This window comes from Strix aluco, chromosome 17, assembly GCF_031877795.1.
Source record: "Strix aluco isolate bStrAlu1 chromosome 17, bStrAlu1.hap1, whole genome shotgun sequence".
NCBI lineage: Eukaryota > Metazoa > Chordata > Aves > Strigiformes > Strigidae > Strix > Strix aluco.
The window spans coordinates 5,852,885-5,997,063 of NC_133947.1; the positions used below are offsets into that span (position 1 = coordinate 5,852,885).

At 40.5% G+C, this 144,179-nt stretch overlaps 5 protein-coding genes across 8 annotated transcripts; 3 read left to right on the top strand and 2 right to left on the bottom strand.

Moving 5' to 3' along the window:
• The first annotated feature begins 3,501 nt into the window (after positions 1-3,501).
• APCDD1L (APC down-regulated 1 like) lies at positions 3,502-21,406 on the top strand. Its single transcript, XM_074843491.1, has 4 exons — positions 3,502-3,949; positions 16,524-16,653; positions 17,237-17,795; positions 20,259-21,406. The coding sequence occupies exons 1-4, from the start codon at positions 3,913-3,915 to the stop codon at positions 21,021-21,023; spliced, it is 1,491 nt and encodes a 496-aa protein (XP_074699592.1). The 5' UTR covers positions 3,502-3,912; the 3' UTR covers positions 21,024-21,406.
• A 9,732-nt stretch (positions 21,407-31,138) lies between these two features.
• VAPB (VAMP associated protein B and C) lies at positions 31,139-63,363 on the bottom strand. 2 transcript variants are annotated; one of them, XM_074843493.1, is made up of 6 exons: positions 63,040-63,363; positions 46,679-46,831; positions 38,635-38,738; positions 36,357-36,437; positions 34,814-34,867; positions 31,139-32,383 (listed from the first exon to the last, which is right to left on the bottom strand). In XM_074843493.1, exons 1-6 carry the CDS (start codon positions 63,095-63,097, stop codon positions 32,225-32,227), a joined length of 609 nt encoding a protein of 202 aa, XP_074699594.1. In that variant the 5' UTR covers positions 63,098-63,363; the 3' UTR covers positions 31,139-32,224. The 2 variants fall into 2 exon arrangements, with proteins under 2 accessions (XP_074699594.1, XP_074699593.1); XM_074843492.1 differs by lacking the exon at positions 34,814-34,867 and adding an exon at positions 34,577-34,753 and having other exon boundaries at positions 63,040-63,353.
• Positions 63,364-66,606: 3,243 nt separating this feature from the next.
• RAB22A (RAB22A, member RAS oncogene family) lies at positions 66,607-89,729 on the bottom strand. Of its 2 annotated transcripts, XM_074843391.1 has the most exons (8): positions 89,495-89,729; positions 87,549-87,628; positions 82,141-82,222; positions 78,037-78,108; positions 77,819-77,925; positions 75,859-75,968; positions 74,352-74,482; positions 66,607-66,976 (listed from the first exon to the last, which is right to left on the bottom strand). In XM_074843391.1, the coding sequence occupies exons 1-7, from the start codon at positions 89,528-89,530 to the stop codon at positions 74,385-74,387; spliced, it is 585 nt and encodes a 194-aa protein (XP_074699492.1). In that variant the 5' UTR covers positions 89,531-89,729; the 3' UTR covers positions 66,607-66,976; positions 74,352-74,384. The 2 variants fall into 2 exon arrangements, with proteins under 2 accessions (XP_074699492.1, XP_074699491.1); XM_074843390.1 differs by lacking the exon at positions 66,607-66,976 and having other exon boundaries at positions 67,271-74,482; positions 89,495-89,728.
• A 2-nt stretch (positions 89,730-89,731) lies between these two features.
• On the top strand, positions 89,732-117,620 carry LOC141931367 (serine/threonine-protein phosphatase 4 regulatory subunit 1-like). Of its 2 annotated transcripts, XM_074843388.1 has the most exons (20): positions 89,732-89,948; positions 90,077-90,121; positions 97,690-97,822; positions 98,181-98,287; positions 98,877-99,019; positions 99,526-99,672; positions 102,023-102,130; positions 103,255-103,320; positions 103,905-104,063; positions 104,579-104,772; positions 105,122-105,558; positions 107,409-107,641; positions 108,640-108,732; positions 109,249-109,434; positions 109,731-109,892; positions 110,512-110,612; positions 111,759-111,879; positions 112,602-112,736; positions 113,476-113,617; positions 114,482-117,620. In XM_074843388.1, exons 1-20 carry the CDS (start codon positions 89,942-89,944, stop codon positions 114,634-114,636), a joined length of 2,874 nt encoding a protein of 957 aa, XP_074699489.1. In that variant the 5' UTR covers positions 89,732-89,941; the 3' UTR covers positions 114,637-117,620. The 2 variants fall into 2 exon arrangements, with proteins under 2 accessions (XP_074699489.1, XP_074699490.1); XM_074843389.1 differs by lacking the exon at positions 90,077-90,121 and having other exon boundaries at positions 89,739-89,948.
• A 1,178-nt stretch (positions 117,621-118,798) lies between these two features.
• Positions 118,799-124,232, top strand: ANKRD60 (ankyrin repeat domain 60). Its single transcript, XM_074843113.1, is given in 7 exon segments — positions 118,799-118,890; positions 118,892-118,954; positions 120,352-120,497; positions 120,904-121,034; positions 123,087-123,144; positions 123,147-123,248; positions 124,159-124,232. Coding segments are annotated over 7 exon segments (666 nt in total).
• Positions 124,233-144,179: the final 19,947 nt, after the last annotated feature.

A 144,179-nucleotide genomic window follows, 5' to 3' on the forward strand; every position in this document is an offset into this window, starting at 1 on the left:
TACATTATATTTCTGATGAAGAATCCTCTGCACATATTAACTGGTTTTATTTAAGAGTGAAAGAAATAGAATCTGCACCTTATATTTTTTTTTCCTGAGAAATTCAAGAATCCTTTCCAGGTTTGTTTATTTTTTATAGATTTTTTTAATATCTTTTTTCTGTCCCCACCTGCCAACTCTGCATCATGGTCCATCTGTTGGTGAGTCAGAGTGTTAAATGTATATAGCTCCCTCCAGAGTTTCCTAGTGAGATTCAATGAAGTTCTTGACATGAGGGACACCTAGCTCTTCTCCCACAAGGACTCCAAAACAGGCATTTATTATCCAATCCCATCTAATCTTCGCTGAGACTTGACAAAAGAAGCCATAGGTTGGAAGTCATTCACAGGCACTGAGAAAGACATTGGCTGTGCCTTTAAACTCTATCCTGATGCAGAACAACATTTTACAGGTGACCATCCATAGCATTTGAAATTACCTGGCTGAAAACAGTCTAAATGTTACGAAAGATCTTTTTTAATATTGTACCTTCAGTAACATTTTTTGCAGTAATCTTGTGCCTAAATATATAAGCTATCCTTGAAAGCTGTTGGGGCATATTAATTCCCATAGCCCCATAAAATACACCCCTGAAACTGAAATAGAGTGCAAGTGGTTCTACAGGGTAAACATTAGTTGTAAATGCACATACTCAGCACTTTCAGCTCACCCTGTATTTTCAGCTCTGCAAACATTATATTCCTTGGTTCAGTCTTAGAGACTGAACTTCAAAGCAGAGTTGCTACGGCTTATGGACATGGCTTTTTGGGGACAAGAGTATCTACTCAGAGGATCCCTTTCTTCAGACAAACAGTACTTTCAGAGCTGTTGGCTTATTAATCTTTGGTTTCCTGGCCTGCTGCCTTCATGTGTGGTTGACTATCCTTGCTAGTCTGGCAAGAGGAAGAGAAAATATTTGGCCTTCAGGGACTAGGCAACTCATTGCCCTGTATTGCTGACAAGAGTGCATGATTCTGAGTTCAAATATTCTGTACCTGTTTTGCACAGGAATGAATATTACACAAGGTGCCAGGCAAGCGAAGCATAGCTAATGTAAAAACACCTTGGTCTGGTTCCCAGTTACCCTGCAGCTGTGTTAGTATTTACAGCACCGTGAGTAAAGTTCTCCTGAATCAGAACAGGAACAACTTCTATTCACTTTGAATGCGTAAATCAGGCCACATAGTTCTGCTGGAATTACAGGCTATTTGTAATCATTTGTCTCCCTCCACGTGCTTTGCCCAGCAGGTAGTCTGTAATTATTTGATAATAAAAATTATAGGCATTTTTACATTGCTGGTCCTCTGCAGGAGCTAAAGATTACCCAGCAATTTTTACACGAGTTGAGAATTTAAGCCTGATGTCCTGGCAGACTTCCAGGTTGGAAGACTCGATCGCCTGTCTAAATCCTCCCGGTATTTCTAACAGGCTGTGGCACTCTTCTCATCCTCCCAGGGCAGCACGCCGCAAAACAGCTGCATTGCTCTGCTCAGGCAGCTCTGCAACACAATGGTGGCAGGGGGAATTCTTCCAAAGAAAAAGTGCTTATGACTTGGTTACTTTGATAAGGTCTCTTGGGAGCTGCAGGGATGAAAGAGCCCGTATGAATGAAATCTATCGCTATGCCCTGTTAGTCTGATATATGATAAAAGCTCATGATAGCTTACATATGATTACTAAAATTTTCAAACACCTGTGTAAAAACGACTCTGCTTTGGTTTTATTCCCTCACTCAAACAAATGGTCTTAAAATACTCCAAAAGAAATGAAGGAGATTAGCATCAGAGATTGGAAGTGCCATATGAGAAGTGCACAGCCAAAATCAAAGTTTCTTACAGCAGAAGATTCCCTGTACCATCATTTTTCTGGGTTTCAGTTGACTATGTCTGAACAGAATATGTCCTGCTTGTAAAGGTAACTGCTTGCAAAATTATTCCTTTCTCTCTAGCATCAATATAAAGGACAAATTTTTTGCCTATGCATTTGATAATTTATGTATTTGTAAATATAATAAAACCACAGTGGTTTGGACGTTTACCGAGAATGACTGGTTCGGGGAATTTGAGAAACAAAAAGAGATAAAAACATCAGCTAGAAAAAGGAGTGCCTGCATTACAAATGGACTTTGTTATTTTTATCTTGGCAAGTATCATTAAACTTTAATTCTTTATGCACCCATGACAGATAAGTTTGTCCCACTTCACATTAAAGATGTTATGCATTATTTTTGACAAAGTAATAAACCCACTGCACTGCGATCTCACCCCAGCGTGCTGAAGCCTCTGTTCAGCAAATATGTGACTGCAGAATCAGGCCTCAACTTCTCCTCATTGCAATCAACTGGATTAGTGCTGTGAACTTGGTTGGGGACTAGCATTTTTCCCCCTCAAGTTTCCCTTTAGCTAGTGAAACAGCCAGTTTTGCTAGGAAAAGTGAGTTTGCAGGGTCCTGGGGTTCTGCTGGGGCCATACGTGTATGTTGATTTCTTTGACTCATTTGCAAAAAATGAACCTCATTTTTCAGTCTGAAAAAAGGCACTAAACCTCCACCTTTAGTGCCGACACCAGCGTGAGTGTCAGATTATCAGAGCCATTGTGGCTCGGCCTCTTCCCCTCACTGCTTCCATAGACAGCTGAGCCTGCACGTTATCGGACCCATGTCGTTTTACTGTGTTTAAGGGCAGTGAACAGGTTCATTGCTAATCATCAACATAGACAAGGAGAAATGTTGTTTTGTCCTAGACACGTCTAAATTCAGATTTGTGCTTACCTTCGTGCCAAGAGCTGGTTATCAGCCCTTCATCAGCCATGGTCCCGCAGTCTTCGTGTGGGTAATGGAAAGGGAATTGGCCGGCATCAGCGCAGAGGCCCAGGGCGAGCGCCGCCTGAGGTAGGGACTTGGGGGTCGCCTTCAAAGGATCCTGTATTTTTTCAGCGTGGCACATTGAGAGGGTTTTTAAAGGCTTTAGGGCTCTTCAGGGGACACACTGGTTTCTCCTGATGGCCCCAGCGGCCGAGGCTGCAGATAAAGGAGGGCTGACAGGTCTGAGGGAGCCATGGCCCGTGGTGGGCGCGAGGGCCAGGCCTGGGGGTGACAGGGATGATCCGCTCGCAGCGCCACACTGAGGAGAGTTGGCCTGAGCCCCCACAACGGCCTCCGCGGCCTCGGGGGAGCCGGGGCAGCCCCACGGCCTCAGGTGGGGGTGAGGCAGGGGTGACACCCGCCTTGGCCCGCCGCGGGGGGCCCTGAGGCCCCCAGAGCAGCCGCCGCAGTCATGGCGCCCCATGGCCAGGGCGGCCGTCGGGGCCGGTCCCTGAGGGAGAAGTGGCGGTTCCTGAGGGGAAAGTGCCGGTCCCCGAGGCAGGGGTGCCGGCCGCGGTCGGCCGGCGGGGCAGCCGCCTTCTTCCTCCTCCTCCTCCTCCCCCGCGTGTGCGATGCGCGGCCGCATGTGGGGCGCAGGCGGCGGAGTCTCCACCTCTTCTGGCAACTTGAACCTGTGGCTGCCAAGCTCCATTAAAGCTATCAGCAGCCGGGGGGACGCGCTCCACAGCGAAGGCGGGGTGGGTTGTGGTGGGTTTTTTTAAAAATACGTATTTCACACACACACACACACCCCCCCCACACCACACCACACCCCCCCCGGCCCCTTCGCGAGGCTTGGGGCTGAGCAGGACGAGCGCTCCGGAGCCTGCCCCGCCGCGCTCAGCCTCCCGCCGGCGGGCTGAAGCCGGGGTCCCGCCGCCGCGGGCACCGGAGCGCCGGAGGCGGCCCATGGCTGCGCCGCCGGGCGCCGCGCCCCGCTGAGCTCCGCGGGCACCGGCGGCGATCGCGCTTCTCCTGCCGCCGGCTCGGCGAGGAAACAGAGCGGCCACCATGGTCCGGTGCTGGTGGCTCGCCGGGCTGCTCGTAGGTAGGTGGCACCGGCGGTCGCTGCCACTCTGGGGCGGGTGGAGGGGACGGGGAGCGGGTGCCGGAGTCGGGGTCGTCCCTTTGGGGGGCTCCCCGCCACCTCCCTCTCGCCCCGGGCGCTGCGAAGGGGCAGGACGGGGCAGGAGATTGCTAGGAGGGTGTAAGGAATTAGGGTGTAAGGGGATCGTACGGAGAGTGCAAAGAAGTAGCAAGGAGGGTGCAAAGAAGTAGCAAGGAGGGTGCAAAGAAATAGCAAGGAGGGTGCAAAGAAGTAGCAAGGAGTGTGCAAGAAGTATGCAAGGAGAGTGCGAGAAATGTGCGAAGAGCGTGCAAAGAAATAGTAAGGAGGGTGCAAGAGGTCTGCAAGGAGTGGGCGAAGAGGGTGCGAGAAGATTGCAAGGAGGGCGCAAGGAAGTTGCAAGGCGGGTCTCCGTGGGGCCGGCTCGGGGTCGGGGGTCCCCCGGGCTGTCCCTGCCGCCCCGGGCCGTGCTGGCGGCGGGGCAGGAGGCACCGGGCTCCCGCAGCTCCGCTCGGATGCCGCCCGGTCCGGGAAGGGTTTCCCCGCCGGGCGCACCCGCGGTGTCCGGCCGGAGAGTCCGCGGAGGAGCCTGACCATCGCGCTCCGCGGTGCCCTGCACCGTCTGCCGCCGTTTCCCTGGGGAGGGGACGGGCGGGGAGAGCCCCGGAGGGAGCCCGGAGCCCCGGGGATGCTGCCGAGCTGTGGGGCCGGGGAAGTGGGGGACAGCACTCCCCCCCGAGGGGCTTCCCTCAAGCCTTTCCCGTCCCCCCGCTCCGAGCGGCGTGTGGAGATGCCAGAAGGACTGGAGGTGCGGTGCTGAGCTGGGGCTCAGCCTCTGCCTCCCACCCGAGGCTCCCAGAGTGGTGGGGGTCGCTGTCCCGTCCCCCCTCCACCCCCGAAACCCCGCCGGGCTTCCCCCTCTGTGCCGCTGCAGCTTGCTCCTGTCTGGAGCGCAGAGCACGGTGAGCGCTTGAGCTGAGTTTAGATGCAGGAAGGGCTCAGAGGTGATTCTCAGTGGTGTTTCACTAGGGATTGGGAATTATCTCTGTCAGGATCCAGCACCTGCCCCAGCAAAGGGACAACTTTTCACAAGTAGTCTCCTGCTCCGGGGACGTGCCGCCCGGCCCCGGCTGTGCAGACCCTCAGAGCAGCGCAGGCTGCATCTTTGCGGCTCCCTTTCAGAAAGGCGTCTTTCAGCCCCGCAGTTCTTGGAGCAGCTTCAGAAGAAAAGGTTCTGGCTTAAGAGACCATATGGGAGAACAAAGACAACTGTGCTGTGAAAAAAGTCAAAATGATTTCTGTTTACGACAAGCAGCAGAGCCTGAGGGAGGCTCTTCCATCCTTGGACAGAGTATTTTCTAAGGAAATGCAAGGGAGAGACCCTTGGTTGAGACTGTGCACCCCTGAACTGAAGGGGCAGGTGAAAGGAGGGGTGGGAAAGTGCCCCTGAGGTCCCCGTGCAGTCTGGACACTGGAAATCCAGACACCTGGGTTTCCTCCTGTTTCCCTTCTACCACTTGGTTCACTCATCTGAGGTTTTGGGCAGCAAAATATTACACTGACTTGCCCCTCCAGCTCAGGACTTAGTTTAGTGATCATTGCAACAGAATTCTGTAGGAACAGCTATCAGACATTATTTGTATTGAATGTAAAGGACCAGAGAGAACCTACAGAGAGAAATCCCTAAGCAAGGTACTTTCTGTAGGGATACTTTTCAGTTCTCCTTGTGCAGGGTCTTTATCATACGTTGTTCTCCAAAGATAAGGCTTAACAGGTTAAGAAATATGTATTTTCTTTCTCCGTATATTTTATTAGCTCAAGTTGGTCCGCTCAGAGATCTGTTATATTGCATTATGTAAGATTACTTACTTAAGTCTAATTAGAATACTTCTTTCTTAAAACTTCATATAATTTATTTCAATCCAATCTAATTTAAACCCTGTGCTTCTTCCATCTGATGTCAGTGAGAAAATTTCCATTGATTTCAGTAAGAACAGAAGCTGGATCTTAAAACATACATTTAAATCACTAAGCCGGATCCAGAACTCATTAAAATCAAAGCTGGGTTTGCCAGTGACTTCACTGTGAGCAAAACTGGCATTCTGTATTTTGCATAAAACTGAGCATCAGCTTGAGCATGACACCAGTGCATAATTAGCTGAAAAAGCACTTTAGTTAGGTAACTGAATCTGATTTTGGAGTCTCCTCCAGCAAAGAATCACTCATTCCTGGAAATGTCCCCAGAGACTTGCTGAGTTTTACCTAAGCTTTCATTAAAGTCTTTACATTCCAGTAACACCACGCTGATATTTTTCATGTGTAGCTTCTCCTACATGGCTTTAACAGAAAAGATCTATTCTTGCTTTGAATGTTTATTTTTAAGTTTAAAAATGACAGTGTTGGGGTAAGATAAGATCAGCAGTTGCATTCAATTATGAGATTAGGAAGAGAAACCCATAAATGATAGTAGTACATTCAATATAGATATGTGTGTGTGTATTTACACATGCATATATATTTACTTACTATTAAATTAACATCATTGTCTTTGGTTCAAATATGTGTTTGGGCAGTGTTTACTTAACTGATTTATTTTTACCAAGTTGGTGTTTTTTACTCTTTATTCCTCAAGTTGGCCCAAAAATCAACAACTAATGTATTATCCTGGATCGTGTGAGATGACTCTATTTGTTCTTTCCATAATTATAGGTTAGCCATGTTTCAAAGTGTATGGATATAGATAAAAACAGGGCTAAGATGTAAAAAAAGCACAAGTGAAAAAAATATCCTGTGGTTTCTATATTTTCCCCACAAGCACAAATTGTTGAGTAAGGAGATTTTCAAAAGCCAGAAATTGCTATGAAGAAAACCAAAGCTGGAATCCAATGCTAGGGGAGGCTGCATCTGGCAGAACAAAGTCTGGAAAGAGATTTTGCTTTCAATGGGATCCTGTGTTTCCCCACAACATAGCATATGCCATCTAAAAAGACAATGCTTTCATATGAGCATGAGTTACAATCACTGCTAAAATCAACCTCAAAATTAGGAAGTACCTATACAATGCTGTTACGCAATTCCTTTGGTTTTCTTATTTATTTAATGAGGAATATAAACTATGAAAAAAGATAATTCCTAACTTCATGATTTTAAGATGGTGCATCTCAGATATAATAATACGAAGAAACTGACAGTGAGAATGTGAGAATTTTAATGTGTAACCCTCCTTCTGTAGGCTTAGTGCAGCCAGAAACTGAAAATATGATTCATAGAACAGCTCCTTCTCTACCTAAATTGTGTAAGATCTGAGGGGTAATCTACAATCTGTGGGGTTTTTTCTTTAAGGAGTTAAAAGGTCTCAAGCTCTAAAACGCAAAATTAGGAAAGTTCTGTATTAGGAAAGAAACTGAAGTCTATTTGAAATGCCAAAGCTCCAGAGTGTTAAGTGATAAGAGGGTTGAAATCCATCATTAATTTTGAGTTTTAGTGGGGTGATGGTGTGATAAACATGTCTTTCATACTGATGTTTTTCTCATTTTCAGTGAATAGCTTATTAAATCATCACGGTTTGAATTCAGCTGAAACTGAGAATGCTACAGCGAAGCTCAGCTCCTATGGCACTGTTAGATAGACATTTGGATTAGTGCAGTAACAGCTCTCGACTTACAACTGGTGTGATGATACATAAATCAACAGGAGAAGTCTCACCACTGAGTGTTTGAAGAGATTTGCTTGAATTCAGTTTTTAAAATAATGCTTTAAACTTGAGTGTGTCCCTTCAGTTGATCCCTGAAAAAGTCCCCTATGGTTTCTACCGGGTTAATAAGAAACACTGACAAACGTGTGACATTTTGGCCTTGTCTAAGTCAAAGGCATAGATCCTTGGAAGAGGGCTTTCACCCTGTCACCCCATACTCTGAGATCAAGGTATACACCAAGCTCCCCACTGAGACAATTGGATTCACCTTGTTCACACTCTTACCAAATCCACAAGTGCTGGACACAGGCAGGTTGTGGTTTTTAAGTATCTCTTCTCCCCTGTTGATACAAAAACACAATGACATGTTATTTTTAAAGCTTTTCAGAGAAGTTTTTTCAGAGACAGAATCATTTTTCCCAGTTAGACTCCCTGGAAAAGACAGATGAAACTATAAATGACAGCAAAGTTTTGCTGCAGAAAGCTCCTAAGTTTTGTTAGTTTTGAGTAGTGCAAGCCCCGTTATTAGATTATGCAGTGTGTAGGTTGAATGTCAACTTTGATTTTAGCATCTGTCGGCAGTGTTTAAGAGAACTGGAACACATCAAAACTTGGCTATGTTGACAGGCAAAACAGTAGACTGAAATTTCAGGCTATCTAGAAACCACACCCAGACCCCAAAACACATGTTAGAAGTAACTTTAATTCTGTGCTTCAGCTGAACAAGTAACCTTTTTCTGTGGTCACTTGTGATTCTAAGTTAAACATGTGTGTGTATTTCTGGTGTGGGCTGTGTATCAATTTACCACCTTTCTGCAGAGCTTTTTTTCTGAGGATACCTTCCGCTATGATTGCTTTTGAATGCCCTTCTCATCCTTGGCTTCGCAGGAGCCAAGTAGCCTCAGACTATTAGATCCTATTAGATCCTATTTTTATTACTATAAACAGTATCCTTGCAGCAGTGCCAAGAATCCTGTTGTGTTAGGTGCTAAATAAGGAGAGAACAAAAGGATCATTCTTGCTTTAGTGGGTTTATAATCTAATTTCCTGGATTTAGATTTTCACCAGTGACTACTTGACATTGCAGAGTCCTACTGGGATTCCCAGCTGTGTCCAGCAGTTTAGTACCTATTGCAGTCGCTTATGTCTTTACGCACCTAAATGCCTTTGTATATCCAGCCCCTATTTCTAGTCCCATGGAGGCCAGGCAGTGATTTTGATGAGCAGGAAGGCGAACAATGTGCTTTACACAGGACAGCAGCTGTCTCTTGTGGGAGCAGGGAACTGGGATGGCTCCACGGTCGTGGGAGACTGAAAGGCCACTCAAGAGTATCCAACCAACTCCCTGCCAAGAGTGGGTTATTCCCTGCTGTACTGATGCTTTTGTTCAGCCCCTCAAAATCCTGCCAAGCAAGTGGACTTCCTCTGCCTGCTAGATTGTGCCTCAAGAAGTTCACCCTGATATATAAGCCACATTTTTTCCTCTCTTCATTCACTCCCAACAGAACCTCTTTATTCACTGCAAGGAATTCCTTCCCTTCCTTGGTGTTTATGCTTTGTGAATATTTATGGACTGTTATCATGTCCATCTTGCCCCAGCCGTCACTCAGTCAGGCTACATGTACTCTGCTCTTTTAGTCTTGCTTCGTAACTCAATCCCTCCCACCCCCTAATCATTTTTTGTTGTTCTACTCTCAACTCCCGCCAGTTCTAGTTGCTCATTTTGCTTTGGGTAAATGCTATATTTATGTTAATATTACGTGGTGGGTGGTCCTCTCTGCGCTCATGGTCCATGTGAGTGATTTAGACATTCAAAATGAGGTTGGCATTTCATAGCCAAGCCATGGCCTGATTACTGGTTCCGCTCTTCAAAGCACTCCAGGAAAAAATATGCTTAGCCATCACTATTAAAAATGGCTGCGATAGCCACTAATAAAGTGTCTGTGCAGGGCTTCGAGGGAGTTGCCAAAAACTGCATGGGTGCTCTATACATTCAAAATGACAGTGTGGCATTAATTTCAAAACCGTGTGCTGTATTTTCTAATGAGTTTCCATCTCATCCAAATTAAGGAAGATAGATGCAATATTTCCCATTTGGTATGAATATGAAATTCAGTTAGAATTTAACTGAGTCAGTTAGATTTAACTGAGTCATGATATTGTTCAGCCTAGGACTGAATTGATTTGACTTATTTTTTGAAAATAAATGCTTTCCCCCATGTGTTCTTAGCAATCTCTCACGGTCTGGGTACCCAGAGGATTAGAGATCATCTCACTATGGTCTCACCTATCTCACCAAATTAAAATTTAAACTTTCACTAGTGTTCAAGGAAAAAATCGCTAGCATTGCTCTTCTTTTGGTTTCTTTTGGGTTTTGGTTATATATTTCTCTGTGCCAAACTTATGTGGCAATACCGATCAGAGTTTAACACAAGTCATGATGTGTTAGCATAGCCTGAACGCATTTGCTTTTTTCAGTGCTTGCCGATGCTGAAAAAGGTATGTAGCAATTATCTCATTAGTTCTTACCTCTTCTGATTAACCATCCCTCTTCCTCCAGACTGCCCTGTAGGTTTGTGTGGAGGTAGTGATTTCTCTGATTTTGGCTCACAGCAGGACCCCATTCTCAGCACTCTTGTCCACTTCCCCGGACCCCCCAGGCTGCCCGGTGCGGGGCTGGCAGCAGGATGGGGCTCTGAGCTAAGGGCCAGTTCCCACTGAGCTGACCACAGTGGTTGGGCCAACTGGGGCCATTGGCTATATGGAATTGCTCAGCTGTTCTCCAGTAAATCTTTTGACATTGACCAATTTAGCTGTGGGAAAAGCATAAAACTGCTCTTTCTGAGTCTGCACAGTATCTTCTGGGGGTGGGAGAGAGAAACACAAAGTGTCAGGAGAGCAAGTGTGTGATGAGTAAAGCTCTGTTGTGTCATTGAAAAGCGTGGTGTTTTGATTAACATTAACTGTAGGAGATCTCTTATGAAGATGTACTCACATCCGCCTCTAGTGCTTTTATTTGTCATCGTACATCCTCTGTGCCAACTCTTACATGTCTTGCTTAGTTCACTCCATTTGAGAATATCCCGTATCCCTTTCTCCTTTGAATCCCTTTGTTCTCTGAATGGACTGTTTACTGTCAGTTTATGGGAATGGGCATTTTCTGAATAGGTGCTGGTGCTGTGTTGGTACAGTCATGGGATCGTGCCTATTTACAGACTCCAGTGAAACTGGGATCAAGCCCTGCAATCCCATTTACAGTGTTAGGCCTGGTTTTCTTCTTTGGGGTAAACAGCCAGGGAGGGCAGTTTTAAGACGCCATTTTGTTTAAATGTAGTTTATACTGAAGAAGATCTTTGAGGTGCAGGAGGTAATACCTTCTCCCCTTCCCTACCACAGACCCCATCTGTCTTGTCATCTGTCGCTGGACATGACACTTACAGGAGAAATAGATGATTCCATGATTCCAAGAGCAAAATATTTACATCTCTAGTGCCTTAAATACCTCAAGTCAACTCACCACAAGTGCCTCACTATTTTAATTGTGGACATGAGACAAATTAGGCAATGATCCCAGCCTCCAAATAAAGCTAGGCTAAAGCTATAGAATATGGTGTCTGAACCTGTTTGCCAATGTGTTGAAGGTATGCGGTAAAAGTATGTTTTGAAAATTTCACTAAAATCCTGAGCTGGTTGGGAATTTTGAGTCAGCTGAGTTGCCTCTTAGAATCTGCAGAATTTCGTATATGATTCTGCACTGTTACGCACAGGAAACTCAAGGTGATGCTCTGCAATGATAGCTAACAGCTAATATGTTTATTGTGCCATCCTTAAAAGAGTAACTGAGGAATGTCTAGTGAATTTGAAACATTTTACAAATAGCATGAACTGAGCATCAGACTGGTGAAACAGCTATATGTAATTATACCCGTTTTACAGACAAATAAGAGAAAGGATGAATAATAGAAATACTTTTCCAGAAGCCAAACAGTATTCCAGTGAAAGCACTGGCATCCTCCCTCAACCACTTGACCACATTCTGGCTTCAAATCAGGGAGGCATTACTAATCAGGAAAAATGCTCATGCACTGGCTTAATTTCAAGCACATGCTTAAGTTTCACTGAAACCATTTGGACTTAAGCATTTGCTTAAGTCCTATTCTGAACTGGGTTCAGTTTGCAGATAGGCAAAAGGCAAAGTTCTGCTATGATACAGTTTTCCACCCCCAGTGGGTTATATTTAAGTTTTATAACTTTATAATATTATGATATAAAATGTATTGTTCTCTGGGGAATGCCTTATTCTGAGTGAATTAAAAGCACCACTGACTTAATCTCCACACAAATGCAAGAAAAATTGGTTTGCTAAACACAAACATTTGCTTTTAAAAGAATGCTTATTCCTTTAGTGGCTAACCCAAAATCCATTCTGTGTGTTCTCAGGAGAGAAAAATGCTAAAGAAACACTATTTTGCTCTGTTAACAAAGTCTGTGTGGATAAGTATAATTCTCTAATATATCGATATGTTTCTTATCGTCCATGTCATTCCAGTCTGAACATTCCTCAGAAAATATCAAAGGTTTTATGTCATCTCTAAATGAAGAAATGTGTAATGCTCCATGACTTCAGGCACTGATCTTATCCCTGTGAATGGGTGACTAACTGAAACATTAGAATTATAAATGGGAATAATAAATTCTGGCCATAGGAAGCAATAACATGTAACAGATTAAGCAATCTAGCTCTGGAGAAGAGTTGATCTACAGTAACTAATTTGGTGCAAACTGTAATGTATGCATTTTCTCTTCTATTTATAAGGAAACACATGTGTGACTCAACTTTGCTTTTTTCCGAAGTCAATCTGCTTGGAGGAACACAAACAAGATTTGTTTCCAACAAGGCCTATTACAGTATTTCTCTCCTGGTTGGTATTTTTTTCCTTTAAAAGTGGGAAGTGGGTCTGAATCTGGACCATTCAGCAGTTACGTAGCACAACCCCACTGGCAGGCTCTCATTTTCAGGCTTGGCCATTGCCTAGGAATCTTCCGTCTTCATTTCACCAACAATTTACTTTGCGGAGCATTTCCAGTTCTGCCTTTCTAACATTTAATGCTGTGGGTCTGATTTTTCTGAAAGTCGCTTATACAGATGAGTGCATGGAATAGTTTGTCAGTATTTGCCACTGCTGTTGTCTTGAGGTTTGATCCAGTTTCTGCTGATTGCAGTGATCGGCCGCCGTTCCCAGTTACTGGCATTCCAAAGTGCCTGAGTGCTTGTGCAGCCCCATTGCTCGGAGACTTTGGGCCAGTACTTTGGATGCAGCACACACCGGAAAGCTGGAAAAAGATACTGTTTTGTCTAGCTGCCGTACTGAGGAGCTCTCTGGAAACGCTTGTGGTTAATCGATACAGACAGTCGGGATAACGAGTGAGTGGAAGAGATCACAGTTGGGGATTTTTTTAGATTTTCCAATGAATGAGTATTTTTGTCTTGAAGATGAATTGTGAATAATTCCTTCCTCATGCCCAAGAACTCGATAAAGCAGTTAATTTGTGTCTCTCTTAAGATGGAGATAGGAGCTGCTCTGATGTGCTTCACCGGAGGCTGAGTAACAGAGTGACATATGAGTGACAGCCACTTTATGCTGTTCTTGGAATAGGGATGTGCCCTAACTACAGATTTTAGGTCTGGAACTGAACTTTTCCAGTTTGAAAGGATGTGTGTATCTGGTGGGGCTGGACTGGCATATTTGAGAGAGAAAAGCAGCGACAAAATTTGAACACAAGCCAATAGCTTTTGGTTTGAGGATGCATCCAGCTTGGAGTCTTGTGTACAGTTAAGTAAGACAAAATCCCTAGGAATTCCCATCATGTCAAATATTTACATTCTGGAGGCTTTTTCTTTTTCTTTTTTTCCCATGGAGTTTGATCCTTATTATAAAAATTCCCTTTTCTATTGAATGTGTCAAAACGTAGTGATTGCATTGCCAAAGTGTCTGTGCTCTCAAACAATGTAGACTTTTAGTGTTTCTGCCAAAAGTAGCGCTAAGGGTTCAGTCAAATATTGAAGCTTCTGCTGCAATAAACACACGAAGTGCGCAGTTAGCGAGCTGAGAATGGGGCTGTATTCTGTGCTGTTATTTCAGTATAGCTATAGACTACACCGATACCTCTAGAGTCTTTCTGTGGTTATGAGCAAGAGCAAATCTGACCTGTATAGTCCATTTTCTCTAATAAAAATACAGTTATTTTTTAGTTTACCGTATTCTCTAGGATAATGATCTCATGTTTGTCTTAAGTGTAATTCAGTTTGGCCTGTCCTTGTACTGATGGGTCTCCAAAAGCTTTGCCAGTAATTAGGCCTCTTGATGGTCAGATGAAATTTGGCATATTCTGCAAGTGAGTAAGAAAAGACCTGGGAGTAAGGAGCACACGGGAGTAAATTTGCCTAAGGCCACAGAGCAAAATCATGGCAGAACTGGAATGAGGACACAGAGCCCCAACTCCTGATGGGCCCTACTAAATGGGCACCCATGGGGCAGCCTGTGTGGATGCTGTAGCTGCCAAATGAAAGGTTTAACTAATAGCGATGGGGTTTGTCATCCAGTATTTTCCCATTTTCACATGAAGACTCAAGGAACTGCTCTTTTAGGAAGCACTAGTGCAAGCAATTGTGAAGGAGCTGGCTATGCCTGCGCACCACATCCAGCTCTTAAAGATGATAAAAACAGTACAATTGTGAGTCTGCTCCAAAAAAGAGCCCCTAACACTAATAATGAGTCTTTCCAGCTAGTTTATGCACTCCAGTGCATAATGAGGTAACAGAAAATCCGAGGCCAGTTTCACTGGCCTTTGGGTAGGTAGGCTGCTTCTGTTGTTGCACTCCTGCTTCGCTGGGGGCTTCATTTTCCATGTGCTTATTCCCTTTGTGGTAGTTTCAGGGTTTGCGTGTTTAAATCTACAAAATACACTTCAGGGACCCTGTTACCGTGACATGTAAAACCTTTGCAAATGGCAGTGCCATAGTGAAGTGACTGAATTTGTCCATCAGACATATGTCTTAAGTTGTATGTTACTAGATTAGTAATGAAATACTGTTTGAGTGGGAATCTCTCTGCTTTGCCACATGTTCAGGAGCCTCTGAATTGCACAGCAGATGTTTCATTACCGAGTTCCCATTTAACTTGGTCTAGGGCTTATATTTGTGGCAAACTTGGATGCAGAAGATTTGTAACTGGGATTTAACCCTCTGTGTGTGTGTAGGATGTGTTGATGCCACGGATGAGAGGCTCCTGTCTCAGAATAAATTGGCTATGGGAATCTGGGGAGCCTCCCTGGTAGACCCCAGCTGTGAATCTCACCCTGAGTGTTTATATTTGTGTTATATCCTGAGCCTCTGAGCCAGGGAATGTTGCTGACGTTGCTGAGCAGCTCGTCGTCTTGCCCATGCTTTGCAGCAGATCCATATGCGCGAGCTTCATCTGCAAACACTTCTTGTTAGGGGGGTGATTGCACTCTCCAAGCCGGGCTTGGGCGCTTCACAATCTCACTTGTCACTTCTCTCACGTGCAGCCAGATGGTTTGGGTTTCTCTTTCCAGTGAAGGGTCTGGTTTAGGCCAATCTCCCTGTAAAGATCACTGGATGGTTCAGGTTATAGAGAAGTATGTATGTGGCACGCAGGGACTAAGACGAGCAGTTGTGACTCTGTATCTCGATCTCCTTGACTGAGGCACAGGGTGTGCAAACATTTAGCATCCTCCCTCTGTGGGAAGGTATAAATGTTAGATCTTTCTTTCCAGCTGATAGGCGGGCTGGAAAGCAACCTGTGTCCTAACTGTTGGTATGTAGTGAGTAAAAGTTGGCTTGAAAATTTCCAGCACACTACTAGGTAAATTGTAAAGCACAGCTAGAGCGAGCGAACCCCGGCTGGGCTCGTAACCCCTGGCAGGCCTGGCCCGGGCCAAGCACCGCCAGGCCGAGGGGCCGGGCTCTGCCAGACCCGGCAGCTGTACGAAAGCAGAAAATCGGTGGGGTTTCAGGAGGAGCTTCACTGAGAGCTCATTTCGTGGTGTTAGGAAGAGGTAAATCCCAAGTTTCTTGCTGAAGCAAACTCACGATGAGTGCAACAGACGTTTGCTTAAGTAAAGAGTGAATAATATATAGGAATATATGTACATATATATGTGTGCATGCAAAGGTCTTCAGGATTTAGCTGAGTGTTCACACATTCCCTAAGCCAATAACATCCGTTGTTATGGGAAATGAGGTAAGTGACAGAATTACTGTCCTTATGGCGGGCGACAGGCGAGTCTAATGTTCCCATGCTGTAATTCCCTGTTTCAGTTACTGCTTCAACAATAGCTTGAGAGAGAAGAGAGAACACGAACAAAGAGCACTCAGTTTTATTTGAAGATTTCATCTAAAAAATAGTTGGATTCAGATGAAACTCAAGTTGGAAAGCAGTAAAATAAAAAAAGCTGTATCCTTCAGTCAGAGTTTGCTGCTTAGCCTGCCCACGGCGGGTTTCCCCCTCTAGCCAGCTCCTCTAGTTCATGCTGCCAGAGGAGTTGGAAATGGCGTTGGTGGTGTTTTTGGTGTCGATGCAGCCGTCAGGACACGCAGGTGCCGAGCCCAGGGCAGGGTCCGAGCTGTCCCTGCGGGTACCCGGCCGCGCTCCTCGTTCCTTCGGGCCTGGCAGCGCAGCTCTCCGCGGGGGAGCTCTCGGGGCGCGTAACCCCCCTCGCAGCCGGTGCCGGCCCCTAGCGGGGTCCCCCCTGCCCTCCCCCTCGAAACCCGCTGGCGGGGGTGGAGTGCTGACAGCCCTCCCCCCCCGCCCCCCTTTCTCTCCCCCCCACCCCGCGCAGCCTGCGCGGCCGCGGAGCCGCCGCTGCGCTGGGAGCCGCGGTGCCGGCAGCAGCTCCGCCACCTGCAGGACGGCGCCAGGATCGCGGCGCGGCTGCCGCCCCGCCTGGAGGGGCGCTGGGTCTCCACCGGGTAAGGCACCCCAACCCCCCCGGGAACTCACCCCCAGACCCCCCCCCCGAGTCACCCCCCTCCAGCCCCTCTGCACTGCTCCCGAACCCCCACCCCGAGCTGCCCGGCTGGGCTTGGCGGCACGGAGAAAGCAAGCAGCTGAGCTGCAAAAAGCCTGTTCCCTTCTCCCACCCCTCCCCAAACACCCACCCCCGGCTGGAGGGAGGCCTGAGGGCCCCCCACCCCTGGGTGCCCTTAGAGCCTCTTGCCTCTCACCCCCGTTAGGGCGCAGCTGATGAGCACACCCGGCTCCAAAGGGCAGAGCAGCCCTGAACCCCCTGCCCCTGGCACTCCTCTGCTCCCTGGCCATGTGGCACAAAGCCCGAGATCCTCTATTCCGCGCTGTCACATTTTGGTAGCAGATGCCCAGATCTTAAAATCACCCAAGGGTGGCCACCAGGTGTGGGAGGCCGTTGCCCACGATGCTGCTCCCACCCATGCTCACCCCTCTCCTCCCACACCCCGGGTGCCCCTGGGGAGGGATTTCACCCTGTGCACCCCCGGCTGGGTGCTGCGGGTGGCTCAGGACTGCCTTCCTCCCCAGGTGTGAGGTGCGGCCGGGACCTGAGTTCCTCACCCGATCCTACCTCTTCTACGCCAACCGCCTCTTCAAGGCTTACCAGTTCTACTACTGGGACCCCTCCTGCCGCGACCCCTCCTACTCGCTGGTCATCAAGGGCAAGCTCCGGCTGCGCCAGGCCTCCTGGATCACCCGCGGGGCCACCGAGGCCGACTACCACCTCCACAAAGTCGGCATCGTTTTCCACAGCCAGAAAGCCATGCGGGAGGTGGCCTCCTGGATCAACCAGACCTCTGGCGAGGGCTGCAGCGGGTTCCTGCCCCCGGGCCGCACCTGGGCTCCCGGAGCCCTCTATGAACTGCTGAGCGCCAAGACCGAGCGCGACTGCACCGCCGCCTTGGGCTTTGCCATGCATGAGCTCAGCCTGGTGCGGGTGGAGAAGCATTACCAGCCCTTGCTGCAGCCGCAGCAGAGCGGGAGCCGGCTGGTGGAGGAGCTGTACCTGGGGGACATTCACACGGAGTGGGTGGAAAGGCTCCACTACCGCCCGACCGGTTATCAGCGACCTATGCAGAGCGCCGTGGTAAGGACGATGCCTTTACGTGGTCCCCTCATTGGTTCACGGGCTTTGCCAAGCATTTGTTATTTCCTTCCTGTTAAAATACCGCCTGCCTGCACTTAGCCCCCTTCTGTCCTAAGGACACGTGGGTGAGGAGCTGCGAGACTGGAGGTGGGGGTTCCCAGGGTGCTGCCTGGGTGCTCCACCACACATGGGGTTCACCCTCTCCCTTACCGAGAGAGCGGGACCAGGGTGGGTGAAAGCTCAGCAAAACCAGCATCAGAAACAAGCCTGGGTTGGCCTGGGCCTGGAGTTAATGGCTTTTCTTTGGCTCTGTGTTTTCCTAGGAAATGCAGGTTCCTAGTTTCCTGTACCAAAGGCAGTGAAAGCATCGGGCTGCACGTCATTAGAGACTGCCTGCTCTGTCGTTTGTCTTCCTCCCCTCGCTTTCGCTCTTTGTCGTGTTCTCCAGGTTGAGAGAGGAGTGAGGAAGCAACATCTGCCATTAAATCATTAGTCCTCGGTGTAATGCCATTAGAAGAGGAAGTTGCCCTGAATACAATTATGTTAGTACACAGAAATCAAACTTCCATTTTGACATAAATAAAACTGAGCAGGAGATTTGGTTGCTTTATATTTTATTTTATGTTTTATTTTATTTTGCAGCACGTTAGTTTATTTCCAGGAAAGCACATTTTTATCTGAATCATAGCTAAACAATTCAGAAGTGATTGAACAGTGAGATGGCGTGAAAAAAACACTCTGAACTTTACCAGATAGAACTGAATTAACTGAAAAAAAATATTTGGGGGGCAACATATCCCCACACCCCAAACTATACCAACTGAACTCTGAAAAACACAGAGCACCCCCACCCTTGAAAGTAACATTCTCAAATTGGTTAAACTTGTGTTATCTTGGGCCAAAACCATATATATGAGCAAAACCAGATGGTAAACATAAACACTTTTAAAAGTTAATTTAAAACCAAACCTGAAGATACTGAAATTCACTCTCTGAATATAGCACTGTAATTAATCAGCTAACAGCTCTCCAATGGACCAGCACATGATGTCACCACTTGGCGATAATTAGAAGCTGCCATACATTAGAAATAACTTCACACGACTGTTTTAAGCAAGTAAGATTTTGGCTCCATGTCTATAGTGATAATTTTATTGGGCACAGGATTTTTCTTTTTTTTTTTCTGAACAAACATCCATTTGCCTGTGCTAGTGAGTTACACAGCTATGTTAGGAATTATTTTTTAACCCTCTATGAAAATACCACTATTTTTCCCTTAAATTTATATCTGTTTTACAGAAACCCATTCTCCCCAAATTACCTTTCATTATCAAAGAATTTCCTGTCTAAGGAGAGCATATATGTTTGCCAACTTCTGGGATTATTTAGCCATAATGTACTGTGTACTGTCAGCACTCATTAACGTGACAGTAGCAGTAAAGCAAGCTGAAAATGACTAAATTACAGTAGACTCCAATCAACTTGCATGTAAATTACCCACCCTACAGTTAACTACTGAGTTGTTTAACCTTGTTGCATACGACAGTTCAGTAAAGATTAGCTCGTGTTCTAGAATACGATACAACATTCAAACCCTGGTTATTTAAAAATAAATCAGTTGTGATATATGGACTATAAGAAAAAGTTCCAAGCTACACAAAAAACCCTCCTGGCACTGGGTCAGCTGCAGGACTGGTTTGACTCAGAGCTCTGCATGAAGCACAGGCAGAGAAGCAAAGGTCAGGCCCTTGTTTTGCAGTAGGTCCTTTTCTTCTCGGTCTGCGGTGCGGTGCCCGTGCCGGCTGCTTGGCAAACCCCCGCCTCCCTCCCTTGACCGCCTCACCTCCTGCCCCACGGCGACCTGCACACGCAGCCGCGGGACCGTGGGCATGGGCTCTGTACCGCCGCTGTAGGGAGGGGGCGAGGGGGGAGCAGAAGGTGCTTTTGGCTCTCCTGGAGGGGCTGCCAGCAGCACGGTGCAGTACAGCCACAGAGGTTGCACAGCCTTTTCGATTGCCAGAAAGAACGTGTTGTTTCTTCTGAACCAGTGCAGAAATGCGCCGGTGCAGCTGACATCTCCCAGCGCCCATCATCCTCACCCATGGGTGTGTGCAGCAGCTTGCAGTGGAAAACCTGGGGAGGAACAACCTGAATGGCCGGAGGGAGCATCCCCTGCCCTTACAGCAGCTGTGCCCTTGTCCTGCCCTCCTGCCCGCAGCCTGTCCTCAGTGGCCCTGGCACAGGGCAGAGCCCAGCCTCCGAGCACAGACCTCTCTGTCCTTCCCAGTGGACCAGAATAGCAAAGAGCCAGGGCAGCGCTTTATCTCACTTAATCTGCATGGCTGTCTTGGGCCAAGTTCATTGCCGTTGAATGCCCTGGCGTGGGAGTCCGAGCTTTTTAAATATTCTGAAAGGCTTTTTTGCTTATCAGTTTACATAAACGTTATTTTTTGTCTTCCGCAGCACCATGTGCATCCTTGCCCAGCCTGTGGGATTATATACAGAGCTGATGAGCACCACCCCCCCATACTACCCGTCAGGGCTCAGCTGCCAATGCAGCTCAGCGGCAGCTGGGTGAGCACCCACTGCGAGGTGCGGCCCGCGGTGCTTTTCCTTACCAGGTACTTCATATTCCATGGTAACAACCACACCTGGGAAGGTTATTACTACCACTACTCTGACCCACTCTGCAAACAGCCGACTTTCACCATCTACGCATCTGGGCATTACACCCAAGGCATCCCCTCCTCCAAAGTGAGAGGTGGCACCGAGCTGGCTTTTAAAGTCACCCAGGCTCGGGTGACACCGATGGACCAGGTGACGGTGATGATGCTGAACTCCTCCGAACCTGGAAGCTGCGGGCTGACAAGCTCCTGGAGTGCTGGGGTGGAGCAGGATATAACACCCACAAATGGATGTTTGGCTCTGGGCATCAGGCTGCCCCACACGGAGTATGAACTGTTCAAAACGGAGCAAGACACGAAAGACCGCAGCCTGCTCTACATTGGCGAAAGGCCCACGGACGGATCCAGTCCCGACAGGCCGGACAAGCGACCCACGTCGTACCAGGCACCTCTGATTCAGTGTGCTGGAGCGTCGGAGGAATTCTCTAACTATGTTAGTCTGAAATACTTGGGAAGCAAGGATGCTAATGGGAATGAAGCACTAAAACCTTTGCCTGTGGCCTTTTTATTGTTTATAGCACTTCTGTTTTTAAGATGGGACTAGTTATCTATTCAGGTCCAGCACAGAATTCAGATAGTCTTGGTGCTAGTGTGATTTTTATATCCTTCAAATGAGCACATCTGGAATCAGTTTTACTCAGATTTGGAAACACTTTTTAAAAACACCCAGCAACAGCGAACTAAGACAAGAAGATATGCCTGACTACATACTGTTTGTCCCGTGGCTTTATTGCCTAATCTCCCCTCTTTGCGTACAAATTTAATGTAGTGACATGGATGCGCTGCACATTGCAATAGATAATTTAGCAATATTGGGGGGGGGAGCAACATCAATTACAGTTGCTGCTTTGAGCTTTTGACATTGCTAAGATTTAATCAAGAGCTCGATTCAGATGTAATTCAAACATCCGAAGTGTCAGCTGCTGAGTTTCTTTGAGGTTAAGCTCCCTCCCATCATACTCCTTATTGCTGTTCTTGCAAATTTAATCTGCAGAGTCAGGCAGCGATAAACAGTCAGCAAGTGTTCTTGATAAGGGCACAGCTAATCGTGCCTTTCTCAGTTTACAGACATTTTCTGCAGTTTTTGTGTGTATGTACGCACACAAAGATGCAACGTACAATCTTCCACTTAGGTACATACAAAAAGCAGTCCTCACAGAGCATTACCTCGACAGACTGTTATACCTGACCCTGGTCATAAATGAAGATACAGTAAAAGGAAAACGCTCTGTGCACAACCGCTCCAACCTTTCAGCATTCCCTACCTGCAGACACCACCCTTGCTGCATTACTCTGGCTTTCCCAGTGCAGTACTGGCCTGCGCCTCGGTACGTGTCAGCCGTGGCCCCAGGTCGCTGCCCGCCTCGCCCAGCAGCCACAGGCACTGCCAGGCAATCGCCACTCCCACTCGCCCTGCACCGAGTGAAGCAAAACATCACTTACAAGTCTTCTTAGGCCATGGATTTTCACTGTCTCCTTTTCAGTAAGTGTCCTGGCACACCAGTTGTTAATCCAGCTCTCCTTTCAATGAAAATGTCACTTCCAGACTCATTCCTGTAAAGATGTTTTATAAATCTGCCTCTAGTGAACAATGGGCTGAGGAGATACTCGAATCAGACAGCACAGTCAGGTCAAACTGATTTCTACTGACACGAAGGACAAACTAAGAAATTATATTCCCTGTCTGCTGCAGCTAAGAAGCATATAACTTACTTGGAGAAGCCGTCCTCCCAGTAGCTAAATCCTCTCCAAATAAGCCTATATATCTTACTCACAAAGGAAATTTTGTTAAACCAGCTATGCAATAGCTACCATCTTAATGCTGTAGTTACGAACTTGCAGCTTGTACTTAGCTAAATTATGGGTTTTATAACATAAAAATACTTTTGGGGGATCTGTACATTAACTGATAATTCAAATGAGATGCTTATTAAATGCATAAAGTTCTGACATAAACGTTGTCAGCATGTTCGCATGTTCCAGGCATGATCAAATATTAATCACACACACAATAGTTATACTTTTAAGATGATACACAAAAGGCTTCATCACCTCCAGGACCCTCTGCCATCAATGGAGAAGGAGACTTCTCCAGGGGTTAGTTCAGCAGGCAAAGTACCTCCTGGTTTCTAAGGGTGGTTGTGTTTTGTTGCCTGCTACTGCCTGGAGATCCACGGGCAAATGTTTGAAGAACAGGAAGCGCATCTTGGAGAATGTGGCATCTCCTTTGGGATGTCCCAGCTGAGGTGCTGTGGATCAGGGCAGGTTCGGGGTGGCACAGCTACACCTCATACACATGGCAGAACGTTTTCTTCAGCAGAGCAGTTCCCCATCGCCGTGCTAGAGCCGTCATGCACAGCAGCAGGAAGGTTCCTGTGGCTCAAAGCAGCAAAGCTACATATTCCTGCAGGACTGAGATGTCCATGGCAAGAACAGGGAACAGCCTTGTGCTGTCTCTGGGTGGGTGGAGGAGGAGGAAGGCAATTCCTGCCCTACATTTACCCCCAAGAATGAGATTTGTGTGCGGATACTTTTTTATTTTCATTTACACAGTATGGAAATATATTAAACTTAGCAAGTATTCAACTATTGCATGGTGCAAAAACTCGAAAGACCACAGATCCTTTCAAGGTGGTGATGGGACTAACATGATGTAACAAGTTAACAAGACACCACCACGTACTTCCACAACATATGCAACAAGCACTTGAGAAAGCTCCCACCTCCTCCAGCAGCAGCTCCGGAGGTGACACAGCTCCACTACTCCGCACGAGGGGTGGGCTGTGCCGGCTGAACTCCCCTCTGAAAGCCTCATCAGGAGCCTCTTTGTGCTCCCCTGACCCCCCTTTAAGTATACTTCTGAAAGAAAAAAAAGCCATGAAAAAAGCTATTTGCATAAATATCATAACTTTTATTGTTCTGTTCACAGTTTTTGGAGAAACATTCCTAAATTACACAAGTTATTATCTCTTAAGAATTTGTGCCTTTTTCCAATTCGAATTTGCCTGGCTCCGATTGCCAGTCAGTGATTCTTGTTGTGTTGCTCTTTTTAAGACCAGAGAGCTGCAGTGTTCAGTATTTTCTCCCCGTGAAGGTACTTGTGCACTGTAATCAAGACATTCTCAATTTTGGTAGATAAACTCAGCCAACTGAGTTCTCTCTCTCACCCTCTCTAAGGCATTTTCACACTCCACCAGTAATTTTTGAATCTTTTTTTGCATCCATTCCAATTACTCAGCTTCTCTTTTAAAATGTAAATATCCAAATTGCATCCAAAATTCCCAACTCTCACAGCTGAGACATACAGAAGTATAATCACTTACTGCTAACAGTAATTAAAAACAAGAACACATTCTTATTCATTAGTCTTTCACCCTGGGGACTGCACTGGGAACACGTGGAGCTGTTACTCACTCTGGTCCTGGGTATGGGTATTTTTGTCATGTTAACATTTTATCAGTAATGATTCTGGATCTATTTTCAGCAGTGATTTGGAACCACTGAATCTCTTGGGTCCCAGCAGGACCCTTCTCTGAGCCTCCCCCATTTCATTAGGGTTCTCTTTGAACAACCACTTCTGAAAGGTGTGATTGTCAGAAAACACCAAGCTTTGCAGGGGCCCAGATGGACTCAGTTCACTCAAAGAAAACTGAAAAACAAAACACAGAACAAAACGACTTACATTGCGCTCCTTCATTCACACTCATCTCCTTTTGCATCCCTTCCCTGGGGGTGGCAGGTAGCTCAGCCCCACACCCCTCCGACCTGCCTCCTTTGCCATCCTCTCAGCAGGTCAGAGACTGCCCCAGGCAGCTCCCTTAGAAATACTGACACAAGGTTTCTAGACCTACTGAATTTAGAAATGTTAATTTTTAATATTAAGCACTGCTAATGAATGACATCACCTTTCCAGTTCTCTTCCATCATCACTAGCAGTTTTGCCACCTGCATCTAGCAACGGCCCTTATCCTACCACAGATTTACTCTGAACTTCTGCCCTTTATCACCCTCTCCAAGCACTCCAACCCATGTATTTTCCTTTGGCTATTGCTTTCCTTATTAATTTTCTACACTTCGTAACTCTCATTTTGAGTTGATTGCTGTCTGCTTCCCCCTTTCTTATTTGTTTTATATTACTTTACATCTAATTTTTCCCTTCATTTCATCACTGAAACAGGAGATGGGCGGTCAGCCAAAGTTGTCTCCCTTCTCGATTGCAAAATTATTGGGTTTTTGGTCATTTAATACCTTCCACTTAGAAAACTGCCAATTCTAATTCAGTTTTCCATCTAATTTCTTCTTCACTACCAGACTTGATAAGAAATTTGCTCAGCTATGCCCTTTTGAAGCACCAATTACATTTATTAGCAGTCTGCGTGGCTGTATGCCTAGCTCAAATGTAATCAGGATTCCAACTTCTAGTTCTGCAATTCATTTATCTTCATCTGACATAAGCAAGACAAGACGAAGTAACTTCAAGTTTCATGTCTAACATTGCATTAGAAAAAACAGGTCTAGGACACAGACAATGAACTGACTACCGGGTTCCTTTCAACTGTAAAATAAATATGTATCTTTTTATTGTACCTATGAAGAAAAACCAAGTGAGCATGCACTGGCAGCTTAGTACCAGCTGAAAGTCAATGGTAACAGGCACATCTGTCTTGGAAAACTCATCCCCATTCACTTCTTATATAATACCCCAAAAATTTAAGTTTTTTAACCACTCCAAAAAACAGAGAAAAATAAATTTCAAACACTCTGAATATATTTACTAGCTTCCTACACTGAGTCTGAGAATGAAAGTCTTTTGTACCTTCTTTAATATCATAAGCTACTCAGACAAGTTGCCTTTGCAATTTTCTGCTTCTCTAGCAGGCACAAAAATTTAAAGCATGAGCTGAGTTTGCCGGACGTAGTCATGGGTCTGATCTCCTCTTTACAGCTCAATTAACTTATTTTGCCAGTTAGCCATCTTTATGCCCCCGTTTAAAATACCTTAGGATGTATTTTGCATTCTAGATTTCCCAATTCTTAAACTGAAACAAAACACATAAAAATGTTTTAAAACACCTGAATATATTAACAGCATTGAACTAGTGCTTCATTTGCGAAACAATCCACACTGAATATACAAATGCCTGTCATTTACGATAAATAAGTATGCTGCATTGAAACAGCAGAGAAAAGCTGGAGACAGAAAGGAGATGGTTGACAAGACTCACTGCTCCAAACTCTACACAGAGCAAAGAGAAAGGAGGAACAAATTGATCAAAGAGCAAGCAGAAAGGTGAGTGTTACCCAGGATGGGAAAAGGCACCTGGGCCCAGAGCAGACATCCGTGTCGGGGAGGGCTCTGCCAGGCAGCTCCCGTGGCCCGAGGTCCGGGACAGGCAGTCGGGGCAGAGCAAGACTGGAAGGGCGATGAGGAGAAAGGGACTGACACAGAAAATAAACAGGCAGCAGAGAAAAAAAGCCATTTGAAGACGCTCGGCTGAACATCGCTTTCTTTGCCAAGGAGCAGTGAAGGAACAAGGATGACTTGGATGGAACCAAAGGGCTGGGGGAGGGAAGGGAGTGAGATTTGACAGCTCAGGCAGAATAGATCAGAAAAGAAACTGGGCAGGAGAATCTGCAGCCTTCACAGAAATTCTCTTTCGGGCTCAGAACTGAAGCAAAAATTCCTGGCTCCAATCACACTTCTGTGTGGCCTCCCAGTGAAATGTGAAAACAAAAATTGCTGCTTCAGCTCAGTTACTTCCCACATCGCCTGCTTAGGTCAAGAACGGGTGTCCATGCAGAGAACCTAAAGGATTCAGTCCTGACACACACAACACCATGATGCCATTTTTAAAGTTCAACTTCTAAAAACCTAATTATACATATTAAGATTCTGTAAGGTCAGGCACACAAAGATGGGCAGTTTTAGACAACTTCTGGGCAGCCTTTGCTCACTTTGACCCGGTACTGAAGGCTTGATCAGATACTGCAACATACTCACAAAGCGGCCAAACTAAGTGCACAAACTTGGTTTTGCCATTTCCTAACTTCCGAGTGCTTGACTTTGTACAGCCTTAATAAAGGTCGTCTAAAAGTAGTTTTGTGTGGATAATTGTGTGTGGGAATTTTGCCAACTCAAACATGAGGGAGTTCAAAAGGCTTTTCTAATCTTGTGAGTTTATCCACCGAAAAAAAAAGATTTGATTAAAAAAATGAAGTACAGCTAAACTGGGAACAATACTTTACTACAGGCTGTTCTTCAGTTCTTCACAGGCACTTCAAAATCTTGAAAAAAAAAATTCACAAAATTAGGAACTTATTAAATAAGAATAAAATGTACTGATGCAGAAACATAAACAGAAATGCCAGATGCATAATGTCAACTTGTAATACGCTGTTTCAATTAATTCTTCTTAATTCATTTGTTTTCTTAACTTCTTTTGTTTTGCCATCTGGAAAAGGCCATTTTATAATGACAGATCGTAAGAGGAAAGATCCAAAGTTCAAGTTTGCTTGAAGGAAAAGCAGCCTTGTTTCCATGCTCGTAGACTCTGCGTTCCTTTCTGTAGTTTTCACTCACACAGAAGCTTCAGGACAAACTTGGGCCTGGACTGGGAGGCAAACAAGATCTACATGGAAGTTTAGTAAAGTTTTCTAAAGTTTTCCTCTTCAAAATGCAAATGTGAAAACAGTTCTGTGGAAGGAAACGAAGCCACAGGAAACGACAGAGTAAATGACAGGTATATAGTCATTCTGGAAGTGTGCAAGTGCATGCTTATTAAAATATTACATTTAAGAGACTTCTGGCTGGCTCTTAACTTGTGTTATTTTAAAAAATAATCTACATTTATCCAGTAAAAAAAATCAACCCATTAATAAAACAAACAAATTTTATAGTTAAGCAGATTTGAGTAGTGGAAATGCGCAATTACTTTGTCCTCTGAAGCTAATCAAAATAAAAGTTAGTAACAGCACAATGAGTAATGTCACTTTTGCACTGACACCCATTAGACAAAGTGATTCAGTATACATGAAGCTGTCAGCATAATATAAAGAAATCTTAATTGGACATGGTCAAAGGACCAGCATTGCCCTGTTTGAACAATAAATCCCACGATTTATCTAACTGTAACAGATGATTTATACTAGCATTGTGTCCCATTGTCAGCCTTTAATGAAGTACAGCTAGAGAACTGCTAGGTTTCACATGAGCAAGCAGCCTTGCTCGGTAGTTGCTCTTCTTTCTAAAATGCCTGAACATTGGCTTATACACATATTTTCTAATTAGTAAATTAAATTTGTTGACATGTATCTGATTACAAAGAATAGTAACTTCCACATACAGTACTGAACCAGTCTCACTCCTGTACAGATTACTTTTCTGACCAAAAAAAAAAAAATCTCAAATACGTACACTGAAATTCACTCACCACCTGTCCCTTCTCAGTTTGCTCACTTGAGGATTCGAGTAATGGATGCTAACCCATCTTCAAACAATGGAAAAGGGGCTCTCCAACCCCAAGCTGCTCTAGTGCTGCTGTGAAGTACTATTGCAGCTGTAACACAGCCACAACAAACACGAAGTGCTTGTTTTACATGTTCTTTAATTTCAAACAGAGGGATTTTTGGTTGTGTTTTTTTCTCAGTTACTTTATATAGAAAACAGAACTCAGGATATGGCATTTCAGGACATCACGTAGAATAAGAGAAGTATAGTTTCAAAAACTTAATACTACTACACTTAGTCACTACTGTGCCCGATAATTACGGAATTGTTCCAATTAGAGATGAAAGTTTCATACACATTTCTAAAGAAAAGGGATGACAGTTTTCTTTCCTTAGGCAGCTGCAACATTAAGTATCTTAAGACGTTAACAATCCATTTTTGTGTGCACACCACTATGTAAATATGCTGACTGCTAAATCAAGATTATAATAAGAATTGCAAGTTTCCATGTGCAGCAAATAGAAACCCTTTATAGTTTATTGGTGAGAAGAAACTAGTGATTTGCAAAGTGAGGTTCCAACTTCATCCCACTAACAGCATTTCAGGACAAAAAAGTAGCATGGAATACCACCATCAAGCTATTACAATCCTGTATTTTTAGAAAATTACATTATGGTACATCAATCCCTCTCAACATGTCACACACGGTATTATCTTGCTCTTCAATCCCTAAGGCTATTCAACAGTAACTTGAAACTGGGTGCCTGGCTTGCATATGCAATTGTTCCAGTTGCACATTCACAGCTGACAACTGCCAGTGCAGAGCAATAGTTATGATCATTCATGCATGGAATATTTGCTTTAAGATGTGGATAACTACATGGAAACCACTTTCCACTCATTTCCCAGTACTAGGCTTCAAGGCATTTTAGACATCTATTTATGCCAAATTTGCCCAAAGAGTGCAGACAGGAGTGTAAAGCTCCACAAAATGAAGACTACCTAAGCAGCCTCTACTGGCTCTTACAAAAATTAACAATAAATGTATATGCAAGTGGGCATCTTAAAATAACAGTACGGACAATAATTAGATTAAGTAATAACTTGATTTCTACTATCATGTATCAATTACAGTTTTCTAATATCTGGTGTTATGTGAGGACACCAGACAATAATCCTATTTAGAAACTCTTATGTTTCATGCATAACTACCTAAGATATACAATGCCCTCCAGAATAATTCGCTTTCTATGAATACTTCATGAAAATATTTGCCCTGGTGTCATCATGTAAGAAACAACTTACAAAAGATCCAGGTGGCTTAAGAACATCCATCCAATATATTTTTGCAATGTATCTACAGACTGGCCTTTTAGGAACCTTGGAAGAAAAAACATCCTTAAGATTTCTTTCTACTGCATATGAAAGAAGGGTCTGGTCAAATGGACAGGTAATAAGGATTCCAACTGATCAGTCATTTTATTTTAAGCTCAGCAAAAGCATTACCCAGACAATTCGGTGCTACTGTCTGTTCAGGCTGTTGTCAGAAATGGTTAGGAAAGACCTCAGAATTTCCAAAATATAAGCAGTTAATTAACAGTCTTTTTTAGGACTGATGGTGTGGGTCAGCCCCAACTGCAGGCTACACTTGTTACCAACAGATCCTTTACTAAGGTCCTCTGTTGGTCTCCTCCATCACCTGTTTGTAAGGCATTTAGCAAAGCATGAGAGTGTTTTCTGGGACCTCTTTATAATCCTGGGGTGCAAACAACAGGAACAACTTTGCTCACAAATGATTTAAAGTTCCAAGTTGTCACAGATCACTAAGAAGTGACTACTGAACACTGGAAGGAGGACAGACATTCTGCCAGCTTTCCCCTTCATCGGGGAGCTGCCCGTGCCAGCAAAGTCAACTGTGGTAGCTAACAGTGTGTGTAAAATTTGCCTGGAACATTATTACAGATATACTGACAAGAGACCAGTTTAAAGCTTCAATCCTCCCCCTTTACCCTGCAAAGACAGTGATTTTTATTATTTTTTTTTAAACAAACTTTTTTGAGGCTGTTTTTCAGCAGAACAGAGGGCTCTCAAAAAAAAAAAAAAAAAAGAGATCTCAAAAGATCAAGATATTTACAGCCTCTTAAAAAAAATACTGCATAGCTCTGTCTCCCTTCAGTAAAGGTTTTCGCAAATATATTCTTCAAAGTCATGAAAACTAATTTTGCAACACCACTTACAACCTTTTTCTGAAAAGGTTCTTTTAAAATGTTTCATGTAAAAGTTTTCATTAGCTTCTACTGCCCGTAAAGTACCTTTTTCTTGATCAACTCTGCCCAATTTGTCACACTGAGCTCACTGCTTCATTCTTTCCAGCTCATCTCCCATCTTCTGTGCCCTTTACAGGCATACTTTAATAGCTTTGTCACTTCCACCCTGAGCAGACAAGGCACTAGCATTTTAAAATGCTAAAGATACACCTCTCATTTGTTGAATCTTTAGGAGGTACTTCCAGAGTTGTGTTCATAAGCTGAACACACCAGTTAAGATTTTTTTCCTCCAATTTTCTTATTAAACCTCACATAAAATTTCCACTTATTTGCACTTGCAAAGCAGGAAACCCTTGAGACACAAGTGGAACAAATATAAAGGTCAACGAGTGTAGCAGACAGGCTGCAGCCCAAACAGCTTTCTCAAGAAATCACAGGAATAATAAAGGAATGAAAGAAGTCACTTAAAATAGGTATCTTAATCCTGAAATGTGTTACAAAAACTTTTGTCACCAATGGTTTTTGGACCTACCATCTAAGAACATACAGGAATTTACCTGCTCAAAAGCTATATAATCTACTGAAGTTCAACATGTTAAAACATATTGAGTTTATGTATTTTGTACTAAGTATGCTTAGAAACAAAATTACCTTAGCCTTACTTTCAACATGCTATCAAGTGTCTTAACTACTGAATCCAACTAAACTGAAAAACAGGAAGTTACCTTGTACCTCAGCAATCAGCACGGTTACTCTGAACAACACTTATGTATATCAGGCTCATGATGGGGTGGTTTGGATTGATTTTAAAATTAGGCTGGAAAAAAAAATTCATCCTGAAACAAGGCTGCAAGTTTCCTTATACCATAAACAAAGTTGACAGAGAATACTGTTTCCTCCCCCCTCTAAAACTGTGAGAACATGACAAAAGTAACAAAGGAAACATCAATTTGGGGGCTTTATTTAATTTTTCTTTTCTTTTTTTTTCTTTTTTTTAAGATGCTACATAGTCAAACAGGATTGGTCTTTTACGGCATAGGACTAGTTTACTACTAATATTTTTCCCCTAGATAGACTTATTTACATACAAAAACAGTTTCCTGACCACTGTTTCTCCAATGCTCAGATGATCAAAACTCCCAACAATTGTGTAGTGCCCAAAACACCAGGAGGCAGAAGAATCTCGCATCACTACAGCAGCAAATTTTTAGTTCTAGTCACTGGCTTTAAACAGGTGCCTTTTCATACCATATAGTATTAGTCAATTTTGTGACAATAAGGAAACATGAGATGAAATACATTAAATAAGTTAAATATGCATTAAACATCTCTGAATAACATTTTAATTCAACTAAATGAACCAACAGCAATGTAGCTTGGTCCCTTTATGAGAACAAGGCATTGACCTTTATTCCAAATGAGCGTCATACCAGTCAATATATGCCTCTTAATGATGCTTAGCACATTCAGCATTGCCACATAAAATTCTTTTCAGCTTCTCACTATTCATTTAAGTGCCAAGAAATTGATAACTTGCACAGAATTGAAGACACTGACAGAAACTGTTAAATTTATGAGCAGAATGGTGGACTAACGTATTTTACAGGTTATCAACACCTCCTGCCTAACCCAGCTCCAAACATCCAATAGGGCCAGCTCCAGCAGTGGAGGAATAGTTTTTTCTATTTTTCCTTTTTTTTTTTTCCTTTTTTTTTTAAAAAGAGGTAATCCAGCAACATGTACCAGGGTCTAAGAATGTTTAAAATGACATATACAATATTCCATTGTAGTGTTAAATCATGACTTTCTCCCCTCCCTTCATCACTGAAGCATATTCTCTTTCATTCATTCACTCATTGTACATTTTAAACTTTCTAGATTATGTTACATAGTATTTGTGCAGGGGTAATTTAAAGGCAAGACCTGTGAGATGTCATACATTAATTTTTTTTTAAACATTGTTATGAATAAATTTAATCCAATGATATGGCAGAACCATCAAACCAATTTACAATTTCCAGCATGCTGCCTCTACAAGGCTATTTTTCCTATAATTACACCAAAGACAAAGAACAAAACCACCAAAGCAAGTAGTCTGGAGCTGAGCCCTTCGTCCTTCACAGCAGCTGCAGAAGCAGATATTGGGTTGTTTGTCTGGGGTGCCTTCCTCATCCGCAGTCCATCTTCTTCCTAAAGGAAGATATATTAATCATTTCTACTGAAAAAAAGCTTTAAACGTTCACCCTTATCATATTTATTTTAGGTGGGCATAATATAGGCAAAAGCTAATTTACAGCTAATTTACAGCTCTATTTCCTAGATAATCCTGAGAAGGAAAGGGTAGTGAGACAGGAGAGGAATTCTGTATCTACTTGACTAGCAGAGCAAAACCCCCATGTCTTGGAAGTTTTCTCCTGCTGACTAAGGTAACAGGGGAAGCAATGAGAAAGCCTGCGAGAACACGTGTCCAAGGTCTGAAGACAGCTCCAGAACTTGAAAAACAACGATGGAGCGAACAGCACAAAGATGCTTTTCTTATTCTGTAAGCAAATATAGTGCTCTTGGGGAAAATGCTTTTCCATATAACTAAGAGAGGTTGTGAAAAACATGCAACTTGAAGGCAATTATACTCATCATTCCCCTAGTTAGATGTCACAAGCACATTTTACCAGCGTTTGAAGGGACATCTATTTCCCCCATCATATTAATGCTGACATTTTGACATGAAACTAATGGCAATAATTAGGGTATTTTCTTGGTATGAGTTTGACAGCTCTCTTGATTTAAAGATGTATCAGACAACAGATAAAACAACATCATAAACACCAGATATTATCAAGTGGAGATGATGTTCCCCACCTCTTGATCTAAACTGCTGTGCAGCACAGCTGTGTGTTAGCACACTCCATCCACACACACACAGAGCACATTAGGAGGTGGTAAAACAAGCCTTTTGTGACCTAACTTGTATACAGCTGAAACAACATTATGTTAGATTTTTTTTATGTAATAGAGTATTACAGTGCAAAAGTATAAGATACTGAAGCAAAAGCCTTGAGTCTATACATAAAAAAATACTCAAGAAATAAAGTTGTAATAAAAATTACCACAGACTTAAAAATTGTCAGATAAGTGAAATTCAAAAGACTCAGGGTATGTCAGTGTTTATCACTTCTAAATTTAAAGGAGCACCCTAAGATTCTGGAGGAAAACAATTTTTTTTAAAAAAATAAATATTTTATTTATTAAAAGTCACAGACAACCCGATACCTCCCCACTTCTGTAAGTCTGGATGGGGACAACTGACTTTCATAAACAACAAAGTAATGTTTACCTAATAGTAATTTTACTGCTAGAAACAACACATTTTTGTTTTAAACATTTTTGAGTCACTTTTGACAGTGACTCTAGCCTGACACTGACAGCACCTGCTGGCTGGCAGTAATTTAACATTTCTGATGCTTTACAAATGTTTCTAACACTCCACAAAGGGAACAAACAGTTCACCATTTTAAGAGGTTACTGTGAGACATCAGCTCAATTCCAGATATCTCTTGTAGAGTGTTTATTCAAGGCTGATTTGCAAAAAAGTAAAATAAAATCACATAGCACTTATAATATTGTGAGACTCTGGCAAAACAAGAATACAAGAAGTTAAGGTCTGTCTCAGCTACATACATATATTATTTCTATGTGCAAAACAAAACTGGTTTGCAAATGTTTAAAGAATTTCTGCATGCAGACAGCCAAGCAGCATCTGAGCTGACACAACAGACTTCCTTTCATTGGGCTCCAACAGTCACAAATTCCAAATTTTCATTGGTGGTGTTATCTGTGAAACTAGACATTTACAACAAATGAAACTACTGCAAAAAGTTTTTCAGCATGGTGATAAAGGCTTCTCAATTACTTAATTTCACAGTGATGTGCTGGATATGACAGGAAGCATATTTCCTCTTAATTTATCTATCTTTGGTCTTTTCAACTGCATATTATAGGTGCAATTACTAAAACAGTATTTGCACAACACTGCCCTCATGCTCCCATCAGTTTGAGAGAACAGGGCCAAATCCAACACTGAATGCTTAATTCAGAGTCAGAAAATTAGGTGGGAAAAGGAAAAAAAAAAAGAGAGGGAATTCATTACTTTGGGTTGCTATCCAATCAAGTTTCTCTGACTGCACAACTTGTATGCTCCTTTCAAAGGAATCATTGATTTCAAGACTTTTTATCAGTTTATAGAGAGAAACCTTAATATCTTTTAATTTATAGACAATATTAAAATATTGTGCCAAGGTCAGGTAACAAAACCTTTAAGTTGGAAGCTTCTTTTTGGGAAAAGGGTAGATCTGGGGAAAAAAAAAAAAAAAGGAGTATCTTTACCTTAAACTGTTTATTCTCCTCCCGTAACCTCTGAACTTCTACTTGAAGCCTCTTATAGTCTTCCATTACTTTCTTAACTTCAGTGTCATCCAAAGAAGAACTTATTGATTTAGACATTACAGAGGAATCTGTCTTTGTTGCAGTTGTGGATACAATTTTATTTATTTCTATGTCATGCTGTTAAAAAAGGATACAGTGATTTTTGGTTAGTTATTAACACCACACCACACCACACACCTGATATTTAGGAGGAGAAGCAGGTAAAATTGTCTGTGCACACCTGAAACATGCCTGTATCAAAAGAAATAAACAACATTTTTCTTTCTGTAACCTTTACTTTCCCTTTCTGTTTCACAGAAAACAGCAGATCAGCAGCAATAAGTGCAGACAGAACGACCTTGACTTTTCAGTCCCTGCATATATAGAAAAGAAAATATCCTTAGACCACGTCCCACAATATGAATGGGAACTAACTTACAGTCTGCTCATGGAGTGCTCTCCTCACCTTTCCCTCCCCAAGCACAACACAAGCAGCTACTTCAGGAACCAGGGTACTGCTAGCAACTACCCACCTGCTCTGCTGCAGTTCCCTCTCTCCTCACTCCCCACTGCTGACTATCACCTCTCTCCATCTTTCTGCATTTATGTGGTGATGGAGGAACTTGCAACCCAAGTTAGGAAACAAGCTGCAGACCTCAAAGCCTCCTCCCTTTCCTGCCTCTGGATCCTCTTCATGTTGTGCACCTTAGAATGCAAAGGGCCTGGCTCTCATAAAAAATAAACCACACTCTCCCCACACAAACTGCCAACAAAGTCTTAACATGAAGACTTTTATTTATACCTATAAAGTAACAGGATCTTATTACTACTTGTGCTGTGTTTTGCCCTAATGAATTTTAGGGGTTATAGAAAAAGTTACAACTAAACAGAATAGCTGTTAAGTTTCATTTAATTCAGATTTCTTCCTTCCTCTCATCACATCTCTAAACTGGAAACACAGAAGGTACCCCGGCCTAAAACAAAAGCACCCACTTTTAGAGCAAATGTTCACTGTCTGGAGCAGGCAGAGCAGACATAGTGAGACTACAATAGCGACATTATAACAATACATAATCGTAATTACAAGCTGTCCAGTGCAATGCAGAACAATTGTGCTTTCAGTACCTGCATACTAGGAAACATTTTTCACTTTATTCAATCCATTATCAGTTCTACATTTGACACTACATACTGCCATTAGAAATTAATGTGTTCATTACCCTAACAAAAAAGGATCCCACAATGTTATAGCTGCTAACTGCAATATAATCCCTAACTGCATTTGTGTCTTTCTTACTAGCTTTCTACCAATTTACTTGCAAAAATCAGTGTTGTATCAAAGAAGCAAAGGGGAGTGTTGGACAGGCAAATTTATATTGTTGACGGTTATAACTGCTTCAGTATAAACTCCGAGTTTTATGACCATCAATCAGCATTTTTCAATTTTTTTTTTTTTAAATGTTCCTTATCCTGTGATCTTTCACTAAATGAAAACACATCAGCTCAAAGATTTCTTTGTGGTTGTGTTGCACTTACATTGTTCAAATTAGCTGCCAGTTACATTAAGCATCACTAAGATTTTAAATAGTTTATATTGTGTTTTCAAAGGGTGATGCCATCCAGGCAGTGAAACAGAGGATTCTGTCTTTTGCTTATATAGCTGTCTGTATAAACATGCCATTTTACATGATTTACTGTGGTATTAAGTTAAAACACTCAACATGCATCTGAAAATACTCACAGGCTTATCATTTTCCGCTGGTAGCTCAAACACACATCTAAGTTTCGAATCCATAAGTTCTTCCGGTTTTGCTTCTTTCCACTGGAATAATTTAATATTAAACATATTGGTATAATAAGGAAGACGGTAAATGCAGTGTATTATGTAAACAAATTACATCATCTTACTCAGGAAAAACCCCACAGGTGTTTATCACATTACCATTAACCACACACGATGAAAAATGAAACCAAATACATAACTGAGTGGTATCATAAAGAAAGACCAACTACTATGAAGAAAATAATTCTAAATAGTCTGAAACTTACACAGGTAATTTATGAGAACTGGGAATCGTGTAAGAGTAATTAGCATAGATAGGGGGAGCTATGGTCCCGATTAAAAAAAAATAAAAAGGGGTGCATTCAAAGGAAGGGAGGTAACAAAACCCCAAATCAGTAACAATGTTAGTTCTGAAGTCTCTGTGCAGTGGAGATCCCATTCAAGCTTTCTCACGTGAGATTTTCTTCCTGACTGGTATGAACTACAGGACTATTCTTCCTCCTCCTGGTCTTCCACCTCCTTATTTTTCAGCATCAATGTATAAACAACAACAGATGTGCTACATAAAGAAAAGGATACCATCCCCTCTCATCCTTCTCTCCCCTTCAACTAGGGAGTCCACTGCAAAAAAGTTTCCTTCCAATATTTTTAATAGGGATTAACAGTTACAAATCTTTGCTCGGTATTGGCTCTAACCCTGAACTGAAAGACTGATTCACAGCAGTGATATACAGCAAGAAGTGTCCACATTTAAGTCCTGCCGTTCTCACATGCTTCTCTCCACTATGACCATACTTCTGGTAGCATGGTATTGCTCAGCAGATCTCAAGTAGGTGTCAAATTATGGCTAACCCCTGTGCAACCTGAAGAAGTATTTGACTCATCCTAAATAGCTGAATTGTACTTCAGTTCTTCTGTGGCTGAAGTCAGAATTCTATTTCGAGCCTGTTGGCTGCCTGTGAAGCGTTGAAAGGTTTATAGTACTCCAGTAATTTGTCTCACCTGTTTATCCAGAATAGGAAGAGATTTGGAGTGTGGTAACAAAACTGAGAACTGATCAAGTGTTATAGGAAAGGAAATCACATTGGTCGGGAAGCTCTGGAAAACTGAAAGGGCCATCTAGGTCCTAAAAAACATTCTTTGCTAGCAGAATAACATTTTTCATGGTATAAAGTAACTCATAAAAATTAAAGAGTTAGAAAGAAAGGCAGACTGGCTTATCTTTCTAGTGATGCAGACATTTTATTACTATTGGTGCTTCTCCCACTGGATCTTATTTTGAGGCCATTAAACAAATATAGTTCCATAAATCTCTTTCAGAAGGGAAATTCTTAACCCTGCAGAGTGCCACAGCTTTAAAATGCTATTCAGAAGCTGCATATTGTAAAGACTACTGTAAAAAAAGCTACGATAGGTATTCTGAGGTTTTTTGGGGTTGGCTTTTTTGTTTTTAAGTAATATGTATACATACAAATACACACAGGCCCCACACTTCAGAGTAAAGGCCTTTTTTATTGTGTCCTCAATAGCTACTGAGTATTCTCTCAAGCTAACAAAAGCTAGACTAGAGAAAGCTTCCTTGTACCTTCTTGCAGCAGCAAATCTTGCTGTTACAGGAAAGCCACCAGTTGACATACTGGTTTGTTCCTTTCAAAGTTGTGTTAATGTAGCCTGACATCTTATTTCTACATCTTTTGTCCTCCTTTGCTTTAGCACCTACATGCTTCTGTTACTTTCATTTGTAATCCACAGGACAAAATCTGAGGGCTTTCATTTACCTAAGCCACAACAGACACAGGCAGGGATAAAGAAAAATACAATACTTTTAAATCCTCCTGGTTCTTGCTGGGAAAACGAGCTGCTCAAGGGAAGACTCAAGACTGAGAGTAGAGGCATAAAATATAAAAGATGCCACAGACTTAGACTATATAGTTCAAGTTGGCCTTTCTAAAAAAAATACATACTGAAAAAAATTACAACTACTTAACATTTGTTTCATGGCTTGGTATCCCATTACTGACAGCAGTGTCCTAAAGAAGCAACCAGAACTGTGTCTTTCAGTGCAAGATTCCTGGGGCTCGAAATAAAGGGAAGACACCTTGCCATGCACAGACATGGAAATCTGGCAAAGCTTTCAAGGATCATTCCAGTATGGTTTGACAACAGCCCTTAAGCAAAAGGTCTTATACAATTATATAATCAGAAAGAAATCCATTTTAATTAATGCAATACTTACTACTGCTTCCATATCTGAAGTATCAGCTGGAGCAAACATAGACTGAACCATAAACTTGTGTTTACTTTTCTCATTAGGGTCATAATCAAAAGGCTGTAGCATCACTGCAAGAAAAAAACCAAAACACCTTGTGTTAACACTGCTCTGATGCACTGTCATGCACTGATGATATAGTTACCACATTTGAGAAATACAAACATTAAAATGGTTTCAAGTTGTATTTCTGTTATGACCAAAGCAGCAGCTGAGATCAGGAAGCTCACTTTAAAATAAAATTTTAGAAGAAGGTAAGAGAAACAGACTTTCAGTCTGTCTAGGTTTTTGTCTGAGAATTTTGGAATGCTGATCACTGCACAATATTCCATACACAGCTATGGCAAGATAATAATAGTAATTTATAGTAAATAGGATCATTTACGTATCTTCTGGGACAGAGGGAAAAATTCTCAAAGAAAGCATCTTTTTTTCTTCCTCAATTCTTGAGGCAGAAGTAACAAGCTGGCATTTTGATTAGTTGCACACAGTATTGCTGATGGTTCCTGAGAAAAGCTACAGAGGCAAAGTCAAGCATTTTAAACCCTGACGTTCAAGTCTCAGGATGGAAATTTCCTCTATAAAGTTCAAGCATCCCACGGTATTTGTTTTATCAAGTACAAGCATTTCTCTTCCAAAAATAAGTTGCTGAAAGTTTGTTACCAATTTATAGCTGGAAGTTTATGGTTAAATGCTATATAAATTTTGCCTCTAAAAGGTGTGCAAGAAATTTATTTCTCTCCATTCAAAAAAACCACAAACATACCAGAATTTACTTATGCAGAAAATGACTGTTCAAGGGGTAGAGAGCAAGGAACAGCAGGGTTCAGGGGGTGCGTGTGCTTTTTTAATTTTTTTTTTTTTTACTTATTTAGCATTAGGATTTTCCATGTCTTTTCTTTTTGGATAAAGAACTAACATGTTAAAGTAACTTGAAGAAGAAGAGTTATGTATTTCATTTACATGGAATAGTCTTTAATCACAGTGGTCACTCAGAACCCCTACATTTTGCAAGTGACACCTGGATATTCAGCTACTGTGACATTAAGAAACACAGGTTTGGCTTCAACATGAGACAGAACATATGTGAAAATAAGCAAAGCAGTTTACATAAACATGTTATTAGATAGTTCAAAAAGCTACCACCCCCTCAAATTTAAAATGAAGCTTGTGTATACTGCGATTACTGCCAATGTAAAAAATGGTGTAAGGTTTAAAAATTCACATTTTGCGAACCATGAGGCTACTTCAATTCAATTCAATCACTAAGAAGAGAAGCAGTTCAAGAATCGGGATTACTTTCAAGTATTAGTGCTATTAACATTATGTGCCCAAATTCATATGCACTAATTGCAGGGGTTTGTCGTGTAAAAGCGGTATCCAAAGATTTTATTTATTGCAAATGAAGGCAAGTCAAACCAATATGCCTCCTTCAATGAGCCGAATATGTTACAGCTGTGCCATCTTTATTATGCACACAATCTGTGGCTATCAACAACCACAGGCCTTTTAAAGCCAGAAGAGAAAAAAGATGGCAAATTCTGTCAGATGAGGTGCTTTAAAAACTATTATACATTTTAAACTCATCTTGCAGTAATCAAATACTAGTCCAAAATAAATGTTTGCAAATTAACAGGCTACTTTTAAAACTATTTTTCCAAACAGAAGTGATTGCACTGTGAGAGCACATATATTTCAACACTGCATGATACATCGCTGAAAAGCAGCTGCGTAATATTTTCTCCCCTGTAGCAGACACCTAACTTATTTCATATCTACATAATGTGTAAGAACCAACTGGGTAGTCAAAACTATCCACTGTTTATGGAACTTTTCCAGATCTGCAGTTTTATCAGTTTGCCTTGCTGAGTGCAACTATAAGCTCATTTGAAAATCATTATTTCCCGAGTGATAGTGCTGAAGCCATTCTCAAACGCCAAACGATTGCTGCTCTGAATTCCATTCACTGACTCGTAAGAGCAAGCTGCTAGAGAGGGCTCGACAGTACAAACGTTGTTAGCACTTGTATTTTTAGATCAATACATGAAAGCCACATTGACACAAATTATTCAGCAAATGTCTTGTAAGCCAGATGGGAAGCTCAAAAATACGTACTTTGTTCAAGAGGAAACCAAACCATTTCAACATTTATTCACATACTATTGGGGGTTTCTGTGAAAGATCAGTTCCATGTAACTGCCCTAACTACTAGAGAATTTGCTCTGTCAATGTAGCTCCTTTGTTTTGACTGGAAATTCCATACCTTATGTAAAAGCGTATTCCTACAAAATGCCTTATCAAATTAGTCATCTCATCTGGTCAAAAGTTTCTGGCCAGCTTTCATCAGAACCCAGAGAAACAAAATGATTAACATGATCTTCAAGTTTACAAGCACCAGCAGCCATTAGGCAGAGAGATGTATTTCAACCACTTTCTAAACTGATCACCCTACAGCTAAAGGACCAGAAGTATCCTACCACTAGCAAAAACTGCAAAGTCATTGAAAGATCAATGGAATGAGGAGTAGCACAGGTTGTATTTGTTAGCCCACCCGTCTGCCTCAAAATTCAAACACAAAGGACCAATCTTATGTACATCCTGTTTTGAAGTGTTTCCAAAGAAACTGATACCAGTTTTCTCATACATTCCAGCTATACTCTCCCTATTTTACACAAGGCCCTCTCTCGATAAAGAAAGAGAGGCAATGACCACCTAATATGCTCTTTCCTTTTCCTAAAACAGTTTACTGGCAAAGTAGTAACAATGTCAGAAGCATTAAACTCTTCTGGTTTTCCTAGAGTAAACCCCGCTTTCTCAAGGAACAGAGTAAATTTGAAGCAAGGAACATGGAAGGAGGCAAAACTCTACCCGTAACGCCTGCCAGGATCTAGCACTCCCTTCCAAGAGCAGAAGGAACAGAGAAGTCTCTCTGCTCAGACAGTCAGCAACCTTCCTCTAGTTTCCATCTAAATTTATTAATGGCCTGTTTACTTGGTCCTGGACCAATACTGCCCTTATGCTTAAATATCAAAGAAGGGGTAGAGTCATCTGCTTCTGGTGTACTCCAATACATCAATCACAGTAACTCTTGGCCTTCTGGTAAACTGAGTAAGCCAGACTCAGTGGGTCACCTCTGGGCCAGGCTCCCCATTCACTCTCTGCACCTGTTCTCTCTTGAACTGCTCTATGTGAGCTACTCTAATTATACATGCAGGAATTTTTACTAGTGCCTTGGACAATAGCATTTATACCCTCTTATCTCTTCTGTTATCCAGCCTGCTTGCACATACTACATTTGCCTTATTCACAGCCACATTATCTCAGCATCTTGGTCAGCCTAGCCAGCTCCCTTTGTTTAACAAGCTTGCAATTATACCAGGAATATTTTATTCTCCAAGTACGTGAGTTTGCTCTTTCTCTGATGAAACTCATTCTCTGTTTCTCTTACTGTAGCCTTCAAGGACACCCAGTTCTGCTGCATATCTTCAGTCTCCCAACTTTACATCATCGTCAGGGTTTTTAGTCTACTCTTTGTGCCAGAATTGCTTATAAAAACATTAGACAATGCTAGCACTAAGAATCATTCTCAAGAAATGTCACTAGTAACTTCCTGCTATTACATTTCCATCCACCATATCACTGTTTACTGTTAAGTAGCCCATTCAATAGTCTGTGAATCTATTTTTCTTTTCGAGCTTTATTGATAGTTTTTTCCCAAATGGCACTGCATGAAGTTCTTTATGGTCTGGATAGTTCAAATCTACCACACTTATGTCACCTTTACATACAATACCCCAACCAGCTACAAGGGCAAGCCTCAAGATCATCGTGCAATTTGATCAGCTCTGCCAGAGGTGAGCAAAGGACACTCGCATCTACAGAAACAGGCGGAATCTGCTGCACCACTTCACATTTGTTCCATGTTTACATAGTTCTTCCTGTAAATATTTCAATAATGCTAAAAAATGTTGAATTTGTGAAGATATTCTCCTAAAGCACGCAGATAAAACCAAACCAAAACTTGGCAGTCGCTACATAGTCCTGGGAGGGCCGGGGGAACAGCATGCAGCAGCGACGCTGCCTCAGGAGAGCTGGGGCTGCAGCAGTAGTTGGGACAGGATCGGTGTCTTAGCGAAAGGGGCAGCCCCGCTGCGTCTGAGAAGAAGGGCAGCTGCAGAAGCACCCTCCTGAAGGCTATGCAAACTGCCTTTTCAGAGTCAGACAAGTTTACAAAAGACTAAAAATCCCCCCACAAGGACATTCGACAGCAACCTAAGGATAATGTCAGCTTCTCCCCATTTTTAGGAAGCATGTTCAGACTGCTCCCTTCAGCGGGACAGTGTGCACAGATGGTACCATCTGTACTTCCCCTCTCTCCCTGCTATACACCTATCTGCAGACTCATCAGCATCTGCTTGTATTTTTTCACTTTTCCTTTGTAATCCATTCATGCCTTTTATTTAGATTTCAACCTCTCGAAAGCCACAAAATCAGATATCTTTGTTGAAATAAGACATGTTTAGCAAAAATGGACTGTGTGCAAATACACTTCTTTCCAAAGTATTTCAGACCCAATGCAATGAAATCAGATGACAAGGCACACATACACTTCCCAACAGTTACATAAACTCAGCTGTTAAAATTACATGCCATTATATAACAGGTGAAAACACGGGCTACAAACCTGACACCACAGCAAGCAGCACAGGCTGACAGGGCCTTAAATGCCAATATTGAGGAAAAGCTGTGATATGGCATAAAAAGCCAGTATTTGAGACTCCACTAGAACAAAGCAAGGCTTACTTTTCTAGCATTTTACGTTTTAGATGAGCCGTCACACTAGTACAAAATAAAGTGGAATAGTGTTCTGACTGCTGCCTCTGTCTTAGGGCAGAATATCTTCTCATATACTTACATCAAAATAGTACAGGTATAGTTTCACAGGGGTATAACAGAAGCATCCAGTTACTACAGTGCTAGGAAGATAAGGCTGCCCCAAACTCAGCTTCAGTCAGTAATATTCCGAGAAACTAATAAATTGTTCCAGAGCTTCATGCCACTATACTTAGGCACTGATTTTTTGGAGAGACAAGGTGCAGTATTGACGCAGTGCTACCAAGCTGCTGTGTTAAAGCCAGTCAGCAATTCTCAAGAGGACAGATTGCATATAGCAAATACAGCCCAATTAGTTTAAGTGTCCGGAAGTTATTACTGAATTAACTATATTCTAATGATTTCTCATCAGTAGCATTTTCACTAGGTTTGGAGGCATTTGGGGGCTGGAACTAGATGATCTTTAAGGTCCCTTCCAACCCAAACCATTCTATGATTCTATGAATTCAAGTCCTATTTACTCAAGTCCTATTTTTATGTCTTGTGCAGGACTTAAATTACGTGACTGAAAAATAACTTATTCAGAAGCAAAGAAATAAATTCTATTTATTTTTCACTTCATTAACTCCAAAATCAGTCCTCTATTCTTAAGCAACATTACTCCAAAGTAAAGGTGAAACACATCTCCCTGCTTTCTGTGAATTCAAAACCAATTCTGTTCTGTAAGTTAATGAAAGTCCCCTCTTTGATCCCCTCATCCAAAATATCCCTTATGCTAATCAGAACCAAAGACACTGCCATCTTCAAGTCCAAAATGAGTTCCCATGCACGGTTTAAAGGAGCTACTAGGAGTGCAATATATACAGCTCTATTAAAGAAAAATTCAACCACAGCACAAGGGGTTCAGTTTAGAATGTTCTAGAAAATAAAGAATTAACATTTATAACCCCAGAATTCTACCTATCTACCTATAAATTTACCTTAATATATTACCTAAAGAACAATGAATGTGTACTGCTTGCATTTTGAAATACAATGTTAATGTAACAACTGGCAATTTAGGATCATTATTTATTATTACTAAGTTATTATCAGCATAAAATTACGCAGAACACAAATATGAGCCTGTGATTAAATATACCGTAGCCATTTGCGAAACTAACCGAATCATAAATCACTAAAGTTATCAGGAAAGGGAAATTTTCAAAGCTATGTAAGCAAGAGCAAAGCATAGCTTAGGGTTAGCACAGGAATCTCTCATAATGGGATACTTTAAGTCAAGTCTTGGACTAGATCCACATTCCAGCTGGTATGCCGCTGGGAAGAGTTGGGCTGGAAAAGCAAGAAAGATGTAGGCATGCTGGTAGCATAACACAAGATGGTTCACACAACACTTGCCTATAGTACATTCTGCTCAAGGTAGAGTGAAGGGTCATTGTAAGAAGTTTAAGAAAACACTCAGTGTTGAGATCAAGATGACATTAAAAAAAACTTGGTATGTGCCTGCAAAGGAAGTAGGCTTTTAATTTTGAAAGTTCATCTGAAAGATGAAAAGAATCCCCATCTTTATAGCATGAAGATAATTTGTAGCTAGAAACCATGCTAATTTTCATTATCAATTCATTGATTTCTATGCATTTAATATGCTTGCCTCAGGCTAGTATAGATGACAGACAGCTTTACTTGGGAATTGTCCCGAGTTTTAAAAATCTCAATTTCTCTCTAGAGAGCTTTTTCATTTACATATTAGTCTTTTCAGAGCTTACTGGATACGTGCTAGCCTTTTCCTGCAGTACAAGTGCTATGCCTGCCCCACCGTAGCTACCACATTACACTGGTTATCTCCTCACTGTGACACTTCCCAGAGATTAACTGCAAGTGAGGCACAATTCTGCAATCATACGCACGCTCAATTTGACACAACAGAAATCCCAAAGACAACAGATCAATGAATGTGCAAATGTAGGCATGCATAAGACAATTTACAGGATTAGAGTCTCTTAATGTTACAGTGGGAAAGTATTTTTGGGATCAATTTTTATTTTGTTGAAGCAAGCTCTCCAAGGGTGAGGTGTTTAAATATTTTACATTATATTAAGTAAAAAAACAAAGTCTTAATTTTTACACTTTGATTTTTTTTCAAGTAAAAAGCAGTAGTTTTAGCTCCCAAATTTTTTTATTCTGGGTTAGAGAAGTTTGGTAAGAGACTAATGGCAAACTGTATAACCTATCAGTAAGTAATTTTTCTTATCATGCCAATATTAAAATTTATTAAAAGCCGTAAAACAAATCTGCATGTTTATAGAAAAGAATTTCTTAACTAAAAAGTCAGACTTTATTCATGCAGTATGCCACTACTATATCCTTTGATATAATTTTTTATTAAAAACATGGATCAGAGAAGTCACTGAGAAAATACATCACTTTCAAGCATGTATCATCAGCAAGTTAATAATATACAGACATTCTGTTTATGGGACACAGTCAGCTCTTTATGCTTTCAAAGTGAGCCACTCCTTTGCTTTTCCATTACCAAACTTAGGCAAGTCAAGAGCTACTGACTCATTAGAGAAAATCATTAACTTTTCCTATGGAACAGCAAAGATTTAGTCACTTGACATTTCTAACACCAAAGCATATTGCATCTTCAAGGAACACAAAACAAGCTTGGTTTGAAAGTAAATGTTTTCAATATTGGTTATATTAGGCAGTTCGACAACAGCCAACACCAGTTTCACCTGGTGTGGCTGCAGTCTGCTCAGTTTTATTCTTCCCTCGATGTGCCTGTCCCAAGCACTTGTTTGACCTTGCGGTGAGCTGGTTCAGGAAGTTAAGCTGGCAAAAAACTAACTGTAGAAAAATAATCCCACAGGGAGAGCAGAGCTGCAGCAGTACTGGTTTGGATAGGCTGGCTAAGGCTGCTAATGAACTATATAAATCATTTATGTATTTCTCCCCTTTTTTCCCCTCCAAAATAGGATATAAATCCAAACTTGTTACTGCTAGACCAGGAATAAGGCAAGTAAGGATCTATGAAATGGCTGCTTCTCCATGAAATCAAAACCTCTTGCTTTTACAAACATTCAACAAAATACTTTCAGATTGCAAAGCATTCCAAGAAATAATTGATTAGAAGAAGCTATTTTCAATCACCAAAAAAACTGCTTGAATGGCTTACCAGAAACATTAATTGATGTTCCTGCATCGATAATTCCACTGTTAGGCCTTACACAGTATCTACGTGGTGCTGTGGTCTTAACTTTGAAGCACACATTTCTGTCTGTAGGATTGCCGAGTTTCAGGTTTGTAGTGACAACATCTGTGAAAGGACCTGAGGAGGACAGCAAAAGCAGACTTGAAATCACACAGAAAGTACTTTTCAAGCAGAGGCTAAGCAGGCTCTAAATCTCTGTTCACAAATCTTATAAAGTAATTGGATGTTCAATTTCCATCTACGGCACATACAGATAATCGTGCACGCAAAGCTGAAGATGCAGTGAGGCCTCGGAGCATTCTGATGTGCAGCATGCTCCAACAGTCACAGCCCAACAGCTGAAGTTGATCATTAATAGCAAAACAAAAAGGAGGAAATCATTTATACATGGTGCCAACACAACAATATGGCATTCAAATGATGCCAAATTCTCTGCTGTTATCACAGTTACTCCATTCTAACTACTGAATCCCAGTAAACCCAGGCTTACAGAGATGCCATATATACCTATGTTTCAGATGACAAATAGGGGAGTACAGTACAGTATGTTAACGGGAAAAGGAATGACAAAAAAACCTGTCTACTACAGATTCATCTGCATATTTTAAGCTGTACCTCCACAGAAGCAGGATTCCACCAGGTATTCAGAAATGCTGTACCATAGCCAGCAAGGTAAGCATTCAGTGTGCATCCCCTTCTCCTAAACTGTTTTTTGTTCTTTTTTTTTTTTTTTTTAATTCTTCTGGCTACTAGAAATGATAATCCAGAAGAAATCTTCACAAAATAGCCTACCTCACCCGAGGCAGGAAATAACCATGTGGAAGTAGGAAAATTCTTGGACACTGAGAGCACTGGCAAAGATGTCAGTATTAGCAAAGCCAGAATCAAACCATTGTCAAGTTCTGCAACACCAAGCGCAGGCAAATCAATTTCTCACAGGCTCACAATCTAGTTGAAAACTGCCAAAATCCTTCAGGTTAAAGGAAAGGCTAGTTACTAATTTTCTACAAGACACTGATACATCAGACAAGTAGCACGCAACTGCAGTGCTTGCTTAGATGGTAAAGAAGTAAAATTAAAGGAAATATAACCACACTTTGATCAACTGTCTTCTGCATAAAAGTAATTCATTTGATTCCTGAATAAAATATCTTCATCTATCCTCAGGAGTAAAAGCAAATTGGTCAAAAAAAGCACTGAACCTTTCCTTGCAGAAATGACAGCCCTAAAATTTAGAAAGGGTGAATGATGATGATAATAAAGATACTAGCAGAAAACACTGCACCATCCTCCTCCTGCAGCACGGTTGGCTTAAAATAATTTGTTTCCTTTTCTATAAATTTATCACACAAATATTTCTCCTAAGATGACATTTAATACAGCTGTAAAAGTATTACAATCCTGCAACCTTATCCTCAACCCAATTTGTTTTAAGTAATTAGAAGGGGAAAAAACCCCAAAACAATCACACACAAAAAAACCCAACCAGACAACAATGTAGCACCTGCACTCTGAACAAGCCAGCTTTGTATTTACAATGCAACCTGGTAGCAAAAAACTGAAGCAATAAAATTTTCAGATTCCCTAATAAAGATTCACTAAACCTGTGCCTGGTGAAACACTGAGATTTGAAAGAGAATGAAACACAGCTGTCAAGTTCTCTCTGTGTTCTGCATGCAGAGACAGACTTTAAGTCTAATGGAAAATAACCGGGCAGAAGCACCCAAGAGTTGTTAAAGAAGTTAAACAAGCCAAACTATCACAAAAATCCAGCAAACATTTAGGTGTGTAAAGACAGTAGCAGATCTTCAAGACAGCTCTAACTGGGAGAAATCTAACATTTCAGGCGAAATTACTTGATGCCTAAGCGTTAGGGATGTGTCTTTACTAAAAAACTACAGCTTGAGCTATTCCAGCACAGAGGGAGGGTCGTCTGTACAAAGCCCTACATATGCAGCTGCATCCTCAACAGTGCTTTACTAGTCTGCACGCTGGGATAGATTTCCTGTGGGAAATACCATGTTTTTACTTGGCTGATCCACGAATACATGCTGGATTTGTATGCCCCAGCACAGAGCTGCTGTTTGTAATAGTAATACGAAAACAATTCTGTGTGTAAAATAATTTCCAAATGGAGTTACTTATTGCTAACATAGATCATACCAAAATATTTGGCAGCAAAACCTTTCAGCAGACCGAATTCATTTCTTGTCTGCTTGACGTTTACTCCTCTTTTCTGTCCGCTAAACTTTAACCAGTTTCTTTAGATACCTTTTCCCCAAATTACAGGTTTTACAGATCAGCCAGCACAACTGTACTAGAAGGCTGACGTCTGCTTTCAGCAGCCTTGTGCGCAGGCATACTCCTTATGGCACTGCTGTTCAAATACTGTAGCAAAGCAAAACAGAGCAGTCAAACACAGGATTAAAGTGCCATTATAGGTGTTTTAAAGCATGTAAAAAAGAGAAATAGACAATAGAGTATTACTCAGGGGTAATTAGGGCATGGCAGTGAAATATTATTGGTTGGCCTGACTTTTAGAGCATGGCCCATGGACTGTCAATTCAGCCTGAAATGAAACCTTGACAGCCTGTTGTTAGATTACTATAGCCTAGGTTAGACATTTTGGGGGGAGGCTGGAGTATATGGGGGAACTGAGCCTGGAATAAACACAAGCTAATTCTGTACTGGAGATACACCCTTGCTTTCTAATGTCTGGATCTGAGCACTGCAGGTAAGGTTAGCTTGGATATTAACTAACAGTCTAGGAGACACACATCTACCCTGGAGCTTCATTTTTCAACGCAAGACATGAGGACTTCTGGAATCACATCCCCAGATACAGTAAGATAAAATGCTCTACACTTCTTTCCAAAGCCTTTGTCCTCACTGCAAGTGGATGGAATATTCATAAAAGTATATGCAACACTTCGATAATGCCTGTACCCCCAAGGTGGGCTGTAAGCACAATTACAATCAGATTGGTGCATCTGGATGGTACTTGAGATAAAAAAAAAAAAATCAACAAGTTGACTCTGCAGTGAAGACTGACTTACTGTGTGCCTAAACAGAAGCTGCACTCTTAAAAAACCTTTATTTCATAACATTCAAAACAAAATAATGTATTTTTGATTGCTCTTAATATTTCTAGATAAGTGAAACTTATATTGGGGCAGCATGCTTTCCAAGTAACAATTCACACTTTAAAAAAAAAGGAACTATTTTTCTCTTGTGTTTTCAAAGATCATGAGAAAAATGCCACTGGTGTCATTCCAAGGACAAAGTTATGGGAAACTCAGGGTCTGTACATGCATTATCTGACATGGGGTTGTCATGGGAGCAAGCTGTCTAGAAGGAAGAATGTAGTAAATAGAATTTGGCAGTGAAAGTTTGGAATATTCCACAAGGGCTTGATGACTTTTTTCCTGCCAGTTAGAATAAAGTCAACTTGTGTTAATGCAAACTGGGCATCTAGTGATATGCAAACTAGCAGTACTACTTAAAGAAAAGAAAACATCACCTCATATACTCATGCAACAACAAACAGTATCACGGTTTTTCCAGAGGGTCACTTTTCAGCAGGGTTAGTTTCAAACTACAGCTGTTGCTTTCCACACAGGAGTTATGCATACAATCCTTCACATTTGAAGATCACAGCATTATCTCAGAATTTGCCACGCTCCATTTCCTATTCAAACACCAGTGCTGTACCAATCTTTCCTAAGAGTGCCATTCTGCAGTGTACTGCATTATAATATCCCAGATCATATTAGTAATAATACAAAAGCCGGAGAATTAGGTCAAAAGAACATGATGTCAACTCTATTTAAATTTTAAATAACTCTCATTGCAATAAAAATTGCCCATAATTGTACCAGCAAATCCCGGCTGATAACTTTTTGATCAGCACAGTACTTGCTACAAGTTTCTTGCCACTCACTACTCACAGTAACCATGTTACACAGCTACATCATTCGCACCGAACCTTAATACAATTATTCTCACCTTAACGAAAATCTCGTGCTTTAGCATGGCAAATAAACAATCCTCAGACACATGTACTTTCAGTGCAGCAAGACTGCTGCTGCAGCACTGTCTGGCATGTGAAAGAGGGCAGCGCCAGTATCAGCAGAGGTAAAGCTCTGATGGCACAGGCTGGGGCAGGAACATTCAAACCAAACAGGCGGTTCTCTGCAGATTCGTATGTGCAAATACTACTACATCTTTATAATTAACTACACACATTAGGTGGGCCACAGTCCCAGGGTTGCCTTATTCATGCATCAGTCCATCTCTCTGCTGAAAGGGGAGGTGGTCTGACCTCTCATCTCCACCAAGTGCTTAGCTGCACACCGTTCACCTGCTTGTGCTGAGAGCTGAGCCAGGGAGCTGCTTGGGCTGAAAATTAATCCACTTACAAGACAGGGAGGGAGGGAGGGAGGGGACAGAGGGGAAGAGAAAAAGGAGAATCAGTTTTCAGCCAGATCAAGCAGCACTCAGGACACTGGCATGAGGGAAACTGCATCTTTCTGCACAGCTTTCTGCCAAATTAAGGCAACAAGGTCTCATATTTAGTAGGTTAAAGCTAGCACATTGAGGCTTACACACCGCAGTCACACCTGCAGTGTTAGCATAGTTTTCAAATTAAGGCACATGCCTAAATTTTTTGTGCTTAAATCTAATGCAAATTCTCATCTGTTTAAAGCCGGGCATCCCCTAAAAAATGTAGTGAACTGGTGCTTATCAGAGCAAAAGCACTACAGGAGCACTTGATACAATTGTAGTCATATTAAACTGGCACCTGTTAATAAACAAGACTATGAATAAATTCTCATCTAGCTGCCCATGTTATTCCCAGAATGTTTTTGATGCACTTTCATCATCTCTCCCTAAACAACTTTTACCACTCCAACTCAGCACCACAGACACGTATCCAAAAGCCAGGTAATTGGAAACCAGCAGAAATACAGATAGAGCTTCTAGTGAGACAACCCCTCCTATACTGCCTTTGTGCAAAGCAGTGGAATGCGACAATAGGAGGGGAAGGATGGTTAATCCCATCGATGTGTCAGATGAAAGCCATTCATCACCTGACATATTAATCAGCCTTAGAAAAGTAACGAAGGAACCTTTAATAAGTTAGAAAGCAGCAGGTGAGAAACTTAAATTGTTTTGTGGCTATTCTCAAGAGCCCAAATCCTACACGTTGATGTGTCCTGACTAGTAAATGTCAATGCAGAGCAATAATTCATTCAGTGAAAGAGCCCCATTAACCTTGCATGTATGAGATGGAGAGGGTGGGCATTGAACATGGTACTTCAGGCTCCCTTCCCCATCACACACATGCTGGCTCCTGCTCCACAGTGTGAAGAGCCTCCCCACCAGCTCAGTCAGCCCCTCAAAATGGGGATGGACCTCACCCTGCTCTAGCATGTACACACCTACTGCAGCGTCTTAACGAGAGCGCATTAGCACCACCGACAAAACAACCACCACTTAAGAACACAGTCATCTCTCCATCTGAATATTTCATCCTTTCCACGTATAACTTTTCTTATCATAGTATCCAAATTGTTTCTCAGTTCCTTTACTTCGCCTCTGACAGTACCCAAATGATTTCATTTTATTTCCACGATTTCTCCCATTTTATTTTTGGGGGTGTCTATCAGCAATAGAGAGGTACTCAAAAACACTATCGTGAGCAAGAGGGCTCACTAACAGGTGTGGAACTTGACTTACTGTATACTTCTTTTTAAAGTTTACATATAAATTGATGACCTTTGAAGATAAACACTAAAAATGAAAAAAGCCGAAATGTCAAGCAAGACATCTTGAGATATCAGCCAGGTGCCTGTGAATCAAGAACACCCAAGATCCAATCAAACTCTCCCACCTTCTTACTTGTCTTTAGACAAATCACTTAAGGGCTTGATCTTCTGCTATTAAGAGCCTTAAGAGTTGATAGCGACTCCAAAACAGAAGCAGGTTTGGACCCTTACAGTTTTCCTCTCTGTGAAGTCAGGAGAATACTTATCTAATTACAGAAAATCTTGTGAAGATTAGTGTTTTAAAAAGTACTGTATGCCAAGTTTTAATCATCATCATCATCTAGCTCTGGAGACATTCATAATTAAGTGAGCACCCGCAACTTTTGAAATCAAAGAAGTCGAAGAATGAGAAACAAGAGGGGCCTGTGTTGCATAAACATCTGATTTCACAAGTAACTTGCTGAGAGAATCCAACAACTCCAAATTTGGTAATTATTTTTAAGAAAAACCTAGGCTGCTCTTAATCCTTGTGTAAACCACTCACAAACCTTTCAATCTCAGCTTAGATTTCAAATGGAAGCCGTCAGAAAACCCCACGCCTGTGGAATCAATTTCTTTACTCTTACCATGACTATCCTCACCTGAAAGAGCCCTTGAAGCGAAGTGACAAGAGGGAAGTGGTCATTTCCACTTCTGCTGTGTTAAGCAGTAGAAGCCTTGATGAAAAAACTATTACAAAAATAGAAGTGCCATCCAAATCACTCCCCATGCAATAGCTGACGCAGTGGAGTAATTTTTTTTAAAAAAATATGTAATCAATAAAATGATCTAAGAGGAAAAAAAAAAAAGATGATGTAGAACACCAACAAAATTACATGATCCAGATGCCAAAGTTGGAGCAAGGTTGCCAGTAAATTATCCCATTTGGACGGATTAATCAGTGTCCCTCTCTGGCCTATTTTGCCACAAACTATTTTTGCCAGAGCATGCCTCATGCTTAATGGGGGGGAAAAAAAAAAAAAAAAAGAGAAAAAACAAGTAAGAAACGCAAGACTATTTTCAGGGTATCTATTAGTATGTAATTTTTGTCACTTTTTATTCCTCAGAGGATCATTAACAGTTTGACTTCACAGTTGTAAGGACTGAGAGGCTACACATAAGCTTGCCAAGAGAAATGGAAGAATATGCCCTTTAAGTAATTTTGGTACCAGTGTAATTTGTTTTTTTCCAACTGATCTCTTCAGAGTTTTATTACACCCAAACATTACTTACAGCAATCTTCAGCAACAAGATTGCGCAACACAAAATATTTTCTCTACATCCTAAACTTAAAGCAGTTTTCCACACACAATTGCATAAACAAGAGACTGATAGCAGAGTTGGCTGCTTTTAGAGGTATATCTCTGTTTCAGCTGTGCTTTCATATCCTTTTAGAACCAAATGCCAAACGTATCATATTACTTTGTTCATTCCACTCACAAATATCACATGTACTAACTCTCCCCAGGTATGAAAATGGCTCAGAAAATAGTGGCATACTCCCTTTTGATAGTGGAATAGTAGCTACATCTCTTTCAATAAGCATGACATAGTAAGACCTGCTTATAATAAGACACCTACTTATTCTACACGGCAAGAAGCCTCATTCATGGGGGTTGCTGGGTGGATATTGAAAGGATACTGAAACAAAGCACAGGCCCCCAGGGAGAAGTGGGGATGCAGCAGCAGAGAGCAGAGCGCAGCATAATGATGGCCTGATGTGCAAGCTTCCCTGGCAAAAACAGTGCTAAAGACCGAACATAAAGTATCTCCCCAGAAGAAGCATTGCAATTTTAATCACCATCCCAAACTGTACTTTTTCCTGTACTTCTTGTGAAGCAATTTTTCCTGGTCTAATTTCATCACTAATTTCCATTTCAGATGTACATTAAAATGGTAGGGAAGCAGCAACTTCACTACTCTAATTTTATGCTCACATACACTCTTCAAATAGACAAATTCGATGTGTAACTTAAATAGCAACTGAGCAAATATTTTAAGTGCAAAACTATGCATAAATTGCAAATATCAGAAGAAACACGCAAAATTAGAGATTTTGGGATGCACAGTGAGTAGCTGCTTTTCTAGTAAGTAAAAAAAAAAAAAAAAAGGCAGTAAGAAACTAATTATAGCTACCAATAAGGAAGGAATCCTGAATTTAGCAAGATACATTTCTGGGGAACCACCTGAAAACCAGCCTATTCACTGTGCTTTCAGAATCAAAGGAAAAAAAATTACCAAACCAAAACCAAGTCAGAAATTTAGTCAGAAGCAGTGAGAAAACTTAATGAGGAAAAAAATACCTGACAGCTTATACTGTCTGGCATAGAACAAGATACAAACGTGAAGTTGCATTCTCCAAACCTAAACTTCCGTAAGCATTATCTGTGCCACCGTATGATGCCAGTAATTGTAGTGCAAAAACAGCTATACAAAGAAAGAAAAAAAAAAATATCTTACTGCTGTTATGCTTCCTTCCTAGCCTGGTGAAAATGTAGGAAGGCCAGAGAGGAGACATTGCAAAACAGAGGAAATTATGCATGCGCATATTTTGAAAAGATGCAAAATACATTGTTAATTCACATATCACAAGAAGCAGCAGTTGCAAATATAAACAGGCAACAGTGGCAGTCCAAACATGGAACCGCATACAGGAGGGCTGGACTCCTGCTTGCAAGAAACATTAGAAGCACCAGTAAGGATGAAGTAACTGGTTAGATGAAAAGGAGCAGTCACAGGAAAAACAAAAAAGTGCACTTTTTTTTTTCTTAAAGAATTACAGTCATTTGACATGCCTTCTACAAGCACAACTAACTTGAATTAGGTCTTTCAAATTGCTTGCAAAAACATAAGATTTGGCTCCACAGTGAGCCCCACACCTACATGATTTGATAATTTGCAATGTAAGCAACTGGATCACCAGGCAAACCTCCGCCTTCTCTATTTTTTCCACCCCTTGTGGAAATCAACCAAGAAAACAGGATTAAATTTATAACGATAAAATCTTTAATCCATAGCACCATGCTATGACGGACTTCGTTTACAGCTCAGAGAACCAGACACTAAAGTAGTTTAGTAAAGAGATTATTTTCATAAAGTATTTATAATAATGTGGGATAAAGTACTGCAAGCAGCAGCAGTACCCAATCTGTACAAATGTTTTTGAGGCCAGAAGAATTAGAGTTGAAGTAAGCAATTTTCAGAACACCTATAATACAGAAAAGGACAGACTCAGTCAACTCTCAGTCTGGTCTTGCTAGTGTAAACACTCAATCACTTCTATCCATGTGCATTTTAATCCTGCACTGAATTAAACATGGAAATGGTGATTTGCTTTGCATACATTTTCAATGACAGCAAGATTGTGACAGCTGTTCCAGACTGATGGCACAAATCCCTCTTTATGAAAGGTTGCCTAGCAGGCCAAGTCTCAACTTCAGAACATCCCAGACATCTCAGAAAATATCCTATATGCCTCTACAGACACCTCAGTCTACAAAGCAGGTACGAAAGGATTTATATATTGAATAAGTATTGGGTCAAATGCCAGAGGAAGACACCTGGCATGAGTCTGGCTCCTAGTTTAGATAAACTGGTATTTAAATATTCATATATGTATGTAAAATAGGCTTCCTTTCTGCCTCTGGTCATCACACAGGAAGACCACACAGGAGGCTTCGATGTTACTTGTGGTAGGAACTGTCACATCAGTGTCAGAGCCTCCCATTCAGAGAGGAGAGGTCTAACTGGGAAGGAGTTCCTGACCTAACCACTTAAATCAGTGAGAATTTACTTGGAGTAAAAAAAACCAAAAACCAAAAACCAAACCAGCTTGCAGCAGCACAATAATAATGTTAAAGATCACATTCCCTACAAGTACAAAGATGAAATTTAAGTCTGAAACAACAGCTGTTACCACAAACAAAACTGTTGCAAACATCATCAATAAAGCTTTCAAAGCCAACCAACTACACTGACAGAAAAAGCAAAAAGGCTGTTATTGTACCAACTATGAAATGCATTCAGTAGTTATTAGTTGTCCCCAGCAGGGAGCAAACATAAGACCAATATGGTAACAAGATAGTAGAAAATGAGTGTGACTGCAAGATGTGGGCAGAATTAGCAAGGGTCATTTGATTCCTGCATTGTCTCCAGCTAGGCAGAAAGCGATGTTTAGAGGCAATCTAAAAGCAAGAAAAAAGACAAACCCTTGGGCACCCAGTTTTCTAGAAAAATTGCATAACAACATATGCAGAAGTCGCTCATTTGATTCAATCAATACCTTCCAGAGCTGGGTGCATACAACAAATTAAGCTTCTTTTAAAATTGGGTATTTGTTCATAGGTGTAAGCTGACCTGAGCTTATAAAGTTGGATCATTCGCTATGGTGATGATGCCTTTTTTCCAGTTGAGTTTCAAAACAGACCTGACAATCTATTTAAAGGTTTGTACTCTAATTTTAAAATCTTAATTCTGAATTATGAGTGCAATTAAACAAAATTCAGCCTTGTATTCAAAGGTAGCTAACCTATTTTAAAAGAAAGAAAGCATTGCATGACTACTGATAAGTTTTTAATTTATAAAACCTGTGAAGTGAGACAAAAAAGGCAGTAATTTCATTTCCAATGAGAAGAAACTATCAGAAACTCCTGTGCAAATTTCTACTCCAGATTCCTCTTTCACAAGTGATAAGACATTGCACATGGCATGCAGGGTAGCAGCTGGTAAATACAATTTACTGCTAAGCATCTGTGTAAACCTGCACCCACTATGATACATCACCTGTGTCTTTATTTTGACATGATAGCCATGCTCCTAGGATTTAAGGCAGCCACCCCTGACCCTACACTTACGTAAGTATTTTCAATATAATTTTGTTTTCAGATGTATTTTCTGAAGTGATGACTAGGACACATCCCATCAACCAAATCAGACTGGCAGTCCACCACACTGGTGAGCTTTAAATAACAAACTTGACAAACTTTTTCACGTGTCATTGCAATGGTTCCACAGCTCAAAGTGAGCTGAAAATTGGTGCACAAACATGAGATTCCCAAGGAATGGGAAATTACGAATGTGTCCCATCCCTTACAATAAAGGCAACCAGTTGATCATATTAAAAACACAAAATCCCCACAAAACTAAGTAACCACCAAATGACAGTCACTTGTGCTGATTTTATCACTGCATTAGGACCTTCCTTGAAATAGTAATACCTTGATCCCATTAATGCTTGTTACTTCAACTGCAATTCTTAAAATCTATGCAGTACAGTATTATTCAAAAGCCCTTAACCCATAAATCACATTGGCCAAAGCCTTCAAGCAGATTGTGAGATTTTTGGAAATAGTCTTGGGAGACCTAAATACATTAATTAAATTTAACAGAAAATGCAGCTAAACCTCCTTGACTGCTTCACACATCTCAAATAATTGTTACTTGGCTCTCTAACCATCCTATTCAAAGTTTCAAATTTCTGGTAGCCCCCACACGTACACCTCCTTGCCCCTTTCCCAGTGGAGCTGTTCAGTGTCATGTCTCTAGTGCACAGGACCCCAGCTCATTAATGAAGCTCAACAGAAGCACTATCTTCAACTCATTCCACCTTTCAAAAAATGAGATGTGTCATGAGACACTCATAACGCATCACTATCTTGCTTTTATCTCCAGTCCTTTTCCTTCAAACACTACTCTTTTAAAGTGAAGAGTCTATGCAAAATGATGAAGCAATTATAAAACTAATGGTGCACGTGAAATCAGAATAATTCAGTGAGATGCAGTGAATCTGTACAACTGTAACAAACACTTAATAGAATAAGCTATTGATTTTTAGCTGTTTCAAGAATAAGCGAGCATAACATGAACTGCAAATATTTAAGTGTCACCTGAGAATGACTAATTTTGTTTGATAGTTGGGCTATATACTTAGATTTGTTTAGATTTAAGAAGCCCGCTTGTTATTTAAATACTATGTCCTATTTTTAAGTGTATAACTTGACAGATGTGAAGGTTTACTTGTATTTAACACGGTGACAGTGACTTTACTAGGACTCAAGCTAGACAGAGCGAAGCGTGGACTGATACATTTTCCAGCAGAAAAGTAGACAGCCATTGACACAGCAGCCTTCAAAAGAAATCCTAGTACTGACTGCCATTATGCTGTGAATACCAGGAGGGTTCTAATAATAGTTTAAAGAAAACAGCATGTGAATTTTCATCTTAAAAGACGCATATTAATTATACTAAACAGGCAAATTCTCACAACACTGTCAGTATTTTACGTTCTGAAACACTGCCTATTCCAGTGGCAGTGACCAGAAATCCCTATTTATCCAATACAGAACAGAATCCAATCCCTCCGAATACCTTCAGTGTAGGAGTGCCTCAATCATTACAGACAGATCACGACAGGGACAGAGGTGTAATTATACAGTTCAGCTGCAGTGTCCAACTAAGTCCTTAACCTCTCTTCTGAGGCTTGACAACTGCAGGTTCAGTAAAGACTCATCTTACATCTCAAACGTTACTGAACTGCTGGGCTGAAGAGTCTTTGCCTGGTATCTGATAAGAACTGGATATTCATGTCAGATACGGGAGGTTTTGCACACCTACACTGTAATGCACAGATCTGACTATAGTTTACACAGACTTGCCTGAAGGAGCTCAAATTATCTTATTTGGGAGCGGCAGCCACCTAGCCATGGTAATGCAGGTTACACGAGCTGCATGGGACTGTGGCTAAATACTAAATACTTCACTCACCGTGCTGCAGATACACTGCTGGACTGAGCATATCTACACAGGCCAGGGCCACACCTTTGGACTGCAGCTCTGAGGTACCCATGGGATTCACTTGAGGCAGTGACAGGTGACAGCTTGGAAACAACACTGCTAGGCCTCAGGCCAGGGCTGAATCAGTACTATTAGGACTGGAGAGTATTGGCTATTCTGGTTATTATTGTGCCCTTTGCAGAAAGCAAAGTTACACAGTGACATACCGCTTATGTGCAGGTGCAAAATCACACACTGGGAACAGGAAACAGCATTTCCAACTGGCAGCAACTTACACAGTTTTGCGAGGAATTAATCCTGCGTTTGGCAGTACTGCTATTTGCCACTTGGGGAGCACTGCAACAGAGTGCTGAGTCATAAGTCCAGCCTAACCTGTAGCAAACCTCTAAAAACATTGCTGGTATGTACCTCAGCCTAAACCACCTTCGTTTTTGTGCATGTCCCCTACTAAACACTGATCCCCTGACGCTCTGCATCTGCAAAGAATGCAGCAGCATTTCAAACACCTAAAGACCCAGGCAAGTTCTAAAATAAGTTACACTAACAAAATTTTACTTGCTGACATTAAACAAATGATCTCTATTCCAGATGGGCACATTATGCTGAAATGACAGATTGGCCTCACCAGGTAGCCATCCTGTGAAATGCATGAGGCAGTGCCCTACAGCACAACTGAGGCACTGTAATTAACAGCTGTATCAAAAAGCACCTAGCAAAAGGGGTCAGAATTACACATCCCTGTCTAAATTTAAATCCAGTAATTCCTAAAGTCAGAGACTTGAATATTGTAATCTAACTAATTCTTAGCATATTGTTGGATGTTATCTCCTGGATAGAATGAAAAAAAAAAAAAAAAAGGAAACATAAATGGAAATGTTGTCATGTATAACAACAATACTCTTTTTCACCATTCATTACCAATAAAGTCTGAGCAATAAACCTGTAGTTTGATGCTTTGTCACCTAGGCTGCAAGTCCACAACAACCAAGAAGTGGAGGAAGTCACTGGCAAGACAGTAAAGCTCTTATTTCACATGGCATCAAAGACCAGGAGGGCAAGGAAATGGGCACCTCCGGCCACATAATGGTGTCCTGCCTCCCACTATTCACAGCTGCATTTCAGCACAGCACATGCTGATGCTATTTTGGAGCATGTGTGTTATGGTGTAGGAGATGTGAGGCAGAGAGGAAAGACAACCCCTGCTCACATTCACATGCTGTGAAAAAGATTCCTGCATGAAAAACTCCTTTGATATTTTTGCAAACAAGTCACAAACCCAGTATTTTGAAACAGAGCGCCAAACAAATTTAGAAAATTCACTGTAAACCCAGGGCGTTCAAAAGATTCTTAAAAAAATGTCTTCAACCCTTTACAAGTGAAAGGCTAAGAGAGAGATGGCTGCAACCCCATAATGACTGGGCCACATTACAGAACAAATCCTCACTTCGGTATCATATTCCCCACATCATTTTGTGAACATCATACCTCCCTCTAGATTTTATATTTAAGAACTGTAACAGAGCACTTTAAAAGCATCAGAGCTAACTATTTTCTGCTTTTTCTACCTGTCTGCATTTTGACTAAGACCTTTACCCATTTCCAGTGTTTGTGCAAGTCGGTTTACAGTCCTGCCTCACTGACATTGCTGCCCTACATTAAGCATCAGATCTTTCAGCGCACACCAGCGAGGAAGCACAACCGTACCGGTTAGCAGCGCTCCTGACCTCTGTCAGTTTATATCTACTCGTACAGTGCAAAGCAACACTCTGGAAATAAATGCTACTATTTACAAAGGTGAGAAAATTATTACTGCTATATTACCAGGCAATATGCCATCACAAAACCAGTATGACAAGAATGCTTAGAGCAGAATTTACTTCATGAATACTTCAAATTGGCCTTTCCTGAATGAAGGACAGCGGTCAGCACTGCTTGTTAGAAAGGACTGTAAGAATTTATTGCCAAAGTACATGAATGCTACCCATAGCATTAAGTCTGCTTGAACATTAATATTTAAGCATACTTTTAAACTAAGCCATTTAATAGCTGCAGTGAGTCAAGTAACATTTTACGTTATAAGGTGTATACGTTGTTGGCTAAAGATCTGGCAACCAAAATCTGTATGGTTAGTTGATTTAACTTCAATGGTTACTGTTTAGCCCAGAACCTCAACTGAAAGACAGGCAGCCTGACAAGCTATCTTTATTTCAGCAAAAAACAGAGTTTGGCTGGGTTTATACGTACCTGTGATGAAGGGAAAAAAAAAACAATCCACCAAACCCTGAATCACAATTATGTCTCATTAGCAAGTCAGTACCAATTAAGGCCCCACTTTTTGCCCACCTGAGTTTGGCTTTGCTTGCCTGTTGAAAGCAGTATTATTCAGAACAAGAGCTGATTTTCATCTAATCATACTTAACATAAAGAATGTTAAGACAACAATAGTTTCCTTCTTAAGCATGTTTGATACTGCTGCCATAACAACATGCAAATACTTCAGCTTACAACAAAGATATATTCATTCGACCCAGTGCTTATTACCATGCGTTTTGATAAGCCCACTTTATATTACTTCTAATAAATTTACTAAGAAAAACAGGTAAAGACTTCGCCTGCATTTGAAAATGTACATGAAAGGGTTTTAAAGGAGTATTATTTTTACCAGAAGCCAGTAAATAAATCACTATTTAAAAAAAAAAAGCGTATTTGCCAGATATTCAAATGAAGCTATAAAGCACCTCTGACTCCGGTAGCATAAATAAACTCGCTGAATGCTTATTTGTAATCCCAGAATATTGTATTACAGTAGTGCTGTCAGGCTACAAGACAGGAATTTCAACGCTAGCGAAAATTCAAACCCATTCAAGATTTTTATTTAAAGAAAGGACGGATTTTCGCACAGGCAGAGTATTCACGATTAATTTATCTAAACGGCTTGTCGAGTTATAGTAACCCTATGAAGAAGGCACGAAAGGCTGCCCAGCACCTGGCCAGGGGCCCTGTGTTTTCTCTCAAAGCCCGGCTGAGCCGCCCGCACCGCTTCGGGTGCCCCACGCCCCGGCTGCGTGACAGCGCGGGGAGGTCTCGCCTCCCCCCGCCTCAGGGCCGGGGGGGCTCGGAGCCGCCGAGCGCCTTCAGCCCGAAAAACACCCCCTTGCCCTTCCCCTTCGCGGGGGCCGGGAGCTGCTCCCGCTGCCTCGGGTATTTCGCCCTCCCCGGGGTGGGGGATGTTCGGGCGCTGCCCACCGCCGCCTGCAGCCCCCGGCCCACGCCCGGCGGGGGGAGGTCAGCGCGGGGGAGAAGCGGGCTTCTTCGGGGCGCGCTGCCCCGCTGCCGGCTGCGGCAGGCGGCGGCCGGGACAACCCCCCGCTCCCCGCCCGCTCTCCCCTCAGGCCGCCCTCGGCCCTGCAGCAGCCGCCCGCGGCGCGGGTGGGGGCGGGCGGCGCAGCCGCGGCGGGGGCAGGCCCGGCGGGGACCCCCCGCGCCCCGCTGCGGCCCCACGGGGCTGAGGGGCGAGAGGGGCCGGGCGGCCGGACGCCTCCTCGCCCCGCGGCAGGCGGGAGAGGCCCGGCAGGGCGGGAGGCGGCGGCGCTGAAGGACATTTTAGCGGCTGGTGCCCAGCCCCGGCCCCCGGAAAATGGCTGCCGCTGGAGCGGGGCCGGAGAGCGGCCGCGCCGCCGGCGCAGCGCGGGGAGGCGGCGGGGGATGGCGGCGGCCGCGTCGTACCTTTGAATTTGAGCTCGTGCTGCGGTTCGAGGCTGAGGACCTGCTCCGCTTTCGCCATGTTCCTCCTCCTCGGCGGTGGCGGCACCAGGCGGAGAGAGGAAGGGACGGGGAGGGAGGGGAAAGAAGGGGGGAGGGAGGGAGGGGAGGAGGGAAGGCAGGCAGGCGCGGGAGGGGGGGGGCACGCCCGGCCGGGTGATTCACCCCCCACCAAGCGGCCCCGGAGCGGCGAAGGCAGCGGCGCTGCGGGCAGCGGAGCGGGGCCAGGCCGGGGAGGGCGGGCGGGCGGCGGCTCGGGGTCTCCCAGCGCGCACGGGGCCCTGGCGGGGACGCGGGGAGAGGGCGGGAGGCGGGACGGGGGCGGGATGATGCAGCACGGCGGGGCCCAGAGAGAGGCTGCGGCTGACGTCTGCTGCCGCCCGGCCCCGCCGCCCCTCGGCCCCCGGCGCGGCCCGGCTGGGGCAGGGCTGAGCGGGGTCGGGGGGGGGGGTCACCTCTTCTTTTGGGTGCTCGTTTGGTTCGGGCCACCCCCTACACGGGTAACCTTACGGGGGAGAAAGAGGCCTAATTAGTATTCATGAACTTTCATCGTCACTGAAAATCATTATTTGTGATAAATGCCTCATTATCCAGTAGCAGCTTGTTACTTCAGGCCGTGACTCCATCAACCCGGGTCGGTATCGCCACAGGGCAGCCCCCGAACCGGCCCCGGCCCCGCCGGGACCTTCCGCCTAGAAACGGGGAAGGGAAACGCCTCCAGGACGAGGAGGGGCGGTGGGCGCGGCTCCGCACGGGGAGATCCTGGGGCGAGTGCGGCGGGACTGCGGGGCTAAGAACGGGGCGTTCCACCCCAGGAAATCCTGGTCACTGCCATCAAGCTACAGGAAAGACTAACTTTTTGAGAAACAGAGACTTGCAGGTCATCTCGCTGATTTTAAGACATCCCCCCCCTCCTTTTTAACTAAACTGTAACCAAAGTTTTGGGTTGTTTTTGGAGTTTTTTGTTTTGGGGCATTTTAAAATTGTGTTTAGTTTCTTGGTTTTTTGTTAGTGGTTTTTTTTTTTTTCCCTCCAACGAGCAGGATTTAAAATATTTTTTAAATTTAGGGGTTGGTCTAATATAGAGTATTCCTTTATTGATAGCCTTAGGGCAGTGTAGTTACAATAGCAGTACACTCCCCCCACCCCCACCCCGTTTTAAGCATTCTAAAAAGTTCCTAAGAATTTATAAAGCATTGCTGTAACCTGTCGAAGCCAGCGGGAGGTAACAATGAAGCAGGAGTTTAAGACACCTATGTTACCAGCGGGAAGATGCTGGTCTTAAAAAAATGGCAATTTATATACACCAAAAAGTATTCATTAGGCAACTGGACTTTAGGCATATAGAACTTTGGGAGGAGATGTGCTTTGTAGAGATTAAAAGCAAGTGTATTGAAATCAATCAGCTTCCAAAGAACAGCAACTTGAAACACACGGTTACGTTGAGTAAGTCCTAATCAGGGCCGATTAGCAAAGAAGTAAGAGGTGAATAAAAATATGGTAAAACATTGCGAAAATTCATTTTATCACACCAGTACAAGCTGTGATGCCGTGTACCTCACACCAGCTCTTTATCATGAATGTTGTTTTACTTGATAATTACTCAAAACACATAAGGTATCTAAGGAGATCTGTAATTCCTAACGAGAGGGTTGTTCTCATTTCTGGCAATAAAAGCAATGGTAAATGACTGATGTGTATGTTAAAATTAACACCACTGAACAGGATGATGACATTCAACGCTCTAAGCACATCTGCAGTATTTACACACCTCAACACTTCAGCTGCTCTCGTCCATGATAATCCATTTTTCAGCTCGTCTGCTTAACCACCCTGTTTCATCTTTTGTTTTTGTTCTGAGATGTCTTTCATTCTGTGCCAAAACAAACCAAACCCATATATGTATTCAGTATAACTCTTGGTTTTGCATAATGCAAGTGAAACCTGCTAACTCCTTCTAGCCAATATATCAGGACTAATTTTTAGAAGCTTCAGCAACGTACGGCAACACGCTCTAATAACATACTGCTGTTCTTCCTTAAATTCTTTCTCTGTTGGAGAAAAGATGGTTATGTAATGTCATAAAGGGGTGCATTTTCTTTCCCAGGTCCCTGCTATTCTACTTTGCTTAATTAGATTTGGAGCCTAGGATGTTCTTGGATCATTATTTTTGCTAGTTGTGGGGGTTTAATTTATAGCATAAACTATGGATTAGGTCATAACATTTTACTAGATCTCAAATCAGAAGAGAATTGAGTTCACTTACGCTTTGGAGCAGAGCTTTCTTCGGCTGATACTCTGGAAAGGTTATCTTCTTTCACTTAATCTCCTATGTTTTATTTTTATAAACTGATTCTCTGAGCTAGGCATTCTCAGTCCAGTAATTAGTAGAAAAGACAAGCTTTATACATATCTGCAAGTTAATTGGAAACTAATGGTGAGGAATTAAGACAGAAGAAACTTTATACAACATATAGTCATACATAATAAAAAACCCTAAAGTAAACAACTGTTCAGTATTGCTGCCCAGACGTTTCCAAGTTCTACTTTTCCCGAAAGAAGTAGAGAGCACCCTTAAGCGTTTCATGATCCACATCTTAAAGGGTTTGCCAAGTTGTATCATCTTACCGCAACTGGCAGTTCTGAACCTACCTGCTTGTATTTGAAGAGCTCACCCACATTTTCATCCAGGCTGGTTGTAAAGCACAGCATTGTTTAAGTTGAAAATTTATGAAGCCTAATGAATGTAGGTTGCCACTTTTTTGTTATATGTAAATAATGTGTGTACTTTTAATATTGTGCAGATCAGATTCAGTGAAATAGGCATGCATGAAGGCCACCTGCAGTCCTACATCCTTATCAATTACACAAACCCACCCTCACTTTATTAACAATTCAGCCACAACAAGACTAGAAGGCAACTTGTGGCCAAGGTGGAGTTTTGATTAATAGAAAATCAGCAGGAACACTACAGGGAAACTCTGAAAAGCACCTGAGAGCTTTGTACTGGAGCAATTTTAAAGAACAGTTTCATCTCTTACAAAGCTCTTGCCTTCAAAGCTATGAAACACTTGATCCAAGTAAAACATTATCTCGTATTGTGTGTGCGCAAATTAAGTGGTTGGCATTTAGTTATCTATACTCCCTATGCAAAAACATGGAAATGCATTTTTCTCCCCATTCTAGCACATCCTTGTGTTTACCCTTCTTATGCTCACTCTGATGCTCATTCATACCCCCTTACACAAATCTATTTGACACTCCTCAAAAGCAGTTTACACACATCTAAGAAGGTAACTTAAAAATAGCAGGTACTGAACAATAAATTTAAGCTATTCCAGGTCTCCTAAGAAGATGACAGTATGTGTTACCTCCATATGAACTGCAGCCAGTTGCTTAGTAGAAACTTGTATTCAACATTTTCAGGTGAAATAGCAGTATCAGAAACAGGAGTTTTTTGCTTATTTACACTTTCAAAGGCTGCCATTAACTGAACATGTTGGACTTACATCACACATTGAAACAAGAAAACTACATCTTTTAAGCATCACGTAAGACAAGTGACATGACTGTAGCCAACACTGTATTTTTGTGCTTTTCATAACCACCAAAGCAGTGGTTTAAAAAAAAAAAAAAAAAGCAGGCTACCACCAGTTGTTAATTCTTAACAATTAAGAACGGATCTCTTCCCAGCATGACAGGCCCCCACAATGCTATGCAGATATTAAAAGCACTTTACAGTTTTGATTGACAGAAACCTGGCCTAAGCAGTCAAGAATTTTACATTTCATGCAATCTAAGCTAAAAGCAATGTATTAAATAACTTGACCCTGGTAGAATTTGTCAGACCTTGCACTCGTTGACAAGACTGTGTGTGGCCTGCAGTTTCTCAGACGTTATGCTGCAAAGAAAGGAAGCATTACACAAAAGCTGCATTCTCTCTGCTGTTTTTCCCCATCCCTTCTTTGTGCAAGTTAGTCTTCTGCCTTTGTCTGTGTATACATAAACCAGGAAAAAGTTTCAATTTCTCAATGACCAGTAATCAGTACTTTTGGAAAACAGCTATCTGAATCATCACTTAGACTCACTTTGGCCATGGTATTGCTTACATTCTTCTTCTATAATTCTACTGCTACAGAGACTATTTTTTAATATATTGAGAATTTTGGAAGCATTTATAAACAAGGCCAGCACATTTATAAACAAAGCTTTTTATTAATAAAATGTTTACACCTTTTGCACAATACATCAGACTGGTAGTGATTTAGCATGTTATTACACTATAAAAGTTTATTATGAATGCTTAGGCTGAAAAGGGTGTTTACATTATGCCAAATCAACATTTCTTTATTTGCATTCTATGCACTATATGGGAATGTAACAATTCAAACAAAAAGGAGAGAAGAAAAGCTTGGTTTTCCTCATTAGCATCTACAAACCAACAATACAGACAAACCTGTACACGCTCTCAGGACCAGCCCAAGAGAAGACTAAAAAAAGTCTCAAAACATTCATAAGCTTGGGAATTCATCACTACAATATTTCATCACTAGTAATCTGACTACATTTCATGCAGTGAAGCAATGGTTGTAAATTTGTGCAGTTTACAGTGCTGCAAATGCTCTGTAACTTTGAGCGGCTTAAGTTTGTTTTAATAAGAGATACTATAATAAGAAGGCACAGACCTTTCAACCTTTGTAACAGGTTAACCCAATCCTATAATGAAAAGGCAGAACATTCTTAAGAGGGACAAGAATTGATGATACAAAGGTTAACCCTTTATGCTTAATTTTACAGGCAAACATTTATTACACTGCAAGAGCTATATGCATATCAGGTTATTTTTGTGCCCTAAATACACAAATGCAAAGTTTCTTGTTTAGAAGAAACCTTCAGAATGATTTATTTTTTTCTTCATTGTACTGGGAATGAGGGGGTACAAGGGGGAAGATTGCCAGGAAGTCTTAGGTGTCTTACAGCTACAGAAATGCGATCCATTTCTGTGTCTTAGATCAGTTCACTGTGTCACAATTTCAATGCTGGATACACAATATTCATAAACAGGAATTACAAAAACAGGAAGTTAAAGTACAGAAGAGTTTATGTCATGTTACTAGAGCCTTACAATAATTTGCTCCCCCAGGTGAATGTGCTTTTAGCCTTTGTTATGTGGTATAACACAGTAGTGGCACATGTCTCAGCTGCTATGTTTCCTAACAGTTTCATAATGCTGTACTAATGAATTACTATTTTGTTTACAAATATTTGCCGCTGTGACAGATACTTCTAGAACCTTTGAGGAGAAAAAACACACTCACCACCTGTTCTTGGCTAAATCCAATAAGGAAACAAAGAACAAATGATCAAGAAAACATAATGGATTTAATAGGAAATACATACTGTAACATGAGTAAAAGTGAGACAAGATAGTAGCAGTGAATCTATCTAGGTGTCAGAGTTACAGCATATCCAAGTGCAACAACTGGATGGAGTATCACACACAGATGAAGAGCGTAACAGAAAGAGTGGTCTGTATCCTTCAACATTTGAAAAAGCAGTAACAGTTGGTTTGTTCAATAATACATATGTGAAAACAGTAACAGAGAAATGAAGGAAAGACAAATTCAACCTTCTTAAAAGAAGAGTACCTTTACAAAGGTAATTAGCTCCTTAAATAAGATTCATTGTTAGTGTTTAAGTAAGAATTTAAGAACCTCAACTTGCAGGATGATGTCATAGGAAAAACAAAATAGTTTTTTCTGAGAAGTCTTTATTCTAGAATGAAAACAGTTTCAGAAAATGCTGTCCCAATTTTTAGGGGGACAAATCATCCTACTGCCTTGATTTTCCAGGTAAAATAGGAAGCACCAAATAACTCTAAGACAACAGAACTTTTCTAAGTATTTCTAAATAGCTGTTTGTAGCATGTACACTCTGACAACACTATGTTAAAAATTCGGGGCGGGGGAAAGATGGGAAGGGGAAGGAGGAAAAAGCTGACCCTAGGATCATTTTGACATGTCAGAGACTAAGCCCATCAGTACTCTTGGGTTGCAAGATAGTCTTATATCCCTTAAAAGATTTGTTATCTGTGACATTTTATGGATAAAGTTTGGTAATCCTGCTTGATTTTTTCCAAGTCATGCATTTTTGATTCTAGCTGACCAAGAAAGGGTTTGCATTCAAACTTTTGAGACCTCCAAAATATCAGAAGGGATTTTTCAGATACAAACGTTGGTGTCAGAAGGCCTAATAATTTTAGGGAAATATGTTTTGGCACCTGAATTCTTGTATAAGCAACAAAGATGTGGTTTCAAGCGTATTTCTTTTGACAAGCTGGAGCCATGAGACTCTGAAAAAGACAGCTGACATGACTTTTTTATACTAGAACCTGTATTTCTATCTTAGATTGGTAATTCACACCAACATCTTATTTCTATAAATCTTCTATCACCTACCATAACTAGGGCTGTGATCTATTACTAGGAATGTGATCTGACCATAAAATTTTAAGAGTTTTCTTTAGAGAATTTTGTGCAGATCTTTTAGAAGCTTAATTCCAAGCACACAATTCTCCTGCTTGAAGTAACTGACTTGTGGCATACAAACAGTCTCAGGTTGCTGTAAAACAACTTCCTGCTAAAAAAGTTAAGAAAGTTTGTCTTTCTCTCTTGTCCATGAACAGAAGAGCCTCTTATTTTAGAGGTTTAAAGTATTTAAGAGAGAGACACGTAGCTTTGGAACGTTAATAGGCAGTGTAAAAGTTGAAGTCAGTGAATTATTCAGGTTCTCCTCATGTTTGAGATTATTTTTTCTACTTTTATGTAGCTATTGCTGCTTGTAAGTGAGGTTTGCTACAGGGTGACTAGCTACACAGTTCAGACAGCTTGTCACGTAGATCATCAATTCCCAAGATAGTCTTTGCAGACTGCTGACATAGCACACCACAAATAGACTACACCATCCTTAATAAACACTAAAGACTGTTTCACAAGAAAGTCATTCAAACATCACTGCTAAAGCTTCCTTTTCCAACTAATACTCAATATGTTATAATGGAAATTTACACTAATGTTAAAGAATAATTTAGGATTAACACTAACAAAAACCTTGTTGAGGCCAACTTTTAAACCATTCTTGATATTTAGCCTGAATTATTTTTTGGTAATTAAAAATGAAGCTTTAACCATGAACGGAGACAGCTCCCAATGAATCCCACATCTCTCAACCAGGTTTAGACTTCCAAATCAGTAAGTAGGCATTGTCTCCTCTCCACTTACTCTTCCCAAGCATGTAAATTATCTTTCTTGAGCAGACCGGTGGCATTAAATTGTTATTATGTACACCAACACATCAAAAACTCAAGTCTGCATAAAACACCCTCTAAACTATTAACTGTCTGATCCTGTAGCACTTAAAGGAAGGGTCTCAGTAAGGATTTGAAGTGCAATGATTTGCTTTGTTTCAACACAGATCTAATAACATAAACAAAGTCTTTACCTTCTTGGCAACAGCAAAAGTTGTTAGAATTGTCTTAGAACTTTTCAAAGCACCTATAAAAATTGTCAGTAGTTTGACCATTAGATGCTTCTGTTATTAAACATAAGCTTCCAGATTTCACCTACTTAGGCATTTAGTATGCCAATTCTCAGCATGTATATAAAATATACTACAAAACTACCTACAGCATAGATCAAGAGCCTGGCAAATTAGCTAAGAGACTGTTGTAATTTAGAGGGTCAGATGAAGACACCCTCCAAAGTTTAGGGAGCAGATTTAAATTGCTCCAAAGCTTAAGAACTAAATATTTAACAAATGATATTTTGGTACAAATCTGTTAAGTTTCATGGGACAGAACTGGTGTTGTTTAGAAGTTGAAACAGTCATATTTTGTCAGTTAGAGAATACTCTGGATCAATGGTATGACACGCACCTCATTACATTTTTACATACATGATACTTTACCCTTCCAAACTTGTTTTGCAGCAATTAATTCCCTTTGAGAGTATCTGAAAGTCTAGTCTCTATGATAAGCTCCATTCATTAAGCAGAAAGGCATAGTGGAATAAAAACTTCAGTCCTGAGCTTTTTCAACAACTTCTTAACAGAAAAAAGATATTAAAAATTTAGCTGAAATGGTTGATCATCAGCACTCCAAACACTCAAAGGCTAATGTATCTCCAAATAAAGCAGCTATGTTAGGACAAAATATAATCAATTTCAGCAAGCCTAGTGCAAGATGAAAGCAGACAGCCTAACAAATTATTAATACAGAAGAAACCATTTTACTCCAACAAAAATGAAACAATGAACATGTGCATCTCATCGAGGGAAGACTGCATTCTGGCTTTCAGCTAGGGCCAACTGATCAATAAAAAGAGCTCTACATCAACAGTCTGTCATTTTAAATAGGCATATGTTAAGAAGCAGCCTCTCTTCAGTATCTGTAGTTTGGCCAATCTGAAACACTGGCTATTCCCATGTTTTCATTATTTGCAGTAATTCAAGATCAGACCTGCAAAAAGGATATGAAGCATGCTGGCATTCCACTCAGATTGGTAACAAAACAAAAGGAGTCTGAGGCATTAAGACTTAGCTACATTTGAGAAGGGCCGGATTATTGCTGCTTCTTTAAGTGTTTTGGGGTGGGTTTTTTTCCCCTTGTTTTTTAAGTCTAATTTTGGTGTACAGCAAATAAGTGAGGATAGGTCAGAAAGCAGTTCATGAAGATTTGCTAAGATATATGGACCTCTCCTGAGTGGAGAGAACTACAATAATGTCAATACTAGCCTAGCTCTCAGTCTTGCCTGGAGTCCAACATTTTCTTCTCAAGTCAATAATAAATCTTGGATAAATACTATTAAACCATTTTTGTTAGCTCACTGAAAAACAGATTTAAACTCCATTTTTACCACATGCTAACAGGCAATAAGAATAACTTAGAGTCTGAAATTCCTTTTTCTACTAATCTACATGAAAAATATTCCCAATATCTGAGACTTTCCTTCTCCTACTGTGATCCTTCCAAGTTCAAGAATTTCCAGATTTATTACTAACCAACTTTAATAAAAGCAGTATTTTCTGTATCACAGTTAAGATACTAAAGCACCTGGTATCTTGGTATAGAATAGACTTCTGAGGCACTGTAAACACAAAGTGTTTTAAAAACCTAGTTGAATTAGATAACCACATAATTTATTTTTTAAAAAATTGCTGGGAGTAAGAATTGAGATATTTCAAAAGAAATTGGGGATTTCCATGACTGCCACTGTGAAAGTTATACATTTAATTGCTAACCTGCTTTTTGATAATTAAAAATATGCCCAAGAGCAAACTTACTCTGTTCTTTCTTTACTAATTATGTTTCTATCAAACATTTTGTAAGAGTACTGAAGTTTTCTGTTCATAATTTATTTGCTTTGAGCGACATAAAAAATAAATCATACATCAGACTCTACACCAAACACAACTCCATCTCTACTATAAGATGCTTTGTTAAGGACCAATTTCCAAAGGGGCTTCAAACAGCCTTTGTTTGATGAAGATACACTTCCTGGGCTCTCTGTAAGCACACAGCCTGTACAACTGTGGCAAAGAAGGTGTAATTGACAATGCAGGGTAAGTAAAAGGTGTGATAAAAGTGTAGTCACCAAATTTCATTAAAACATGTTCACCTGTTTTGCTCCAGAATAGCTCTACAAGAATTTTCACTAATACAAACTAATCTGAAGTACAAGTCCTTTCATTTCTTACAAAAACTCTTTGACATATCCGTCAGAGAAAATACTTGAGATGATAGAAAACCAGATTATAAACAAAGAATAAGCATCATCATGACCTCATTTTGATCCTAAAGCTAAACAGCGTATTTTAATATATACTCAAGTCTATTAAGCTCTTTTTCTTTAAAAGTATAAAGTTTCTCACTAGTGCTGGTAGGAAACAAAAATTAAAAATAAATAAAATAGCACAAATGGGTATGGTCAACCTATACTTTAATTGAAAGAGTACTAAAACCAATGCAGAATAAGCTAAACACTGATTTGCTAAAAACCCTCACAGATGAAAAAGCCCAGGAACCAAGAGGTAACGATCTACATTACCACGTGTCTTAAGGTTACTTCCTATCTGTATTTTTGTGCCCAAAAGAGGAAAGACTGGGTGCACCACAGATGAAAACTTGTTCAAGAGACAGACCTCAGGCTGCACCAACAGCATTCTCTATTGGCCCTTTCAAATGTGATTGAAAGGGAAAGAATTTCAGTCTGCCTCTGGATGAACTCACAGTGACAATACCTAAAACGCAGGAAAAAAACCTGATGGAGATTCCCCAGGAGTTTATCCATAGGTGTGGAATGGAAGGAGTGTGTAAGATTGCATTATTTTTTTACTGTTTTTACATAATTTATAATACTTTAAACACTGGTCTCATAAATATAATATGAACACTTTACACATGCCAAGCAATTAAAAGCTTTACCCCAAAACTTTTAGGTCTTATCAGAACCACTGGCAGCATCTGTTTACAGCATCTGTTTTTAGTCAGTAACCACTTAATTTAGTCAGAACTACAACAACTAGGTTTTCTTCAACCAACATCTTAATACTAAAAAACTGGTAGGAACAAAGAGATGCCTATAAGCATATCAGTTTGCCTTAAAGTGATTAAAGTCAGCATGAAAGAAAGATTGTCTGTGGTTTAAGATCTGTTGCTTGTGTCCCCACCCCCAGCGCATATCAGCTTTAAATAAAAAAGTGCAAATGGGATTTGGGGACTGGATGGACTGATTTGCCTACTATTTATCTTCAGCTGCTTATTCTGTAGCCACCTTGCATCAACTGTCCCATGGTACTTTGGATTAGCTACAATTAAATTTAAAATAAGGCTCACTGAAGAAAAGGAAGAAATGACATCTAACTTCCAGACTCCTCCCACCCTTAAGTCCCACAAAAGTGCTCATTTCCCTTTTTACAAAAACACCCCCAAAATCTTGATTACAAAACTATTAAACATTTCAGTTCTACCACCCATAAGTCACCTTCCTTTCAAGCAAGGCCAAAAAAGTGATGATGGATTCCCTTTGAATGCAAGAGATATTACACTTTTTGTAAGTAAACAGGCTGACATTACGATTGCAGTCTTTTCTGCGAGTGTACGGATGTCAGATGAACGGGTCCATTTTTGTGGGACCTTGGGTGTATGCACACCAGCAGATAAAGATCTAAGACTGATAATATAAACCCAACGTGAACTATTAACTTCCAAGACCACCTACTGTATAAACAAGTCTGATTTTCTAAGGGATCAGTCAACAGCAGCTGCGCTTCGTCACCGATGGCTGTCTTCTAAGTTTGAAGCCCTTACCACTAGATGGGGGGTTGGTGTCAGTTGATGGAATTCTGCGACCTACAAGAAAGCAGAAAAAAATTTATAGCAAACATTATACCTGAAACTAATTCTAAGCATTCAGTGTACTTTTTGCATACAAAAATGTGCCCTCGATTAGTTATACATCACTAGTGACAACACTCCTGCGTAACAGAAGGATGGCAGTCAACAGTCTATACTATATCTGTAAGAGGTATGGTTCCACAAAACAAGAGTAAAGGCAGTTTTAAGCTAATTTTGCAGCATTTACACTTCAGGCTAATCTAGACTCAGGAGAGCTAAGCTATAAAAGCACCCTGAGAATATACTCTGCAGGATGCAATACCATCTGGAATACCCTCATCAAGAACCACCATCTTGACCTGTATTTCCACAGTACATCACCTGCAACAGGCTTAGCATGGAAGTGCTTGTAAAGATAGCTGCTTTAGTCATCTAATCAGTCTTTAAAATTGACTATTCCCAGTTGACTACTCTTTTGTGAGGAGGACTTATGATTTTTTTTTTCCCTCCATAGTTTATTCAAGATCAATTTTAGAGAGCAAATATTAAGTCAGTAAATCAGGAAGCTAATCTACAGCACATACTTTTTACATCAGCTTCAATATATTCAACTGCTTAGAAGGACTCTAATGTTTCTGTAGTTAGTCAAAGCTAATATGCAGGCCATGCACAGAAATGAATTGCTGTTTGTCCTCTTCTCAAACAGGCTGACATACCTGCACATGGGTGCTGCTGCCTGAAACACATTCTGCAAATAATATTGCACAGAACTCACTTCGGAATGCTGTCTGCTTTTCATTCACACAAAAAAAATTGTCATCGACATCCCCACCATGAATGAGACAGAAAAGATTTGCAATTTAATTAAAAAAACCCTCCAAGGTATCGCAAAAATACTTGTGGAAGATCTACACACAACAGTTGCTATCTCCCATGCAGGAATCTTGCATTTATGAATTCCTATGTTTTGAAAATACACTGGTTTAGATTAAGTACAAACACTAAGAGTGAGAACTTAATTCCTTTTCTCTCAGCTGTATAAAGTTTTGATCTTCCTCATGCCATTTCCCTTCCCTTCCATAACCTTGGAAGTACCAATTGAAACATTCAATAACAGATATAGTAAGATGACACTGAGTTCTGACATGAGTGCCCTGCTTGCTATTTATCCAGCAGCATCACAGTAGGCTTAAAATCTCCAGAAGGAATATTTAGAGGTCATTAGATAACCAAAAATTTATACAGCTCATTTTGCAGTTTGTATTCATGTCTGACTGTAACAAATTTAAGTCAGCATACTCTCACCTAAATAGCACAAAAAGTAACACATTAACCAAATTTCTACTTGAATTTCTTTCAGAAGAAAGCACGTTATCTGTTTATGTACTTACTAATTTCTATAAAGAGTTCATTAATGTTTATTGCATTTTTCGCACTTGTCTCTACAAATATTGCATGAATGGAATCTGCATAGTCTTTAGCGTCTTTTTCCATGACTTCTCTGGAAAAACAAAGCAAAGAACAAACTGTGAACGCAGAAAAAAAACATTATTTAAAATCTTAAGGGATGGATTAAGCTTTTAAGTGTCTCATTTAATGAGTATTTTGTATTTTACCTGTTTGGTATCACAGTGCTCCCCTCATCCTGAAGCTGATGCTCATTCTTTACTCTATGCTGTCTCCCTACCTTGAGGTATGAGCATCGCTGAAGCACAATCATAAACTAAACAAGGCTTTAATCTATCTGATGACATTACAGCCAAGTTTTGTTTCTTGAGTGCTCTAATGTAGGTCTGCAATCAATCATTAAGGGGTACTTTATTCTTCATACACACACACCAGTTTCAGATGTACTGAAAAGATCCTGAAGCATTAGTTCCATTAATCCAGTGGATTTCCTACAGCTGTTTACAAACCAGTATTTCACAACACTGCACAGATCATTAGGAGAGCATTTACTTTACATGAAGCATGAAGACACAGCTATAAACAGGAACATATTTAGACTGAGCACACAACAGAGCCAAGAAGTGAAAAAGTTATTCTGTACCCCTAAGTAGGCAAGTTGATAATAAAGTGTGTTTCCTTAAACATGAAAAAAACCCCAAACACCAATAGGTGGAGAGAGGACCGGACTACACCTTTATCACTTCACACAGAATTTCTAGAAAACATAGGCTACTTTCAGTAACAAGGGACTTAGGATATCAAAAGCACATACTTTGGATCAGTGACTCAAATATTGCCTCTGACTAAAGAACATGGAATCTTGCTCATTAGCTTGAATAGCAATGCTTACATAATTTATGATGCCATCTAAGCACCAAGAAATAAGCACGTGAGACTTAATACTGCATGCCTTATATTTGTCTTCTAAGTAATTTTATGCCATACTTCCTTCAAGAGACATGCTACTTCTAACAAAAGTTACTAGAACTCACTAGATAATGGCTATAAAACAATTTGTAAAACTACACTAAGAACCAACTTTGCAGTGGTTCTTTAAACACATAACCATCTGTCTCCTTTGAGACACCAGCTGTGGTACCTTTTCCAATGAAATCTAAAAACAAGAAGTTTACACACACCTTCTTTCTGAATTTTGGCTTATTTAAGCAGGACATCAATAAAAGAGGGCTTCTTTTGTTTTTAGTACATGCCTTCTTGAAAATGTGGCTGTTCATAAAGTTTCTCAAGAGCTTTTCCTGCTCCCTGCAACTATTTCAGCCACAGCCAATTCCACCCCAATATTTAAGCAGGGAAGGAAGGCACCTGAACAAGCAAGTCAGAAAAACCTACACAATGCTTTCCAACAGTTTTGATGTTTTTCCTAACAAAATGAGGTGCTACAGACTGACAGGGGTATTTCTTATAAAGTGAGGTAAACAGCTTGTATTACACTGTCGTTTCACAGGCAGTTTAGGCTTGTGTAACTTGGCACTGCCACCAGAAAAGGTAATCCTGTCTCCCTGTAAACTGCTCATTCCTAACCCTGCTATCCCACCTCTGTTATGCCAGCAAACGTTCATGGTGTGAGAAAGATAAATACACTTGGATTAGTTTTCCTTTTTTTCAAATGGTTAGTTTTAATCTGGATCCATTTTACAGCCTGATTTACTGCCCAGTCACACACGTACTCACACCAGCACAGGGGAGGAAGTGGGCAAGACTGTCCAAGGGCAGACTAGCCAAATCTTCTGACAGTCAAAACAGCTCAGACCCCTTATGAAACTATAATGCTTGTGCAAAACAGCTTAAATTGCTCTATACCTTTCACCTGCTTTGAAATCTTAAAAGTATTTAGCACTATGAGCTTAAGCTAAAACCTCCAAACTGTCAATGGTTACTTACCTTACATCATTAAGATCACACTTATTTCCTGCAATAGCTACAACAATGTTTGGAGGTCCATGCTGTCGAAGCTCTTTAACCCAGTTCTTTAATGTTGAGAAAGTTTCCTATTATGGGGGAAAAGAAAAAAAAAAAAGAAAAAACAGAAGAGTCAGAACTAGTCCATGACACAAAAAAACCCAGAAATTGTAATGTTGGGTCAAGATCAAATTTCTTACCTCTTTTGTGATGTCATACACTATAATAGCTGCTGCTGACCCTCTGTAATACATTGGGGCCAAAGCACGAAACTGAAAGAAAGACACCACACATTACGAATCCGGTCTTCCACTGACCTCCATGATTTCCTTATTAATGTAATTATTATTGAAGAAAGTGAAAACTAGCTTATAAATTCACATTAGTGGAAAACATTTCTTTACGGTTACAGAGAGGCTTTGCAGTAGAGCACAAACTTCTATGAAAGTATTGTTTCACAAAGGCCAACCAATAAATAGTTTGCGGATCAGCCGCATATCTACTGCAAAAAACAGGAAGCCAAACTTGACCTTATTTTGACTAGATTAGAATCTCTCATTTAAAATCTCATTAGATTATACACAGACACAAACTTGCAGGATATATGCTCAACTTCAAACACCAAGCAAGGGGAAAATAATCAAAATTGAACTCACTTCTTCCTCTTTAAGACACTTATGCTTTTGGACAAAAAGTACTTTCAAGAAAACTAGTATATATTACTGCTGATTTGAAACGTTGGATCAGTCATGGCACTTAAATGCTAGAAAAGTTGGTTTCTTCATAATCTAATTTATGGCTGTAGGAATTTTCCTTAAGATTTTCCTCAAAAGTTTGAAGCATGTTTAAGAACTGCAAAAGCCCACAACTATATGTCTTGCAAACAGAGCTTTAACGAACATGCTAGATAATAAAAGGCTACAGTAATTTTATTGTAATTTTCAGAATTAAATCTACAGCAGGCATATTTGGTTGGTACTGCATTTGCAGGGTATAAACCAGGTCAGTACCTTTGCATGGGCAGAGTGTTATGAATTCAGAACTGAAAAAAGTGACAGAACACATGATTAAGTTGCATCGAAAACACCAATCAAGCATTCTTAAAAACAGTGTGATATTCTGCCAATTTAAAAAAGAACCAGACAACTAATCTAGCAACCAAATCTCTCAAAGCACAGAGTAAACTGCATGTACTGCTTTGATGTTAACATATGTGATTTAGAGTTTTGTGCATCTTATTATTCAGGGTAAAAATCATGAATAGAATACAGTTTTTCATAAAGGCTTTGTTGGTTCTAATAAAATATCAATCTCCTTTTGCTTAGTACAGTTCAACTGAGAGCAATATTATAAATCATAAAAATCTTGCTATAAAGCAGAATTCCAGACCATTTACATTTGGCTCTCAAATTCTGTTTTGAAAACAGGATTTTGAACACAAAGTTCAGAATATAAAAATATTTAATAATGGGAAAGGAAAACACAGGCAGGCATTCAGTTCATGTTGGGACATAATCCCTCTCTTCCTCTTTAAGTACTAAAATGTAAAGGGAAACATATTTGGTAAACCACCACTTGGACTGGTTGCAACCTGGCTTTTTGATTATTTGACTACTTACACTGGGAATAAACCAACTTTCACTTGCTGATTTTCTATCACTCATTTCCTGCCTGCTAACACTTAGATACTTTTTTCCACCTAAGAGCAGTCAGCAGATAAAATATATTAACAAAACAGATGTTACCAGAAACACTGAATTTGCCTTTTGCTATTTTTCCAAAGACTTCAGCTTGCCCTCCAGCCTTCAATTTATGTTTTGACAGAATTATTAAGATGACATAATGTAATTATCCAGAGACACTGTCAAAATTGTTAGGTAAGAAGGCAAAAATCCTAATTGCTATAAGTAATCTATCAACTTTACTCAGTGTAGAAGAAACGAGAGAAGAAATAAAGCATGTGTGTGTAGGGAAATAAGCTGTGTGAAGTGAATTAGTGCACATTTCCACCTTTGGAGTGAAGCTGGCCAGCCAGCCACTCCCTGAAGCCATTTAGAGCAAAGGGTTGCCCAGTGTAGGGCAGAACTATTCGCGGCTGGGCTTTTGAAGTGGAAAACAGCAAATGCTCCTCAAGAAGCCAGGACTATGAATACTGTGTATTACACATCATAGCTCAGCAGAGACATTTTCGTTCCAAGAATGGTGTGGACATTTTTGGTATTCCAGATCACTACAGAGGGGATCCCTGCCATAATTTATTGTCAGATGTGTTGCATGACCAGAAAACTGTGCTACAGATCTCAGGGCATGGCAGGTATACAGACTATTTGTGACTAGCAGCTAAGTGATAGCACAGTTCTGTTTTGGAGAAAGAAACATCTATGGAGATACTGGCAGCATTTCAAAGTAAATATCCTTGCTCCTATTTCACTGGTTTCCTTGGATATATGAGGGCCTCACAGTGACTTCTTTCAAGCATGGAACATAAGCTTCACAGATACCACAACTCTTGGGTCAGAGCCCAGGTAAGACATCTTTCCCTTTTTGATTTCAATAAAGATATCATGCAACTAGTATGGAAGAAAATTAAAGAGGTATCACTCAAAGTCTAAAAACAGAAAGACAAGGAACATGCCAGTCATGTACAGAGATGCTTCCTCAGATCGTAGTGTGTGGAATCCAAATTACAGCATTCTCCCATTGCTTGCAAACACAGTTAAAGTGAACAGGATGGAATGCTAATATGCAATGGATGTTTCCTGCCAAGTTGTGGCAGGCATGTTTATAAAGCTTTCCATTTAAGAGTACCAGCCTCTCAAAATTCATACTCTACCTCTCAGAAGACTCACATTCCAGCATTAACATTTCAGAATGGGCTAGGATGTTCACTTAAGACAAACTATTTACAGCAAGTGCTGCCTGACTGCTAGTAATGGAAGGACTGGGATATTTCTGATAACATGGATACTATCGGACATATCCCTGGGACACATCCCTGACAACGTAAGTTTGCTTTATATGGTGCTGCTGGAAGGAAATAAATTGTCATTCAAAATCTGAAATGCAATACAAATATACTTGAGTTACTTTCCAGCCACCAAGGCTGTTATCAAGCTAAAAAAAGCTAGCAAGTCAGTTCTACCAGGACCCCAAAAGGTCAAGTAACTCTGAAAAGGGATGTCTAAGCCTTTACAAGGTTTTTTTTTTTTTTGTTGTTGTTGGGTTTTTTTGGTTGTGGTGGTGGTGTTCATTTTGTTTGGGGTCTCTGTTTGAGCAAATCCTGAAAGACAGTACAGCTGCATTTGCCAGTTATTATCCTAAAGTAATAGCCCAACCTGATCAAACTGGCTCTTATTGGGGACAGCTCTGGTATCTACCTTTGCTATAGTTTGCTCACATCCTAAATAAACTCATCGTGAGTAACTGACAGTTGCCAGTAGTTAACAGTCAAGAAACTGCAAGAACAAGCACTGTTAAAACAGATACCATAATTTCTACCACTTCTACTAGTAATCCATAAACAAACAAGTTAACTAGCAAAGTCTTGCTTTTAAATCTTAAGTAAAAATCATGCAAATTAATTAACGCTGATTTGACTAGTCATTGTCTTGAAAGCTTCTGTTGCCTCCCCTCAGAACTATGCACACTGATCAAAACCCCAAACTACCATGTTAAGTTTTAAATTTCAAAATGTATTTCTTGACACAGCTTCTAGCACTATGAGATCGGAGAAGTAAAACTTTACAAAATAAAAGATCAGTTATCACCCATAACACTGCTTGAAATGCTGCTTTTGAAAGCCTAAACCCACATCCTATTCACATTAATAACGCTAACACTGAAGCTAACAGAATGTGTTAGCAGTTGTATATTTTTCCAGAATCAGGGCCTTACTTGTACTATGAAACACGATCATTCATTCTCATCCTGCCAGTTGCACTGGCTGCAAATACTGCAGCTGAAAGTTTAAAACTCGGCTAGAACTGGTACTAGAGACAGTCGCTGGCTTTACTCCCCACCTTGTTTTCTTTTGAAATGGCACTCCCTTTCAGTGAATCTAAACCCAGTCTTTTGTTTTATAAGCTCCTCTTCTTAGTTAATCATCCTTAACTTTGTACTTTAACCATGGTAACAATGAAAAATAAACACATTTACACACCCATATCTTGATAGGAATCTGCATAGGAACAAACATTCTAATACACATTCATAAAACCAGATCACATTGTGACTTTCACGGGCAGGGCTGAAAAGCAACCCAAACTCTAGCCAGAACTATCACCACAGATACTGACTCTACTTACCCGCTCCTGTCCAGCTGTATCCCAGATTAGGAATTTATGCAGCTCATTTTGATACTGTACAGTCTTGGTCATAAATGAGGCTCTGGAAAAAAGTTACAGCTTATGCTTTTCAGAATACATATATTTTTACAACATTATCATGAACTTTTAAAAAGGTTTACATTCCAATAAAAGTGCTTTCCCCACCCACACATACAAAACTGATGAAGATTTTCATACATAAAGGCTGAAATTAATGAGGCAAAGGGACTCAGAGGATGAAATTCCCTTTCAGAGGATGAAATTCAACTAACAAAACAGAAGGAACATGCTGTATATTACAAGCTTTTACTGTTCGTAAGCTTTTGATAAAAATAAAGGATGTACAACCAAAAAAATCAGGAAGGTCAGCCTTTTTAACAACATTCTTCCTAAATGCAGGAATCATTACAGTGTATCACTTAAGTATATACTGGAAACTTCCAGGGGGAAAGAGATCAAATCCTTCACTATTATATCAGTTTTTTCTATCTCTGTACTAACATTCAGATAAACGCTGGCAAGTCCATCCTTGGGAATAAAATATGGGAGATTGATATCACTATTGGTAAGTATTAAGAGGACAGAGAAATCAATAATGAGTAACTTGCTTCTTGTCTGCACTCTGTACAGCTCCCAAATCCTGTTTGTCATTATATAGTTCAGTCTGCAAAGGTTCTTGCACTTCCAGAAGACAAGCAAAAAAAATCTTGTCCTATGCTCCAGCTGTCCACCCACCTCAACTTCTAGATGTTTTACAGTAAATTATTGCAAAATATTGTAAAGTACCTTTGTGCTTTACATGAATCAGTCTATTTCCCACAAGAACAAGAATTCAGAGACCTAATCTTTTACAAGAGGGAGTTCTTTGCTATATCTATTACCTGTAGGTACATTTTTAGTAGAAAAGCCACACACTTGTAGGATAGGAACTATAGACGCCATAATAAGCATGTGAGATCTTATGTTATGATCTTGAACACCTTTTGTGCTTAATTCCTGTCACTTGAAAATACTGCAGACTTCCAAAACTGTTCTGCTGTCAGTTTTGGACATGATGCAGGATAGGATCTCGGAGGTGGCCTGTACTGGAGCTTCTTACAGTTCACTAAGCTTGGTGCAGATTCAGAGTCAGAGAGCAAGAGTCTTCCAGCATGATCAACAAGTCCAAGTCCAAGACTCTGAACTTCAGTTTATCTTGGGTCTTAAGTATCACCAGGGCATAGATTTTAATGATGTCTGTAACACTTTTGTAGTTAATATTAACTGGAGTCTTTGCATGTTTCAATGTTATAGGAAGACAAAACAGCTATCTACATTTAAAAAAAAAAGGAAGGGGAGCAATTACACAATGCATTCAACTGTGAAGAGGTAACCTTCTCCCCATTCCTTAAGCACAGACGGTTTGCCAAATAGTATGTCAATCTCCAAAGCTGATTACTCTCAAGAATCCAAATATAAGGTTGCAGCATCCCTAAAAAGAAAAGAATCTAACTGCAATGCGTATGTGTAGATGATGTATTTTAGCAATGAGTTACAGAAAATAAAGTGATAGGAGTATGTGTTGTAAAGCACAAAGACTTCCACTTCCTTAAGACTGCTGCAAATTAAGCATCAACTCTGAATTCTCTGGACAACATGGAAACAATTTCCTAAATCACAGATTCTCACTGGGAGTTTATCTATCTTGGTTCTATAAACCAAAACATTCCTGTACAGTCAATCTGATCTGAACAGCTGCATTGCTCTAATTCACATCACAACTAAACATCTCAAATGGTATCTGACAATAGAGGTTAAATGCTTCTTGAAATTCTTTGACAAGTGGAAGCTTTCATTGTGACAGACATCAATTAAAAAAACCCAAACAAAAACAGAACAAAGAACAAACAGACAAACCACTTTCGGGACAACAAAAGCTTCCAAACTAGAGCTATCCTCAACAACTTCTAGTAAGAAAACAGGCATTAGCCCTACTAAATTTCCTAGCTGCTTCTCCAAGCTAAGTATGCACTATAATTACATGAAAAAGATGCACCTGAAAGTAGTTTTATACTCATTCATAATTCCTTTTTGATGTTATAATGAAAGACTAGATATCCTGCAGTACCTACAGATATACGCTGGTCAGGCAAAGCAAAATGTGTCTGCAGAACCCAGAGAGAACACAAGTTGCAGAACTTTAATAGGGTTTCTACATCTGCCCATGTTTGAACCTGAATGATGAACATTCATGACAACAAAGTATGATTGCTCAGATAATTCCAAAAGGAATGGAAACAGAGCGGGGAAACATAAGATTGTATCTCATGAACTCAAAAACCCAGCAGCGAATGTAGAAACGCTCTCTAGTTTTGTAAAATGCTCAAAACTCCTCTCTAATCTTTACTTTGTTCTCTCTACCTTGTTTCAGCTGGGATAGAGCTAATTGTTTTGATGTTTTTTTTTTTTTTCTTCCTTAGTAGCTAGAACAGTACTGTGTTTTGGATTTAGTATGGAATTTGATATGAGAACAACGTTGATAATGTACTGGGGTTTTTAGTTGTTGCTAAGAAATCAAGGACTTTTCAACTTCTCATGTCCTGCTAGTGCACAGGTACAGAAGAAGCTGGGGTGGGGGGGGGGAGCATAGTCAAAACAATGGACACAAATTAGCCAGCTGAATAGTTCGTATCATCTAATGTTATACTCAGTATATAGATAAGGATTGACTGGGAAGCTCACTTGGGTTTTCAGGATTCTCTCTTTTCTGGGATTGGGCTGGGCATTGGTCAGCAGGTAGTAAGCAATCACATTATGTGTTACTTACTTGTATTTTCATTATTACTATTATTATTATAATTTTATTTCAATTATTGTTTTTATCCCAGCCTATGAGTCTCCTTACCTTTACCCCTCCAACTCTCTCCCCCATTCCCCAGGGGTGGGGGAGCATGAGCAAGCAGCTGTGTGGTATTTGGCTGCTGGCTAGGTTTAAATCACCACAATTAGGAAATAAGAACAAGGTCTAGAAAAAGTTTCAAAATTAATTTGCCTAAAATTGTGGGACTGTATCTTATTGGAGCTTCACACGATCCCTGCATTTGGGCAAGTTTGGATTCATTTATACTACTATAGCAAACTATCAAGACACCAAGTCCTCACACCAATGAATGATTTTGTTAAGACTGCTTAAAGATAGATTTTTAGTCTGTCACTTCAAGAAAGTATACTAATACCAGTACTGCCATTCAACCCATGAAGATAAATTCTATTCTACACATTAGTCTCATTACTGCAATGGCTGGCATCTTTTAATATCACCTTAAGTTACTACACAGTATCTGTTAGAGACAATCCCCTGGGAAGATATGTGTGTGATCTCTTTGGGTTCCTGCCTTCAAATAGATAGGTGCTACATTGGAGGGAGGAGAAAAAAAGAAATCAACCCACACACCACACAGTCAGAAAACTACCAGATTAAAAGGAACTGACTTTGGAGGGAAGACAACAACATTTGATGAAGTTCATTCCAGTCTCAGCCCTTCTCCGTCAGGAAAGAAAAAAAAGAAGAAACACCAGAAAACTCTCTCCTGAGTTTTCTCCAGATTATTGAAAATTCTACTTTGCCAGGATAGAAACATCACAGATCTCAATCTTCACTCTGCAGCTTTAGACAGTCTTGCAGACATGCAGAGCCCAAAGCCATCAAGCACAGTATTTTAGAATTTAGACTCTGAAAGCAGACTGGAGAAGGCTGCAGTTCACACGTAATGGGAGACATAATGCATATTCCATACTAGGTTACTCAAATGCTTAACCCATGTAGCCTACATGTGTGGTGACATATGTCTAACTATAGAACAGAGCATCCCAACCAAATAAATAAGCACCTCTCACATTTGCAAAACTTAAGACTGTGTTACCATACCTGGTCACCTACTAGTTAAGCAGACTTCAAGGTCTCTTTTCCCCTAGGAAAACTGCATGCATGAACACAATAGCTAAATTTGGGCCACTGTAGATAAAACTCATATTAGCCAACTACTTAACAGACTCTGTTTTTAAAATTATCTGGATGATTAGGAATGAAGATGGATAACCAATTTCTCAAACACCTCAGGTAATAACACCTGGATCTTTCAATAGTGTCCACCTGAAGAAGTTTTGCTTGCAGCTGATATCACTATGGACAGTAGGTCTGAACTTTCTATACAACCTGAACTTGCTCCCCTACTTAAGCAAACAGCAATATCACTACTATCCACACATCAGTTTCATGGTCCTCCAAAAAACAACCTTTACTGTAGCTAATTTGATAGTAACTAAGAATACTCAGACCTTGAAGATCTAAGAAAAATACTTAGCAATCCATCTCAGAGGCTACCTTTGTTAACAGGGAAATTTAAACAAAAGCATACTTCTTACAGAGTATCTTGCAATTCAATACCAGTATTTACACTCAAAAAAAAGAGGGGGGGGGGAGAAGAGAGAGAGATCAGGGGAAGCACATTTTTTTAGAAGGGCAGGATGAGACACAGCTGATCTTTATCAACAGGATCTTTTCTGGTCAAAGCTGTAGTAGAGGCTGTGTGATACCCCAGACAGGAAGTTGCACTGACACCCCTCCCCCACTTCTCAGCATCAAGTAAAGTCAGGTCCTCCTGTACGTAAAGAAATACTTCTGAGCACAGCAACCCATAAGACACTTGCAAAGCAAAAAAAAAAAGACAGCAAAAGAAAAAAAGGAAAAGATCCAGCCACTACAAGAATTCCTGATGCTCACCCTTCCTTCTATCTATTTGAAGATTTGAGCTCAGTAACATTGCTGCTACTGAGGCTCAACTTTCAAATATCCTTACCTGTGAGACCAATTCTATTAAGAATTTCATCACTTACTTATACATCTATATGCAATACACACGCATAACATCGGAACTAACTCATGAAGAGAGCCACAACCTGAATTAGTATGTTAAGTACCATGAGAAACCTAGGAGACTTGTTATTGTACTTGACCCTTTAAAAAAAAAAAACCACACAACTTAAAATAATAGTTGCACAATAATTAAATTTGAAATTTAAGAGTAGCATATGAGAAAAGTATGTTGTTCCTTTAACAGAAACATCTATAGTGTAATTTATTCATAACCAAGGACTCCGAGCAGGATTTTGTTAGCTTAGATTAACAATACAAAATAGGTCCAGATCTTACACATGAAAATGGAAGCTGCAGGAGTTCTGATTACACTCTTACATCTCCTAAGGTAGCTCACAAGCTAATTAAGACTGCAGTCATGTTTACTAGCACATTTAGCTGCCACATATGGAGAATCCTCAAGTGATCTATTCAGGAGGTACAAATATATATTCAGATGAATAAGTCACATTTACTTTACTTAGTTTCTTACCCTATTGTTGGGTTGATGTTGGGATCAAAGCTATCTTCTACAAATCTCCACACAATACTTGACTTGCCCACACCAGTGTCCTAAAAAAAAAAAAAAAAAGAAACAGTTGAAAGAGACCTTAGTTACTATAAACAGATTATTCTTTTTGTCCTCAAATCTTGCAATACACTGTGCATGAATAACACGTTCCTGCAGAGCATCTCAGACAAGTTAGATTCTTAAATACTCCAGATGTTATACTTGTTTAGTAGAAGAATGAAAGGTCTCTGATAAATTAGTTTTCTAAGCAAAAGTGTAAAGATGTTTTTATGAAGGACTATAAAAATCTGCATTCATGCTTATTACCAGTTATTCAAACATTTTTTTCCCCAAAAGCTATGCACAAATCACGTTTGGACAGGAGTAGGGAAAACCCATCTACCACTTTTAGAAAAATATACAGCAATTGATTGTGGTACTCCATTTTTGCAAGCCAATGGAGCACATTAAATTATACAAGTGTGACACATGCATTTCAACCTCTGACTAATGCTGTCCCACCCTGCTTAATGAAAGACTTGAAATTTCTTCTGTGACGCACCTGAAAGATGTTTCTAATGCAACTTTACAGAGCTATAAATGGTAAAAGAGGAAACATAACATGAAAATTCTGTGTTATGTATGCATTTGCACCACTGACTCCATAGTTTAAAAAAAAAGTAAAAAAAGCACAGAAGACATATTTAGGAGTGAAATAACAACTAGCAGTAAAACTGTTCTCAATAGCAGCTAGACATTTTAAAAGGTCATTTAATTAAGACAGGTGAAGATAAACTTTTCGCTTTACATCTCCAGAGTCATTAAAATTTTAAGGGAAGAAAACCTGAGGAACAGCTTAATTGAAAATGAAGTTTTACACCATTCATGTATTTCCTTGAATCTTCTGAATATTGTAGTAAATTTAGGTACAGTATGTATGCTTGTGTTTAGCTTTTCCAGCGGTTTTTCCTCTCAAGGAAAATCATATTATCTCAGTTCTGTATTTTATAATGTTTGCAGTCTCATTAAGCAGAGCAAATCTTAAAAAGAGAAACATAGATGCAGTTCCTGTCTCTGGGAGTTCAAGGACCAGTTTTCCTGGGTGCTTATTCTCCTCTTAGATGACAAAAGGTTTCTCAGGTCAGGCGAACACAAACAGTAGCTAGTAGTTATCCCAAATGCCTTCGTAACACAAAGAGCACAGAAACACATCATTTTTCCCTCTAAGGGGCAATGTGGCCATTTAGAAGCAGAAAATAATTCTGCCAGTCATACTCTGTGCAACACAGGCTTTAGACACAGGTGGAGACAGCTGAGGCTCTCCAGCAAAGCCCTCAGACCAAACAAGACAACACACAGCTTTATAGCTTTAATTTTTTTAAACTTCTACTTCACTTTGTTTGATGTCTCCTTCTTCCACCACCTGCAACACTAAGGGCACTTTCAAAGCCTACATATGTTGTTAAAAAAGTTCAGGCCCCTCCCTCTCTCCCACGAGTTTGATTTCAGGTGCTTTTTATTTATTTACTTTGTGAACTCCAAGCCCGAAACAGCCTGTGATCGAAAGGGAAGCATACACTGGATGTACGTGCTTCCTCTCTTTTTTAAAGGAAAGCACCGGAAAAAAAGGAACGCTATTTACCTCTGGAAAACGCGCCCCCCCCTCCCGTGGAGGGGAAGGCCTTTCCAGCCGCCCGGTCTCCTCAGGGGGACGGAGCTGGACAACCGGGGCGCGCCGGAGCTCTGTCAGGCGTGAGGCCCACCCTCCACCCAGGGGGAGACCCCCCCGCAGAGCTTCCCTGGGGCTTACACAGAGACTCCCCACTGTTAGAGAAAGCTTTTCAAGCCAGTCCCTCAGCAGGCCCCCTCCCTCCCATCGCCCCCGGCCCGTGCCACGGCCCCACGAAAAGCTGGCTACAATCACTTACCCCCAGAAGGCAAACTTTCAGCTCCCGCAGAGCCATGGCCGGGCAAGCTACGCCTTTAACAAGCACCTGAGACACAGCCCAGAACGATCATAGCCCTTCCCGAGACACGCGTACACCCAAGGCCTGGCGGGGGCAGCCCCCCGCCTCCCCCACGCCGTGGTTACCAGTAAACCTTCCTCCTCAGGCTCCGCGGACGCGACGCCATCTTGGGCCGCCCGCCGGAGTCACCTGACCACACCCCCGCCCGCCGCGGTTTTTTTCCCTCTCAGGAGGCGACGGCGGGTGCTGAGGGGCGATTTGCGCCCCTCCCCACCCCCTGGTAGCGACTGTTTATTAAACCGGTCGCGTTTCAGCTGTGTGAGGGCTGACCCGGGGGCAGGAAGTATCAGCGGCTCCTCCCTTTGCCCTCCCGCTCCCCTCCTCCTTCTCGCCCATGTCCATTCCAAGATGGCCGGTAAGTGGGGCCGGCGGGCGGGCTGGCGGGCGGGGGGTGCTGGGGCGGCTCGTCTGGGGCTGCCGCCGTCCTCGCTGTAGCCCTCCGAAACCAACCCCCCGGTATCTCTCTTCTGTTTTTGTTTGTAGGGATCCCTTTGTATTTTGTGGATTTGCAGGATGACTTAGATGATTGTGAGTAACTGTTTTTTTATTTTTTTGCTCCATATTTAGGCCATCCTCCGCTCTCCCACCCCGGGGTCCTTCTGTTGCCCTCCTTCCCTCTCCGCGTTTTTATCCCGGTTAGGGTGAGGGGAGGACTTTGAGGCTGCTTGTGCTGGTAGGTGAAGGCTTGTAGGGCGTTAGGGCTCACGAGTTAATAAGATATTTGTGGGTCTGCAGGAGCGCGTTGCTGACAGGGGAAGTGGGCTCGCTCCCTCCCTCAGCCGCGGGCCCTCGCCTCACCTGGTGTTTCACAGGCCCTCAAGTGCCGGCTGAGGGGTGGAGCCGCCGAGGGATGGGCAGCCTCCTGAAGCGGGGTTTTGGGGGGCAGCCGCTGTCACGCTGGGGAAGGGGGACCCGCGGGCGGGAGGCAGGCCCGGGGCGGTGTCTGGAAACCGGCCTTCCCAGAGACCATCCTCGCTGTGTCCAATGGCCGCTGGACCGCTGGCTTCAGTGTAAACAGCATCTCCAACAATAGCCCGCGGTGAATCTCTGGGAGAGGAAAACGGGTCTGGCCGGCGGTGATTTAGGGGATTAGCTCCGCTGTTGTGTCGGTGGAAATCAGCCTAGAGCAGCCGAGCGATTTCGTAGCTGCGGTAGCTCCAGCGGGTCAGACTTTTAAATGCTGTAGAGGCTGCGGAGGATGCCGTGTGTTCCGCCGTCCCCGCATCCCTGCGGCACAGCCTCAGCGGGACGTTGTAGTGGTGGCTGGGTGTGCACCTCGGAAGCGGGAATAAAAGAAAAACCGCCGTTGTATGTACTGCGGTTGGCTAACACAAGTCAGTGGTTTTAGGCTAAGTGCTGTGTCGCAGGTCCTAGACCAGGCAACAGCTCCACCTCAAGCTGGTATAGTCCAGAGTTGTGTTACAGGAGTAGAGCTGAACACCTATCAGACAGCTTGGTAAGAGCTGTTACTTGAGATAAATCTAATAATTACAAGAACTTGTATTGCGTTAGAAAGCAGGGGTATATGTGGGGTGGTTTCATTGGCACTTGGGATGCTGGATTGACTTTTCTATTAAAAAAAATGAAAAGTGATACTTGAATTTGTTTGTTGTGAGATGTTCTATTTGTTTAGTACAAGACCATTATTATTTAACAGTACTTGAAAATGTGTAACAGATGGATATCCCCTGCCCCTAATTTAGCATGAATAAGCTAATTTAGGAAGAAGGTGGACTTCGGAAACACCAGGGAAATGTTAGAGTACAAGTGAGATCTAAAGTATTCCATTGGAAAGAGGCACGGGGACATTGCCTCTGCGGGCAGGAGGTCGTTCAGTGGGATTTTGTTAGTTGCTCCAAGTCTTTGAGGTTTCTGCATTTCACAAGTAGGTAGCAGAAAAAAGAGATGTTTGTATTTTGTTTTAGAAAGAAAAGTTTGGGATCTTTTGCGATGTATAAATGATGAGATTAACTGTGTATGTAAGAGTTCCTGGTTCATTTTATGCTTATATTTTTGTGTATTTGAGAACATCTTTAACATTTCTATTATATAGATAAATTGTAACTCTGAATCTTAATGAATTTAAAACTGTAATTAAAAAGCATCTTCCTAATACAGTTATCTATTTGAAAAGCTAGAAATCTAAGAAGTAGTAGTGTGGAGGATAGTACTTGAAATACATGTATTTAATAAATAGGGATTTAAAGTTTTGATAACACTGTAAGAAGTTGATTCAAAAAAGGTACTAAAGGTTATTGCTTGCTGCAGGAAGTAAATGTAAGAAGTTTGTTAGAAGTCATCACTGTAGATGACAAAAAGCATGTATGTGTTGAGCAGAACGTGAGCTGAAACATTTCAGTGTGCTTATGCTGATTTAAAGACTATTTTGCGGTGACTTCCTCTAGCAGAAGAACTGCAAGAGTTGTTGCTGTAGTACCTTTTTAAGAGTTTAAAATATTTTTCTCTGCGCTAATAAAAAAAGAAAAAATAAAACCCTTGATAGTGCTAATGAATGCTTCGCTATTTGAATTGATTGGGTCTTTCTGAATTGTTCCCAGTTCCCTTTCCAATTTTCTTCCAAATCGCCAAACCCAAAACTAGCATGTTACTTGAGTTCTGTTTGCTGAGTGTGTAAAGCAGTGAAAATTAATGCAAACTTCCTGTAGTGTTCTGTTATGGGTCTTGGCCTTGAACCAGGGGTGACCATCACTAGGAATTAAGTGTTCATTCTCCATTAGCATTCAGTCTTTGGCTGTTCTGTTGAGACTGTGAGTAACGGATTTGTCTGGTAAGTCGATTAAGGAGTTTGGTGCTTGTAGGCAAAACTCCAGTTTGAGTCATGAAGTTTGTAAGAACATTCAGATAAAGAAGGTTTTGCCATAACTAGTAACTAATAAGCTTTTTATATGGGTCACTTAAAATTTGTTTCAGGATGAGCATGTAAATAAATGTATATTTTAGAGCACTATTGAAATCTTACTTTATGATTTAAAATTAGTCTTTAAGTTCATTAATTTGATAATGCATTTAGAATTACGACGTTGAAAGCTATCTTCTATTTGTGTTACAGCAATGTTCAATCTAGGCTGAGACACTGTTGTGCTAATCTAGTGACTAGTCTAGCAAAGAGTTTGTGATGCATTTTAGGAAAATCTCAGTGGAATAGATCACTGGAACTGGATTTTTACTTAACTGAATTGGTGAAATAGTGTTACGCACATTGAAGATCAATTCCATTGAAACAAATGGAAGGTCTGCAGGGTTCCTCTGAATATGGGGAGAAGCTGTAATAAAATCTACCTAAATTCATTGAATACAGTTTGAAACCTGTTTTTTGTAAGGGTAAGATATTGGATCGTCTGAAAAAATATTTTACAAAGGGCGTAATTAAGCTAAAGAAAATGTATTTTAAAAATTGTTTTTCCCTCTAAAAAAAGCATGAGAGAAATTACCTTCTTGAGCTCATGAAATCATTGCACTCTGCACTAGTATTTACTGTTTTGTATTGGAAAAGTGGATAGTGATGCTAGCTAATGATGTTGAATTGCATAGTTAAATCCTGTGACCCTGTAGGTGTTCTTACAGGCTCTAAGCAGCTTTTGAGTCTAGGTCAAAGGAAGGCATGGTGAACTCAAGCTCAGCTGTGAATACTGTCATATTTATTCTTGTTTATGGGTGGACAGATTTCAAGCTTGCTTGTTTAATATCATTAGAGGGAAAAATACTGAATGTTTGATTCACCTATGAAAGAACATTAGACAAGTTAAGAAATAGTCATTTTTCTGAAATTTACTTTATAGTACTCTGGTGTATTCTGAGACTTGTAAGTACCTATGACTTCTTATTTTATGGAGAAAGAAAATGAAAGTTCTTAAGAGGAGACAAAATGGGTTCTGCCATGACTATTCCTTACTTATGTGTGCTGAGTGTGTGTGGAAAAAATTTTAGGTATTTAACTCTCTTGATCCTGAGCATAAGTAGTTTGCTCCGTTTTCCCTCTGGCCCTAGAAGCACTGGTGTGTGCTTAGCTAATTTAAATGAATAATAGAACTACTCCAAGTAGTAAAATTAAGCATGTTCATGATGTTTACAAAATTAGTCCCAGGTGTAGTATTGTAGTCAAACTTAGAATTGAGATTTACTTTAGTGTCATTTTAATTGGTAGGAATTCTGAAATATTTTAAATGAACTGATGAGAGCCTTCATTTTTAAACTGTTTCTTAATTCAAGAACAGGTGGGCACTAGATAAAGTTCAAGGCAAGTATATTGATTTTTTTTAAGCCCTAATAAATCTTTCTTTCTGTAACAGGTGGCTAGCCTCAAAAAATTACCTAGTGAAAGTGTCTGATCTGTGTGGATTTAAAAATATCTATATATTATAATTGCATAGGTATAGGATGGTCAGAGCTGGGTTTGTGTATGGAGAGTTTGTTGCAACCTCAGAAAGGAAATCCACAATTCTGCCTGCACTGTATAACTTCCTGTGAGCTTTCAGTGGTGCAGTAGGTTTCTTTTGAAGCAGCAAATACTGGATGCTACATCTTCAGATACTATGCTTGGTAGGAAAGCTAGAAGCTAGCCCTAGAGCATGTGGACAGATCAATCCCTGACAGATCTGTGCAATATAAATTATATACACTTGTGCAGGTAAATGTTTGAAACCTGACAGAACTTAAAAATACATAAAGAGCAGCCACTAGAAATAATAATGACAGTTGAATGGAAATAAGGGTGTCAGTACAATACATAGTCATTGTAAAAAGCCATGAATAATTAGCATATGTTTCTGGTCATGTAGATGTGGGTTCACTTGTAGTATCTATGCATACATTTGAAATGTGAACATTTACTCTAATCCCACAGCTTTCTTCTGTTTGAATCCTGTTGAACTTGTGGGTCAGAGCATATTGTCTGCAAGAACAGCAGAATTCAGAATTGCTTTCAGCTGCGTTCCTTGGAGACTGTGCTTTCTTAAACTAACCTGCTTTTTAATTTTTTTCCTGAAGACCCGGGTATAATATTTTGCTCCAAGTATGTTCAGATGATTTCTTCTTTAAATGAACTGTATTTCTGAGAATGTTTTGGCTCATGTTAAATAATTGGAAAGCAGAGTTTTATATGTGAAATAGGAATTTTTCTGTAAGAAAAAGCTGAGGTTTGGTACCTCTCAGTAATAGAGGATTTTTTTAATCTAAAAAGTGATTTATTGTGGATATTAATGTAGTCTAGAGCCAAAGTTCACTGTGCTGCTTCTCAGATTAAGGTATTCTTTAGGGAAGAGTGTTTGTAATATAAAACTGGTAAAGTAAGAGTGAGGGTAAAGCTGAAGCTCAGTTATTCTGATTAAAGTAGGGCACTTCAATCCTGAAGAAGTTGTTATATCGGAGATCGTGGGATTACATATACACATAATTTAGCCTACTGACAGTTTCAGAGTGCATTATGAAATAATACAGACCTTCCTTTAAGATTTGCAAAAGCTTTGTACTGATTGGGATGACATATTGGGAAGGACTGTAATTTTTTTGTTATTAAACCAGAATACTGAAGATAGGGATTATGTAGTACTTCACGTAGACATTTCTTAATCTTCAGAGTGTCAGTGGGAGAGGATGTTCCTGTTCTTCCCACTTTACAAACAGGGGAAACAGTTGCTATAAATGAAACTAGTCCTGGTTTGCTTTTAGATATTCAGCCAAAGCTCTGCTGTTTTTTAGGATGGTGGCACCATGTACATTCCACTGCCTGTAGACAGAAGGTTTCTGCCTGTAGAGGCATAACCTAGAGTGCCTAGATTATATATAGTCTCATAGGCACAGTTTCGAATACAACCTATTTGGCTTGTCATTGTGCTTTCAAGTTATTATCAGTTCTGCTTTTTTACTGATTTAAATACCTAATATTGTGTCCTGCCAAGTCAGAAACTGGTTTGTTGTCTTCAGTGTCTGTCACTCTCAGCACACATGCTGGTTTGAGACTACTTCTTGCATATGAGCAGTTATATTGGCACAATTTGCATGTACTTAAGTATGATCACAGTTGCTATATTATTTATTTGAATGAAGTGTGCATAATTCTAGGAGTGCTTAAGAAGTTGTAAACCCAGAGCAGGAACACTCTAGTGCAACTCTTCCTGTAGATTTGGTTGCTGAGTGTGTTCCTATATCCATTGCTGAAATGAGAGAATTTGTGTAAAAGATTTATGTGTTGCAGGGATGTTATTTCACTGTCTTTGTTTTAAGGATGAAGGATTTAAAAAAAAAAAAAAATTGGCAGCAAAATTATCCTATTCCCTTTCCTCTTCAGTCTTTTTGCCTATAATCTAATCAAGTGCATGTTACTGGATTAGGTGACTGTAACACTTGGTGAGGCAAACTTTAACAGTTGGTATGCTAATATTTGGTTAAAAGTCTGAAGCTACAAGTACAAAAAAAATCTAGGAAAGAGTAGGTTTACATGGGAATGTCTGTAGTTGGTAGGTCTGCAGTAGAAAGCTCCCAGTCTGTTCACAAGTAAGGTAAAGTTGAAGTTTTTCCTAAAGCTACCAGTCTGATTTAGATCTATGGAGCACAGTAACTACTGTTGTAGTTTGAGCCCAGAGGGCAACTGAGCACCATGCAGCTGCTTGCTCACCCCTTCCCCCTCAGGCATGGGGAAGAGAAAATAAAGCAAAAGGCTCAGGAACTGAGATAAGGACAGAGAGGGATGTCTCGCCCATTACTGTCACAGGAAAAAAAGACAGATTCATGAGGGGAGGAAAAAGAATGTCAATTTAATTCAAACACTAACAACAACCACACTTAACAGAGTAGGACAGTAAGAAGCATTACCACATCTTAAAAACACCTTTCCACACCTTCTTCCCAGGCTTAATTTTGCTCCCAATTTCTCTACCTCCCCCCCCCCCCACCCCCAACACACACAGGGGGCAGGGAATGGGGAGGTGAGGTCGGTCCCACAGCTCAATTGTCCTCAGGGGGAGGACTCCTTGTTTTCTCCTCTGCTCCCACATGGTGCCCCTCTCACGGGAGACAGTCCACAAGCTTTCTCTGACATGAGCCCTTCCCATGGGATGCATTCTTCCTGAGATGCTCCAGCGTGGATCCTTCCTGCCTGTTGCAGTCCTCCCAGCACCCAACTACAGCAGTGGAGGCTTCTTCCCTCAGAGTCCCGGCCTTCTTCAGGCACAGCCCCCTGCTCCGGTGTGGGGTCCTCCACAGGCTGCAGGTTGGCATCTGCTTCACCAGTGACCCCCATGGGTGGCAGGGGGACAGCCTGCCCTCTCCCCACGGGCTGCCAGGGGCTCTCTGCACTGGTGCACACCCCCTTCTTCCTCCTCCTTTCTTCCACTGACTTTGGTGTTCACATAGGTGTTCTACTTGCAACTCCTCGCAAGTCCAACTCCTCCTCCCAGGTTCCCCTTCTTAAATACGTTATCACAGAGGCACAACCACCATCACTAATTGGCTCGGCCTTGGTGCAGAGGGGTCCAGCTTCGAGCCAGGGGAGCTTCAAGAAGCTTTTCACAGGGGACCACTGCTGTAGCCCTCTCTCCTAATACCAAAAACCCCAGCACACACAAACCTGGCACACTACAGTGAGAAAAGTGTACCTTGGTAACTTTGTAACAGACCCAAGAATTTGCTGTTTTAAAGTAATACAGTTCGGGAATTTCTGTCATTGTTAAAATTTCAGCTTCTTTTAATGGGACTTACTTTCCTTTTGAATGCATTGGTCAGTTTGTGTCATGCAATTTTGTCAGCTGAGCCCACTTAACTCATAATGCATGTGGATAAGCCTCTCAAATTGTGAAGTCAAATGTGTTTAAAGCCAAGGATTTTATGACAGTTAAAATGAATTAAATTTCAAAGCTTGAATTTACAGGTCTATATGCAAGTGTTGCTCTTGACTTTGTTAGGTACAACTTAAGTTTTTATGGTTTTTTTGTAAGCCCTTTCCAGTGATGTACAGATACCTTGAAGAATAGTTCTAAAAAGAAGTAGAGCTATTGGTATAGTGTATTTTACACTGTAACATGTCTCGCTAACTCTTGTTTTTGTTTTTTTGTTTTTGGTTACTCTTCTTGTCTTTCAAGTTGGGTTTGAAGATTATGGACCAGACTGTGATAGCATGAGGATAACGGCATTCTTGGATATTCCTGGACAGGATAACTTAACTCCACTGGCTCGTCTAGAAAAATATGCCTTCAGTGATAACATATTTAACAGGTAAGGGTGCAACAGCCACACTTGATGATGACTGAGTCTGATAGCACTGTGGATGTTAAGGTGTCACTAGTTCTGTTATTATTCTCCTAAGCACATGACTGATACTATTTCTGTTTGAGTAACTTGTGTATAACACTTCCATAAAAGGAGGTTTTCATTCTTGGTTATCTGAATAAGATCTCTCGACTCCCATCTTGGTTTTGTTGGGATATGGAGAAACTGTATAACTGAAACTGTATAACTGAATGTTCAGAGAAGAACTTGATCTTTTTTTAAGGTGCCCATTTACATTTGATAAGTTCCCCTTGCATACTATTGGCAGGATATTAAGGCAATTAATATGTTGTTCACTCCACAGGCAAATTATTGCCAGAGGTCTTTTGGATGTCTTTCGAGATTTCAGTAATAATGAAGAAGACTTCCTGACTGTAATGGAAATAGTGGTCAGGCTCTCTGAAGATGCAGGTTTGAAAGTGGCTTTTTTTCACATTTCTGTAACTTATTTTACATAAGCTGCAATATAGACGGTAATAATTTTAGTTTTTGAGAAGGCAATGAGGAACTAGAGAAACTAAATCATCCAACAGCAATATCTCTTAGTGAAAACAAGATTATTTTTTTTTCTGTTTTTGAAGTATTTTGTATGGTAGGTGTATGAATGAAAGGCTCTTACCTAGTATAGGGCCCGAAGTAATATTTTTTTTCAAGGAATTTGTTACATCTAGACATACATTGTGGCATAGAACAGTTGTGTGTTTTAATACTTCATGCGGATACATTCATGGTGATTGGGTTTTCTAGCTAGTGCTCTTATTTTATATGATTTATTTGGGAACTGATCCCAAGTCTCTGTACTGTGATGGTGTATGTAAGGCTGTTCTATTTTGTTTTGCTTCCTTTAAGAATAGGCAATCTCAGTGGTGTTACTTCTTTAAGTATTTTTGTTTTCCTCTGTTGTTAAAGCATTAAACAAAAAAATGCTACTTTTTTCTTAAGGTACTTGATCTTAATTTCATATTTACTGATGTAGTTTTGACTTTCTTTTTATTACTAGAACCAACTGTGCGTACAGAGCTGATGGAACAAATACCTCCTATTGCCATTTTTCTGCAAGAAAGTCGACCAAAATTCCCAACAGCATTTTTTGAATACCTTATGCCCATAGTAGTGAGATACCTCACAGATGTAAACAATCAGGTAGGAAAAACAGACAATGTGAGTTGAACCATTAGAAAAATCTGTGTGGTTCAGTGAATTTAAGGCATGAGGAAGAGATAATAGGAAATTCCGTGTTCATTGATACCTAACTCTTATGTAGTGCTTTGTGTTTATTGGTTTCAGTACACTTTGCTGGGGAGGTCTGAATAATTTTTTTTTATACTTTCCTTAGCAGATAATAGAGAACTTAGAGGATTTGCCTAGCAGCATATTGACGCAGTCTGTTACAGGAGTCATGACTTACAAGTCCTGTCTTGTGCTTCATCTTTTGGTTTCTCCTCAGAATTTGATGAAATGTCACCTAAAAATTATATTAAACTTTAGTATTTATTACTAATTCCTTCTAGTATTAAAATGAAGAGGCTTTTCTGTTTTTTTTAACTTGTACCTGTGTTCACTGAAAACATGCCTTCTGTGGTTCTCATATCAGTAAATGTTGTTTTTATAGTGATGTACTTCTTTGTTCTGCTTGTTCGTGTTACTAGGTTAGAAAGGCAGGTCAAGAAGCACTGCTTATACTGCTAGAACAAGATCTTGTTGCTCAGAGTGACATTGAAAATAAAGTGTGTCCAATTCTGTTGGACCTCTCTGCTCCTGACAGTGATGATGAGTACAAGGTGGAAGCTGTGAATGTAAGTGAATGTGGAAGATTTTACTTTTTTTAATCGCTTTTGTTCTCTATCTTTTGGCACTGCTACTATGAAGCTCTTTTAGAATATAACAAATTTGTGTGAGATTTTCATGAGCATAAAACCCAGAAAATAAAAGTTGTCCTTGCTTTCTTAATGTCCTGAGAGCTTTACATTAATGATTGAACTTAACCTTTCTATAGCATTACTATTTCAGTTTGTTTTATTCCTTCTCTATTTGTTAGTCGCTCTGCTGTGAGTTGAGAACCTGATGATTTGATACAGTTGAAGCTGAAGTATGTCAAGCTGTTAAGCCTTGAATCTGTAGGTTTCTTTGTCATTTGTAGTGTTGAGCACCACTGAAACAATGTGAATTCTCAAAGAATTTGAACAGGGTCAGGACTTGATGCACCTTATTGAGAAGTTAAAAATTATCTTAATTGAATTCAAGAAGAAAGGAAGGTTGTCCTGATTACTGTTGGACCAAGTACTATTTACTGATGCTTTAAGCTGAGTGTAGAGGTACTTTGGGTAGGCTTTCTCCAGGTCCTATCTATACCTTTTGTGTGATGAAGAAATCTGGGCTTCTGTGTCAATGAAGTGCTTGAGGAATCTTTTTGAGAATTGAGCTATATAGTACAGTAACTGGGAACAAGAATGTTATTGTATGCTTAAAAATGTAATGTGTCAGATCTTCAAACTCAGTAATTCTTATCAAAATGATGAGAGGCTTTTTCCTATAGATGGTTGATGATGTATTGAGTACTTCAATTGAGCAGTAACAAGAACTACCACTCCTTTTCATTTATAACAGTAATTAAGATGAGGTCCAGCAGTAATGCTGACATTAAATAAAATAAGCAATCAAACCTTTTGTGTTTATTTGTTAACATATTTGAATTTTTAGTTTAATACAACAGATCTTTAATTTTTATTCTGACTTTTTGAAAAGATCAGGTTTAAAGAGACCATCTTTATACTTCAGGATGCTAAATGGTTGTCAAAATGGTAGCCAAAAAACTTTAAAATACAATTGGTTCTTGGCAGCCTTGTTCTAATTCTTGTTAAGGCTGTTACGTTCTCCAACAGTTTCTTTACATTTGCTCTACCAGGTTTCACAGTAATGTTGTAAAAGTGTGAATGATGACCTGATCTTAATTCTTAAGCGTTTTGAAAAAAAAATTCCCTGTTCACTTTCAAGAAATTAGTTGACTCCACAGAAGAGTGCTGGTGTGTAATTATATTTCAGCATGGATATTTGACACTCGATCTGTAAAATAGTTTTACTAACTAGATTTTTCTTTTGTTTGAGAGTTGGGTATTGCTTAGGCAGTTTTCCAGGGTGACATGTGAGCACCAGATGCCTTTTAGGAGTCTTAAAATTTGTGGGAAAGGCCTTGAATGGTGCTTATTTAGCATTCTAATTAAGAAAGCAAACGTTTCTACAAATAAATCTTGTTTTTGTAGAGGTAGAAAGCTTCAGTAATTTTGGAAAAATAAAAATGACAAGATGAGTACTGTTAATCAGACAACACTTGTGTAAGCATTAATTTCCTGGTGCTGCAGGCAGAACAGTTGAGTAGAAAGGTGCATGGGAGCCCCTTCCTTTTTACTGTTGCAAATAGGAGTTACAGCAAATTATCCAACAAAGTGGAAGCTGAAAGAAAACATACAGTCCAAAGCACCTGATTTTCACATCAAAAACATGGTTTGTAATGTGGTTAAAATTAACAGTTCCTCAAAGAAAGCTGAACTAATGAGCATATTACTAACTTGAATTATGCTGTGATTTTGACTCCTAATATTTGAGGATGATTCCTGTAAAGTGTGCATTAACTCACATATATAACTAGTTTGTTTTACAGTCCCTTTTCTGTTGTATGGCAAACTTTTATTTAGTCATGTTGTCTGAGCCTGTAATGGGCTGGGACTGTGCTTGTTGTTAAGTATCTGAACAGCCCTATTAACGCCAAGGGGCTTGAGATAGTTCTAATATGCTTAAAGAGTGTGATTTGGTATGCTAGCTAGTGCAATGGAACTTTTGTCTTCTCTGTACAAAATATCAGTGTATATCATGTTGTAAGACACCTTGAAAATCCATTTATTAATAAAGTTTAACTGGATAAAAGCAGTTAATTATGTGCAGAAATGTTCAGGCACAGTGGCGTAGAATGATTTTTAAATAAAAGCTATAGTTGTACTTAAGTGATGTATGAAAAGACAAATAATGTGTAGCAGTTAAATCTGATGGTAGTTGCTCTCTTGCTCTCGGAAGTAATTTTTAGGAGGAATATTTGGCTGTGCTCACAAGCTATGTCACTTTCCTTACACATATCCTCTTCTTGGTTTTTAGATAATATGTAAAATGGCTTCTATGTTGAGCAGATCAACAGTTGAGCACATGCTGCTTCCTCGTTTCTGTGAACTGTGCAGTGATGGGAAGTTGTTTCAAGTCCGAAAGGTTGGTGTGTTTTCAACCTTAAACCACTTAAAAAGTTAATTTGCATGTTGCTGTTCAGATGTGTTCCTGAGTAATTTAGTCATAACTTTAGCAGATGAACTTTGAACGAGTTTGGAAGAGCAGTTTTAATTTATTGACATGATTACAGTTCCCGTAGCTTAGTAAAAAAATAGATAACAGTTCTTAGTGAATAGCTTAAGTGTAGCATTTAAACTGATCTTGCATGTTTAATAGTTTTGCATGACGTTTTTTTTAAGCTACTATGCTTGGTTATAAGATGCAAACAAGTTGCCTGATCTCCGTCATCTTATTTTGAAACCAGAAATTCAAAAGCAGTAGATATTTGAGACATCATTTCTTTTTTAAAAAAATAAAATAACATCTGGTATTATTGAAAGGAGAAATCTAAAAAGTGTAAGACTTATTTCAATTCATGTAAGAGTACAAAAGCAAACTTGTAACATAAGAAGACTTAAAATATTTGACTAGACTTAAGGGTCATGCAGCACTTCCACTTGGTCCTTAACATAAGCTGCACTTGTTGGAATTTGAGCTGCGTTATAGCCTTCTCAGTAAACATACAGAATGAATAAATTGTACATTAACATGGTCCTGTCTTAATTGATTTCAGGTTTTGGCAACATCTTTTTCCAACATGAGAGAATATCCCTTTTGTCTTAATTATACAGTCTGTAATGTACTGTAAATGGCACTAACTTGAGACTGTGATTAAACATTGCTTCAGCAAAGTACTTAAGCCAGTCTCAGCCATAGCAAAGATAGTTCTGTCAGTACACCTAAGTCCTGACCCTAGTACTGTATTTTAGTCTGCTTTGGTTTTGACAGCTGCTGTTCAAAGTAATTTAAACTTTCAATTAGGCTTATTAGTCTCTTTTAATGATTACTGAAGTAGATGATGCTCTTCATGCAGAAACCTTTATTGCTTGCTCTAATGAGTCTTTGTTCAGGATGAGTTAATATTACAGGATGTAGTTACATGGCTGAAATTTGAACAGTGAAACATGCAGTTGTTACATGGCATAAATAATGCATGGTGAAGGTGATAATAAAACTAATCACTTGAGAGAGCCAGGATGTTATTCATGACTCTTTTTATTTCTTAGATTTGTGCAGCTAATTTTGGTGACATTTGTAATGCAGTTGGGCAAGAAGCCACAGAAAGACTGCTGGTATGTAAAAATCAAAATCCATTTGCAAGACTTGTATTTCTCAGTTCAAAAAGTTTAATAATGAGTTCTTTTATTGTCTTCTCTGTAAATTAATTGGTGTGCGTGCATTTTTTTAATTGACTTGGCGAAGGCTTTGGTTGCAATTATATAGCAAAACCAGAAATGAATAGAAATGGAATGTTCTTGTTCTGCAAAACATTTTTAAAAATCTAACTGACAACAGATAGATATATATAGATATATATATACCCACACACTTCAGAATTACTGACTCTTTCTTTTTTTTCGCTGAACTAGGTAATCAGTCAAGTTACAATTCCAGGAAAAATAGGCCATTAATAATTATTTCTATTTTTTCCTAGTGTATATAGTTATACGCAAAATCCAAATGAAGTAAAAGGCAGACGGATAGTTTTCCAATTTCTTCAATTAATATGTTTTTAACCTGTCTCGGTTTCTTCTATTGTTCACTCATTTGATTCTCTCTTGAGTTGTTACTGTCTCCAGTTTCCAAATACCTTGATAGTAAGTTGCTGATGTCTGCTTAGTCTTTAATTAGTCTCAGTTTTGCTTATATTTGGCAGATTCCCAAGTTCTTTGAACTCTGTTCCGATAGCGTTTGGGGAATGAGAAAAGCTTGTGCTGAATGCTTTATGGCAGTGTCTTACACCACATCCCCAGAAGTTCGCAGAAGCAAACTATCCCCACTGTTTATCAGTCTCATTAGTGACACTTGCAGATGGGTAAGTAACTCCTTCTAATTGCTGCATATTCCCAGGCAGATCATACACAAATAATGGGCAGATCAGGAGTGCGTCCTACAAGTTCTCTAAACTAAACTTGCTGGGATTAGTCCAATCTACTAAAATCTAATCTCCTCTAATAAGATATTATCCTATTTTTCCTCTCTCTCCCTCAGCACTTAGAATTTGTATCAATAATTTTTTTGTAAGTGTAAACACCCTTCTGAGAATAGGTGGCTTGTTAAAGGTATTAGTTGAAGTAGACAGTGATGTCCTTCAAATTTATAACTTTTAAAAAATTTCCTCACTATGATTGTAGATACATGCTGAATATTCTAACACCCTTTGCTTAGGTGTCACTTACTCGGTAATTGATAATTGGTTATATCTGGTATTAAATGAAGCTGTTCTAGTAAGAAGCAGTTGGTTTTTACTAAAATATTGAACAAAACTTTTTCAGCACTAACTCTTTGGGAGTTGTGTGAATGTTGACTGCTGTCTTTATACTATCACAGGTTCGTCAGGCTGCTTTTCAGTCTCTTGGCCCATTTATTTCTACCTTTGCAAACCCTTCAAGTGCTGGTCTTTACATTCGGGAAGATGGGACACTGAGTATCCGACCATCGATGCAAGATGTGAATTCCAATTCCTGTCAGCCAAGCAACAATATAACTTTAATGTCCTCCAGTACAAACACTACATTGTCCAGGTAAAGTCATGGGAAAGATGTGGTATAGTGGAAGGGGGCAGAAGGAAGATAATTCTTTTAATTGCTGTTCAGGGCTAAAAATGTCAACTTGAGAAAATAGTTCCAGAAAAGGTGTGAAGAGCGAGATCATGTGTGTGTCTGAGTGTGGCCACATTACTGAAAAATTTGCTTTGATGGCTTCACGAGAGGGTAAAGGGAAAACTGGTGAAGCAAAGCATAGTTGTAATATAGATTTTTGTCTTTCTGCAGAGAAAATAAGTTCCTGTAGTTGTTGCTGTCGTATGAAGCATTTCACTGAAAAGTATTGTTACAGACTTTGATTAGGATAATTCTGTGTGTCTGTTTCCAGTTCAGAACAACCAATGGAAATCAAACCAGAATCATCAACCGAAGAGACTTCAGCTGAAGTTAATACAAAGCTCTCAGTTGAGAACCTAAACAAAGATACATGGGAAGAAAGTTCAGATTGTTGTACCAATCCTGGAGAAGATGTGTCTCAGTTGTCTCAGGGTGACAAAGTCGCTGCTGGTGTCATAGAAGTCACGAAGGACAGCAGTTTCCCTGGAACAGGCTCAAGGTTACAGTCTGCCGAGGATGTATTTAATACTTTTCTATACTGGCGCCCTCCTCTGCCTGATATAAGTCAGGATCTGGAGTTGCTTCAATTCAAGACTGAAAAGTACAAAGATAACTGCTCTGTGCCATGTAATAACTGTGTTGCTAGTAGTGAAATAAAAAAAGTTCTAGAAAGTTTACAGGAGCACATAGATGATCCCGATGTTCAAGGTGAGACTCTCCAACCGTAAAATCGTGTTTTCTCTGAGCAGGTTTTCTCTTGGCCTTTACAAAACCCTTGACTGCATTTTAATTGGCTTGTTGTGCATCAGGTGATAAGACTTCTTTGAATAGTAAATTATAGTAGAAAGTTATTCAACGGCCTTTTTCACAAGACCTGGGTTATTTCTAGAAGAGCTGGGGAAGTGTTCTGGCTCTTGTTCACGTGAGAAATAAATTGGATCTAAGTACAAAAGGGAAGAGAGCTTGCTGAAATTAGTTAAAACTGTCTTTAAGTACTGTAAGTATTGTGGTTTTAGGGACAGATCTACCTGTTACCAGTTGAATTTGTCTAGTATTTGGTTGAGTGAGAACGGCCCTAATTTCATGTCATCCTTTGTTAGCCTCCCCATACAAGCCCATTGATGAACATACCGAAGTGCTGACAGCCTAATAGCGGGATGCTTACGTGTTTCCTGGGCCAAATTCCTCCTGTCATCTATAGTCAACTCAGTTTCTTGTTCCACCAAGTCTCAAGTACTGTAGTGAATTAGCAGGTTTCATCTGCCCATTTATTCATCCTTTCTCTGCATGCAAAGTCATATCTGCAGGAACCGCAGCATCATTTGGATTCCTTGCTGAAGTAGTAAGCCGACTGGCAATGTGGCATATCTAGGTGGCTCCCCATGGCCATTTGGAAAGGTATCAGAAAAATAAATTTTTCACGTGTGAGGCAAAGGATCAGAAAGAAAGGGAAAGATTGAAAAGAGGAAGGGGTGAAAAAATTTCAAGCAGTAAAGGGAAAAGTGGAAATTGAATGAAAGGAGGGAAAAAGTGTAAATGAGTGTTGGAAAGAAAAAGCAGAGAGTAAAAGCAACTGGAAAAAAGAAAAAAACCCCATTATGTAGAACTAAGACAAATGGAGACATGTTAGTTAGCTTGGCAGCATTACAGTGAGAAATGAGGGGTTTGGAGAGGCTTGGGAGAAAATCAGGAAGACTTCTCCCACTTCCCTCTCCATGACTTTAGCAGAACAGTCTTGCTTCTTCTCTCAGAAGAAGGACATGTGTATGTTAGTTTCTGTTTTCATCCTGTGTTAACTGCTACAACATTTATAAATATGCTTGTAATCCATTCTGCCTTTTTAAGCTGTCCATTCCCCTTATTTCTAAAGTATTCTAGTGTTCTTCATTTTTAAAATATGCTCTAATGTTTTGTCTTAAGACTGTACTTGCTATAGGTTTGTGCAGACGTAGCTATGATAGTTTCTGCATTCTGAACTCTTAGGAACTTCCTGTTTCTAGCAGCAATGTAGCATAATGCACCAGTACAGTTTGTCCTAACTTCATTGGTGATACAGTGGTAAACCTGACTTTTTGTTTTCTATCTACTTCTGCAAAACTGTTCAGCGATGGTTTGACTATTTCCCTACTCTGGATAGAGTTTTTCTCAGAAACGTTTTAAATGTGTATTGATGCCTTTTCCAAGCAGTTGAAGCAATTAACAAATTTATCAAAAGAATTTGTATTAAAATGTTTGACAGTATGAAGAATAGGAGGTGAGCCAGTATGCTGTGGTGTCTCGTTACAGTGGATTATTAGAAATATCTTTCGGTAGCAGATACTGGTAGACTACTTCTGCTGAAAATGTTAGTACATCCAAATCATTGCTCTTAGTCTTCCACAAAACCATCAGAAATTAATGGGCATTTTCTTTCCAAGACCAAATGTTTGGTAATACGCCATTTCTGTGCAGCTCAGAAAAAAGCTCTGGGCTTTTTAAGGTTTTAGATTTACTAATTACAAGTTTAATGCTTTTAAGTGCAGAAGGGAGACTAAATAGTCATCTTTTTCTTTAAACAGCTCAGGTCCAAGTGTTGTCTGCTGCTCTCAGAGCTGCTCAGTTTGATTCTGTTGGTGACTATGAGACCAGAAAAATTGAAGAAAGCAGTGGCAAACTTCAGAACAGAAGTGTTTCAGATGAAATGGCTGTTTCAGATGCTACCTGCAGCCGAGTGGAGGAAGACAGTCTCTCATCCTCTGCCTCCCAGGATAACATCAGTGACCAGTGTACCACCAGTATACTGAAAAGCACAGTAAGTATGCATTGTTCTCCAGGTCAAGTACTGTTTGTGTTCATCTAGTCCCTGGCATAACTGACCCATTTCTGATCTAAAGCCTTTGAACATTGCTACGCAATAAAAAAGGAAAATAAATCTATCGAGGGCTACTATTTCTGTTTGCGCACAAATTACCAAAGAGTTAAAGTTTTTCATTAGTCTTGTAGGTTTTTTCAGATGAAGTGTACCAAGTACAGTCTCACATCTTCCTGTAATGAATCTAAAATTAGTCTTTTATCTTCAGACATGAGACTGAATCAGGTGGTGGCACATGCAGAGTTCCTGGTTACTATTTCTTGATTGTAGAGATAGGAGTGAAATGAATTGTTTGCACAACATTTAATGTTGCTGGAGCTAGTTGTGAAATACAAAGAAAAGCTCTCTTCTATGAACAAAGACTGCATGAACTGCATAAAACCTGTATGAACTAAAATGTAAAATACTGTGTGAACTTTCAAAATTTGTATGTTCTTGGTCTTTCACACCTTTTAATTTTGTTGAAGTTGTTTGTTGATATTTGGGGAGAGGTGGTAAGTAGGCTTGGGAGTTTCCAGCTGTATGTTCGAAAATAAGGTAAAACTTTTATCATGGTATTGACTGACTTGGAGCAACTGCTAAGCTGCCTTGTTTAATACAACTTAAATTCATGCCAAGAGGAAAAACTATTTAAGAGTGGAGTAAAAGTAACCATCCAAAATCTGTATGAATGTTGGGTTTATTGTGTTAAATTAAATTGGTTTTTTTAGAAGTAAATCTAACTACTGTTCCCATTGTTGCTGCTATGGTCTTAATAGTGTTTGTCCTGGTGTACAACTCTGTTGTCTTTTTGTACTTGTATAAACACACTGAATAAGGCTTTGTCTGTAAAAGGCTGTTCTGTGTCTGAATTGCTTTGTTCTGTGGTGTGATGCTTTGAAATACCCCAAACAGCAGTAAGTCGAATTCATTTCACTGGCTAGTATGTCCTTTTACAGGACTCTGAGGAACAACAGAGAGGAACCACTGTATTTTTAAAGAAAGAGCAAGAAAATAATCCATCATTTGAAGATGACAAGTCAAAATTACAGGTGATTAAAATTGCTCTACTAAAGCAGTTAGATGCTCTGGGTACAGATCATCTTACTCTTACATAGTGATAGCTTTTGCAGTTGATGAGTTGCAGAATACGAAGAAATGCTCTGGGCATTTGAGGAAAACTCTATCTTAAATCAGAAGGCTAAGAAATTTTTGTTGCCGTTTGGTGCCTTAGAGGCAATCTGTACAACCAAGGGAGGCACTGACTGTTTTGTCACTGGATTTACTGTCTGTAAAGAAGCAAAGAAGAAATTTTCAGTTTGGCTTGATGCAACATGTTGATAAAGTAACAATTACTGTTCTTTGACTGCTCTATCCTGATGAGAGGACAAATAACTAGGAGTCATTTACACTTGGTAAAGCTAGCCCATGAAAAGGAGGTCCTGCCTCTGTGTTTAGCTGCCAAATGGTTAGTAGCAAGAGAATACTGTAGTGCAACAGGTGTATTTTCTTTCTTAGGATCTTAAAAAATAAAGTGTGTGTTGCTGATGTACTGTCTCTATCTATAGGATATCATACCTCAACCTTTATTAGACCAGTACTTGTCAATGACCGACCCAGCTCGAGCCCAGACTGTTGATACTGAGATAGCCAAGCACTGTGCCTATAGTCTTCCTGGGGTGGCCTTAACACTGGGCAGGCAGAACTGGCACTGCCTGAAAGACACATATGAGACACTGGCCTCAGATGTACAGGTAAAAAAAAAAGGGGGGGGGGGGTTTAATAGTGTATCAGAATTTTGAGTAGCTTCTTTTGTTCAGTTTTTTGCACTGAAGTTATAACATTGTATGCTTTCTTATAAGGGATTAAATGTCCACTACAAATACAAAATTTAAGATTTAAATCAAACTTCATAAATAAGACTAACATTTTCTACTGCTGTTTAACTGGGCCTGTTTCTTCTGCTCTTTGTCCTGACACAGGCATAGTTCAAAAGCTTCTCTGGTTTAGTTACAGTGCTAATCTAATTCCCTTCTTAAACTATTCCCAGTGGAAGGTACGTCGGACGCTAGCTTTCTCCATACATGAACTAGCAGTTATTCTGGGGGATCAGCTAACAGCTGCTGATCTGGTGCCAATTTTCAATGGATTCTTGAAAGATCTGGATGAAGTGCGTATTGGTGTCCTTAAACATCTGTATGACTTTCTGAAGGTAGGAAAGTGTAATTTAATTTCTCAAGATAAATTTTTCTGACTCCATTATATTAAGAGAGTTTTCTAATGAGATGTGCCAGTATCAATCTGTAATTGCACATGTAGTTTTGTGCAGTAGTGCTATTTTGTGTGTATGTCTTGCTTTTTTTTAAGGTCCCTTGCTTCTTTCTCATATCCTAACAAAATACCAAAACTGAAAACCCATTGTAAAGTGGTTGTAAATGCTGCAACTGTTGTAAAGGAATTAATATTTTGTGCAGTCCAGCTGGAAAGTTGAACCATGAGCAGTTTGTATTTGGGGCTGGGAGAGAATGAGAGCAGATCCTGATGGGCTGCTGCATAATAAACGCAAATCCTTAGTTTTTGGTTGCTCAGTCGTATGCCCAGAGATGCTGCTTTGATGGGTGCCCCTGCAGAAGTGATGGTAATGTACATTTCGATGTCAGTCTTGTGTGTCCAGGCACTCAGCTGATTGTGTGCAGTTTTTAGTCAGCATCTTGTGAATGATCACTTGCTTCCAAGTAGGAAAATGCACTTAAGTATGAATAGAATAATACACCAGAGAACTGCAAGTATTGAATTTTATCAGTTTTATACTAGTAACGTTTTTCCTTTAGTTACTTCATGCAGACAAAAGGCGGGAGTATCTTTACCAACTTCAGGAATTTGTGGTGACTGATAACAGCAGGAACTGGAGGTTCCGTTACGAGCTGGCAGAGTATGTAATTTTATTAACTTCTGATTTTTAATCTATATTACTAACTCGGAAATAGGTAATTACATTTAGAAGTTAGCACACGCTAATTAAGAGCTAAAAGATCATGACCATTCTTTATTAAGGAACTTATCTTAAAAGCCACTGGCTGTTTAGGGTTTTTTGGGTTCTGTTTTTTTTTTTTTTGGCAAGTTGTGTTGTAATCAAACATGACTGAAACTTAAATGCTTGTGATTATACTAAAATGGAGATCTGGTTCGCTTGCGCCTTATGAAATGTGACAATCTGATACATACTACTTAGCAAGGGTTCAGATTTTATTCAGTTCTAGACTGCCTTGTACAAATCAGTGAAATGTATGTGCAAAGTCATTTTTCTAATGCATATGGAAAACTAGTTCTTAAAAACTTATTCATTTGTTTTTTCTATATGACTCTGTGTGTAATGGAGATAGAGTAACATCCCACAATTCTTTTTCTACAAGCCCTGTTGATATTTGAAGCACCCGAAGAATGCTTGTAGGCATAGTTTGCACCTAAAATCTGATCTTCATGTTTATCTGGTTGCTTTGTTTGGGCTATTGAGGATTTACTCTCCCTTTGTAGCTTGGCGCAACAAACCAAACCTCACTCCAAGTGTTGTGTGGCGGTTCCCTGACATCTAGTGGAGAGCTGTCACTTTGTGGCTGGGCTGTGCACAGCTGCTGGTGACTACCCGCAGTGGTGTGGCTAGAGGGAGTTCTGTGCAGTTCTGAGATAGAAACGACTTTCTGAAATGCAGATTTCTACACTGAAATTAATCTTTCACTTTTACTTTGCAAGAATGTACAGGATACTGGTCTGAAATTGCAAAGAAACTTTTCATTGTACTTCTGTTTGTAGCTTTTTTGTTATTTGGGGTAGTTTTGATTCATTGGTACACCTAGTTTGGCTAAAAGTTTCTCTTGGACTCCTTGATGGATTAAAGCATGTACCTCTTTAATGCATGTGCACACCTTTGTAAAGTAAAGAGCAGATTGTTCGAGTGCTTTGCGATAACCATGGTATTTCCGAGGCTCCAAACTGATCCTTCCCTGCGTTTACCAGATGGTATAATTGGAGCAGGTTAGTGTTGCACTAACAAGACTTAATCACTTCCTTTGTGTTTCAGGCAGCTGATCCTGATACTGGAACTCTACAATCCCAATGATGTCTATGACTACTTAAGACATATTGCACTAACTCTCTGCTCTGATAAAGTTTCAGAAGTTCGGTGGATCTCCTTCAAACTGGTAGGGGGTTTAGGTCACTTCCTGGCAGGGGAGGAGGAAAATGATCCTTGAGAGGCATACCTGAAATAACTGTTCTATTTCAGACAAGTAATGTGAATACAGATATCTTTTGATAAACATGGTAAACAATATGGAAAAAAGTGAAATGAAAACTTTAAAAGATACTTTGAGTTGTCAGACTTGCACAGATAAAACCAACAGAGAAAGATTTTAGTTATGTGAATGACAGATGTGTTTTCAACTGGATGAAAACCAGGATATAGAAGACTTTGGAGTTCTTACCCCAGTTTGGGGGGGAAAAAAAATAAAAAAATTACTGATCTTTCCTCAAAGTTGACTTAATCTATTGTGAACTTAATGATAATGCCATTATCCTATGGGTGTCCTGAATGAGTAGACAGATTCCTTCAATCTCTGCTTCTTCATGGCACCATGGAAAGGGGCATTATTTTAATGGTTGATTTAATTTCTTTTGATTTTTTTCTTTCACCTGAACAAACAGCTTTTTTAAAGCTTATGCTTTATTTTCTCCAGAATAAGCACAGTAACTTATTAAATCGTTCAAGCACAGCTGATTACACTGTATACGGTTTTTGATGTCCCTTTATAGGATTCAAATGAAATGATGCTTTTTTTAACTTTCAGGGCTACAACTTAAGTCTCAGCTCTTCTTTTTTTTTTCCCTCCCTCCTTTTCCACTTCCCTCTTCCTTTGCTTCCCAGGTTGTAGCAATTCTACAGAAGTTCTACGCAAACAATGCAAATGCACTGGGATTAAATTTCATTAATGAACTTGTCGTGAGGTTTCGTCACTGCTCCAAGTGGGTTGGAAGACAAGCTTTTGCCTTCATTTGTCAGGTTGGAATGTTCTCTCTTGGTGTTTCTTTGTGTACATTTAATTTGTCACCAGTTTGGGGCTTTTCAGCAATTTGGGCAAAATTGAAATTTGGACTGGTGGTTTTTTTGGTTCTGTGATTCTGTGCGTTGACAGAAGACGGTGGCAGAGCTGCCCTGGTCTCAGTAGTAGCATCTGGCTGTCCAGTTTTGAAGCTGTGGTCCTTGATTTGGTCTGTGCCTCCAGCTGAAGTTAGCCGATCCTTGTACTTTCTGGTATCCTGGTTACAAAGTCAAGAATTAAGTCCTAAACAGATGTATTTTGTAATACTTTGACATGCTAGGATAAAGGTTCACAAGAGCTCTTCAAACTACCAGTGGGTGGTAGATGTCAGCAGCTGTTTCCCTCTTGATTTCCACTTACCCAACCCCCTCCAAACCAAAATACTTCAGTAGCCGTGAGGAGCAGGGCTGGAGTGTTGAGGGGCAAAGGGCGATGACAGGCGAGAGCGGTATTTCCTACAAGAGTTGAAAAAGTTACCTGTTCTTGTTGAGTCATCTTTAGATAACCTTAGAATGGAAAGATATGTTTTCATAACAGTATTTCAAAGGCTGTAATTATTTTGCCAACATAGGGTGTATTTGTTCAGAGTCAAACACTGACTTCTTTTAAAACAGGCCAGATTAAGGACAAGAAGGAAAGGAATGGCTAACTATTTTTAACATAAATCTTGCTTTCTCATATTGTGTGTTTATCTTGTAGGCTGTAGTGGAAGAAGAATGTATGCCTGTCGACCAGTTTGTTGAGCACCTACTCCCCAGTCTCTTAAGCCTTGCCTCAGATCCTGTGCCGAACGTCAGGGTTCTGCTCGCCAAGGCTCTTCGGCAGACCTTGCTGGAGAAAGGTGTGCTCGTTCGTTTCCTCTGACAGAACCAACGTCTCACGAATGCTGTCTTGCCTTTGCCAGTGCAGTTCTTCATAAACTGGTTCAACTGGTAAAAGGCTGTTTGGTTCTGTTTTTACTGAAAACGGAATTCTGTGCTGTCATGGCGATGTTGCGTCTAAAGCCCGAGCCGGGGCCGGGCGGGTGGCGTGGCACAGCCGGTAGGGGGCGGCCGCGCCCTTGTTCAGAGCAGCCGCTGCTGCTGCCGGGTTTGGTAAATTAAGTTTTTCTTAAATTACCCATTAGGTTATTTTGTTGTATTTCAAACCTTTATGTTAATGAAGCAGTCGTCTTTGAGGTCCTTCAGGTGAAGTGTTATACCTCTTTCTGAAGTGGTTTGCTTTGTTGTTTCAGTCTTAAGCTAGCAGCTGTACTAGCAGAGAATGTAATTTTGTGTGCTGCTACCATTTCCTGTATTACAATTCCTTAACAACAAAAAAAATCAGCTGATTTCTGTTTAATCAAAGGAAGATGCACAGAAATCTCTTCTCCTACCTCTTTTCAGAATGAAGTACAGAGAATGCTTTGTAATGCATTGTACAGTGGCAGCTTCCTGGGCTTGCTTCTACTTGATACATTTCCATTTAGGGCTCAGCAAAAAGAATTTCTCTTAAAATATTTAAGTACCTAATCGGATGAGTAAGAAGTAGCATAGTTCTCTTTCTCTGTCAGCTTCTCTAGCTTCCTGTAGTTTCTCTAAGGAGCTTATAAATTGGATGAGATACTCCAATGTTTTTGGCATACTCTGTATTTCTGCACTATTTACACCCTAGAGTTTATTCTTTTGGCTTTGATTGAAATTGTCTTTCTCTCCCCTTATTCTAGCTTATTTTAAAAGCGTTGGCAATCCTCATCTAGAAGCTGCAGAAGAGACCATTCTAGCCCTGCAATCAGACAGAGATCAAGATGTGTCCTTCTTTGCCACCATAAAACTGAAACAGGGTAACATGGACAATACTACCATTGAAAAACAAAACTGATGTGGTGTTCTGCAGTAAACACTGAACATCAAAATGGTTATTCACCTTATGTTTGTAGTTAGTATGAATAAAGTGGACAAATAAGGAGGTTTTTGTTACCTCCTTGAGCTGGAAAGGATCTATTGAGAAATGTTATGATCTTCATGACTACGCTTCATCTACAGCTGTGTGTTTGTCTGATATGCATGAGTAATTCCTTTTGGTTTTTTCTATGTAAATGTGGGTGATAACTCTGATCTCACCTGCAGTTAAGTATTGTATGTGAAGTCTTACACCATACTCAGTGTTTCAGTTCATATTTCATTTTTTAACAAAACATTTCCAGTAGTAGTCTGCTACAATCTTAAAATGGTTTCTAAATCTTAAAACCTGATTATAGCAAACTTACATGAAGATATTCTTTCCTCACTTCTTTGTGAGGAAAGAAATTGTAGGGTTTTTTTATTGTTTCAAGTATTGAATTTTAACTGAAAAATATGTATATATGTAAATAGTTTTGAATTTTAACAAAAAACAAAGAAGAACTTAATTCTGTATCAGTGGGAAAAAGCTCAAAAATCATTTCATTTTGCGAAGTAGTTACTTTGCTAGAATTAAGGCATGGTTCATGTTTACTTAATGTGATATTTTTCAAAGCACAGAGGGCTTAGGACTCTTTGTATATTGTGACTTTTCTATTAATTTGTTATTTCTGAGCTACACCCTTACAGGTGTTAACTGTCTCTTTCCGTTACTGCTGGCTCTCAGAGTGGTAGGTAGGCTGTAAATTTACTAAACTCAAAATTGCTTATTCTGCCCTAGCAAAGTTCACTTCGTTTAAGGGATTCAGTTCCTGCAACACGTGCTGTATCTGTAGAAGGGTATTACAGAATTTACAGGCTTAAGTTTTTGTTTTACATACACACCTTATTTAAAAAACACCTTTTAACTGTCCAGTGTTCAAATCCCAAGCAGCCCGCTACTTTGTTCCTAAGAAACAAAGGACCTCTAAACTCTGAAAAACCCCAAATAACAGATGTTCAGGGAAGGGTGGTGATGCAGTTTCCTCTAACTTCATTGTATGGTAATGGTTGGAGCAAACAACAAATCAAGGTTACTGAGGCACTTAAGTAGGATGTCTTGTGTGTATTTAAACAGGTCTTTCAGAAGAAAGAACATACAGATAGAACAAATTTCTGTTAATAAAATCAGATGGCTTCTAACCAGTTTGAAAAACTATAAAGCTAACACTTTTTGGTGGATCCTGTCTTCTGTTGTGTCCCAAATCTGCAGATAATGTGGGGCCTGGGAAAAAAAGAAGTCTTTTTTTAGATTGTGGATTGGAACTTTGTCCTGTTCAAAAACTAAAGCTTAAATATTAAAGAAATGGTTTCATGTGATAACAGTTGCTTTCTCTCTGTGAAGACAATACTTAATCATAAATAGACCTGTGTAAATATTTCCCCTTATTTCACTATTACACTAGTAAGTAGTTCACATGAGTGAAGGTTTTTACAGAAATTACTTTTTTCTTTTTTGTTTTAAATCTGGCTTGTCTGCAATACAGCAAGTAGGTTCCTCAGCTGGGTTCTGTATTTTTGGAGGGCTCAGTTTTGTATAAGTTTAACTAGTCTTGTATTATAATATGTACAGTATTTGTAACAAATTGTTTTCTTGTGAGATCACAAAACGCGTTTTTGGAAGTTGCAGGCAGAAATATACCACGGCTGTTACAGCAAACAATATAAACTCTGTAAATTCTGCAACATTCTACATTTAATTTTTTACAATTTTTTTATAATTTAAAACAAATACTTCTTCAGTACAGACTTTTTATGATTGCAATTTCTTAACAAAGACCCCTGAAGTTAATGTTTTCTAGTTCTAATGTCTTTTTCTAATGCTGGCATTGTACTGGTGTTTTCTAACAGTTCAGATTTTCTAAGGCCTTTCTGACAAGGTTTTACTTCTGTTTTTTATTATCAGTTCATTAAATTTCTCAGCACTGAACAAATTTTAAGTGTGTGTATATGTAAGTATGTTTGAAATGTACTGTATATAAATTAAATACTTTGAACATTAACCCAACCCAGGTTTCTGTTTGTCAGATAATCTTAAATAGTTACCTTTACTTGCAATAATCCACTGGAAAACACAAACTTTTATATGTTTTAGCATGTTTGGCTAGTGTTCACTAAGTTTTTAATTAGAATATGTGTAAACAGTAAGCCATCAGCTATAGAAGTACACTAAAAGGCTAAATGAAGTTCTTTGTTTTTAGCAATATTTTGGTACCTCTCAGGCTCCAGAAATCATGTCTGCTTTGATTTATGATTTCAGTAGAGCATTTAAAAACTTTTGTTAAAACTCTAGAGTTGCATGCACCAATGGGGGACATCATAGTTTTGGGGTGGGTTTTTTGTAGACAATGTGCAGGTCTGTTAAACAGATTTACCCTCCACAAGGTTTGTCTTTCTTGGTTTAATTTTAAACTAGAAATGATTTCAGCATGACTAAAGACCGCACTTTACGTCTTGTACTAGACAAATGTATGCAATGATGAGTAAAGCGGTGTGTTCACATACAATTCTCTGGGTGGTTTAAATTATGCAAAAATATGTATTTAAAAAGCCAGATGGAGCAAAGTTAGGTAGTTGATCCACAACAGCAGCAAGAACATCACTTTTAAACACTTCGAGCTAAGGAACATGCAAATAATGTTAGTGGGTGCAATATTGCTTGGATGCTATAGGAAATTATCAAGCACTTATAATCCAAAGCATGTTAGTAATGTTGCTCAGAGTTGAGGCTCGCTGGAATCTCAGTACGAGACACACTTGGCACAGGGCAGGGTGCTGCCCAGTGGCGGCTGTGTTTGTGCGCAGTGGTGTTTAGAGCTCAAGTAAGTGGGGACACTCTGGAAGTGTCATTTGTCAGAATAGAGAATCTATGTAACTTTCTATTTGTATTTATCTCAATAAATCCTGTGACTGTTTATAAACCAACTTGTGGTAACTGAGTTTTGTCATAGATGGGATGTGAGTGTATTCCTTTGGTTAAAGAAATGTCTCCCTGGCGTAAATGCTGTCACCTGTCCAACTGGGGTTGAGAGTGGAATTCATCATACTAGGTAGTAAAAGATCTGTTAAATGTTCAGAGACTTTAAGTAACCCATCTTTCACTTTTTCCTTGAAGTGAGCATGCCAAAAGTGCTTCAGAACTAAAATCATTGTCAGAACTGAAACTCTTAACCAGATACATTTTAAATGAAGACAACTTGTGTGTGCAAGGTGAGACTGGCATTCAGATCTTGATCTTGAATTCTTCCCTCTCCAAACTTCAGCCTGGAGAGACATTCTGGACTGTTTCTTTCAGTGTGGTGTTTCTCTTGGACATCCTACGTTAACAGACTTTGTGTAGTTGTTAGGCCTTGGGGAGTGGGGAGGGGAAATCCATAATCAACACCTGGCTGGTGGGTTTTGCTTCTAATTCAGGAGTCTTCTCTACCTTTTACTGCTGCAATCACCCTTTGGGCTGTTTCAGACACTCACTGATTGTTCCATCCTGTGCTCTGCAACCTCTGCCAGCTGCTGCAAAAGAATATCTGACCTCTGCGCTCTCTTCTCTGCAGGATTTTAGCTGATGCAAAAGTGAGGAGAGTAAACAGTCCCTGCAGCCCCCGGTAAAGCCTGCCCACATGCTTTGGGTTAGGGCATGAGACCCCTGTGTACTAAACTGGAAACAAACAGCTGTATAAACTTTTTATTGTGCATTAGACTAAACATGCAGATTGAGATCTAGACTTTAACAAAGAAAACAAGAACATAAAACACAGGCAACCTTGGGTATTTACCTGAGTTATTACTTTGTTTCTCCAAGTAAGTTTATCTCATCCTAGTGAAAATCCAGCGATGGGCAGGAATAAAAGTCTTTCTGTAACCCCTCTGGTGTGCTCTGGTAAGCTCCTATGGGCTATTCCATCACAGTGCAGTGGTGGAGGTTTATGCTGCTCAGATGCTGTATGTGGGGATCTGCACTTGGAGGGCTTCGATACAAGGGGAATGAATAGGGGAGGGAGGAATCACTGCCAGATCTAGACCCCTGCCCTTACAAAGATTACAAGCTTTTTTGAAGAGGCAAGTCTCATGAACTTTCTCTGGTCAGGAACCACTTCATGACCATGATGTCCTCGTCCTCACAGACCTTCACTGTCCAGCTCCACCTACCTGAAACTAAGGAGATCTCTTCACTGCCTCGATGCCAGAATTACTTGACTGAAGAAGCTGAAGTTCCATTTAGAATTGTTGACTGGGATCCTGCTTTGTTTCCAGTGGCTTTGGTAACACTAACTCCTAACCCTACCCCCTAAACCTAACCCCTAACAAATCCCTAAACCTTAAACCCTAACCATAAACGTAACCCTATGCCCCTAAAACCAACCCTAAACCCTAATCCTAAACGCTAACCCTAACCCCCCCTAACCAGTAAACCCTAACCCAAACCCTAACACTAACCCTAACCCCACTAACCCTAACCCATAACCATAACCCCAATGCTTAAAACCTAACCCTATGCCCCTAACCCTAAACCCTGACCTTAACCCCCCCAACCATAACCCCTAACCGTAACGCTATGCCCCTAACGCTGACTCCTAACCCTAATTCTATGCCCCTAAGCATAACCCTAAACCCTAAGCCTAAACGCTAACCGTAAATCCTAACTCCTAACCCTAACCTGACCCCTAACACTTAAACCCCAACCCAAACCCTAAACATAACTTTACACCCCTAACCGTAACTCTAATCTTAACTCCTAACCCAAACCCTCTTGCCTAACACTAACCCTAACCCCAACCCCACTAACACTCCTAACCATAACCCCAACACTTAAACCCTAAACCTAACCCTATGACCCTAACTGTAACCCTAACCCGAACGCTTAAACCCTAACCCAAACTCTAAACTTAACCCTTAAACCTGAACACTTAAATCCGAACCCTAACAATATACCCCTAACCCTTAAACCCGAACCCTAACAATATACGCCTAACCCTAATGGCTAACCCTAAGCCTAACTTCCCCAAGCCTAACTCCTCCTTAAGCCTAACCCCTAACTCTAAACCCCCCCTTAAGCCTAACACCTAACCCTAAACCCCCCCTTAAGCCTAACCCCTAACCCTATATCTAAACCTTAAAACCAAATCATAACCCTAACCCTAACCCTATGCTCTTACAGTAACCCTAACCCTAAACGCTAACCCTAACTTCTAACACTAACCCTAGATCTAAACCTTAAAACCAAACCATAACGCTAAACCTAACCCTATGCCCATAACCGTAACCCTAAACCCTAACCCTAAACACTAACCCTAACTCCTAACCCTAAACCTAAGCCCCCCGTAACCCTAACCCCTAACCCTAGATCTAAACCTTAAAACCAAACCATAACCCTAAACCTAACCCTATGCCCCTAACCGTAACCCTAACTCCTAACCCTGACCCTAACTCCTAACCCTAAGCCCCCCGTAACCCTAACCCCTAACCCTAACCCTAGATCTAAACCTTAAAACCAAACCATAACCTTAAACCTAACCCTATGCCCCTAACCGTAACCCTAACCCTAAACGCTAACCATAAACGCTAACCCTAACTCCTAACCCTAACCCCTATCCCTACCCCTAATCCGTAAACCCTAAGCAAATGGTGACCTCTAAATTCCTGTTTAGCCTTGTTAACATCCGGTGCCTGTGCCTGGCTGGATCACCTCACCCTGGAACAGCTCTAGTAAGGCTCTGGCTGACCTCTCCACAGTTGGAATTGTGTGGAGTGTGTTTTTTCCCATTACATCAGCTGTGTGTGGTGGTGGATATCTTGGCTTTGCAGGTAACAAACAGAGAGCCCTTGAAACTTCTTTAAACCTATTTAAAACAAAATACCTTATTTGCTTTCTCAGATGAAATGAACTTAAAGACACGATGTATGTATGGATACAGTTAAATATGTTTCTCCTACAACCTTGGCATTTCATGTGTTAACTGCAGTTCTGTGGGTTACAGCTGTATTACCCCAAGCGCACTATGTTTGTGGCCTTCTCTGGGCTGGGGGTGTGCCTGTGTGCTCGCAGCTTTAGTGCAACAGAACCCGAGGTGACCTTGGTGCATTATGAGAGTAAAATCAGAGCACGCCAGCATGGCTAGAAGAATTCGGTCACCATCTAACTTGTTTTTAAGCTGGTGGTTGTGCTCTCTGAGGATAAGTTGACTTGCTTTCCTTTCCTAACTCCCTACAGTAGGTCTGCCAGACAAGCCTACAGTTAAGGACAATGGTACTGTCCCTGGCGGAAGGATTACGATATGCATCTGGCGACAGGATGGCTGGGGGCACCCTGGGGCAGCTGCTGCAGAAGGAGAGACCAGGAAGGTTGATTCCGTTACTTCTGTGACTACGTGGGGTACTGGATGTGGAAAAGCTAAAAGCCTATTGCTGAAGGTCTGAGTACTCTTACAAAGCAAGTCATCATAGAGCAAACTGTGGGGAAGCCTTTAATGGAAGAGACTTGCCATAGAAATTAAGTAGGTTAGTTGTACTGGCAACGGTTCACAATGAAAAGGGTAATTTTGAGAGGGCTGGTAATCCAAAACCAAGGAGTTGGTCTGTTCAACTCACAAATAAGACTTCTTTTGGCTGTTACTAGTAAACAGCACATCCACTTGGAGTGCAAGTTCTTTTCACTGTCTTGTAACTTTTTGTAGCACTGATGTGAGAATACTTTCAGATTATTTTCCTTGTTCCTGCTTATACTGATGGCCAAAAAACGTTTGCATTTTTTATTCAGCTGCCTGTTGTTTTACTCTTCTGATGTGTTCTCAACAAAAGATACTTAATCCCAGTGTTTTTCATATAGGTAGAAATAATACATAGTATGTAAACAAGGCCTTTTTCTGGATTATTTTAAAACATCATTAGAAGATTGGGATTACCTGTTCTTGGGTGTTCTGGTGAGGCTGAGTGACTTGTCTGTTATGAGAATCAGAGGCAGGAACTGCTTCACAGTCCATCCTCCTCTGGCCCTACTGACTCCAGAGTAAGAATGGGACTCGATACACAACTACCAAAACCCAGAATTGGAAGGCATTCCCTGTCTCATCCACTTTATCTGGTGCTAGTTTACAGACTGTCTTGAGTTTGCAATCCTGTCAAGTCTGATTAGTAAGAAAGCTTTGATTTTTATAGAACAAATAGTTTCTGCGGTGCTTTGATAGAGGGCATGCTGCTTTCTGGATTTAGGACTGAACTGTCTCAGCAGAAGCACAAGGTACTCTAGCTGATCTGTCCTGTAAACCTCCAGGCCTGAACAGATGTGTTCAGGCAATATCCTTTGGCACCTTTCATAAAGAACCATTATCTCCCTTTCACTGGTCAAATTCCAAGCGGACTAATCACATTCTGTTACTCTTGTTTCCCCAACCACTGTGAACGGATACCGTGGGGTTCTTCGCCTCCTTTGGCTAACTGTTGGGTAGTGTTGTGGTCCATTGGCAAGCAGCTGTTCTGCCTCATGCCACAAATGGCTTGCATTTTGCTGTTGGGCAAATTCTTTGGTTTGGTTTTCCCCATGTTTTGAGTTCCCTGTGTAATAAAGATTCTTCCTACTCAGTGTAGAGCAGGAAACAGAAGGATGTGCCACAGAGACAAATGGTCTTTGAAACAAAAGGTGTATTGGCATAAGATCCCCACAAAAAAGCTTGTTGACACTGATTTTCAAATGAAAGAAACCCTTCTTTTAAAGAAATAACCATCCAGCTGTTCTAATAATGTGCTTTCACTTACTAGATGAGAAAACCATGGGGCACTGTGGAAGATGTAGCCCAACATGGAAAAGGTTTCTCAGGAAGAACAGCAGCATGAGGCACCTGAATATTGTTCCTAAGAGGCCTCTCAGCAACACTTTAGAACTGATGTGTCTGGTTTTATTACCAAATAAAGCTCCTTCTGGGAAAGAATGTGCTACGAGACTGTGTCCTGAGGTAGCGTAGGTTTACGAGTTACCTGCTGGAATTAAGGCCCAAAGTCTCGTCTGCCTCTTAAGGAGCCTGGGCTTATGTGGCCAATGCTGTCTGTCTGTGTCGTCTCCCCAAAGCTCAGGTCAGTTTCCAGCAGATTTGAGAAGGACAGGGATTGTAGAGAGAAATAATTTCTAGATGATTCTGTGGTGCTTAATAACTACATACAAAAGGAAAACCCAAATTAATGTTCCCTCAGAGGGATGGCTATGAATAAATATCATTAGGTAGTAGAGAATCAAGATGGAGCAGAAGAATAAGAAACAAGCAGGTGTTATTTAGCTGATCTTGGAGTGATTTATTCAGTGTGCAAGCATCCCCTAAATACAGGTATGAGACTTTATTGATACCTAAAAAGAATCAGACTACTCTTTTGAAAGAGACTGAAAGGTTTGTGTTTATTCTGCAGCTAGTCCATCTGGGAGTTACAGAGGACTTTGCGGGCACCACGCCATGTGCAGACTTACTGACCAGAGCAGAAAAGAAGGGGTAGCACACCGAGCTTTCATGGCACTGTTTGTTGCCAGCCACAGAGGTCGTGTTGAAACTGTCAAGTTTCCCCTGAGACATGGTAATATTAGAACAATTCTTCTCTGCACAGCATACCACCTTCCTGTTTACCCAGGCCACAGAATTTTACTCAAATGGCCTTGAGTATTTTGTATTTGAGGTGGAGAATGTATTCAGCACATCAGTTCTGATGTACCCATGGAGACAATAAACACTTGCTAAGTGTAATGACTTTTGGTGTTAGAGAAATTCATATTGGAGAACAGGATTCCAATTTTTTACTTTCCTCTTCAAGTCTCATTTTATTTATTGCTATTTTCTTATTATCTAGAAATGCTTAGTTCTTATCAGTCCTGTGCTGTGCTTTATCAGCCACTGAAACACAAGTAGGGTTGTAAGCACTAGTTCTATGGCTCTGACATTTGGGCTCTTTTGTTGCTTTTCAACTAAATCAGCCTTCTTTCCCCAGAAATCTGCATTTGCACAATGGATAGCCCTTTGGGTCTGAGGTCACTTGATTGTCCTGAATGAAAGGACATTTCTTAATGAAAGGACATCTGTTAATCACTTTTTTTTTTTTTTTGAAAAGCGACTGCTGAGGAGGAAATCCCACCTTGTCTGACAGTGTTCCCTTCGATCCCAGTTCTTGAGTCTGGCCTCCTCAAAGTTTGTCCCTGTTAAAGGACATCGTCCTCTCCCAGTAAGTGAGAGCTCCCAGTGCAAAAATAACGGCAGCGTCTAGCTGTGGCAAAGCTAGCAATGATCCCTGAACGGAACAAAGAACAGCCCATGGCTGCGTGTGAGCTAAGGGCAGCAGCATTTGTTCACTAGACAGGTTTGTTAATTCCACTGCTTAGATGCGACTAAAACTGCATCTGCCTTCAGAAAAAAATTGTGCATTGTGGCCCGCAGATGGCATTACCTCCTTTCGTATGCCTTGTCCCACTCAGCCTGTGGATGATTTTTCACAAGTGCGGATTTGCACCCCAAAACCCCGCTGGGAAGGCCTGTGCTTCACGGCGCTGCTGCGGTGTGCTGGCACTGACCTGCTCCTCGCTAGGGGGCACAACCTCTGGGCCCGGACAGTGGGACACACCGCTGTGAGCCCTGCCCGGCAGCAGGGGCTGAGGCCGAGCCAACGCACCATGGTCGGCTTCCAGCGGAGGAAGAGATCCGCTGGCCCTGTGCCACCCTCCACGCTGTGAATCAGGCCTTGCAACAGACGTCTGGGCCCACGTCCTAAAATACACACCGACTAACTTGGTTCTGGCAAATTTCAAGGGACAGTCCGTAACTTTCCCAGAGACCCACGCTTCAAATATAGGTCACTGGGTGGGATTTGTAGGTTTTAGTTATGAAATAAGCTCATGTACTGGTGATGATGCAGCTAAGATGACAACCAGCTTGACAGGACAGCTCTCAAACACGCTTTTAATTTGTAGCTTAAGTATTTATAACGTTGTTCCCTAGCCAAACTGGCCATTTAGGTAATACGGTTTGTAGGAGAGCTCAAGCCTGTCTGCAAGTTCTCTTTGGAATGCTCCTTGATAGGATAATTTCTTAATAGCTGGCAACAGCCCAGGGTGATATAGTTTAATGGGTATTTCAGGAGACTGGAAATCCCTAGATCTTTAATCCAGTTCTGGCCCTGACTGGCTTTATTGCCTCTGGCACATCAGTTAAGGGTTATTTTATAAGTAGAGCAGTTTGTCTGCCATGGGAGAGCGCAGGCAAAGTTGATGTGCATGTAAGTGGCTAATTATCATTGCCCAGTGCTTGCTTAGTGTCTCCAACATTTTAAGCCTTGGGGCTTTGAGGGTTGGGGTTTCCTGAAGCCAGTGATGGGGTGAAGCGACTTGCTTGCCCACCTGCTTTCAAAGATTTTTAGTATCCCAGATTGCTTAGATGCTTACAGTCTCTTTATGCCTCTATGATCAGCAGAAGGAAGCTGAGCTTCTAGTCTGGTTCCTGAGGGCTTATTAAGGACTCAATGGTCAATCTTGAGCAGTTTCCATTGTTTTGCTTAAAGAGACATTTTTCCGAAAAGCTTGGCACTTCCAATTAACCACAGAGGAGGTGGTTCTCAGTGGAACTGAGCACTCCTGAGAACTTGGCCCCCTGCCTTTTTGCTTGCAAAGCCCCATGTATAGCCAGGAGACTACAAATAACCAACTCGAGTTGTTCTTGTTTTCTTGTGTCAAAGCATTTTCCTGAACTGATACCAGGATTGCTACATAAATATCCAGTGAGTTGTGGCCTTGGTATTTAAGTTTGTGTTCCAGATCAGTGCCTGGGAGTAGCCATATCCAGAATGTGATAAAAATTAGTGTCCTGTTGTGCAGCATTGTCTTTTATGAATAGGTGAAATAAGGATCAGAAGGATGCTGGCTGTGAATTTGGATACCTTTAGTCTATATCCCTTAAGGGAGAGATTGTGGCTAATGATGTGCACTAAGAATTGACTTCAATGCTTTGCTCCAGCTTTGCCTTGTGTGCACTGAATGAAGGGGAGACAAGTTACGTAGACCTAGTCCTGGAGGAAGGGCTGCAAAGTAGGGCAGTGTAGTACCCAAGCAAAGGTGCCCGACATTCCAGGGAAAAAACCCCAACAGGGGATCTGAGTAATGGCCCCACCTGTGTTTGTTGTCAGGTAGTCCCAGACAGAAATACGGAGTGTTGCTCAGGGTAAGCACAGTGAGGGTAACATGGCAGGTATCCAGGCATGTGGCTGCCCAGCTCAGAGAGAGATAGTTTAGTCTGTCCAGGGAATTGTTTCCCTGTGCTCACAATCTTCAGCTTCCTGGAAGTAAGTCCTTAAGCCTAGTTTCCATGTTAGTAAAGTTAAAATACTAACCTGGAATGCTTTAAAAATGCAGCTGCATCCCCTGAGCACTTGTCTGCCTCATTCAGGGTGGAGGGTTGGATGGATGCCTAGTCTGAAAGCAGGGCTTTGCGCCTTCTTTGGATCTTCTCTGCCACCAGACTGTGCGCTCTGCTGAGAACAGCGTGCGTGAACCAGGAGTGGGGACTGAGAAATGGAAAACACAGGTTCAATCTCTAGAACAATCTAATAAAAATATCCCTTCACTTCAGCTTCTTCTATTTTTGTAAACTGAAAGAGCTTTGTGGTGATTGTTTTACTTTGTTGATATTGCTTTTCTCTCCTTCAGTTTAAAAGGTCACAACCTAAAGGGAAAACCCTTGTTGCTGTTTTGAATGGCCTGAAGTTACACAACAGAAATGGCAGGAGTGGGAAATGGCTGCAGCTGGCAGGAGAGCGTGCTTGGGGAGTGGGGCCTCGAGCAGTCTGCAGAATGTGTGTGCCCTCTCATCCTCAAGCCTGTGTCATGCTCTCCATTCCTGTATGAAAAATTGCCATTTGCTTTTCTTGAGCCACACCTTCTCAGCTGCATCCAGTTGTGAAGATAATCTACGCAGAGTTTCAGAGGTATCAGCCCTGTATTCCTTCTGAATTGGTAACTGTACTTTAAGTTGCTCAAATATAAGATAAATACCTCTTGTCTTCCAATTCCTTATTCTAATCAAGTAAAAAAGCAAGGTCCAGGACTTCGGACTACAGCAAGTACCACTTCTGAAGCCAGTTACCTTGAGCCCAGAGGACACATAGCAATGCCTACACATGCCGATGTCAGTCTGAACAAATGAGCGCAGAATGCCTTCGCTTTGAGGGGGCACTTTCATGGTATAATTTAAAGAAAGCTCACTTGAACAGGTTTTACACCAAGTGTTAATTCTATGTGACTTAAATACGTAGTTGTTTAATAACTGCTTAGGAGAATGAGAAGATCACATATTTTATCCAAGTGATCAGTAGACAAGATATAAAAAGATGGTGCTTCTGGCATTTTGCTGAGCAGCTGAATATTGCAAGCAGGATTATACAGAAAAGTGCTTAGAAATCCTTTATTCGTTCTTCCTATTGACTGTCTAGACTGTCTAATCTGTACCCAAGCTTCTAGAAATGGGGAGAGGATTTGTAGTTGCTTTTAGACACCATGCAGCATGCTGCATAGCTCTGGGAAAGAAAGCAAATGTCATATGGAGAGAACTGGGTGACCTCAGGACAAGGATGCCAGGAATGGCAGGAAATTATGTACTATGTGATTATGCAGTTAGGGGCAAATATCAAATATTTTTTTGCTGGAAGCTGGAGACTCTTCCTTTGGAAAGAACAGAAGTCACCAATGTGTTGCAGCTGGGAAATGGATGGGTGTGCAGCAATCCAAAATGGTATTGGGGCAAATTAGAAGAGAATTAAATGTCTGGGTGAGAGAAGCCCTGGAACAGTGTGTGCTGTTCTGCTTAGGTGAGAAAGCTGAACTGAAGCTAGAAGAGACCCCTCAGTTAACCAGGGGAGAGGAAAGATTTGCTCTTCCTGAGCGAGCCAGGAGGGTAGGGCATAGCCGATAAAGGACCATGCAAGGACAGTATTGCTCTTTATTGATGAGGATAAATGTCAGGGAGGTAAAGAAGATATTTACACTGAAGGGAACTGCTGGGATAATAAGACCAGAGATGAGAATATGTTTTGCAGCTCTTGTTAGGGAGGAGCGGGGCAGAGAGACCTAACCAAATGTGTGTGCCTTTAAGAAGGCTTGTTGTGTGATAGAACAGTCTGGGAAACTGTTTGAACTGCATGACAGAATTGTACATGCTGATTTTATTTATTGCAACATTGTATTTGTTGCTTAATGTTTCTATTCCAAAGAATAAAAATCGGATGTAGACAAAGCAGATAATATTGCCTGTCTTAAAGTAACCAGCTACACTGTAGTGTGCACCAGAAATAAACAGCAGGGGAGACAGCAGACTGAGACCAGAGCTCAGACAGAAATGTGACTGTTGAAGAGACTGAGGCTCTGGATTTGTGAAATCCATGCTCAGCTCTGCCACTGCTTCATATACGATTCTGAGAACTTGACTTCTGTCCTATATAGTATCACGAATCCCTGCAAATGTTGTTTCTCTATTGCACTGGTGTGCAGAAGTCTGTTTCAAGAAAAGAAGCTGTAATAACCTCTTCAGAGAAAGGAAACAGACAAGCAAGAGATTTGTGTTTTGTATTGCAACCGTTACTTCTCTATGCTGGAGCACAGGGGAAGGATCAGTCTCCAGAAGACTTCAGTGAGGACTTGTTAATGAACTTTGGGTTCCTCAGATAAAGAAACAGGGAGATCATTGTGGAGAAGAAAATGCACTAAAAATGCCTTGAGTCTAATTATGTTCAGGGCAGGACAAACATCACAACTGTCTCCTAATATTAAGAAATCCAAAGCGACCCTTTTGGAAGGACTGTGGTTCCTCTTGATGGAAAAGGCAGTAACTTAAATAAAGATGACAAGCACCGGAATAATTCATCACACTTTCTTACTATCAGCTCAGCCCCTTTCCTTGTCTGGGCTGAATCCCAGTATTGCTCAGAGCCATCATGCAAACTGCTGTTCCCCCAGAGCCTTGGGAAAGCTAAGGCTCAGCAAGCCTGAAACAGCCACTGCTGCTCTTCAGAAATAGTCTCTGAACTGTCACCCTTCATACTTTCAAACATTAAATGTTCCCCAACCATTCCCCCTTTCTCTAGACATGCTTTTCATTTCCCCTGAGTTACACCCCAAACTTGCTTATGTTTACTTTATCCCTCCAAGCTCCTCCCAGCTGGATGCTGCAGAAGAGAAAGGCTTGGTGCCGTTGCCCCAAGTGAGATGTTATGAGGATGTGCCCAGAGGTGAATGTACGTATCTATCAAGGGGCAGAAGTACGGCAGAGTCTATGTTGCAGTATTAATTTTCAGTCATGGTGCCGCTTCATATGCCGAGGCCCCCAGGTGAATGATGTGCCTCCCTGGACCAGAAGCTGTGCTTTGCTTTAGGTGGCAGACAAGCTTCACCCTCTGCTCCCAGTTCATAGCCCTGAAACTTCTTCAGTATTAAAGTTTCTCTCAATGAAGACAGAGATGTCATTTCTTTTAAAATGTGCCATTTATTGATGGAACTTCCCTACCTGTGGGGATATGGGCCCCTCCAGACTCAGGCAACCCCTGAGTAGAGTTTTGTGCTCACGTGTTTCATCAACGCTCCCAGAAGCCTAACACCGCTGTTGATCTTGTCTTACTTGTGAAATCTAGCCTACAGCAGACCTCCCTATTCAACTGACTACTGAAATTCAAGAGCAAAGACCAGTCATTACTTTGGCATTGCACAAATAACTTGTTAGCTCAGTGAATTTTTAAACAGAAAAAAAGAGCAAGCTTGTTGTTATACCTGTTCCATATTTATCAATAGACAACAGTAGTGCAGAACACTGTGGCAATCTTTACATTCGTTTCTGAAAGTGAATCAAATGAACAGAAATTGTTAAATGCCAGAGTACAATATAGCTTATAAAACCCAACAGACATCAGGAAACTTGTACTGATTGGGCTCTTAGATGTTGTTTTCCTCTTGCTTAGGAAAGAGAATTGTAGTCAGCTTGCAATCTCCCCGACATTGTTCGTGAAGGAAGCAGACAAAAAGTACCAATGAAACAGAAGGGCTGCAATTTAGTTAATTTTATGCAAAACACAATCAGCATTCAAACTGGGAGTTACCAAGCAGAAATGTATTGATAGAGAAGCCAAAATATTCTCTGTGCATAAACGGTGAAATAGTAAAACAAAATTTCAAAGAGACTCCTGGAACTCATGTAACTATAGGCCAGAGAGGATGCAAGGGTAAGTCTGACACTATCAAAGTCACAAGGAGTTCAGAGAGGCTGTGATTTAATCCCTGACACTCTAGGCCATGCCTCTATGTGGTATGAACCAGGGCAGCTCTGGTGTGATAGAAGACCTTGTATCAGTAAGGAAAAATAGAAACAACTTTTTCAGAAGAGTGATTAGAAGAGAGGGTGATTGCTTATAAAAGATGGTTGCAAAGGATCTGTGCTAGGGAGAGTGAAGGGTGATAAGGAGGTAGTAAAGGACAGAGAGAAATGGAAAGAACTGCAGATCAGCTGGGGATTGTAGTTATGAAGGTGACAGCTATGCAGGGATCTGCCTCCTAGTCCCGGGGACCCTCAAACTGATGACAGTGGACATTGCCATCCCATTTTGCATTTTACTTGCCATGATAGACTCCTGTTGGCACTGAAGATAATAAAGCGGATACAAAATAATTTTGTGTAGAATAATGTGCACTCCTCTTTCCCAAACCTCGTGCACCCCACTGAAATTTTCTGATTAATCAAGTTTTGTGCCTCAAATCCCTAAAGGCTCCAGTCCAGTGTGCGTAGCCTCTCTCTGTCTATAGCATAATGTCTGTCTATAGCAGAACCCCTGTATGCATGCTTTCCCTGCCTTCATTTTCTTTGGATTTGCAGTGTTCCTTCAGTTGTAACCACCAACTGTGTTCAAAGACAACCAGAAGTTGTTTGTGAACCGTGTCTGAGGATCATGCTGACCATTAACATTTAGAAAGGATAGTGGTTTGCAGAGGGAAGCCAAGAGCTATTCACTTTCTACTATGCTTCCAGCATCCCGTTTAGGTTGGTTTAGTGCCTAACCTAGGCTGCAATTGAGGTTAGTGCTTTGGCTTTCCTTCAAGTTCCAGTTCTCCATACACTGCTCTGTTTGCAACCTTTGCTTGACACGACTGTCTGGTATGGTTTGATGGTGTTTTGCTAAAATTCCTGTGTGTACAGAAGCTAATAAAGGAACTGTCAACTTAGAAAGCCCATCTTAAAATATGGTCCTACTGGCCTGGGATAAGAAACATAGAGATCCCTTGCCCAAGCCTCTTCCATGGAATTTGTGATGCTATTTCAGTTCCTTTGGTTTCCAGTAACCAAAAAAACCTTTGGGGTCAAGCAAAAGTCAAGGTATAAGAAATCATTGCTATGAGCCTCCTTACCTATAAACTGGCTATGTGTTAGAGGAATGATCTGGACTACAGCAGTTGTCTTATATCTCCTGCTGAGTGTTTGTATGCATAATTCAAATGTGTGCATGTGTTTGAATTCCAGCGTGTATTGATTGAATTGGTCTCTGATAATAAACAGTATAAATAAATCAGATGGGAGTTAAAGCATTGATGTGCTGTATGGGGGGAAAAAATTAAATTCAGTGCAGTGACCTTGAGCAGAATGTAATTTCAAAAGTGCCTTAAGTATGCTGATGACATAGAATAAGGCTGAGGGAGCTGGAGGGGCAGGAGTGTAGGGGACAGAGGAACAAAGCAAACTCATTCAAAATGATTTGGATTTATCAGGATTACAGGCAGATAAGTGGCTTACGCAGTTTATTGTAGGGAAGAGTGAGGTAATGAGGCCAGGGACCAAAAGTAATCAGACTCCAGTTGGAGTGAGAGCAGTGTGGAATACAGATCAGAACATGGCGAAAAGGGCACAGCCAGCACTGGGGGAAGTCTCATCTAAGGTGAATAGCTGGCTTGATGCTTCTCTTAGAGAGCTCAGCTCTACAGCTGCACACACTGCATGGCTGAAGAAACGGCTGGTCCTGCTAGAGGTTCCTGTTCACCATTGTCAATCCATAAACCAGCTTGTAAATAAGAGCTGGGTTTAAAATGATCCTTCTCTTTGAAGATCTCCAAATATAGTTGTACCTCTTTCTGGGAACAAACCAAGTAAAGCAGAGGAAGTTGGAGGGAATATAGCTACGCCAGTACGAATTAGAGGGACAGACTCAGGCCTTATCTACTGGTGTAAAAACATGAAGGAATCCTTTCATGCTGGTTTGACCAAGCAAAAATCCTTCAAAGGCTGTAAGATGTGTGTCTGCTAGTTACAGATGAATAGAGGAGAATTCAGCTTTTGATGTTACAGGAAACATGATCTGTAACTGAGCTGCCTAATAGTCCATCACACTGACTTTAGACTAGAAAAAATTTTAAATGTATTGTTTTGGACTAATGAGCACCCTGCTGGGCCACAGTAAAGCAGAGAGAAATTGGTGAATCTTTCCAGTTGGCTAATCTGGAGGTAGATTCCATGGTTTTGAAAGTACTTGTTTTCTTCTGGTTTTCTTTTCTTCTTTTTAGTTCTAATTTTCATTTTTTAAATGTTTCATTTCTTCCCTAAATCGTAAGCTTTAGATTTTTCTCAGCTGTGGCCAAGTAGCTTTGAAACCCAATCAAAGGCAGAAATAATAAAAGGAGAGCTCTGCACTGAAGTCTGTTGATGTCCTCGCAGCTTTTTTTATTCTGTTAGATAACATAGTAACCACCCCTGTTTAAAAGTGCTTTCTCAAACTTGACCCATATCTCTAAGCATCATTTTTACACTTTTTTTTCACAGAACAAATTAGATATTTGAAAATATAATCTTCCTGTCTTACCTTTTACTGTCCTGTTTTCATTTATTTCCAGTATCTTAATACCTAGGGCATATCAATAACACATAGACTTCTCTTTTTCTTTGAGTCCTGCCTGCTTGGTGCTGCATTAGATGGAAATCCATTATTGTCTAGAAGCCATAGCTGCATGTGTTATGTTTGCCAGAGTTGAGTAAGGCAGTGAGGAGCTACAGGGAAAACTGAACTGGGAAGGACAGAAGCTAAGGCAAGTCAGAAATGATAACGTGATCTCATACCCTAGTCCTTAGGTCATATCAGAATTGAGTTATGAATGGGGAGTGGTGAAAGAATCCTTGGGGAAATAAGAGATGTACTTGGAATTTTTCCTTTTTTTAGCCTCTTCAGGCTTTTGTGGCCTCTGATTAACATGCTGCCCAGTTCAGTGTCCTTGCCTGGGATACCGGAACATGCTGGATGCGCTCTGAGATGCGCTCTACCCCCACCCAGAGACATATATCTGCCTGTGATTGCTTGTGTTGTTGTAATAATAGTAACAAAAGAAAGGTGACCTCCATGTGCTTGTACCCCGTCTTTCTGTTATCCATTGACTCTCCACAGCAAATGGTCAGTGTTAGTTAGAGTCTGCATCCCTGGAGTTCTGTTGTCAGTTTGGGCTGTTGTCACACACTTAGCTAATACCCTCTAGTAATTTTATTGCTTATTCACATGCACACTTAATGTCCTTAGTCATTAGACTGAAAAATGTTAACCTTGTCATAGTTAGTGACTGGAAGCAGAAAAGTCCATTTAATTCTCAAGGGAATGAATTCTAATTTTCTGCTTGTCAGAAAGTGACATTTTACATATTTTTCTCTTTTTCTCCACCAGTTTAGTGCTAAATTTAAATGTGTGTGTCATAGGAATAGACCTTTTGTCTGTGCTAAACACCCCAAAAGCCTTGGCGGGTATCCAATGTACAAGACTCTTGACCAACAGCTGCTGCTAGAGCTCATTTCATGCACTGAAGAGAATGGGAGGTGAGAATGAAAAGTTAGAGATAAGAGGTCATTGCAGAGGGCACATTAGCATTGCACGTCAGAATGATTTTTTTTCCCCTAGAAAATACGGATGAAAAACAGCTCATCTGGAATAAAATACCCTATAAAGAAACAAATTATGTTAATCAAGCAGGCTAGTACTAATATTTGTCATTAAGATGTGACACCTTCTATTTAATGTCACAAACTACTGGGAGACTTTGAAAAATGTACTGGTTGGAAGGCGAGTTGTCTGCAGATACTGAGTTCACTGTTCTATGAAAGGGAATAACTTGTGTCTTGAAAAATAGATGGCATTTATGGCAAAGAGAAATAATCCTCCCACAGATTACAGCTGTTCACTGCATTGTTGCGCTGGTGGTCTTATCTCATCAGTGGATATTTTATAAGGTTTGTTTTTTTTTTTTTTGGATACATTTCCATAAGGCTGTTCTGAGGAGGACATTGTGTGCTGGGAGCTGGATGTATTTTGAGAAAGAGACACCACTACAAAGAACTCTGAGTCTAAATTGCAAAGATGGATGAAGTAAAAATGAGAGATGGTTATTTTGCTTTTTACAGATGGGAACTGGAGCAGGGGAGAGTGACTGTTGTGGCCAAAGTCACCCTGGGAGTCCATGGAATTGCATCCTGATCTTTGAAGTCCAATTCCAGTATCTTTACCATATATTGTCTTTCTGTTCCCTCGCTGCTGAATGTAGATTTAATATGCACATGTATAATGAGCCAAACATGTTCTGCATATGTTTAGCCAAATTCTGACCTTACAGACATGAGGCAAGCTCTCCCTGATCTAGTCAGGAGTGCTTTCATGGCCGGGCTCAACCCAAGGAGCGCAAAACAGTGTTGGCATTTCATTTATGAAACTAAAGCCCCTCCTGGGCTTGAAGTTCAATTCATCTGCCTGTTTGGTGTTTTAACAAACTCAAGCTTCTCTGTGAGTTCTGGAGAAGAGTTAGCAGGCCAGCAGGTAATAAACCGCATGGTTGATTGTCTGACCTCTTGTATTGTCTGCGCACCAGACGCTGATTAATGATAAGCAGGTAACAAATTAATAAATCAATACCACAAACAAATAAACTATCCATTACAGTGGCCTGTCAAGTCTGTGTCTCCTCTGGGCGAGGAGAGAGACACTTGCAGGCTTTACATTCTTCACCGTACATAAATGCCTCTGGACTATGTGCCATCTTGACACCTTGCAGATATGACGTACAGATGAGGTTAATTATATTCCATAGGTAATTTGATACGTGCTGAAAAAAACATTGGAGGTTTTTTGCTTAGTTTTGTTCTCTGCATATGTTCTTGAAGGGAAGGTGAGTGGTCAGCACAGTAAATGTGGGCTCAGGAGGAACAAGTTCAATATGCTGTCTTCCTGTACAGCCCTGGTGTCTTGCCTTGAAGGAGTTATCCACACTGACTAATATCAGACGACTACCTTTGAAGTCTAAAGATAAGACCTTATTGCCCAAGCTCCCTCTGTAGCTTTGTGGAGAAAGCAAGGATCCTATAGAGTATCGTTTAAAGGTCTGAATTTGGACTCCAGTCCTGAATGATGATCAGAGAAGTTTAAAACTAATCCATGTGAAATACCAGACATCACTGACCTTAGTCTCTCTGAGCCAGAATCAAGCAACAAATTGAGTTACTGTGTTGTCATCAACAGGCTGTTCAAAGCACGCTTTTGTGCATCTGGCCGTACTTTTCAGAAATAAAAAGCATTTAAAGGTGGTGTGATACATTATGGAATACAGCTAATTAATGCCCTTGTAACAATCAGAGATTCAGATAGAATTCAGAGGTGGTTTCTGAATCTGTACAAATACCTTCAAATCCAGAATGGGACAGGGGAGTAAATAAATTTTTGATTGGCCTGACTGATTTTTCCATTCTCCTTACATAGGAAGTGTGTATGTACTTCTGTGCAGTTCTTTGGGCATGATTTATATATTCTAATAAATAACAAGTATATGTGTTCATAATTAGAAGGGAAAATAAAGAAAAGCTGTTGATGAAATTGAATTATGCATAATAAAGCTGTAATTTTATAGAGAAATCTGTAGTCATCAGGAGAGAGTGAAGCTTGCTTGTTTTATTAGTGTTGTGAGAGACCTGAGCTGGAACTACAGTCTTATAAGCTTTAATATTTTATGATGTCTCATTGTATTACAAAGAACTTATTTTCTAACTCCTTATTTCACCCATTTGTGGGCCTTTCCTAAAGCAGCATATCCTGCCCTGTACTCTAATCTTACTGGTTTCCTATCCTTTTATGCTATTCTGGCTCTGCAGGCCGTGGGTCAGCTGTTGTCTAGGCTTAACTTAAGGAGCATTTGTGATTAAATATGGCTGTAAATCTATTCAATACATTTTGGCCAGATATGATCTTGCCTCACATCACAACTTGATTAGAGGATCTGGGAGTCAGCTGAAGTCTAAATTCAGAACCGTTTCTTAGAAGAACAGACCTGGGGAGGTTCACAATCCAGTCCAGGGCTGCCAGATAGTAGGTCTGATGTATTTTATATCAGGTATCCAAAACCTACCAAGTTTAGGTGAGACCAGAGGAACAAAACAACCTTTTGGAACCGGAGGTATAGGACAAACTCTCCAAACAATCAGCTGGCCTTATGGGGACCATTCAGTAGGCACAGGCTTATAAGGTAACAGTGTGTATTTATCTACTTCTTCACATTAAAAAATGTGAAAATCATCAGTACAGAGCCCTTCTTCAAAACAGAAAGAGATTTGGCTCACTAGGTTTGAAGACCCTTTCTCATATTACGATGCTTTTATCACATCCATGACTACTATCTGCATGTGCATTATTCAGCTCCAAACCAACTATAGCAACAGTGCCAAATACACACATGAAATGAATATAAAATACATTCCAAATAATTGCAGTATTTATGTAATCTGGTGTCTTCTGTGTTCCACAAAACCTCAACAGATTGTTAACTCCAGCAGAACCAGTAAGCTGATAGGTGCACACAGCAGTACAGAGTCTGGCTCCCCAGCAGAAAACAGTATGAGCGGAACCAGCCTGGTAATGCCTGTCACTATTGACAGTTAATGACTGATTAGCAATGACTCCAACAGTGCAAATAAAAGGAGAATTAAAAGCAGATTTAGGCAATTCTTTCTCCTTCTTGAGTCCTTTAACTGTAAAATACTGCACAAATGCATGAGGGACATTTTAATTGTGATTTGCTGCGCAGAAAGATTGTTCTCTCTCAAGTTAAACAGCACTGACCCAAGGTAAAGGAGTTAAGTCTCAAGCTGTCCATTGCTAGCACCTATCCCATTAAATTGCTTATTTCCTCAGCACTCCTACATTAAACAAATAGAAGGACAAACAAACATGGTGAAAAACCTGTTTGGGTCAGAGCTATGGTAAGAGCTGGTGAAACTTTTCTCATTTGCATATAAGTAACTCAAAGTATTAAGGACACAGCTTCTAGGAGAACAAAAACATCAGCAGTGCTCCCTGAGAGCCAAGTTATTATCTAGTTTGCACTGCAATGTGCTCCCTTCCCCCTGGCACTGTGCCCTGGTCAGAGCTGGCTCAAGACCGCCCCAGAAGTTTAGGCTAAAGTGAATTTTCCTACCTTAAAAGAGCCAGGGCCCCTTCAGGGCGCCTTCTCCCAGTCCCTGACCCAGCAGCACCACTGCTCACACACACTCATTTTTCCTGTGGCAGAAGCAGCAAAGCCACCCTGACTTCTCAGGACTTGCACTTAAGCAAGTGCTGCTCCTAAGAATGCGTTGCCACAGAGAACTCCCAACTTTGCCCGTGACTACAGCCAAGAAGGAAATTAGGTTGGGGACAACATCTCTCTGCCCAAGTGAACCAATAAACAGTGTCCCTCCACGCTTTCTCTCCAGCTGTCAGCTCTATCTGGGCTTCTGCTAAGAGACTGTAAATATGTGGGGCTTGTTCATTAAGCAAGTATAATGCTAAGATGGAAGCTGTAATGCACATGATGGAGAGCACAAGAAATTACTACAGCTTTCATTTAAACAAAGGACATGACTGTGCTCTGGCAATAAGAGCATAATGGCTGCTTAATTTTTCCAGACAGGGAGTGTAGCTCACTGGGTTTTTTTGGGCTCTTGTTTTGTTTTTGGTTTTGCTCCAGCTTTTAAGGATGAGAATGTTGTGTCTGACGCATGTCAGCAAGCAAAGGAGATTCACTAGCATAGCTGGGTTCATCTTGCTCCCCGGTGAGGAATAAAAGCATTAACCGTCTCTCACTTCAGGAGGAGAAGGGGGGGGCTGTTTTCAGCCTGCGAGAAGTGAGAAGGCATTGTCAGGTTTAGGTCAGGCTGGAGCACAGGGCTGCGTGGCGCTCTCAGCAGGACAGATTAGCTGGGTGTCACACGGCAGCCTGGAGGCATTATTTGGAAAAAGCAAGAGACAGAAGTGTGTGCGTGCAGGGTGTGGGGGGGTGAAGGCTGCCATGTCTTGTTTTGGTGCAAGGCTGTTCTCTACAACAATGATCTTTCTGGAAAGCAGACTCAGAAAAATGGATCGAATAAAGAGCCTTTATCAAGCAAGCAGGGAGAGAAAATGGCCACTTCTACACTCCCTATAACAGAACTCTAAATAATGCTGTTACTGGAGCTCTTAAAAACATTGTTTAACAGGAGTCCTCCCCAGCCACGTTTAATCCCAATCTGGTCCCTGCAAGGCCTGGTCCTGCAGTCAACTGCAGCCAGTGAAGCTGCAGGAGGAATGAAGATTCTTTCTGGTTTGTTTATTTCTTCATGGTTGCATCTATTTTTGTGCTTTGAAGTTCTCAGGTTTACTTCAATCTTCAGTGAATCTTGAGTTTATTTCACCTCTTTAGTGAAACAGATAAAGCATGGAGAGGGAAAATAGGAAAGAGAGGACCAAATTCAAAGTTGAGTCACACTGGGCAATATACACAACCTGCAACCACAAGGTGTAATTTACATTAATAAAAATACATTGTACTGACTAATCACTTCAAAATTTCAGCCAGATTTCAACATAGCTATGTATCTGCAGTGTGCACCTCACCTAAAACAGGATGCATAAGGTTCTCACACGATAAACGAAAGAGAGCTTGGAATAGAGACCTAGTGAGCTGCCTCACAACAGAAATGGTAAAACTGCATCTCCATTATTATCATTCATTCCCTGGACTCCAGGTTTATTGATGTAATCCCTTCTCTCCATTCCAAAACAATTAAATGAGTAAATACAAACTTGAAAATCCCTAAACCAGTAGCTTGCCTTATTATTGCAGTAAGTGTGCAGTGGACATTGCATGGCTATACACTGAAGGTCCTTTGACTTTGAGTGAATTCAGAGCAAGCCTTAGCAACTTCAGTTGGATAAACTTAGTTTTTGCCTGTGTCTGATCTAAACTTTGGATAGACATCCCGGTATTCAAAGGTTTGGGTGCCACAGGGCTTTAGATATACTTCAGCATGGTTTGTAGTGCAACACTGAAAATGCCCAAGGAATACGTAAGGAACCTGGGGATGCTGCTGTCTTCTGGGTCTTACAGAGACATAGGAAAGTAGGACTGGAAGGAATTTTGAACAATCTTCCTTTTTAGCCCTCTGCCTGTGGCAGCATCAGTTTACACCTGTACCATGTAATATCTTTATGCTGTGTATTTTTAAAAGTAAACCTAGTATTTGAAATTTGTTTATTATGGATCATTTTAAATTGTGGAGAAATGAAGCAAAAAAATGAAGTTTGTTACCAGGAAATTAAGAACTTAATATTTGCTGAAATAAAAAAAGAATTGCACCACTCTTGTTTGAAACATGATTACCTTTCTCTTAGCTATCATTAAAATCCTGAGCTTTTTGTTACTGACACAAGTCAGGAGTAATAAACTTAAATGATATAAAAGATATGACAGGTAATTATCCTCAGAGATACTCTCTAAAAAAGATACTTTAATGTATTGTACTATAATGTACTTAGCACATCTCTTCCATAAAATGTAACCTCTATTATGCACTTCCAAAGAGTAGGAAGTGTGCTTATTCTAAGCTCAAATTTTTCATATGCTCTTGTCTCTTAAAAAAGAAAAAAAAAGCACCAAGAAGTAACAACCAGCCTTTGATGTATAATTTCCTGTGCTGTTGCTAAACAGCAGAGAGTGAATTTTTTGTACTTTTAGAAGGTTTACTAAGGCTGTGTAATGTTACTTTTGAGATCAATGTACTGATTTAAGAATAACTAAAGCATTAAAGGCTGGAAAAATCTTACACTGGGGATCAGACATAATGATGTTCTGAAGAATACATTGCCTCATGTGTCCAGCTAGAACTTTGCATGTTATAGTAAATACAGCTGCATTTGCTTAAATGATAAGGAATTAAATTAACCTGCTATGTTTACATTTATACTTATGAGATGGTCTGACCCCATCCCACCCTTCTCTGTCCATCTGGTGAACTGTCTCCCTGAATGCTGAGGTGCTGTCCATAAGCTACAGCGTTGCACGGTGGCCATCTGAAGCCACGGCAGTTCGTGGATGGTGCAGAGAAAAACGCAGATGCTTCAGAACACTCTTCATGAACACAACCTCCAGTTTCTCTGCAAGCCTTGTGCTAGATGTCCAGTGGCTTACCACCATCCTGGGATGGCTTTGGACATTTCATACTGTCAGAGTCTGTAAAACCCAGTGCTCAGACTGATACGTGTGTCTTACTTCAAAGGTGGCAACACTACCTCTTTCTGCACTGAGATGCATAGCTGTCCCGTGGTACTCTTTCGGTTATATCAGAGAATTTCCAGTTGGAAACCCTTATGGAAATAAATCCACCACTGAGGCATACAGGAAAGGGCATTCTTTTAATTTCTTTGGACTTTTCTCCATGTAATAGAGCAACTCTTGACACATGTGTGAGCAGCCTGAAACCTGAAGGTCAAAATTATTTCCAATTCATCTGACAAAAATAATGACCCTTTCTAGTGTTTGTTTCACTGGTGCAACATGAATCAGATTTGTGTTGTTTTCATGAAGTTTCTGGGTTTGTTTCAAATTTATTTCTCAGTACTGCTGGTCTTTTCCGTGTATGACAGAGCAGACTGAAGGGGCAATGTTTTGTTCACTGGCAACCCAATCAGTTTCACAGCACAAGGGTATCATTTCCCAGTACAGTTAGATTTATTACACTATGGTCCTATGAAATGGTTTGACATGCTTTCAACTAGTTAAATAACAATCTGATGGGATGTGAAAACCACAGGAGTCAGGAAAAAGGTAACAGTCTGTGAGTGGGCCTTATCTGTCTCGCTACACTGACACTTATGGTTTCAAGGGGAACTAAATACAACACATTTAGGAATCTAATGCAAGAAGTGACCTGGGTTGGGCTTCACGTGGGAGATTTCTGGTCTGGTTGCCAATGATTATGTTAGACTAGTGTTTGTCACTTTGGTACTTTGTAGACTATGGAAGAAACCACAAGGAATCCTTCACTAAAGAGGAAATGAGGTGAGTGAATGGGGAGCCTTAGGTCTCTGAAAAGAAAAAAGAAAATCTACCTCCTCTGTTTTGTAAGGCAAACGATCTCAGAATTAAAGTTACTTCAGGCTGACAGAGTAGCCAATAGCGGGAACTGGAGACAGTAATTTTTGCACAAACTTACGACTGCAGTGGGTATCCATTAGGTTAGTCACAGCACGTAACTTTGTAGAAATGTCTCATGCAGAATAGTGATTAGATTTATTCTCTAAGCAGACACCTTTTACAGTAGCTAGATCAACTGGCTATGCACATGCTGTGGTTGCTTTTCATTTGGCTTCTTTCAAAATGTACAGCAACACTTGCGTGGTGACTGCAATTTGAGTAGTGCTACTTATTCAGAATCACTGTTTCACTATCATCTAATCAAAAATCTTTATTCTGTGATGCAAAATGCATTTTAAATAAATAATAATCTTTCAGATCTTAGCTCCCAGTAAAGTATCTTATATTAATGAAATTATAAATAGCAAGTGCCAATTCTATGCCAGTTCTAACAGCACAGAAAAGAACACATTGTGAAGGAAAATGCACCAGGCTTTTGTCGCCAAATTCTGTTGTTTATAAAGCAAGTGCTTGTGAGAAAGATAATTCTGATTTCATAGTTCTTCAACTTAAATACAACTGTCGTTTAAGGCTCTACTATTATTTCATCACATACTCAGGAAAGCATATGCAGGCACACATCCAAAAAGGTGGCAAAAGATGTATGGCTGAACTACTTTCATGTCTTGCTGTGGTGACTGTGTATCAAATACGGTAAGATTTTTGCAGATGCAATTCTTAAAGCATCATCCATAGTTCCTCTTTAAAATGAGCCTGTTACCAAAGAACTAGTTTATCTGAAAAGAACAGTTAAAAGACAAGATGGCTTTACTTTCCGGAAAAATTTTAGTTAACTAAGGAGGAATTGATATACTTACCATTTTGCTAATGTGAACCTTAGACCACCAAAACCTGTATGAATGACTATACCAAATCAAATTTAGATTGATGCATAGAAGACACCTAAATACACTTGCATCTTGTTTTCAAAATTTGGTTAAAAATAAACTACATAACTTCTTGTATATGTTTAGAAACATCCCATTCTGCTCTGACTTGCACAGAAGCCCAGGTCTAAGACTTTTATATAGAAGTAAAATTGTCTTGACTTTTGCTGCATTTTTTAAGTGATTTAATTTTGTTTTGAAGCATTTCCCCAGTGTGTGCACTGAGTTTACTAAGACTGTCCTGACCTTGGAGATCATGTGATATTTTATGGTGTGCAGTGACATTTATGTGCCCAACTTGGCTCCAATAAATAGGTTAATTTCCGCAAATTAAATGCCAGGTTTGAAAAATTACAAGGTGATTTAATAATTCTATATTGGCCTTTTGAATTCACAACTGGGGCAGTTGACTCGGCAGTCCTTTGTCAGCTGCAAATCCACAACTTCTACACAATTTTTTCAGGTATAAAGGGTCAAACTAAAATTGTTGGGAAAAGAAATAGTCAGGTTTATAGTTTCACATATTCTTGAACACCAAAATCCCAAATACATGCATCAATTACCAACTGACAGATTTATGCTACAGGAATGAGTTCAAATTTTAGACATACTCCTTACACGTCCCAAAGTAGGTTATATCAAAGTGCCTCCTGAATAAAGGTACCTTAAATGATGGGAAGTATGATAAAAACCCCTTACTGTTAGTACAGAGTTAATATTCAGACATTGGGAATAAGATTCAGAAATGTCCAACTGTACATGCTGGACAAAGAATTTATTTTGGTTTTCAGAATCAAACCATGACTCATATGGATTTGGATTTTACTTCATACAAACATCTACTGGATATTAGGTGCCAGCTTTGGTTCTTTAATATAACATTTTTTAAGAAACAGTGGTCTTGAAGCTCCCCTTTCATTTGACCTGAAATAATGTAATTTTGTTACTAGTAAATTACATATTAATCTTTACTGTACCTTTTTATATAAATCAGAAAGAACAAGAGGATCTATATGTGACCTTAAAATAAAGAACCACGTGATTAAAAGAGATACAAACCTAGCAATGACAAGAAAGCACACTGATTTAAAATATTGTTCTTACAATTATCTAGTTTGTTCAAAGAGCAGTTTACACATATTATAGTTCGTAGCTAAACTGCAATTTAGCTTAAATTTCCAGAGTCTGATTCAAAGTAATTCTTTATTCTGTTTTTTAAGTAATATGTCTGAAGTTACTTCTGCTGTGTATTCTCATTCTTGGATAATCTTTCCAAAGGATATGAGTCACTTTTCCTTTATTTGTAAAGAATATGGAAAAAGTAAAATATTATTATTTTGTGGGCATTTGGAACTAGATGTTAAAAAAAATAGGTGGGATGTTGATCATTGTGAGTCATTTCTTGGGAAGAAAGAAAGAACAAACACTAGCTGCTGACCTACTGCTATAAAGCCAAGGATTTACTGCTGACTCAAGAAGTAGATATTGATAGCTGCAGAATACAAAGGAGATCCTGCAGCAGGACTAAAGGAGCTGCCTGTGTTGATTTCTTGGAGACTGTTATTTGTTTAAACAACTTTCTAGTTTAAACATGTTAGCCAATTAGAACTGTATCCTGCAAATAGTTGTTAGAACTAAATGAGTCTCCTGAGTTTCCAAAAGTCCTGGCAAATCTGGTAGATAATGAAATGCAAGACTGAACTCCATAGCACTGAGGTAGCTACACCAGTATCTCCCAGTGCAATCCCCTACTGTTTCTTTCTCCAGTCCTGGTTGGTATAAATATTGGTATAAACAAAACTGAAGCAGCATAAACACTTTGTAACACGTTTGCATTCTGACCAACTAATTGAAAAAAACATGTTTTGATACCAAAACTGATTTTTGAAAGTCACTTTGTGTCACTGTAGCCTTTGTATACTTTATTTATACCAATCGAGCAGCTGCACTGGAAACTACTCAATTACTTACGTGTGTAACTAACTACACAAACTACCGGTAAAGCATGCACAACACAAAAGACAATGCCTTTAATAATTATGACTTAATTATACTTATGATTTCCCTGTTTTTGTCAAACTGCGGTGAACACACTGTGATGAAGCCTGGTAATTA

Excerpts from the sequence above, each read along its gene's own strand:
- APCDD1L (XM_074843491.1), top strand. The coding sequence starts at position 3,913 with ATGGTCCGGTGCTGGTGGCTCGCCGGGCTGCTCGTAG. Across the intron at positions 3,950-16,523 it reads GCTCGCCGGGCTGCTCGTAG|CCTGCGCGGCCGCGGAGCCG; the intron begins GTAGGTGGCACC and ends CACCCCGCGCAG. Across the intron at positions 17,796-20,258 it reads GACCTATGCAGAGCGCCGTG|CACCATGTGCATCCTTGCCC; the intron begins GTAAGGACGATG and ends TGTCTTCCGCAG.
- VAPB (XM_074843492.1), bottom strand. The coding sequence starts at position 63,097 with ATGGCGAAAGCGGAGCAGGTCCTCAGCCTCGAACCGCAGCACGAGCTC. Across the intron at positions 46,832-63,039 it reads GCACGAGCTCAAATTCAAAG|GTCCTTTCACAGATGTTGTC; the intron begins GTACGACGCGGC and ends TGTCCTCCTCAG. Across the intron at positions 36,438-38,634 it reads CTTCAGATATGGAAGCAGTA|TGGAAAGAAGCAAAACCGGA; the intron begins GTAAGTATTGCA and ends AAATTATTCCAG.
- RAB22A (XM_074843391.1), bottom strand. The coding sequence starts at position 89,530 with ATGGCTCTGCGGGAGCTGAAAGTTTGCCTTCTGGGG. Across the intron at positions 77,926-78,036 it reads TGTATGACATCACAAAAGAG|GAAACTTTCTCAACATTAAA; the intron begins GTAAGAAATTTG and ends CCCCCATAATAG. Across the intron at positions 75,969-77,818 it reads TGTGATCTTAATGATGTAAG|AGAAGTCATGGAAAAAGACG; the intron begins GTAAGTAACCAT and ends TTGTTTTTCCAG.
- LOC141931367 (XM_074843388.1), top strand. Across the intron at positions 98,288-98,876 it reads CAGGCTCTCTGAAGATGCAG|AACCAACTGTGCGTACAGAG; the intron begins GTTTGAAAGTGG and ends TTTTATTACTAG. Across the intron at positions 112,737-113,475 it reads CTTTTGCCTTCATTTGTCAG|GCTGTAGTGGAAGAAGAATG; the intron begins GTTGGAATGTTC and ends TTTATCTTGTAG.